A 137,790-nucleotide genomic window follows, 5' to 3' on the forward strand; every position below is an offset into this window, starting at 1 on the left:
TCCCCCCGCCGCTCCTGCAAGGGTTTTGCTGCCTCCCTTCACAGTTCAGTTCCCCTTGACTGCATAGATCAGCGGCTGCGGAATTTGTGCCTAAGGAAAAGTTGCCTTGCAAGCAGCGATTTTATGTGTCTTTCCCCTTGGACCTCTGCAGGGCTTCCATAGAAAGCAAATCCAGGCACCTGCTTTGGCAGGGACAGCCAAGCCGCCCTGGTGCTGCTTGGCAAAGCACGTGCGGCAGGAATGGGGTTTGCAGTGACCACTCATTTTTTACGCGTCTGCGTTAAGTCTTTTCCCTCGGATTGCGTTCCTCCACAACAAGCCAAGCGCACTGGGACGGCACACGGTGCCGAAGCGCAGGCGGCAGCGCCTTTGTGCCAAGCTGCGGGCCCGGAGCGCCCGCCTGCAGCGGGGCGGCTTTGCACGGGGGCTCCCTGGGCTCCGGGCGCCCTCCCGGCCCCGCGCGCCATGAAGCGCCGGGAAGCGCCGGGGCCGCCTCACGGCGCCGCCACCTTCCCGCCTTCCCGCCTCTCGCGAGAGCAGCGCGGTGACGTCATCGCGGCGCGCCCCGCGCATGCGCGAGCGGCTGCGCTGTGTCACGGCGGCGAGGCCCGGCGCGGCGCGGCGTGGCCCGCCATGGAGTACCTCATCGGCATCCAGGGCCCCGACTACGTCCTCGTGGCCGCCGACACGGTGGCGGCCACCAGCATCCTGCAGATGAAGCACGGTGAGGGGCGAGGCGGGCAGGGGGGGCCCAAGGAGGGGCCTCGGGCGCGCTCGCCCCTCCGCGGAGCGCTGGGGTCCCCGCCTGGGCCGAAACGTCTTTTAGCTCCTTTTCGTGAGGGAAAAAGGGCTTCTCCTGCCCGCGAATTAGTCACAAATCAGACTTTTCTACCTGTTGTTGTGATGCTGTGGACTAGAAGCTTTGTACATACATGATACAATATTATGCAAGGCAAAATGGTCCTCTAAATTTAAATACGGAGTGTTTAGGTGCTCTTCTTCTTTTTTTTTTTCCTTAAATACACTACACTGTTGATAAACTTTCCACGAAGCCGTTAACGTTATAGCTAGCAGTGCTGCTACCTGAGTAATGCATTTTTTTTTCAAGTCTGCCCTAATCAACTGGAGCCGTGTTAGCAGGATAACTGTGAAGCACTTCAGCACATCTAAAATGCATATTTGACCTCTTTAAGCAAAATATTTTGTGAAATAATGGGGTTGCTGCAAAATGCTGTGTTGGTTATCTTTCAGGAAAATATATCTAATTTATTTGTTTTTATTTTGAAAAATAAGCACGGAAAAACTTTAAGTATTTGAAGAGAATATGGGTGTTTAGTGATACTTTCTTCAAGTTCTAAGTAGGTTGCAAAAATGGATCAGTCTCAAAAGAGAGGCAGAACTCTCCAGACATTGAATTTCTGTACACTTTGTAGATGCTCTAACTCACAGCTTGCAAGGGAGGTTATTCAGCAGCATTTAGTAAATGGAAGTGAGGTTCGGGTGTGGAGATTGAGCATTTGTCCTCTAGACCTGGCTGCAGTTTTGAGGAGCAGCCTTCCCTGTCCCCAGCCCTGTTTGAGTTCTTAGTTATGTCTCACATGAGCAATAGTTGGCTTTAACTGGTCGAGATTGGTGTCTTAGAATGATCGCAGAATGGTCATCTCTGAAATTTTTGTCATCATTTCAGTGTAAACAAAATCATATATTCCTGGAATTCCTCTCTTCCTGAGAAAAGCCCTCAACACCTTCTATCTTTGTTTCTCTTGGAAAAGAGAAACTGTGGAAGATGTTTTGGGTGTCATTCCAGGATGCGACACAGTTATCAAAGTATTCTAAATTAATGTTTCCACAAGAAACTGTGATGTTTTAATGGTATTGGTGAAATAATTTATTCTTTTCATGACTATAGCTTTTGATGCTATTTTTTTCTTTGCCTAGACCATGACAAGATGTTTAAAATGAGTGAAAAAATCCTACTCTTGTGTGTTGGGGAGGCTGGAGACACTGTACAGTTTGCAGAATACATCCAAAAAAATGTTCAACTCTACAAAATGAGAAATGGTGAGTGAAGGATGAGAAGTATAAATGAGTTTTTTGGAGATTTAATGTAGTTTACAGTTGCATGTTAGCAGGAAGTGCTATTTTTTTCAAAGTGTGTGTAGTTTTAAGTATTTCTGCATTTCAGATTGTCAGGAAAGGTGCTAACGAAGGCAGGATATCCTTGTTGTAATATGAATGAACAGTATGGTAATAGATAATATCTCCATTGCATAACAACTGTTGTCAGTTTTTCTTGTACACTTGCATGAAAAATTCAGACTGCAGGTGTAGTATTTTACAGTTATTGTCCATTTTAATGGTCTGCATAGACATGAGCTACCTGATCTTTGAGTGCCGTTTTTGTGTGGTTTAGTATAACTGTAGTTTGTGGAATAAATGTGAATTAGCCAAATAAATACCATGTTGTCATTAATATATTGTTATTTCACAACAAGAATGACAAGTCAAAGTGAAACATGCCTATAGACTTGCACTCTTACCAAACACATATGCATTTCTTCACCAGGTTATGAATTATCTCCTACTGCTGCTGCAAACTTTACACGCAGAAACCTAGCTGATTATCTACGGAGTCGAGTGAGTAGCATCCGAAAGAATTTGACAGTTTGAAGCATCTACCTTTCCAGTTTTTATCAGTTCTTAGAAGTTAGTAGTATTTTTTTTGTAAATAAGAGCAGTTAGCCTAAAGCTCTCTACAGTTTTAAATGTAAAATCTACAGTAAAACATGGGTTGTCAATTCTTTTTTTTTTCCCTTGCTTACTTTGCTTGATGTGCTGTACTAAGACCTGAGTGGTTTCTTCAAGTGGCTGCTTTGATGCCCTAAGTGTTACTTATATTTCTCTCTGTTTCGAACAAAGCGGACGCCCTGCAAAGGGAGAGGAGAGCAAAGCTCTTTGCTGGAGGAGCAGTGGTGCTGGGTGCCCGTGCGGTGCCTCGGTGGCCCTGAGCTGCCTGGCAGTGACACCTTCTCCCGTGACCCACGCACGTGCCACGGGTGAAGCTGGCTGAACGCTTTGCCCGCTCGCATGCAGGCAGTCATTATGTAAGACTAAAAATATCACTAATGAGAGTCGTAATCAAGCTTTTTTGCAAACCTGGCTAGCAGGATGTGACATGATGCGGCACTGTTGTTCTCCTCTATGTGCCACGTCCCTTGAGCCCTGATCTTCTCTGCGCCTCCCCTCCTTCCTGAGCCCCTGCTTGTCTTCCAGCTCACCTGCTCCAGATGGGCAGCACAGTGGGGAGGACACTGGCAAAGGCAGATGTGTTTATTTACCGGAGACGAAATGTTGTGCTGTTGCAGATGGCAATGCCTAGAGCAAATGGTGCACTTTGACACTACTGTCACACTACAGCGATCTCCGCACTGCAGAGAGGAGTCTTTTTTTTTCCTTCCTCTCTCTCCATTCTTTAAAGATAGACTTCATGATTTGTTTGCAGGATTTTGAATTTGATGCTATAAACTAGCTTTCTTTATCTATTTAAATTGCATATTGGATTGCAGGAGCCTCATTATTATGTGCATGATAATAAAAAAGCAAGGTAATAACCTCTGCTGGGAGGAGGAAGTAGTTCAGAAGTAGAGAATTTGGTGGGGAAAAGATGCTTAGCTTGTTGGTGTGTTGACATTTCACTACATAAAACTTATTCTGTTATGGAGGGCTAGGAGGATCTGGGAGAGTGGCTCATACTGAAATGAGCTGGTTTGGGGCACTTAAGCAGCTGCCACAGCGCAGCCCAGAACAGAGCTTGTTCTTCACTATTAACTGCTGTCTGGGTTCCACGTTGAATATCTCATGGCATCCATGTTTTCTGATAGGACTACCTAAAAATTTGTTTTGGAAAAATGCTGTCATGTTCTGGAGTACAGAAAGGGGGCTCGAAACTGTCCTGAAAGGCATGTAAGTTGTAATGGTTAAATGATTAGGTTAAACGTGCAAGGTCAGGAAGGAGCAGCTGTCCTGTAAGAAGTGAATTAAAAGGTGCTGTGTTACTTAGGGGTGTCTTGGTGGGCTTCTTGTAAGTGTATCCCCTCGTTTCTTGTGGTGCAAACTATGAAGTGTAGCAACCTTGAGCTTGTAACTTCAAACTCGTTGCATTATTGTGCTCTTTTCTGATGACTAGGCTGTGTGTGTGTGTTAAAAAGTTGTGTTCTCTTTTTTTTTTCTCCCCTGAAACACAGATCTTGCACTTCTATCCCGTGTTTAAAAGAAGTGTGTATGGGTTTCCACTTTTGTTGCAATCGAGGCTAACCTGGAAAGTGCCGTGGTGTCGGCTACGAGGCAGCGATGCTGCTCGTCACGGCTGCCTCCTGCAGCCTCCTCACTGCTGCTCCTGCCAGTCGTGCAGGCGCCGGGCTCAGTGCCCTAGTGCATTAAGGTGCAGCACATTATTGGGGTGCTTGTGGGGAGCCAAACTAGCGGTTCCTGCCCCCAGACCCGCTGCAGCGCAGCTCCTTGTCGCGATGCTATGTTTAATTATAGGTGCCGGGGTCTGGCCCGGGTCCAAGGCTCGTCAGCTCGCTCGCGCTGTCCACGCCTGGCAGGATGCTTCCTCGCGCCCCCCTCTCCCCCTTGCTGTGACTTTGGCTTCCGCCAGATGTCACAGCGCTGCTCGTCACCGCCCAGCCTGCCGCTGCTGAGCTGGGTGTTTCACCGTGTTTATCACAACTGTTCTCCTCAGCTGTAAATTCTGAAGAATTTCACACATCTCTTAATCACTGTAGTTATTTTAAATCAAACAGCATGAAGTGTAAAGATACTTTGGATGAAAAATATTGCCTCCAACACCAAGATTAAATTAGCAAAGAAGTGGTGTTTTGAATTTCTCCTGAAGTGTTAGCCAGCCAACTGCTTTGGTAGACCCTTGCAATCAAGCAGTCTTTCAATGAGCTTTGAACTCTTGGCCTGGATTTACTTAAAATCCAAGGCTGCATCTGGAGGACTGTGCAGTTATTAATTATAGGTAATACTAAGCTAACATTTACATCCTGATCGACTCTGTCGGTGTGTGATAGTTTGAGTCACGTTGAGTAAATGAGACGGAAAGGATTGAAGTGTAAAGAAGATCCCGGTCCCAACACAGAGGTGTTAGTCCTGTGTTAAGTTGCACTGAAAATTTTTGAAAAACGTTGCCTTATCTTAGTTGTCTCTTTTGAATGGAAATAAACAGATTTCCTAACTTTTCCTTACTCATATGATCCCGTTAGCCTAATATTAAAAACTAAAGGTGGTTCATGCAATAAGAGCCTAACTGCCAATTAAAAAGGCAGCATAATGTTATAATTGTTCACACTGTATGTAAGTTTTCTCAGATTTACTAAAAAGGTCTACGATTGCCTGCAGTGCAATTGAGGAAACAGCAAAGTTAAAGAAGTTTTCTGTAAAATGTTGATATTGTGCTCTCATGTTGACAGCAAAAATCCATGGGGCTTATGTTGAGATGAAAAACTCCGGTGTGCAAATATTTTAATTTAAGTTTTCTTCTTTAATTTGAATGTGCTATAAATACTGGCTTTTTGTTTGTTTGTTTTAAATCTGTTACAGGAGAATCTTTGCCAGTTCAGTTTTGCTTCTGGTAGTCCATTGTATTGCCAATCTGGCAGTAAAGGCCTAATCTGGTCTTCAGTTCATATCAAAGTCTCCAATATCTAGTGTTGGTATAGTTACTAGTAGCATTTTATGACAAAATTTTAAATCAGCTCTGTTGATAGTGTGCGTAACAGGGGATGAAGGTTGCCGGGCCTGGGCATGGCTGTCCTAACCAGCGCGGTTCTGTTTGCAGACCCCCTACCACGTCAACCTGCTCCTGGCTGGCTACGATGAGCACGAGGGCCCTGCCCTTTATTACATGGATTATCTGGCGGCGCTGGCGAAGGCGCCTTTCGCAGCACACGGGTACGGGGCGTTCCTCACCCTCAGCATCCTTGACCGCTACTACAAGCCAGGTAAGTAAAGCCCGTGGTGAGAGGGAAGGATTCTCCTCCTCCTCCTGATTACTAAATTAAAGGTTTATAATTCTGAGTCGGGCAGTCCAGTACAGTTGCTGCAGTATTACAGACTTGAACTTTTTGCCAGGCTAAGAATGTAACATTAAAGATTGCCTTCTGTTTTTCCTGTAAAGGTAATGTGAAACTAGACAACCCTCTAAAGTTAAAGCATAACAGACTAAAGTTTCATTTATTCTAAAACATGACTAGGCTTACTTGGGCAATTAGCTACTAATTTGTGTTTAATAGATAGCAGTTTGATACCTTTATGTTCCTCTTTGCTTGTCTACTGCTTATGAAACATACATTTTCTCAAAGTATCAATCTTCAGTGTAGTCTCAGATCTGTATCTTGGACTGACTTGATTTTTGTCATACTGGGAACATACAAATGAAAATACATTCTTTCCTAGTGAGAATATCTCGGTCCTTTCCAGTGTGATCGAGATGAGTTGAATTTTTAGCTTTATGCACATGGTAACTGTTGATCATGATTCTCCTGTGTGTCAATAGCTGTCTGAAGTCTTATATTTTGAATCATAATTCAGTTCTTACATTGTCAAAGAATAATACCCACATATGCACATGAGAAAATGTACAAAGATGGGACTCCTGCTCATCTGTCACTTCTGCATTTAGCTATAAAACTAGCTCACTCCTTGTGTGTGGAGCTGGTAGCATAGCTATTCAGTTAGTAATACTTTTATCTTTCCTGGGACAAATCCATCGTAAGCTGGCAGTTTTATTCTAATGGGAGTTCTGCCTAAACAATGAGTGCAGGTGTAGAACAAAAAACTCAAAACAAAACCTCTAGAAACAACTTGCGTCTGATCCACAGAGCTGTTTTTTTCCTCCAATTTCTCATGTCCTTTGAAAATGATACTGCTCTGTTTTCCTTATTCTTTGTGAAAGGAGAAAATTAATGAATTACAATATGTTGTCATGGCTTGCCATCTCTTTAGAGCGCTGGGTTTTATCCTAACGTGTGAGAATAGCAGGGGCATCACACACGTGCCTTTCCCATTATTAGAGCTAATACCCAGCAGGGAACGTAGCACTAAAACCCATCTCCACCTCCTCTCGCTGACTTGCAGCCGGCCGTGGCCAGATGGAGCTGATTTAAAACTGTAATAAACTGGAGGAGAGAGAGACGGCTGGACTTCTCCGGAGCCCGCTCCCCGGCCATGGGAGGCAAAATTCCGTCATGCTTCCCATTCAGTGGAACAAATCGATTCTCAATGGCTTGTTGCAGCGCGAGCGCTTCAGCGCGGGGCATCCTCAGTACATCTGGAAAGTGTTTGCTGTGAGCTGAGAAGGAGAGGGCTTGGTGCTCAGCTGAAGAGTTGGTTAAATTTAATAAAGTTTCTGTTGGGAGAGATGGCCTCTAATTAAAGCAATCTGTGGATGTTTTCTCTTCCAGGTATGACACGTGAGGAAGCTGTAGAGCTCCTAAAGAAATGTCTAGAGGAGGTGAGTTGCCAAACTTAAGCCCGTGTGATCTTGAGAAAGGAATGTTTGTTTGCATTCATTTGCTGATATTTTTCCTGTTCCTCTTGTTGCATTTTTTTCTTGCTTTTGCCAGAAGGGGTAATAAATACACATTGGCCAGATGTGGAATAGCTACTGAGGAAAAGGATTTGTGGGCATTTGCATTGTCTTAGCATGGTTCATGTCCTCCAGAATGTAAACTTTAAGCTTAATTGCTTTTCTTTACTTCTGCTTCTTCCATGCTTAGCATAATATTGATACAGACAGCCTTTGACTTTTCCTTTTATGTTGTTTCTGAACATAATGCAAGCATCCTTCTCTTGTTTGGATTACATGAAAATAACCACTACATACTTTTAAGCACATTTCTCTTCCAGCTTATGAAGGAATATCTGAGATGAAGATTTGATCTTAGGAAGATGATCCACTTTAGCATAAATATATCCTCTCAGACTGCAAGTCTTTCATTGTAGGAAAAAAAAAATCTATCTGTCTTCAAGAGACAGAATTGAATCAAAAGTAGTAGGAAACAACTAGGGAAATCTTGGGAAGAGGTATTATATGAGGAATTCTATTTGCCGTCTTTTTGAAATACTTTGTGACCGAAATTGTAGCCCACTCTGACCTTCCTGATCTTTAAATGCCTTCCTTCCGTGTTAACAGGCGTGGTGTATTTTGCATCTCTAGCCTAGTGAGGCTGGTCTAACAAGGACAATCTCATAACAGGGGGAGAAAAAAAAAAAAAGCTTATTTTACTCATAGATTTCTAAGCAGTAGAAAGCACCAGCTTTTGTGACCTGAGGTACTAGGAGCAGCCAGGATAAAAAGTTAGAAGGGAGAACTTTCTTGATGTGCACCAGCATATCCCTTAAATTGTGCTTTTATTTAAGCTTTAATTGTATCTCATCTCTCTTGTCTTTTATTGAACAGCTTCAGAAACGCTTCATCTTGAATCTGCCTTCTTTCAATGCCCGGTTCATTGACAAAGATGGCATCCATGAAGTGGATAATATATCCCTTACAAAAGTGGTATCCTAACCCCTAGGATCTTTCTTCAGTGATCTCTTTTTTTTTTTTTTTTCTTCTGTCTGCTTTCAGATTTTTCTGTTCATTTGAAGTACACAAGTCATGTACTGGGATATCAAATAAAGATTGACATTTATATAGCCAGTCTTATCTTTTTATTCCACTGATCCTTCCCAAAAGTACTGAAGTAAATCATTCACAATGAGTATGAAATTTGATGGGTTGCTGATGGCTGCACATTCAGGTTGCATATTCTTTCTCTGCTATTCTGAGACATTGTATAAAGTTTATTTTCCTCATTAAAATCTTTCTGCCTAAAGCTCCCTTATGCATGGGGGGACTGATACTGCATTTTCTACATGATTTGCCATCATCCACTTTAACAATTCCGTATCTGTTGGATACTTCCAAATATTTCCACCATTTGCTTTATAGAAACCTAGTTTCAAATCTAGGTATCAAAAAGTTTATATGTATTGTATATTATATTATGTATATTATTAAATATATATGTATATACACACACACACACACTATATCACCTGAAAACAAAGATGGATGTGCACGATTTATGTGTGGAGACTGTGCTTCGTGTTTCAACATCTAAACTCTTGTGACTGGGAAAGGTAAGTAACTGAGACAAGCTGTCCTGGCTTGTCAAGGCTTTTTTGATCTTGCCCTGTATTCCCATTTTACAGGCTGTGTGAACTGGATTAAGAGATCGAGACTTGCTCAGTGTCACCAAAGAAACTTGTCTGCAGTGCTTTAACCGATCCGGCTCCTTAAGACTGGCCTTACTTAAATCTAATTTTGAACTCAAGCCCCATCAGGCTTTGTAGTTTTTAATTCTTTCCAGAGTGAATTTAATTATCAGCTGTTTTTATTGTAGTCATGGCTACAATGGCTTTTATTTAAAACCAATGACATATAACAAACATTTTGCTAAAACAGACCGTTTTTGAGAAACTTTTATAAGAGAGGAAATCCCAAGTATTTTTTCTTGGCAGGTCACATTTAACATAAGTAAAATCTTAAGAGTCTTCTAGTTCTTCTGTGACTGAAGTCTCACCCTTTCATGTTGCATTAATGTATTTTTTCTTTAGTTTAATATGCAGCATCTCTAATTTATTTTACCACTGATCTTGAATGTTTTTGCAGGTTTCTTGTTTCTCTTTTCAAAGTCATTGCAGAGTGCCTAAGTTGATGTGATATTTTTGTCACTGCATATCAAAGCAGAAATGTCTTATTGGAGATGTTCTTTGTTCTGTAGGCCCCAAAACAGGGGCGTGCTACTGTTAGATCATGTGTTAGATCATGAGGATCTGCCTGGAGTTTTTATTGACACCAATTTGCATGCAGGTGATTAATAAACACAGAATGATTATTCTATTGCAAACACCCGTGTTGGATTCAGGTTGGAGGGGAACATATGTTTTGCCCGAGGGCAAGGGCCAGGCTCTGAATCTGCCATTGACTGAAAGATAGAAGGGGTTGCAGCAGCAGCCAAGGGAGCAGCAACCTCTAGAAATGAATAAATGCGAAGCAGAACAAAAGAACCGGTCCAAAGCATCAGGGTGTTCTTTCTAAGTAGTTTATCTTTGGGACACTTTTGCTACTATTTACACTTTTAACAGAGAGAAATAATATTGTTGCCGCAGCTTTGTGTGTTGTTTTAAAGGTCCATAGTATTGATTTTTAGCTTCACGGAAACTTAAATTGTGATTTTTCAAGTGTAATATGCGATCTGCTTGATAAGTGTTTGAGACTTCCTATTTCAGTTCCTTGTGGGGGAGGGAATAAAACCCCCCTTATTTGCAGTAACTGCTTTAGTTTTAGCCCTAAAGCATTTGGAAGCTGTATTTTTCCTGGAATCCAGGAATACCTTTTAAAAGCATTCCTTTTCAAAAGTGCCTGCGCTTAGCACTACGTGTCTCTTTGCAAGATAGCTTCTCTGTAAGCATAATGCTACAAAGAATAGTTCTGTCTAATACTGCAAGTTTTTGGATCTTCACGTATGTGTTTTTGAAAAGCGTGCTTTAACAAAGGTAAGCATTTGTGGTTATTGTTGCATCCACAGTGAGCTGTTCTGCTTTGCTTTGGCTAGTAATTCTGACCATATGTTTCCCTCCCGAAGCCTCAGGGCCTAAAGAGTTAACAAGGCCCTTTTTCTCGTTTCAGGTTTCCTGTTGAAGGCTGCTCTTTCCCCAACACCGCATCGTTGCCCCGGCTCATCCCAGGAGCTGCCGTGAGGTCGGTTTACAAGGGAGCGAGGCCCGGGAGCCCGCGGCCACGTCCGTGTGCTCCTGCTGGAGGAGCATCTCGCATGGGGCCGCAAGAAGCGGCAGCGCCGCCTGTACGAGCACTTGGCTCGTGCCGGTAGACCCTAGGAGGGCTCTTACACAGGGAGAAGCTCTTTCCTTGGTGGTGATTGTTATCTTTTAGTGAAAGGAAAACTGCATTTCCTTGTGTAACTTTATGCCTGTTAGGAGCATAATAACAGAGGTCCTTGGTGTTTGTGGGCAGCTGACTGGTGTAGGTGTGCCTGGCGGCAGTGTGTAACGTATCGGGGTGTCCTGCAGCCCTAGAAATGACAGGGGTGCCTAGAAACCTTGGGCAGTAAAGCTGTGTGGACATTCAATGGCAGTGACAGCTGAACGTAGGCAGCAGCTCGGGACAAACAGGTAAAATCTGAATTAGCTGCTGTGTAAACTGCAGTTTGGGGGCTTGCCCTGTTAAGGGGTTGGTACTGGGCGAAAAGGCTTCTGTTTTTTCCTGCTGAAAGGTTAAAACACTTCCCCCTCCTCTGTACTCGGCCGACACACAGCGCTGCTGATGGGGAGAGCACCCTGCTCGTTCAGCAGCGCCTTGGCTTTCCGATACGTCTGCTACCTGTGTCACACAACACACATCGCCTGTACGTGAGGAGAATACGTTTATCCTGCTCATAAAAATAGGTTTATCCTTCGACCCTTTTAAAGTTCCTTGTCTTCAAAGGTTTAACCCTGTGCCGAGGTTCAATGTGTTATCAGTCTGCCATCAACAGTAACTAAGTGCAGGAAATTCTCGTGCGAGCGCTGATCAAGCTAAAGGGGAATAAGTTGTTTTAATGGATTAAAAAAGAAAAATGAAAATGTTGAAATTAATATTTGTTGCATTTTCAATGCCCTTGACAAGTTCAAACCCCCGTGTGCTTGTGATCTGCTGAGGACTACGTTAAAAAATAAGTTAGTTGTCTCGAAAATGTGAAGTGACATTTTAAGCGTTTTGGTTCTGTGCTAACGTGCAATTAGGTAGTTATCCAATAAGCTTGTTCGTGTAGTCTAACTGGAGACAGCTGTGGAAGGGGTAGAGAAAACCCCTTACTGTGTGATGTTTAAGGGATCTGTTTCAGAATTACCCGTACGTTCTCTGTGTAATGTAGTAGAGCATTAAAGATTAGCAAGTTCTTTTTAAAGAAAATTAAACTCTGCTAATCAAATCTATGTAGAGGTAGGGATAAAGCAGATGCCTACATCTGAGTACCAGCGAATGCAGGGTAAGTTTGGGATCTATGGCTAACTTAATTCTGTAAGGCAATGATCCAAACCGCCTGAATGCCGCGAGATGGGAGCAACCAAATACCCCCCTTCTCTGAGGTGGTGACCTGGGTGAGTGCATTTTGGTGAAATTCTTCTCAACCTTCTTCAGTCTGAGTCTGGCACTTAATGCAGGCTGGTTGGGGCTCTTGTTTTCCCAAATCCTGGATGTTTTTCTCCCTGCTTGTTTCTCCCTGTGTGCGACGTTTTGCCCATTTGCACAGTTAATAGTCAGGCCTGGCGCTTTGCAAATACCGTGTGGCTGCCCTAGCCCTCCAGTGATTAAGTGGTGTTTAGTATCCACACACATCATGGCTATATATGCATGCTAAGATAGGCTAATAGTGGTGGTGGGCCAGACTTCTACTTTACACATTTTTTGGCTGACTGATTTCAGTAGCTTTTTGTTTGAGGGGCGGAGGAACCTTTTATTTTTAATTAAATTTCCTTACAGCCTTGGACTTGCTAGTTGTGTGGACACAGCACATTGTGCATGGAAAAGGGCTGAGCTGTGGTTGCCGTCGAACTGGGAAGGTCGCCCGGGTAAAGTACCCAGTGCTTAGTGGCTGCGCTGAGGTCACCGGGCAGTTTTGGTGTTTACGTACAAACTTGAAAATAACCTTATCTGTGTAATGTCCAAAAGACAAAGCTAGGGCTGGCTCCATCCTCATTTGTATGGGTTTCTGCAGGGCTGCTGACAGCGCCCTGTCGCAGCCCCGCCAAAGCGCCTCGGGGCTGTCGGTCTCCAGCGCTCCGCGTTGGCCTCCGTGCTGGGATGGCCCTGCCGGGAGGCCGGGAGAGGCCCCTCGCGTTCAGCAGAGGGCACTGGTCGTGCACAGACACCTCCGGCCCCTGCATCCCTGCGCGGATCTGCCGGGCGCTGGAATTCTGCCCCGTGGGGAGCGCGCAGCCTCTACCAACACACTGCCAGCAATGGGAAACATAGACGTGGTCGTTTTTCCATTGGGTTGGATCCAGTCTCCTGGATTTACTAATTTCTGTTTTATCGCTGTTCTTAAATGAGAGGAAAAATCCAATTTGTTTTATTTTTCCTTATAATAATCCTTAAAATATTGTGATCCTGAGTGGGCTCCTTTAAGGAGAAAACAACTGAAACTGGTCCCTAGATTTCATTTGTTTTCAGTATCCACCAAAGTGCATGAGAAGCCCGACCAAATACTCTAATTTGAGGCTTTGGGCTGGTGCATCTGATATTTTAAGCTTGTGAATTTGTATTTCCCTTGGTGTTTGCTGCCTGTGCTTTGATGAGACGTGGGGAAGGTGCTGTGCGAGCGCTGCGGGGTCAGGCTGCCTCCAGCGCGGCCCTGTTTACATAAGGCAGCTCAGGGTTGAGGTTAACCTCTGCCGATGGCTTTAGGAGCTGCAAAGCCCATACGGTTTTGGCTCTGGCTCCCACACTGGTTCCAAAATGTGCAGAAAAGCTGCTCCTCTGTGTTCGTCTGGACATGTTGCCGTGATGAGCAACGTCCCGCGCAGACGCGGATGTCCTGTGCTCCGGGTTTGGCTCAGAGCTCTGCAGAACTGGGTCTTCCTTCCAGAGGGAAAAAAGGAGTAATTTGTACTAGAAGGCTTCAGTCCGATTTAGCATGGTAATTACTGTGCTTGCGATGAGGGCCAAATTAGCAGGAAACTCTGGAAGGTATAATATACTGCTGTAATGTGCTCCTGACATGACAAGGCTGGGAGAGAAAATTAAATGAAAATGGGTCAAGAGTGGGAGGTCTGGACTGAAGCAATTCTCTGTGGTGCCAGGGTCCATTTAAGACTCCAAACAGCAGATTACAAAGAGGATGAGGGAGGCTGTTCTTCTGGTCCGAGCTAAGCAAACTGGCCCTTCCACTGGTCTCCTCCTGAGCAGTGTCCGTGGCACCTGCAGCCCAGGGACCTTTGATGCGTTGCCCTCCTAGTTTGAATTTTCCTTTGTTTCCACAAAGAGCCGCAGTGAAACTTAGCTCCTGTCAGGAATACTGACTCCAGCCAAATGGCTCTTCTTGAAAATGTTAATTGCTTCATGGTGACATGAAACCTGGTGGAAAAGAAACATCCCCGCGTGATGCAGAGGAAGGGCGGCAGGGCTTTCCAGATGAGTTTCCTTTGTGCCTGGTGTGGCACAACTTATAAAATGTCTGATAAACTGAAACTTGCCCAATAAAGAGCTTGATGGGTCCACTTGATGTCTGGACCTGTGGAGGCCTGGAGCAGCCTATGGGATGAATGTGCTTCACCTCTTACAGCGTGTGCTTGAGAACAAACCTGAGATGCTGTTATGGAATTAACTGAAATGTGTCTGTTTGAGATGGCGAGTGGAATCACACACATTGTCTGGAACTGAGTGTGGGCGAAGAAAGCTGACGGACCAATCTCTGTTGAGTGCAGGTCAGTCAGGAGCAAGTCATGCCAGAAAACGCTGCCTTTGGGGACTTCCAAGCACTTGCAGACTTCGTGCAGTGAAAGAATTCAGGAGGGGAGCCCAGGGCAGTTGTGCAGGGACAGCCCGTGGTGAGGAGAGGGGCCTGCAGCATCCAGACACGTCCCGATGTGCCGCGGTTGGGAGTTCCTTGGCTCAGAACAATACCTTGATCTTCCTCTGAACTAATCCCACCTCCCTAGAAAGCGGAGCGGTCTGCGTTTAACAGCCCTTCTTTAATGAGGAGCTTGTCACTAGAATTGGGCCCATCTTCATGGGAAATGCTTTTGCTTATTTATGGGGAGCATGAGGCAAACTAAGCACTTAAAGGTGCCAACATAAAACAACACACAAAGGAGCCCTGTGCAGTGCCTAGGTAAGAAGTAACCGGGGTGCCTTCAGTGCTGTGATTAGGGGGTCACATTCTGGTTATATGTTAGCCCCATGCAGCAGAGTCTGGAGTTATTACTGCTATTTGTGTTGCTCTATTGAAAGTGCACTCGGTGATGCTCGGGTGGCTGCAGTGGGGTTTCTTTGCAATACAAAGGAGGCTGTGCAGCAAGAGCAGAACGGTACCTTCTGGCTCAGCGTGTTCAGGTTCTGTGCAATGACTGGTTTTAGAGGGTTTCTGAGCAAGTTTAAGGTAATTCAGGCTATAGTGGTGTGCTGCATGTGACAGCTGTGCTGTCTGCCCAGGTAATCACAATAATCTCCAAAGCAGCATTTTTGCTCTTGGAAATAGCATTTGTTTTACTGCCTCCTTTGGAAATACCTCTGTTTTTAGTGTTTTAACTCAATTGCACTAACAGGAAAAAATCTTGCTTTGCCCACTTGCTTTGCTCACTGTGTGATTCCCTGGACTCTACATGCAAAGTCTGGAATTTGATGGACTATCCCATACATGAAAGAATGTGTTAACTATAGGCCACTAACGTCTGTTTATTGTCTTGTTTCAGCACAGAGTTGTTATTATGCTGTCATTTTTAACATAGGCTGTTTAAAGATAATTATTTAGCTTAACAAAGTAATGCAGGATGCCAATGCACAACCTCTGCTTGTTTATGTTAATGATACAATATAGAATCCCAGTTCAACGCTAACCTCGGTTTGCCCTTGGAACAGCTGACTGGTAGGGAATGAAGAGTGTTTGCTAATGTCCTTTTTCACTTATCAAGAATTGTCATGTGGCTTCCCTGGACTTGTCATTCATTCAAAATTAATTCAAAAAAAAAAGATTTCTGTTCAATTCCCTTTTAGGATTGAAATTCCAAAGAGTTCTATAACGAGTAGAAATCATGAGTCTGAATCTATTTTTACTCCTTGATACAATCTCATGTATTTTCCCATGATGATATTTGTAATCAGTGTGGGAATTTATACTGGGGTTGGGCACTGAATTGTGCAAAAACGCTTTCTCCCTTTTAGGATGGAAAGGCAGGGAGCCCATCAGGGATGGCCTTATTTGACAGTGAACTGGGAAGGGGACCTGCAGCACTAACTTGTGAGCAAGAAACGACCTGATACAAGCTCTAAAATCCAAGCTCTTTTCAAGTATTAATGCAGGCACCTGGAAGTGGAGATTTGCAAACTTTCTGTTCCTTTGGGGAAGTGGGAATCTCGATGCTTTTAAAAAGTTGTTCCTGTGTGACATACCCAACACCAGCATCCAAATCCAAGTCATCAGCCTGGGTGCCAGTTAAAAGGCGGTTGGTGTCCTCCTCGCCTCTCGGGCACCAGACTGTACCTCATGAAACATGCAAAAGACTTGCAGCAATCCAAAAAGGAAAACGAGGAAGGAGGTAATTTCTCTAGCTGGTGGACACGGTATGTAATTACTGTAGTTATATCCTGTCGCTTTGATTGTATTGCTCATCGCTGCTGTGTCCAAGAATTTTTTGATATTCAAGAGTACCTCAGTCAAGTCAGATTTCATAATACGATTGCGTGATGAAATGACATTTCACTGTATATTATGGTGTGAACATGTGGGCTTTCATCATGCATTGGCATGGAGTTTGTACTTCTCTGATACTATGCACCAGAACGTGTCTACAAATTGAATTATATCGGGATAATTATTCCTAAATAACTCCATGAAGGGAAACCTGTATTCTAGCACAAAAGCACCTTGTTCTCCTTTGTCATAATCCATTTTAAACGTGGATTATGCTAATGCAGAACAGGGCACTCCTATTTTGGAATGATTTTATTTAGGAATAGCTTTTGCGCCCCTGGCTTTGAAGTGTAAACCAGCCTCCAAGGTGTCTCCTGTATTTCCGTGCTGCTCCGGCTCCTCCTCATCACCTGCTCCTCTTTCTGGAAGTCCCCCAGAGAAACCAGGTCTCCGGAGCTCGGGGTTCGGGCTTCGCTTTCGCACACGGCAGACCTGCTGCCTGGTGAAACTAGGGACTGGCCACCACCTGAAATTAATGTAATCATTCCCTGTTTGTATTTTATACCATTGCCTTCTATTTCTTTATTATGTGCTGCTGGTGCCCTCCCCAGGAGGCAGCTCCGGTCCGTTTGCTCTTTCCTCGTGCAGTCCCTTTACATCTTTCATCACCCTATGACTTTCTCCACGGTACTATCAGTTTGGCTGCCACGTCGGTGTGTCACATTCAGGGTGACTGTGAACCTGGAGGACACTTTATCTTCAATGCATAGACTATTTCACGAGGTAACCGCCGAAGCAGAAGGATCCCAGGTCACAAAGACGATGAAGGTGTTTTTTTTTTTTTCAAATAGAAAGAGGTTTATTAAGATAATGAGAATGACATTGTGGTGTGGGTGTTGTACATCTATTGCAGCATTAAGAGAAACAACAGCAAGTACAAAATCCTGCAGAACTTCTATAGTCATCATCATCACAGCCTATCTTGTCCATGCTACAGTTTTGTGTATCCAAAACTTCATTCCCATTTCTAGAAAATCCAAAGACTTCCATCTCTCCAAAAAAAAAAAAAAAAAAAAAAGACCCAACTCAATTCAATATAAATAACTTGCACAGGACATTTTAAAACTTTCAGATTTAATTACACATAAATAAATATATACAGATTTAGAACAGTTCAGTTTGGCCTAGTTCAAGTTCTGCTCCTTGTGCTTTATTATTATTATTATTTTTAGAAACTTGTGTGCTGTTACTTATAGGTCATGGAGTTTTAATCACTCCTGGGCCTAACTTGCTTCATCCCTCCTGCTGCGCCCAGCAAGGTTGGGAAGGTTCCCCTGGATCTCTTCACGCCTCGGGAATGATCCAGGCGTGAGGTTTGCTCCTTCCCCTCGGGATGCAGCTCCAGGCTCCGCAGCCCAGCGGAAAATCCGCAGCGCGGCTCAGTTTGAAACCGGCAGCCGGGGTCCTGGTGCTGCGACCGCGGCGACGCCGGGAACGTTGTTCTTGGCCTGGCTCCAGGCCGGGCTCTTGGTGCCGAAACACGGAGTTTTCCAGGGCGTTTGCTGGTCACCAACACGTGATGCCACCGGGTACAACCGGTGACCCAGCTCCCTCCTGCTCTGCTGCTTGTGCCTCTGCTGCTGCTGAGGCCTTTACTTCCTTCCCAGCTTTTCAGTTGGAACAGATTCCTGGAGTACATCAGGATTTCATTAAGGGTTTAAAAAGAAGAGGGAAAAAAAATCTAAAACAAAATAAGAATTGCACATAACTTGTCTTCCTGCATCCATGTTAAAAAAAAAAAAAAAGCCCCAAAGCCATGAACCTGGCTTTTTTTTTTTCTTCTGAATCTCACTATGTCCATTAGAGTTGTTTTCATCTCATTTTTTTTTTTATTGTTCCAAGTCTTTTCCCCCCCTCTTGGTGCGTTTCATCCCGGTTCAAGCGCAGCGGTTCAGAACACAGTGCGCAGGGTCGTCCTGCGTCCGCAGGGCCGCTCGGGGACGGCTCTCCCTAGGGAGAGGGAGGGATGCAGCTTGCTATTTCCGATGCTTCACGTCCTTGTCTGAGGCTTTGGAGTCCCCGGCGGGGTGCCCGTTCCCCGTGCTGTTCATGAACATTTTATCCAGCCCCTTTAGGGACTCCACCAGGTAGTTCTGGAAGGCCGTGAGCGCTGCACAGATCGCTGGGCCCCCAAAGCCGTGGGTTATCAAGCTGAAATGAGTCAAACAACTCTGCACACCAGGCTCCAGGATGAGTGAGGGGCGGCTGTTTCCGAGAGGCGAGCGGTCCTGGGCTATCAAATCCGCAAACTCTTTACAAATTTGCCTAAAAGAGAAAAGTCGGTATTACTTGACACGGTCTGGGAAAGCTGCAGGGACACAGCTTGGTCTGAGGTTTCATTACCTGCGTTCTGCTTCCATACTAATTCCTCACTGCACGTCTTTTTGGATGTGACTGCACACAACATACGAGCCCTATCCCCCCTGCAGCAGGAGCGGCTGTGGGGCAGACGCTGCCGTTCTGTTACGGGATGCACAAGGGGGATGCCGCTCGCGGCGCTCCATACTCACTTGGTGGCCAGCAGCATGTTCTTCCTGGCGTGCAGCTCGCCGGGCTCGGAGTGCTGCCGGCACAGGTACTCGGCCGCCGCCTTGGCGGGGAACTCCGTTTCGCACACGTAGCCGAAATCCCGGGCCAGGTGGACGGCTTCACCTGCAACAAGCGGGACACGGTGAGGAGGAGCGGAGCGGAGCGGCCGCGCGCGCCGTCCGCCCTCGAGACTCGGTGCAGAGGCACCATCAAGACTTTCTCTGCCCGCTCTTTTCCTCGCTTTCTGCTGGGCTCTCCAAATTAAGAATGTCATAGACTAGTCTCAGTTTTAGACAGGGGGCTGGAGAGTGAAAAAGCAATCTTAACCCATGAGTAGATGGAAAGGGGATATGAGAGAAGTGCAGAACGAAGGTGGTTACATCCTCCCACACGGAATGGGAAGGCCTCGGGGTGGACACCCAGGCAGCACATCCATCACTCTGTGGAAATGCCCCCTCATTGATGCAATCGATCCATCTTCAGGCATCCCCATGGAAATAATCCGAGCTGATGGCAATTGATCCTGCCCAGCACCCGAAATCCTGCTTGGGCAGACGGAGCTGATTTGACCTCCCCCCTGCTGCTCATCCCCTCTAGGCCATCCATCCTGATAACATTAACCTAGATCCCCCAGCTCAGGGAGCCGCGTAGGGTGTTTGTGCTTCCCACGTAAAGATTATAGTTTGCACTGTGTCTCCTCCTCTAAAAAGGAAAATAAATATGGGGCAAGCTTAGAGAATCAGAATGGGAGTAGTTCGTGTGTTTAAAAAAGCAATCAAAACATATTGACTGCAGAAAAACAATTACTGTAGCAAAGAAAAGGCTGTTCACTACAGTGAACTCTGTTCTGCTCCTCTCCACTTCTAACAGGATTCACCTCCTTTTCACTGGAAAATCCTCAGGTCTTTTAAAGATGATTTAAACAGACAGCTGTGAGATACAAAAATGACTGATGCTCAGCAGCAAAGAATGATGGATGTGAGCTCAAATTGTGGCAGAGCTCCAGAAACCAGGCAAAGAACTTGCTAAGTCCTGGAGACATCGCCCTGATAGCGACTGCCCCGCTCCAGCTGCCTAACGCGCTCTGCTCGCACCGGTGCAGCTGATGCCTTTCATTTCTGGGCATCATCGCCACGCAGATGTTCTCCCCTATCTATAGGAACAGCTATGGAATATGTAAGACAAAATGTATCATTGGCACCCAAAAAACACCCATTTTCTTTCTTTAAATGAGCAGACATTGGGAAGGCAGAGGGGAGAAGACAAATTAAACTTAAAAGAGCAAATGACCAAGAGAGAGGACTGAATAATGACTAGGCAATAGCATCTTCCTCTGTGTGCAGCATCTCCAAGTTCCACCATACTTATTTGCAGGAGGAAATTATATCCATCCAGCACATATGGCACCACTGTTATTTACTATGAGCTTGTAGGCAGTAACCAAAACATCAGCAGCCACCTGAAATCAAAATGTACATTTCTTCCTTCCTTTCTTTCCTTCATTCTTTTCTTTCTTTTCTTTTAATGGAAATCAGCCTTTCATTCAGCACAAACCAACTGCCCTCAGTAACAACCTCGGCCTAATGAAGCGGGTCATTTAATTTGCTGGCAACAATGGGGATGATTTTCTATTCAGAGGCTGCAGGCAGCTGCCTCCAGTTTGCTGGGCACAAGCACAATGGATTCCAGGGCTAGGAGGGAGGCAGAGCTGTCATTTCGTGTGTTTGCGACCCGTGTCCCTTTCTCCAAAGATGCAGTGGCGACATCATCATTTCCATAGTGCAAAAAGTAGGAGGGGAGCAGCTAAACAAGCAGCTTTAAGCAGCGGCTCTTCACGCTCTCAGGCTGGGCTGCCCATGGCACATTTGCCACGGCCCAGCTCAGGCCATTGGCTCTATAAGGCTCGACTTAACGCCACGCTCAGAGCTCGGCTCCTAGAACTCCATCCCCACCTGCACGACCTCCAAGCTGCCCCTGTCTCCTCCACGTCTCCCTTGTCCCGCGGAGGCCCAAGCGAAGGGCACGCGTGCGTGTTGCCGTAAGCGAGCTCACACTGAAGCTGGGCCTCGTTCAGGTTCTGAACGGCTCCTCCAGGACGTAGCGCGACTAGTAGGACTAGTCCAGCAGAAACGTATGGGTTTCGGAAGGCGGCTGGGGTTGGATTAGCGTGGCCGCTGACACCGAGGCATTTCTAGGCTGGTTTGGGGTGCTGGTGGCTGCTGCATACTTTGCTTTAATTGCTCTCATTTATGGAAAGCTACAAATGAAAGGTATTGAACGGGCGAAGTATCGGCACTCCCGTCCTGCATGGGAGGAGAGGAGACTCCTACCTTCCACCAGGGATGTCAGCAAGGTGACGTTTGCAGCTTTGCGCCTTCCTGCAGGTAGATTTAGTCCGATTTTCTCTAACCTTTCCCTTAAACATCGGCCCCCATTTTTTGACTTTGCTCTGAAAGATAAAAACAAGGAGGAAGGAAAAAAACAGTTTAAGTTTCTGTGTTTTAAGAGAAAGAAGAAAAAGCAACTAAAGTGTTACTGTAAACGACTAATTTCTCATTGTCGCCATTAATGCAAGATGCGAGAGCTAGTGGAGAGCACGAAGCTGCCCTTGGAGTTTCTCGTGTATTTCAGAGCGCAGCCCCGCGTCCTTGGGCCCTTACAAAGCTCCCAGGGACGGCGCTTACCTGCGGAGGACCCCGCCGAGCAGGGACGCGTTGAGACACTCGGGGGGAGACAGGCGCCTCTGCACCTCCCCGACCGTCACCTTGTACTTGGAGGTGGAGCTGAGGAGCGACAGGCGGCCCGGCACGGAGCAGAAGACCTCGTTGGGGTTCGTCACCCCTCCGATGAGCCCGTCCTTGTTCATTGCCAGCGTGGAAATGGCGCCGTTCGCCTTGGAGGGAATGGGCACTAGGAGAAAGGCGAGGGAGAGAGGAGGAGGCCGTCACGGAGGGGCCCTGCGCCTGGGGAAGCAGCTCGCTGGTTCTCACCAGCTTTCTGGACACAGCGCACGGGCACTGCTGCCAGCCGTGGGGACAAGCCTGGCCAGGAGGGCTGCTTGCTCCAGCTTCCCTCGATAATGGAAATAGCGTATGAGAAATAAAAAGGAAGAGAAAAATGGAAAAAGTGCAGACTCTGCTCTCACCTGCTTACCCACCCTTCCCACTGCTAGGGGCCCAGGCCAGACAAGCACAGGTCAGCCTAACCCTGGCCAGGATCACCAAGGCTGAGCCCTTCAAGCCTTGCATAAAATTTGGGAAATGCTGGGGCGGCCAAGAGCCACGTTTGCAAATATGTGGTCCATGAGAACCGGTGGAAAGACTCCCTTTGGCTTCAGCTTTGGGATTAGCCCCACAACAAGGCACAGCACTAAACTTTCATCATCCCTGGTTTAAAGGAAGCTTGAGAAGAGCAAACCAAATTAATCCAGCACAAACTTCCTTTTACTTAATGGACAAAAAGCCAGTCAACACAAGAAGCCAGCAGTGGTGAATGTGGCAGCGCACGGACCCATGGCATCACATCCAGGATGAAATGAGCACGTTTTTCCCATACGTCACTTTAGTAAGAAACATTTTTAGACACAATAAGGATTTATAGGTTAAAGTTATGGCTGATACTTGTGCCAAATCTCTTTGCTTTTCTGTTTTGAAATGAATAACCAGTTTAACTCTAGGAAAAAAGCACGTTTTCAAAGAATGCAAAGTGCACTGCAAATGCCATTGCTGCAGCTCATTGCAGGCCTGGCGCTCTCTGTGGTTACCTGGTAATGACTGTTCCATAACGTACGTTCAAATGGGTCATACGAGTAACACGGTAACAAATACCAGGGCGAGATGCAGGTTTTATAAAGGAAATACTCATGCCCCAAATGAAACAGAAAACCCGAAAATTAATGGGAAGGATAAATAGACTGGGCCTATTATGGGGCCTTACAGTCAGCATGTCATAAATGCAGCTCAACAACTTGTTAACGTGGCAGTAAAAAGTAGCACATGTTATATAAAAATGGCTGATGTTTTAAGACTGAAAGATGAATGGAAATGAGCTAAGGAATATCATGTTCACTCCGCATGAAACTGGGATGAAGTCAGGGATCTGAAGGAATACACCAATTCCCTGCTAGAGTCAATAACTAAGTTATCGGTGTTTACCACAACCATAGCTGGTTAAGGAATATTAAGGAAAGAACAGATACGAGTAAGAAATCCAGGTGACTTAGGAAACCAGAGCTATTTCCAGGCAGCAGCAATTTCAGGGCTTGCTTTCATGCCCTACAACAGGTAATATTCGTCTCTGGGGCACAGCCTTGAAAGAAGAAGTCAGAGCATGTTGTACGAATACCCGTGCGTTGCTGCAAAGGGCCAGGTACCGCAGCACGTGTGAGCCAGGCACCCCCGGGAGAAGGGGGAGTTTCTCGTGCCGTATCTTTAGTGAACTGCTGTGGATCCCCCTTTGGCTGTAATTTGGCTGTCCCTGAAGAGCTCTGCCTACCGCGTATCGGCACGCATCGGTGCAAGCCTGGAAATCACGCTCTGGGGGCGTTCAAGCCTTCATGCATGGCTGGGGACCTGCATGTGAGTGCGAATGACCGGGCAGCCGTGCAGGAGAGGGGAACATGCTCCTCCACGCGTGTCCACGGCACCGGAGCGAGGAGCCGGCCCTGCTGGCACCACCACCAGCTAACGCCAGCGGAAAGGCCCGCCTGGAGCTCGGGAGGTGCCCGCACAGCGGCCACACGGGCAGAGCGGGGACGGCCGGGGAGGCTGCGGGATGCAGGGGATGGGGGTGCCCAGCAGTGACGACGTGGAGACACCACTGCACTTCAGACAGGTTCTGGCAGTTTGAGGAACGGCCCTGCTGTCCAAAACCCCTGGAGAACTGTGAACCAGACCCTACCGCTCTGAAAGGGAATGCCCCAAAGAGTCAGGCCGTGGATTATGTGCCACGACCAAACCGTGCAGGCGTCGTCACTAAGGAACCCGTAACAGAAAGTGATTATTGGTTATTGCTCTTGTGCCTCGAGGCCTCGGCTGGGGTCAGAGCCCCGGTGCGCACGGGGGACGCGGCAGCGGCCAAGAGCAAAGCGCACGCGCTGCAAAGGGAGGAGCGGAGCGGGCGGCAGCGCTGGGAACGGAGCCCACGTCTCTCGAGTCCTGTAACAGTGCTTCATCCATTAGACAACGGTGCCGCAATACAACAAGAACAAACATAGCCACATTTGCCATTAATTATTAATTATTGTTATTTGGCCTCACCTGCTGTTTGCCTGGTCTGATCTGCAGCTTGTTTGCCCATAAACATGCTGCAGGAGGGAGACAAGCTACCATTAAAGCCTGACAGCTTTGTTTCCTTGGCTTTTGGGGGACCAAAATTGTCTCTTGTCATCTGAGCAAACCAAAAGTCCCCCTCGATCTTCAGTTGCTGCTTTCCTGTTCCCGCAAGCAGCAGGTGATCGGAGCACCTGAGCCAGCCTGCAGACAAGAAGGAAGCATGAGACTGTTGCAGGGTTGCGCGATGCCCGGCACACAGCGCAGCGCCCCGGGCGCACGGATCCCCTGCGTCCTGGCGCCGTACGCAGGAGCACAGGGACATTTCCAGACCAAGCCGCGTGCATGCAGGCAACTGACCCCTCCGGGAACGCTGCGCGGCGCTCAGCACAGCGACCTGGCAAGAGTTCATCTAGGTACCATGCAGAAGAATAAACCACTGGAGTGGAGACAGGGCTTCGTGGCAGCATTCCTGGGCTGCAGGGTGTTGGACAGACATAACCCGAAGCACCTCTCATTCCTCCTGGGAATGCTCCGGTTCCTCTGCGTGCCGAGCAGAGGCAACCCCGAGTCGCACGGCAAAGACACAAACCCAGACCCAGCGCAAGCAGTTTCCAGGCAGTGCAGGGGTAGGGCTGGGAACCGAAACGTTACATCAGCGTCGCTGTCTTGGACATCTTGTTTCTGAGGTTTCCTGGGTTAAGCCACAGGATGAACCTGTGCTGAGCCCTGGGGAAGGACGGGACCTTTCCGTCCTTGCCTGCTCTCCGCTCCTGGTCTCAGCGGAGGGGCAGGACACGAGACGTGGACACAGCGGGGCCGAGGCAGCGTGGAGGAGGCCCCGCTCCCTGCGGCACCCCAGCCCGCTCCTGCGCACGGGGACGGGCTGGCACGGGGCACAGAGCAGCAAGGACGGGGTCTGCCTGGTTGTGCCTGCCGGGGCCCCCGTCCCGGCCCTGCCTGATGAATGCAACAGGGCTCAGCTGGGCTCGACACCCAGGTCCAGGAGGGCTATAAAGGGCAGGACAGAGGCCCTTTCCCCCTGGGTTTGGCTGTGCTTGGTTTAGTCTGGGTGAGAGATCTGGTCCTGTTTGCATGCAGGAAAGGTTTGGGGTCAGTTCTCCCAAGGAGATCTGCTGAGGAAGAAGGGGGATTTTAGATACCTACTGGCTGCTCAGCAATCTCCTGAGATGTGTAAGCTCTTTTTCTCTTCTTGAGACTCTCTTTGCTATCTGCTATCATTGTTACTTATTAATCCTTTGGGAATGGGGTCTTACCAGTTTTGTGTGTGACCTTAAAACTGTGATAAGTGAGTGAAGGGAGAGCACTATGTCCCCCCCAAGCTTTGCTCTTGCCTTTAGCTGTCAGGCTTTCCTGAGAGCTCCCTGCCTGGCTGAAGTGCCTCAGCCCTGACAAAGAGGGTTTTTTAGTCTGCGTCTTGCTTAGTTCAGGTGCATCCTGTTATTTTTGATTCAGCAGAACCAAAAGCTCTTGGTTTGTGCTGGTGCTGTTCAGCTGCTCGCGTGGAGGGGAGCTTGGCTGCTGGTTTCCCACATGAAAATCCTGGTGAAACGTTTTGCCCTGGGGGATGCTGTTTTGGGTTAGGGAGCTGCTGATGGGCGACAGGATTGATGGCTGCAAAAAGATCCTGCAGGGCTGCACAGCGGCAGGAGGAGCTGATTTGCAAAGGAAAGCTGTGATTTTGAAATACAGCTGGCATGGTCCTCTTCCCCAAGACCTCAAAATCGTTCTGCTGAACGTCAAAAGGGAAATGGTATCCTTATCTCTCCTGCATGCTGTCACAAGATATATTTCTATGATGCTTAGCATCTTGCTGCCTCTTTCAGTGTTGCAGCTGAGGTACTGCTTGAGGTGTAATGTGCTTCTCCCATGCGCATTAAGCGGCAGGTCAGGGTAAAGAGTGGCACAAAATCCCATGCAACTCCCCTCCACTTGGAGCAGAATCTCGTGATCTCTGGTCAGAGTCGGCTTCTTTGTGCTGAGTCAGATCTAGTTGGTTTTTTAAACCTACCCTGGATGTAGCTGCCAGGGATGAAGAAACTTGCACAACGCAATGAATTTGCTGTGGTGTGAAAACACCTGGCTTGGAGACTTCAGAGTTGGTCCTGGTTTCTACGACCACCAAAGGGTTTGCTGTATGGCTTTCCCAAGTGCCTTCAAAGAAGGCTGCACAGGTTTTGCCTCTGTATAACTGTCCTCCTGTATCCTCTGCATCCCGGAGCATGGCTGCTGGGAACAGGAGGGCTGCGGATCAGGACTGCTGGAATCTGCTTCCTTCTCTGCCAGGGATCCGTTTTATGCCAGCGAGGAGGTTGCCGCCTCAGTTTGGCCTGAGTATCTCCATCAACAGAATAGAGATAATAAGCTCTACCTGGGAGGGATATTGTGATACATAAGTAAAACTTGCCAAGTGATCCCTGGATTAAAGATTTATCCAGGTGAAAAGTCCCTGGATGAGGAACGTAGCCAGGAGGAGCTGGTTTGATGCCTAAGCTCATCACTTAAAGATGCGTTGTGGAGAGACAGACAAGTGGAAGGCAAACTCTGGGCTACAAGATCCTCCTAACTGCAGTGGTGCTGCAGATGGGCTGCCAGAGGCTCATTTCTGTGCAGTGCTTTTCAGAAGAAACAGCCTGCAAAGATGGAGGGGGAAGGAGAGCATCCCAAACCCTGAATTCTCTGAGCATTTTTCCCCTATGCTCTCCAGAAGAGTAAAAGATGAGAAACACCACAGGACTAATCAGCCCGACATCAGCCTGTGAGTCGAGGCACGTGGAAGGAGTCAGGAGCCTAGTACCTTCGAGCCAGGGAAGATCTTTCAAGATAAAGCGTAAATTTTCTGTGACTCTTGTTCTCTTTTGCAGTTGACAGTCCCACATGCACCGTGGCAGGTCCCTTGGCTCTGAGGTTCCAGGTACGAAGAAGAAGAAAAAGAAACGTGTGCTTCAAATACCTTTACCTCAGAAACTAGAGAGTCTTGAGGAGTTTCCTGCTTTTCCCAGCTTTGTCTTTCAAATGACTCGAGTTGCTCGTCCTCCCCTGCGTGGTGTGAGGGCCCTGGTGCCCGTGCTCCTCTCCAGGCCTCCCTGCTGCTGCCACTTTCTAGTAATAAATGTCCAAGCGCATGTGTAAAAACCATCCACTTTCCTGCCAGAGCAGCTACTGCCCCCGGAGACAAATCAGGGGGCTCCTAATTCCCATTTGCATTTAGGAACCTGGTCAGGGATGCTCTGATGTCATTCTCCAGGGAAAACTGTGTCCTTAGTCCCAGGCAGGTGTGATGGCTTTAGGCTGGAGCAGCTTCACTTTAGTTCTGCTGGGATTTAAATGATATATCCAGATGGCTTTTTCCCTCCAGCATATTGTTCTGAGGCAAAAGAGTTAAGAATTGGGGAACTTTGCCAGAAGATCTTTCAAACAAGACAGATATGTGTCAGGACACAACCCTACAAATGTTCCTCTGGATGCAAGCACAGGTTTCGAATCTGCTGTGTTTGGCAGCCCCTCCAGCTGTTTGTTCATGGAGCTCTCTGAAACTACCCCTCGGATTCCTGAAAACGGCCCCTTTGGGTACAAACGCTCCCCGTGAGCCCGTTGTGGCCTCTGCTCCGTGATGCGGGGCCGGTGTCCGCGCGGGCCCGGAGGAGCCGCAGGAGAGCGGCCGAGAGCCGAGCGCGTTCCCGGAGCCCCGGCAGGCGCTCGGGTGCTGACTGTACCCGATCAATGTTTCTTAAGGAAACAAGACTTTTACCTACAAAAAGGAAAAGATGAAATACCAACTCATTTCCATACGAGAAATGCGCTCCTTGCTTGTGAATAATTTGTAAGCAGGAGAGTTTGTGCTACTTGGATATTAAGTTGCTTATCATGTTTTTGTTCGGTTTCATTTCCAGACGAAGCTTGGGGTGCTGTGAGGGGGAAAAACAAGTCCGGAGGGAACATGCAAATCGCTGCCTGTCTTACAAGTCTGTTTTCTTCTTTCCTTAGATACATTACAGGTAAATCCTCCATCTCAGCAACATTGAATCCCTGGATATTGAGGCTTTTGTTGCAACATCTCTTTTAAAAGTCAGAGCGTGCTAGAGCTTAGATTGCATTTTGAAGAGGTAGCAGTTAATCCTCTTAGGAGACCGCCTGTTCTAGAGCAGTCTCGCATCTACTCCAAGAGCCCCTATGATGCGCCGGGCCCGGCTCGGTTCTCGGTGGCTCTGCTGGGTCCGGTTGCTGCAGGCTCACGAGGCACGAGGGGGGCCGCGTCCCGCGCTCTGCCCATCCCATGGGAAGCGGGTCCCGCTTCCTCGGAGCGCCGTGGATGCTGTCGCGCTTCCCGGCCGGGCCGCGCTCTGCGGCGCGCGGAGCTCCGGCTGGTCGGGGTTTGCGAGCGCCGCTGACGCCAGGGGCTGCAGGAAGGCGCAGCGTCAGCGCTGCCGTGCAGGAAGGGCCCCGGCGAGCTAATCTAGCCTTAGTTTGAATGTCTCTGATGTAAATTATAAGACAGAGATCCATACATACATAAAGAAGTAGGTGCATGTGGGTGGAAGCCAGAGGCAACTGCTCCTCGCAGCGCTTTAAGAGCCCTTTTCCAGCGAGGAGGTGCTGCGGAGTTCAGCTGCTTCCATTTCCTGGTGCTTCAGCAGGGAGGTATTTATTGATGGTCCGGAGAAGGAGGTCAGGGCCATCAGCTATATTTCAAACCCGTGGTCTGTAATTATCCTTTCTCCCCCGAGGGGATTATACAGGTATTTTCTTTATCTTGAATGCACAACCTGAATCAAGTTCCCGTGTCAAAGAGCCTCTCTAGGAAATGCTGTAATCGGCTCGAAGGCCTTTTCAAATGGAAGGATGGAAAGAATCTTGGTTTTTTTTTTTTTTTTTTAATCTCTGGCCTTTCCAGATTGCTGAGCTCCGATAGGCAAATGGATCTTGTGCTCCTGCTCCCTCTTTTCTTTCGAGGGTCCAAGTCAGCAGCCTCAAATTATTCCCATGAGAACACTAATCAGGAGATGTCCCATAGCTATGCAAAGCTCCTGTGTTTACATTTTGTTTCCAATGCAAATCAATACATTAGATTATGAACTAAATTTTCAGGTATCATCATGTGATATTAACTGCATTTTTAATGTGTCACTGGTGAACACAGCGAAGTCCTGGCAGTATTTTACTGCGGAATTTCCTATTTCTGAGGAGTTTCACTGCTGAGGCATCAAAGTTCAGTTTCCCTGGGCCTGGAGGATAGTCTTGGTTAAGGACAGATCTGGTTATTACCCTATGTCTTTAAAGGCATGGTCCAACCAGTATAATAACAAAAATTCCCAGCCCTTTGCAAAAGCGACTTGTTCCCTCAGGACTGGAGAGGGGATTGGTAAGCAATTTGCAATTAGTAGTTTCAGCTAATGAATTTGCCTTCTTTGCAGTTTAGAATAACTCATCCTCAAATGTGCTTGTTGCTCAGACTCTTTTGTGAATTTGGGGAAACTATTCTCAATATTGATGTAGCAGCCTGAGTGGTAAACTGGGAAATGCTCCCTGGAAACCTGCAGATATTTAAGATTAAAAGGTCCTTCTCACTAGCAAACCTCAAGTACCCAGAACTCTCACAGAAAATAAATTTAAAATTTTTTGGATTCTGCTTTTGAAAAATTTACAAATATTTACTGTTTTTTCCCTGCTATCCACTGAAATAAGTGCTCAGAAAATGCTATTTCATCTATCTTTGCCTGTGACTAATAGTGCAACTTTTCTACCTTTGCAACTTTGAGCAGTTAGTTCTGTGCAGTAGTTCAGGTTATTTCACTTCCCCACCCCAACACAGTGCTCTTTCTTTCTGAGTTTGCAGCTAGACCCTTTCACCCCGAGTTAGAAAAATGGTAACGACTATTTAAAACTCAGTTGTTACCTGCTCGGGGAGGAAGCGGCTCTGTCTCTGTGCAGAGTGAGCGCGTTTCGCAGCACAGCAAACATGCAGGAACGGGGAGAGCGAGAAGACGGAGGAGGAGGATGGAGAGGAGCCCCCGAGCGGGAGCTGGAGGGGGTGCCGGCTGCGCTCCCGCTCTGCCCTCGAGCGCGGAGCACCACAGGTTTATTCATTTAGCAGCACAAACTCCCGTTACATTTTGGCAACCAGTGTACGGGATCTTTATGTGTTTAAACAGTATAATCCATTTTACAGTAACATGCTTGAGAGGTTTTCCCTGCGTTCCCTATAGAAGCGCCTGAATTTGTGCGGCTTGGATCTACATAATCTCGGAAGGGAGAACAAAGACGCAGTGTCTTTCAGAAAGGGCTGCGGATCCTATGTAAGCCAGGGTAATGTTAGCATCAATTTGTTAAAATGTACTTAGATTATTGAAGGGCAAAAGACCCTTCAGCAAAGATTAGACATGAATAATAATAGCAAAATACTTCCCTTCATATAGAACTTGCTGCCAATCTGTGGAGCAATTGGGGAGGGTTTCAATTTGAGATTCAAACCACAGCAATGTAAATACGTTGGTTCACCTGTCACGCTGGAGTCGCCGGCTCGCGCGGGGTTGCTCGGGGGAAAGACCCCGCTCCCCGGTATCATCACACTGAAAATGCTTTGACCTTTCTTGCTCAAAAGCTGCTGTGGTTTCCTAGGGCCTGGGCAGGGGGTGAGGGCAGCCGGGCACTCCGTGCCCGGTCGCTCCTTGCTCCAACAGGGAACGCGCGTGCGGAAGCGGCCAGGGATGCTCAGGGTGGAAACGCGCGTTGCAAAGTCCTCTCTGCGCTGCAGCCGAACCCGAGAGGCACCGAAGAGGAACCTCAGGGAAGGACCAGCCCCGGCATCGTTTTGGGAAGAACAGAGGAGGTGGCGGGGGGCCACCTCGCATGGGTCATTGCAGCTGAGCAAAGGGCATCTCCCCGCGCTCGAGAGGTGCTGCTGACGCGGCTCTCGCTCGAGCTCCGCAGGGAGCTCCGGGAAGCGCCGGCTCCACGCGGGCCGCGCTCGGAGACGCTGCTCGCTCCGGACCTGCCCAACCAGTCCAGAAGGAATAAGGCCTGACCCGAGCCCTCGCGGCGCCTCGGCGCTCGGTGACTGATGCTAGATAAATACCTGAGATAGAGGGTGGGGAGGCTCAGCCCGGCTGGAATGCCAAGCACGCGCCGCGGACGCCGGCAAAGCCGGGAACCTTCCGCGCCGCAGAGATGAACCCGCTCCGCCGCTTCCTGCATCCCGCCCCGGAGCACCGCGCTCCTGGAGCGCTGGCTCGCAGCACACCGTGTTCTGGGATATTTAATTGCAATGGGTCATCGGGGCTCATTTCTTGCACTTCTTTCTCACTCCCTTGTGCTTCTCTGCTCTCCTGCCCGGAGCCTCCACACTTAACCTCTCTGTGAACCAGGAGCGGTGCCCAGACCCAGCAGCAGTGGGTACAGGGCGCAGAGGCGGCAGCGCAGCGTTTAGCAGCTCCAAGCACTATGTCCATACTTGCTAATTAGCTTTTCTATTAAGAATTAAAATAAACAAACAAGTGGAAGGACGGCGGGAATGAGTAACTCGCTAGGCTCACACAGGGAAGGGTTTAGTGGTCAGGACAGTAGGCTGCGACTTCAGAGAACCTCATTTAGGCTCTCCAAATAATTAAGATAGCTTGGATGCATTTTTCCTCTGAGCCCACCTATCTTGCAGCATTACTGCGCAGGCAAATGACAGGGAGGGTGATCCGGGCTTGGCGCGGCTCTGCCGCGGGCTCCCTATGGCCCCGGGCCAGCGCCGGAGCGCATGGACACGGCTCTGTGTGGCAGCGCCGCCCGGCCTGCCCAGCGCCCGGCCTCGGCCCTCTGCAAAGCGCCTGAGAACGAGCCCCGGAGCTGCCCTGGCCGTGCGGATGCACCGACGAGCACGGCTGGATGCTGCTCTCCAGAGCCCGGAGCTGCAACGGGGGAAGAGAGCGCTCCGGCCAAAGAGACTCGGGCTCCCAGGCCGCTTGCATGGGGCGAGAAAGGGGCCTGAAGCCTTCGGCTGCTGTGAGGTTCATCCCCTTCCGTAGGCACCGAGAGTCTCCCGCAAAGCGGGAGGCAGCCCGTGAGTCACCGTCGCCCTCCGCACCGTCCCGGCGAGCGGCCTGTGCGTGTGCGGCCGCGTCCCTCGTGCCGCTGGGACTCGGTGTGCGACACGGCAGGAGAGGCCGAGCACCAAAGAGAGGCCGGGACTTGCTCCGCACGCATCCCGAGCCAGCAGAGAAGCATCCACTGTATTCCACACCTTCCCCCACTTGTCTTCTCTCCCAACAGTCCCAATCCTTGGGCAACAGCCTCATCCCTTTCCTAGCACCGCTTCTGCCTGCATCTTTTGCCTGCTCGGGCAGTGTTTCTCTGCTGGGCCCCCTGCGCCTGCACGTGCTCTGCTCCTCCGCAGGAGCTTTCCCACTGTCACCCTTTCCCAGAGGAGGGCAGGAGCTCGCCGGGCCATGCGGGTGCCATCCAGCCCGTGCTCGGTCTCCCCTTGTCCTGCAGGGCCCCCACAACTGACTCCGTCCTGCCCATCCCGAAGCAGCGTCTTCCACAGCCTCAGCTGAGAAACCAAACTGCCAAAACACCTCAGAGAGCAGCACGAGGACGAGCTCCTCCCCGGGCAGCCCCAGCAGCGCTGCTGGTGCCTTGCACGGCACCATCCTGTGGAAACGTCTCCTCTGGAGTCCACCTCTTGCAGCAGAAACACTTGGTTCCACTCGCAAGGCAATGCCAGGAAGCAACCCGAGCTGGCTTGGCTGAACCTCCCCTGTGCGAATGGGTCTTTACATCTAACAAAGGGGAAAAAAACTAATTTAAAAACATCTAATTAAACAGAAAGTCGTGACAAGGTACATGAAACTTGGAGATAACACATGCCTGGGAGGCAGCAGGAAGGTTGAGACAAAGCCCAGCGCCTTCACCAGTCCTGAGTGTGTTATCTTGTATGAACACACCTGGTTTTATCCTGGTGCAATTATAGGACATTAAAAATATAATTTTAATGAAGGAATGGTGATCTGGATGCAGTTCAGAGCAAAAACTTTCTTTCAAGTTTCCCTGCCTGATTAGTAGGTGTTCCTGCAGCGCGCACGTAAGCGCAAGAGCAGCGCGGGCGCCGGAGGTGGGACCGCGTTTCGCGGGAGCTCGTGGCGCGTGCGAGGGCTGCTCTGAGCTCCAACGAGCCGCACGGGCAGCCCCGCGGCCGCCACGCGGCTCCCTCCACGTTACCCTCTCCCCGGCAGCCCCGCGGAGCCGCCGCGGAGCCGCGGGGAGCGATAACCCGAGCTGAGCGCAGCCCGCGCGCCGCGACCGGCTCGTAAAAGACGAGTCTTCACAGCCCCGGGTGTTTCATGGGATGACCTCATTCCTCATCACAGGAAATGATGTTTATCTAATCTGCTGGAATATCAGTCTTTCAGATATTTCTTTTTTTTTTTTTTTTGCCACATCTGGATTAATGAGGCATTTCTTACAACTGGATTCTTAAGCGCGCTGAAACTATAGAGAAAGAGGAAAAATAGGAAAGCTCCTGTCGCCAGCAGTGCCAAGCCACGGCTGGGCAAAAGCTGCCCACGATGCCAGCAGCAGCCCTGCATGGCAGCCCCCAGGGAAGATTTTCCTCCAAAACCTGGAGCTCGTGTTTGGTGGCAAGTGGAGCTCAGGCCCTCGATCCTGATCTCCCTCCTGTTCTGCATTCTTGAGCTGTGACAGCTACTCCTTGCCGTATTTCTAAATGCAGACTCGGAGCTCGCCGAGACACAAATTTCCGTCTGTGCATCCAGCATCCAGCCAAACAGGTCGGCATTCCTGAGCGGAAACGCTAGCAGTGCCACACCGGAGCAGCTCAAACCTCGGGTGGAAATTTAAACAAGTCACAAACACACAAGAGAAAACGGCGGCCAAATTCCGATGCCTCAAAGAGAAGTCAGAGGGTTTGAGTCCCCTGCACCCGGCGGTGCCCGTGCGCGCTGGGGCTGCGAGCTGCTCCCTCAGCACAGCCACCCGCGCAGCGCCAGAGCCGGCAAAGGGATTTCTTCTCTTATTCCTACTAAAAAAGCACTATCGGAATCATTCCATTAACCCTGAGAGGATGCAACAACAACAAAAAAAAATCAACAAAAACCCTAATTTTGTGACCTAGATTCAGGTTTCTTGCTATGAAACATCACAGCATAAAGCTTGATTTCCTAGATAAATCAAGAGAGAGGCCGGGGTCAACTTTTTTTCAGAGTTTGTTTTACTGTTTTCAAGTAAATAAGTATGTATTTACTTGAAATATATATATATATTTCCCGGTCTTACCTTAATACTTGATTTAAAAAAAATAGTAATAATAATAATAATAAACACAAAGACATTCCTGAAATACTTCCCAACAAGAGGAAGAACAAAACCCAAATGTCTATGCAAGAGATATTCGTAGAGGCTCTACGTCCCGACCTGAGACTTTATCCGTTCTCTCCTCAGAATGAGCACAGCGGTTCTCGCCCGGGCCAGGCGGGCCGGGTTCCGCGCCGGGTTCCGCGCGGGTTCCGCTGGGCTCAGACCCGAACCTCGGCTCTGCCCTGCGCCCGTCGCGCCCGCCCCGATGTCTCTCGGCGCCGCCGCGTCCCTCGCGCAGCGGCTCCAGCGGCTCCGTTACCGCGCGGTCCCCGCAGGAGCGCGGGGCTCGGGCCGGGCTGTCCCCGCGGCCCCGACGGGCGCGGAGAGCCGCGGAGCGACCGGGGGAGGCAGCTCCCCTTCCTCCCCCCCTCCTCCTCCTCCTCAGCCGCGCAGCCCCGACTGGCGCTGCGGAATTTCTGCTCTCCCCCTGCTTTTCCGAGCCTTAATATATTTATATCTTTTTTTTCTCATTTTTTTCCTCCTTTGCTGCTTTCTAAACCCGGGACAGCTGCAGCCGCGGATCCGGGAGATCGCAGCCGCCCGAGCTCCCCCTAAGGCCGCCTGCACTGGTGTTAGATACCGCAGCGGCGGGAGGTTATTGAAGAACAAGGTGGGGAAAAAAAGAGAAATAAAATAAAATAAAATAAAATAAAATAAAATAAAATAAAATAAAATAAAATAAAATAAAAATACAATGAAGAGTCCAGAGCCGCAGATATGGAGGCATTTCGCTGCCGGGACGGAGGGGCTGCTGCCGCGGCTCTACGTGCACTCGGGGCAGGAGACCACGAGCGACGGCCGCCGCCTCGCGCCTCTCGCCCCGCCGCCCAACAGTTCGCATTAAATCTCCGTCAGTCGCGGTTAGTATCAATTTGTGCCCGGGGAATATGGATTTGCTCCAGTCGATCCACAATTGCAGGCGCTGCCCTGAAGAGCCGGGGCATGATGTGCCCGGGGGGCGCAGGGGCAGCTGCGGGGGCTCTTCCCAAGACTTGGGGCTATTTTTGAGTCGAACTTCCCGCACTTGGCTTGAATTAAAAGCGTCTTTCAAACGCAGAAGTTAAAAGGTCGCTTTAGGGAGTTGGGGCAGGTGATTAATATTTTGTTGAACCGGGACAACAGTATCGCGGCAACTAATTAAGGGGAGAATTATCTGTTTTCACATGCACAGATTGCTATCAGCGCTCTGTCAGAGGGCTATGCTGCGAGGAATTTAAGGATTACTCATAACCGAGGTGCTATTTGAGATTATTTGAGATTACGGCGCAGTTTGAGGCAAAACTCCGCTTTTAAATTTGCGCATGATTTCTCCTAAAGAGACCCCCCCGGTGCGAGTCCGCGCAGCGCGGAACTTGCGCTCCCTGGCCCCAAATCGTTGGGGTTTCTCTGGGTTTTGCTGCTCGCGCGGAGAACGGAGCAGCTCGAGCCGGGGCTGCCTCGTGCAGCCGAGCGAGGAAAAAGGAAACCCGGCTGCAGAACACCTAATTCTGCGAGTCTGAACACGGGCAGGCAGCTTCGTTTGGTGCGAACTCGCGAGCGAAGCAAACACGCGTTTTAATGGGGCGCTAAGCACTGCACTGGGGGGCTCCCCGGGCACTCGTGTGCGGGACAGCGGGTTCTAAAATAATGTGATCATTTTTTTCCCCTCCTCTCTGATTTAGGGGCGAAATGGGGGAAACCGCCGCGCGGCAGAGCGAGAAGCGCCGGGCAGAGCCCGGGCAGGGACGAGCCGCCCCCGCCGACGGAGCAGGTCAGAGCACGGGCTGCTGGGGGGAACAGGGGACAGCGACAGGGCCGTGGGGGGCTCCTCGGGTGCTCCCCTCCCTGCTGCACCTTCTCCCATTCCCGCGGCTGCGGCTACGTTAAAACGCGCCCGTTTCCCCGGGTTTCGCTCCCGAGGCGGCTGAGAAGGGGAAGGGGCAGAGGAGACATCGAAACACGCGCAAATGTCGCTGTCCCCGGCCCGGGGGTTTCGGCAGGAGCCCGGCCAGGGCGGAACAGCCGCGGTTGGAGCGGAACCGGGACCGGGACCGATCCCGGACACTGCACCCGGGACGGAGCCGCCGCCGCCCGGGATCCCCCGCCTCCTTCCTCTACACGCTCCTCCTGTCGCGATTCCTTGTCCCCGCTCCTCGCCTTTCCCTCTATCCCTTCGTCGCTTTTCCATCTGTCCCTTCTCCAACCGCTCCAGGAGAAGGAGGCGCTTTGTGCTGCGGAGGGGAGAGCGGGGGAGCCTGTGCGGAGCTTAGCCGGCTCCCCAAAAGCTGCTCCCGAAATCTAGTTTTCCCCCAAAACAAATTTTGCACCTTTGTTCCAAACACAGAACAAAGAAAAGAAGAAAAATAATCCCTGACAATGGAGCGCCCGTGGCTGTAGACACGGAGGCTGCGGACAACTTGTATTCACAGGTCCCCGCTCCTCAGAGTTCTTTTCACTTTCTTTCTTTCTTTCCACTTTCTTTTCTTTTCTCCCCCTTTCCTCCTCCTCCCCGATTTTTTCCCTCCTCTTTCTCCTTTCCCCGAAAGAGAGAGACTAGAGGATATTCAAGCACAGCTCTAGTACAAAACAGCAATAATTCCTCCAGGCACGAACCATCCTTTTTCTAAGTGAGTCCACGATTTTTTTTTCTCCAATGGGAGGGAAAGACACGGAGAGCCCGCTGCGGCTTCACGCAACTTTCTCGATATATGTTCCCGTCGAGGTGCGTTTTCCAGCGGCACCTCTACCGCTCCTGGCCCAAATAGAGAAGCAAACTCCCGGCAAGAGAATAAAAGCGCCAACTGCGCTTGTTGCGAGCGTTTCTCATGCCGGGATGTTTAATGAAATGCCTCTTAGGTGCTCTAATTAAAGCTGAAATAATTACGGTCATTAATACGCCACTGCAGGGCCTCCTGTAACGAGGCTGCGTCCCCAGAACAACAACGTGCGAAGGGGGCTGCGCAGCCCCGCGGTCCCCGCGCACCCGCCGTGCCCCGCGGAGCCGCTCGGGGCTTCGGGGCCGCTGGGGACGGGACCGGCGGCGGCTGCGAGCGCGGCTGGAGCCGCCGGTGCCTCCCGGGCTCGGCGGCGATTTTGGCCGGTACCTCCGGCCGCCGCCGAGCTCCCGGTGCGGCCCCGGGCAGTAACCCCCGCTCTGCCGGAGCAGGAGCCGCCCGTGCCCCTGCTGCGGGGGGAGGTTTTGCGGAGTCCGGGCTCTGCTCTGGGGCCGCCGCGTGACCACCGGGAGGAGCTGGAGGCCCCGAGCCCCGCTGCGCCTCGCGCCGCCTCCTGCTCCCCTTTCTGGAGCCGAACCCGGGATTCCCTCCCGGGCCACGCGGGTTGGGCTGGCACCGGCCGCGCTCCCGGCGGCCGCGCCGCCTCCTCGCCCCGTTCCCGCGCCCTTCCCACCGGGACGAGCCCCTGGGACGCGCCCGTTCCGCGGGGCGCAGCGCTTTCCCCTGCGAGGCGGCGCGGAGCCGTGCGCGGCCCCGGATCCTCCCCGGTGCCCCGGGAGCCGCGCTCGGGCCGCCCGGGGCTCCCCGCGTCCCGCTGCCGGCCCGGCCGAGCCCCCGCTCCCGGCTCCGCCGCTGCTTTCGTTGCGCCGCTGCTGCCGACGGCCCCGCCGCGCCCCCCGCCCCAGCGCGGGCAGCGACCCCCGGGCCCGACGGCTCCGAGCGCTCCCGGCCGAGCCCCGGCGGGGCAGCCCCGGCGCCTCTTACCTTTCTTGATCACGGTCTGATCGAGCAGGTTCATCCCGCCGTCGTCCACGGCCTGAAAGCAACAAAGCGGCAGCCGTGAGCGGCGACGCGGGGCCCCCGGGACCCTCGGGGCGGCTGCCGGGACCGGCTCAGAGAGGCTCCGCGGTCCCGCTCCCTGGCCCAGTCCTGGAGCTCGATCCCGGCCCGCTCCGAGGCCGCGGCGGGGAGGAATCGTTGGGAAATCAAACTCCCCGGCGCGGCGGCGAGCGGCCCGGGAGCGGCACCGGGAGCGGGATCCCGGCCGGGCCAGCGCGGAGCCCCGGGGCCGCCACCGCCGAGGGGCGCCGGGCTCTTCCTCGCGCGACCGCGTTTCGTTTCTGCTCCCGCCGCCGTCCCCGTGCGAGGCGGATCGGGCCCGGGGACCCCGGCGGCCGGTGCCTCCGCCGCAGCGCCCCCGCTCCCCCCGCGCCGCCCCCGGTACCTGGATGTCCTCGAGGCCGTGGTGGGCCAGGCCGTGCAGGCCCAGCGCGCCGTCGGCGAGGCCGTGGGCGCCGTCGGGCAGCCCGTGCAGCAGGCGGGGCACGGCCGGGTAGTCGCGGCGCGGCTCGAGCGCCAGGGCGCGGTGGGGCGGCGAGAGCAGCGGCGCGTCGTCGTGGCGGGCGCGCGGCGGCGGCCACGCGGGCTGCGGCGGCTGGTGCAGCGGGCTGAGCGCCCCGTAGGGCTCGCCCAGCGGCGGGTAGCCGGGCTCCTGGCCCTGCGCGTAGGGCAGCGGCGGCTGCGGGTAGGGCGGCGGGAAGTAGGGCGGCTGGAAGTCGGCGGCGGGCGTGTGGCAGAGCGGCGGCGCGGAGCCGTAGGGCGCCTGGCCGAGCGCGGGCAGCTGCGGCAGCCGCCCCCCCGACGGCGCCCCGGGCAGCCCCTCGGCGCGGTCCTGCGGCGGCGAGACGAGACGAGACGGCGGCCGTGAGACGGGGCGGCCCCGACCCGCGGCCCCGCGGCGCGCCCCCGGGCCCCGCACTCACCATGCCCGCGTAGCTGTGCACCAGCATCGGTGCGGGCCCCGGGCGGGCCGGGCCCCGGGGGTGCCCCCGTCTCCGCCCCTCTATCCCGCCGGAGCGGCGTCTCCCATGGCCCGCGCGCTCCTCTGCGCCGGCCCCGACTCCATGCGCGCCAGTTATAGCGGCGGGGGCGCGCCCGCCGCGCCGGGCGCGCGCGTCAGCGACACGGGGCCGCGGACGCGCCGCCCGCCCCCGCGTGGCCCTGGCGGCTCCCCCCGGGCCGCAGCGGCCGCCGACGGGCGCGGAGGAGCCGCGGGAGCAGCGGGGCGAGGGCTCCGCGGCTGCTCCGGCGCCGTCGGGCGCTTTCTGCGGCCCCGCGGTGTCACCCCCGGCTCCCCGCGTCCTTCGCAGCCTCGGGCCGCGGCGCCGCTCCGGGGTTTGGCTTTGTGAGCCGGAGGTGGCCGGGGACTGCTCCGATGGCCCCCGCGGGAGCGGCCAGGCCCGGGGGTGCCGCGGGCCACCCGAAGGGGCACAACGGGGAGAGCCGGCAGCGAGGGCCAGCGTGGTCCCCTCCAGCCTCCCGCAGCGGCGGGAGCCCTGTGGGCCCGGTCCGACCCAGTGAACAGGGCCCGTGAGCAGTGCTGGGCCATCCAGAACCACCCCCAGGCCCAGAGCACCAGCACAGGCACATGTGCAAACACACACATGGACACAGGCACGCATGGAGACATGTGCACACGCAGGTGCAGACACCCACGGGTGCACAGAAGCGCCTGTGCCGGCACTGACACACGCACTGGTGTGCGCTGACACACGCACTGGTGTGCACTGACACACACACTGCAACACAGCTCTGCAGAGACAGAGACCCCAACACGCACCGCTCATGTCCACAGGGACACACAGGTACACACATGTGGACATGGACACTAATGCCCACACACGCACACTTGTGCACACACACACACTCTGAACACACACTGCACACTTGCGCACGTGCACTGCACACTTCTGCATGCACTGCGCGCTTGTGCACACTTGCGTTCACTGCACACTTGTGCATGGTGCACACTCGCACACACCACACGCTTGGGCACACACTGCATGCTTGCACATGGTGCATGCTTGTGCATGGTGCATGCTTGTGCATGGTGCACACTTGCACACACCACATGCTTGGGCACACACTGCCCACCTGCATGCGCTGCACACACTGCACGCTTGTGCATGGTGCACACTCGCACACACCACATGCTTGGGCACACACTGCACACTCGCGCATGCTGCACACTTGTGCATGGTGCACACTCGCACACACCACATGCTTGGGCACACACTGCCCACCTGCACGCGCTGCACACACTGCACACTTGTGCATGGTGCACACTCGCACACACCACACGCTTGGGCACACACTGCACACTTGCGCACACTGCACACTTGTGCATGCTGCACACTTGTGCATGGTGCACACTCACACACACCACACGCTTGGGCACACACTGCACACTCGCGCATGCTGCACACTTGTGCATGGTGCACACTTGCACACACTACACACTTGCACACACTGCACACTTGCGCATGGTGCACACTCGCACACACCACACGCTTGGGCACACACTGCACACTCACGCATGCTGCACACTCGCGCACACACTGACCTGCTGTGTGTCTGCGGGCAGGTTGGTGGCCGCCCCGTCCCCGCGGTGGCGCCGGCTCCGGCCCCAGCCCCGGTTGGGCTGCCCAGCACCGCACGGCAGTTTCCATTTGCGGCGGGCGCGCGTAATTCGGGCGTGCGAGAGAACAAACACTTGATCCCAAACTGCAATAACTGCGGCGGGCGATAGACATTAACAGGCACGATCCCACGTTGCATTTAATTTAATTCCACTCTTCCTGCCCCGAGCTACAGCTCCCTTCATTTTCATTTTTCCTGCGAATTCCCACAACTCAGACCTCTTTGATTTCCAGGTTTAATTAACAATGCTCATTAAATGGTTTTTTATTCATTTCTTTTAATATTACCCTGCCACCTGTCTTTTGGAGGCAAAGGCTGATCATTTATTCTAATTTATTTCTATTAACGGTAGCATTTAAGGAGGGATGTGCAGACGGGAACAGGCCTATCTCTCCCCAGCCTTTACCCTCCCCACCATGCTGTGAGGCCACTGCTCCTGCAAGTTTTGTGTTAATTTGCCACCAGATCCATTTCATTTGCTGGGAAAAAATGGATTGGACATGCTGCGTGTTGCAGTTATGTTCCTGCTCGTTCCCAAAGCCCTTCACTTGTGTTGTCCGTGCGATGTCGATTCTTTATTCATCCAAAAGAGGTGAAACTGCAAAATCCTGGTGGCAAACACAGCGTGGCCGGAGCAACCGCGGGGTCATTTGCAGGAGTGCGCCAGGGGGAGCGACCGCTGCTGCCCCGGGAGGAGAGCGGCGGCAAGCGGAGCCTTAGGGGCGCGTGTGAGTCCAGGACTCGTCGCCCCGCAGCGTCCCTGCGCTGGGAATCCCTTCCCACACCCCTGTCCAGGCCTGTGCTGGGACCTGCAGGGCTGCAGAGCCCGGCCGGGCTGCAGCGAGAGGCCCGAGGGCCCCGTGCAGGGGCGAGCGGGGCCCGCGCGGTCCTGCCGCTGCCCGGCCACCTGCGTCACATCTTGCAGCAAGACACCATGGCAGGGGGCTGCCTGCGCTTCCTGCAGCGCTGCGGCCCAATAACAACCTTATGAAATATTTAATTTTATTGCACTGCTTTTGGGATGACATGAATAAACATTACAGGATAATTTATGCCCTGGTAAGGTTTGCGGTGACATTTAAGCTGTCACAGCGGAGTAGCATGTGCATGGGCTCCTCTGGGACCTTATCCATGGCGCCGGAGCCGTGGAGGAAGCTGGGCTCATTCCTGGAGAGCTCGCCCCGGCGCTCAAATGCACCGAGAGATAAAGCCCGCTTGGCACCGGGGCTTGCCAGTGGTAATCGGCATCTCCCACATTTCTGGCAACGGAGACCGGGCGCCCGCAGCTGCCAGGCCCCAGTGGCAAAACCCGCCCGGGAGGCCCGGGAGCCCCCGCTGCCTTTGAAGCCCCTGCAGAGCCGCTCCGCAGCGGCTGTTCCTGACAGCGCCGAGTCCCCGTGCGCGGCCCAGGACGCGCCGAGGAGCCGGGCTGGGCTCTCGGCTGCCTGCCCGGGCACCGGCCCGCGGCCTCGGCCGGCGCCGTCCCGCAGGGCTCCCCACGGACGCTCCCGCTGCGGCCGGCCGGGATGAAGGCGGCCGAGGCGGTGCCGCGAGCCCGGCACGGCGCGGGGAGCCGCGCGGCTCCTCTCAGCACAGGCGCGGGTCTCTCGGTGACAACGACAGGACCTTGCTGGGAACAGCAGAGCAGCGCGCGGCACCATGAACAGCAAAAGCACTGGGTATTTTAGGCGTTTTTATTTTGTTGCGCATTCTGAAATGCATTTAGGACTCTTGCAGGGATGAGGTGGTTTTGGCAGCAAGGGCACGCTCAGCCCACACGAATCGCAGCAACGCTCTCTTCCAGCTCCAGAAGGCTCATTTGCTTGTTTGGTTTGCATTGCTCTTCTGGTAGCACCTACCTTTGTTTCAACTTGCATTAACTTTCCAGGGCTGAATTGGAAAGATCAGAAGGATACTTTTCCTGAACACTGTAGACAGCAAACGCCTTTTCTCTGGTTATGTAAGGCATCTGCTTTCATGAAATAACGACTTAAAATATATTAGAAAAACACTCTGACTCAGCTTCCTCTCAGGATAACTCCTCTCTTGGTTGTCTCTGAATCACGGATTTTGCCATTTGCCAACGCTGAGCTTCCACGGGAGTCCAGCCCGTGCCTTGGTTTTGTCCTCAGCCAGGAGCGCCTTGCTGCTAAAAAGCTCCTAGACTGACATCTGGTGGAAATGCCTCAAAGTGCCAGATCTCAGCCCAAACGGGAACTCGCTGTGGCCAAAACCACCTTGGGTTATTTTGCCTTCAAAATATCGCCCCATCCAGGCTATTGCTCCTGGTTCCATCACAGCTGCGAAGCCGGGGGCACAAGCACGGGCGCTGCGCTTCACCCCTCCATCCTGCACGTTGTAACACACGGCCTCGCTCTGCTGTAAAGCCACACGGTATTTTCTTCTTTCTCTCTCTGTAGAGACGGGGTTGTTTATACAAAAGAGGAGATTTTGACAGAATGTCAAGCAGGAATATCTTGAAATATACTGAGGTAGCAACTGTTCTGGTCGCCAGGTATCTGGACTGGGCAAATCCTGCTGAGCTTTGCTGCATTGCTCTAATTTTAAGAGATTTGGTCATGTAAATGCCTCTTGTCCCTGTCCAGCACCCGAGGGTGTGGGACAGCTGCTCGGCACATCCCGTGCAGGTGCCTGGCTTTATTCTCCACTCCATGTGGCTGGTGAAAAGGTCTTCACTGCTCAGAAAGGCGCTGTTCCAGAACTGCCATTCCGTGAAGACTGGCCCATTCCTGCCCCTGGTGCGACAGGATCACTTCCTTGCAGGGTTTACTGACCCCGGCCAGCTCTGCCAAGACGCCCTGGAAAGCGGCGACGAGCTCAGCATCCACGGAGGCCGGGCTGACCCGGGCCAGCGTGGCGGCGAGGCCGTGCGGCCAGCGCGCGTCCAGCGCGGCGCGCGGCAGCCAGGGCACGCGCGGCACGCAGCCCGCCAGCGCCTGCATGCCCAGCAGCCAGAGCTCGCGCACGTCGGGCCAGGCGCGCTCGTACGCGGGCGACACGGCCAGGGCCCCGCGCCGGCCCGCGGCGCCGCCCCGCGCGCCGTGCGCCTCGCCGAGGAGGCGGAGGGCGGCTCCGAAGAACTCCTGGGCTTCCCGGGTACCCTGCAGGACTGAGAGAAACGGGAGTGAACCGAGAGGAGAGGCCCTCCTGGGGGTCAGCCTGAGGAAGAGCTTTTTGGGGAAAAAAACATATGCTCCTGCTCTAGAGATCTCCGAATCCACACTGCTTCCCAGCTCACTGCTCTGCTCAATTTTCTCTTTTGGGCTTTGTTTTTATCAGTTTACTGAAGACAGAAGCTCCACGCAAAACTGGAGCCGATTCCCTTGTCTCTGCTCTATTTAAGCCAAGCGCTCGGGCCCAGTCTCTGCCAGGAACAAGAGCAGTAGGCAACCCTGACAGTGACAGGGATTCTTCTTACCTGCTGGACTTGCCAGGATCCTGGCCATCATCAAGCCCAGAGTGGCAATGTTGGCTGCGAGAACCAGATGATCGTTCTGGGGCAGCAGAAGTGGCAGAGACTTCAACAACAGGTCCATCAAAGAGGAAAAGCATCTCTCTCGCCTAGAGGAAAAGCAAACCCAAACCCTGAGACACATTTCCTGAGCAGAGCCAGGAGCACCTGAAAATGTCAAGGTTAAGCGTAGCGGCAAAAAAGTAACGTGATTGGGGCTGAGAACAGGGATGTCCCTTTTTCAGCAAAGTTCATGTCCTAAAGGATCGAGCAGACTCACTTCACCCTGACAATCTTCAGACAAGCTCTGGCAGCTCTGGGCCTGTTACCTGACAAGGTCTGGGGCAGTCACGACGAGGTTCAGGAAGATCCCACACAGTGTCTGCAGGCTCATTTCCGTGCTCGGCAGCGGAGCCGGGGAGCCGAGTTCGGGGAGCAGCAGCTGCCACTGCTGCAGGAAGTACTCGCACAGCAGGGCTGGGGCCCCTTCGCAGATGAGGATGTCCCGGGGCTTGTCCTCTGCTGTTAAATGGCAAAAGCCAGGGAGCAGAAATCTGGAAAGGGAAAGAGAGTGGAAATACAAGGAAGATGGCAGAGATCTGGGTCTGAGCCCTGCAGTTCCATGCAACTGAGGGGAAAGGAGTACCCAGAGCTGGAATTGCAGAGAGAATGGAGAACAGAAAGCTCAGTTGAGCCTGTTTGTGCTGAAATACCTCAGGCAGCAGCATGTGCCGGCTCTGTGCTTGGATACTCACCTCAGAGCATCCCGGGGTACGCGCGCGCCCCCGGAGCTGTCGAGCCCTGCTGGCATCCCATCAGGCTGGGCAAGGCTTGCAGCTGTCTCTCCCTCTTGGAAAAGCTTCCTGGCATAATGAACCAGGAAAGGCAGCAGCTCACAGATTTCCTGCTTGAGGAAGGATGTCTCTTCTGCCATCCAGGCTCCAAGGATTCGAACAGAAGCAAATATAAAAGGGTCATGTAGCTCCTCCTGCTTAACCTGCATCAGGAAGAAAGCAGAAGGAAAATGAGACATTAGGGCCACTGTCCTCAGCAGCTACGGCAGGGATGAGAACTCCACTGTGAACTGCCACAAAACCTATCCTTTGCTTTGAAAAACAAACTATGTCCATGCTCTGCATTACCTGTCTCAAGTAGGATATTACAGCGCCAAATGCCTCCTCCATGATCCTCAAGAGCTGCACTTTCTGCACTTCTTCTAGCAGTGGCTTCTCTTCATTCAGGCACTCCTGGATCCCCATCTCAATGAGAACATAGCAGGCTGTTATCACTTCTTTCCTGCCCTCCACACCCACAGGATCTGGCTCCTCCAGAATCAGGCGGACCTCCACACATGCCAAGTTCACCAGCAAGGCCAAGAACTTGCTTCCAGCCCGCCCCGCCGGGATCCAGCCCGACCCGCAGGCCTGCACGAGGCAGGCAGCAAGCTTCAGCGCAGGGTCCCGCTGGCGCTGGCCGAGTTTGCTGCCCAGGATGTTGGCCAGCCCTTTGTAAAGCCTGCGGAGGCACTCGGAGCCCTGCGCATCCTGCGTGAGCGGCGGTGACAGCGGGATGAAGTGCGGCAGAACCTCGCACAGCTCAAATTTGGCCGCGTCCTCCGTGTTGAGGAAGTCGTCGGAGAGCTGGCTGAGCACGGCCAGGAGGCGGGGAGCGTCTCTCTGCCAGCACGCGGCCTCCGCGGCCGCCAGCAGCCCCACGAGCAGCTGCAGGGCCCGCTCGGAGCCGGCGCCGCGGCCCACGTAGACCTGGCACAGGGCGGACACGGTGCCTTTGGACACCAGCTCCCTGGGGCCCCTGGGGGTGGCCAGGATGGCAGTCAGGCACTGGTACACGTCATCCACCATGGAGGAAGTGTCCGCGTTAGAGGGGGCAAGCAGGATGTCATTGAAGGTCGGGATCTTGTTCAGGATCTGGGAATGGCCGGCTAGCTCCGGATCGGTGCAGAAACAGGCGAGCAGGGTGAGGCCGAGCGCCTGGAACGTGTGCTGGGGGCAGCCCTCGGGCGGCTCCCGGGACGTGAGCAGGCGGCTCGGAAACGTGAATCCGATGGCGTCGAAGATCTGGCGGCGGGTCCTGGCGTCCACGTCCCCCGCTCTGACCGCCTTGGTCACCTGCAAGAGAAGCCAGGTGAGGGGCAGCACGGGGGCAGACCCCGCCCGGCTCTTTGCAGGGCCGAGCGGGTAACAGAGAAGCACAAACGGCCCCGCCGCTGGGCACGGAAAGAGCCGCCTCGGCCCCGAGCGCGGCGCGAGTCCCGCCCGCAGCGGCTCCTACCAGCAGCAGGGCCGCGAGCTGCTCGCTGTCGCCGCCGGGCTCTCGCAGCGCCGCGAGGCAGCGCCTCAGCGCGGGGCGCCCTTCTCCCGGGCCCGCGGCCATGCTGCGGAGCCGCCGCGGACACGCTGGAAGCGGCGAAACCCGGGTTTTCCTCACGGAGACCCCGGGCCGCGCCGCCGTACGGGAGCGAGCAGCGCGGCAGCCCGGCCTCCGCGCGCGGGCCGCGCCGCGCCCGCCAGCCAACCCGCGTGCCGCGCGCTCGGCGCCGGCCAATCGCCTACCGCGTTCATGAGAGGTGGCCGAAGCCGCCGCCCCCGCGGGTGCGGCGTGTGGGCAGCGCGCAGGCCCGTTCCCCTTCCGCGGGCAGAGCCGCCATGGCCGCGGAGGCCGCGCGGCCGCCTGGCCCCGCGCGCTGCAGCCCCTGGTACGTGCCGGCGCCGGGCCCCTTTTCCGCGGAATTTGCCCCAGCTCGAGGCTGCCGCTGCGCCCCCTCCCGCTGCGCCCCCGCGGAGCGCCCCGCGCCGCCCGCTCCTCCGCGTTCGGCTGCAGTAAGGCAGGGAGAAGCTTTTCGGGCCAAAACCGCCGGGAATCGGGGATGTCGGGGCCTGGGGGGCGACGGAAGAAGCTTCGAGCTGCTCCGCTCCCCTCCGCGTCGCCTTCCCCCCCGCTCTGCCCGGTGCCAGCCCGGGGTGGCACCGCCTGGCACGGCCGCTGCCCCGGTCCTCGCCGAGGCCGCTGGGTCCCGCTGGCCCCGTGTCCGGACCGAGCGTCCGTGTATCCGGACCGAGCGTTCCCGGTGCCTCCCTGCACCGCGGCGTGCTCGGAGCCGGGAATCTCGCGGTTGGCGCTTCCCTGCTGGAAGGGGCCGTAGGAGCCGTGGAAAAGGAGCCGTGGCCTCCGCAGCTGGAAGCTCTGCTGCCTCAGGTGTCCGTTCGGGGCAGGTACCGAGGGTTACGGAGCAGCAGCTGGGCTAAAACACGGCAGATAAGATTAGGCATCCCCTTTCCTCCACAAAAGCTCCGCGCACGTCGCTGTGTCAACGGGTCCCTTGTAAAAACATATCAATCACTGACAGCCGCTCTCTGCTTCTTCCATGTTTCTAGAGCCCCTCCGCTGCCCACGAAGGCCATGGAGAAAAGATTGGAAGTCAAGTCCAGCATCGGTGCCCGATTTGTGCCCGGTCCGTGCCTGGGACGACTGCCGGGGCTGCGCCTGCTCTGCCTGTGCGCCTGCCTGTGTGCCTTGTGCCGCCCCGCAGGTTTGCTCCTCTTTGCGTTTATCCCTCTCAGCTAAAATGCTCTGCAAAGAAGGTGCAATTTATTAGCTGTTAGGCATTGCAAATAACCTTGTAAGCTAATTACTAAATGAGGAGTATTTGAAGCTCTTTGGAAACCCAGGAGCATTTTTCAGCACTCCAATGTTTAAGACAGCTGAACACAGCTTGTCAGTAATCTGAATTTACCTACAGATAATTGTTGTGCTTGGTATTTATTTTCTGTTCTACTCAAGTAACCAACCTTCTGCCCAAATAAATAACCAAGTTAGTGGCTTGTATGGAGATTCTCATGTGACAGATTGTTTTGTATTAAAAAGGTTCAGAGCATGACTATTCATAGAGAAGTATTAAGTTCCTGTGAGTGTTTTTGAGGCCAAATATTTACCAGGATGATGATGTATTTTTCCCACGTGTTCACCCAGCACTTACCAAATGTTAGTGAAGATAAGAAAGTTTGTTCTGTGTCTCTTGGTTTTGTTCAAATCCTGGTGAATCACAGGTTTGAGGCGGTGATGACTTCAGCGTGTGCTCACCTGTGTGGTGGCTGCCAGCTGCCTTGCCCTTAATGGAAGGTTGCTACAGGCTGATGTTAACATGATGGAAAAGCAGATTTTTTTTCTTTTCTCCCTTAGGTGGATGTGTTGTGTGGACTGCTACAGGGTCCCTGTTGTTGCACTGGCCTTTCCAGGATGCTTAGCAGTGATAGACTGGTTAAGCTAGTGAGCTCTGTGACCTTAATCTGCTGATTGAGAACCTGAAAGACACGTTAATGTCCCTGCTCTTAGCGAAGCCTGCTCAGTCCTTAGGGTTTCGATAGGGTATCTGATGGGATGAGTGTTTCCTGGGCTTCCTGCTTAGTGATTCCTCTCCTTAGTAACATTCCAGGAGCTTGGAGCGAGAAAGGTGGATGATACTTTTGTTAGGATTGAAGGGCTTCTGTATTTGGGAGAGTTAAAACTGTGAAGGCTGATGTGTATGTGGAAACAAGTATAATTATTTGTGATAGAGCTCTGCTTATGTGGACACTTTTTTTCCACATTGGGGTCACTGTTCTTTTGGTTTTGTTTGAGTTACTTTTGGTAACTTTTGGTGCTATTTATTTGGTGTTATTTGAATGTTACGTAGCCAGCAGACTTTGTTACACTGGGGAGCAATCATGATGGTGAAGGAATTGGTGTGACTGTGCAGAGTTGTGCAAGAGGAACTCTATCGACATAATTGGTTGCATGTGACAGATTAGAAGAAGTCTATACAGTCAAGCCTTTAATCATTAATCTGAAATCAATAGGCATTAACTGCCAAACAAGTTTCCGAACTGGAACTTTATTAATAGAAACTGTTCTTAACCATTTAATTTCCTTGCTGTTCAGCAAAGCGGAGCTGCCTAACAAAACCAGGAACTGCCACTTGAGCAGGACAGCATTTTGTCTATTGATATACTGAAGTGCTCAAATTTCTAGTGCACACACTGTGCAATAGTCACGCCTGCTTAATTTGTTTAATTTCATCTACAGCCAACATCCCTGGGTATAATGTGACATGAATTCAGAATGAATCCAAATTACTGGAATATGTTATGCAACTTTTGTTTACATGCTGTGTAGAAATGAGGATCAGAGCACTATAATTTGGACTGAGACTTCCTTTTTTAAAATGAAGGCGAAGTTTCCCTTTTGTGTTGTTCAAGAAATCCCTTCCTACCAGGGAGGGAGCCAGTGCTGGAATACAGTCTGCAGCTGCACAACTCGGAGTCCAGTGACAGTTTGTAAAGTAATCTGCCAGTGACCTATTATCCCGTGGATGCTGAACACAGCCCAGGCTAACAGTCCCATAGGTCACTAGTCTATTTTTAGGGAATCCTTAATCTGTAGAGCTCTGAATTTTGGAAGCCTTTAATCCACTGATCCATGCAAGCACTCTATTTTTTTTTCAATGCTAAAAAAAAAAAATCCATATGCAAAGCAGTTGCTTCTTTACCCCAATGTGAGATATGAAGTAACTTGACCCCCACGTCAGTCCTGCACTCTACATTCACCGTGACAGTAGTGATGAGGATTTATTTTCCACTGCGTTAAAGAATTGAGAATTTTCTTTATTTCTTTTCCTTCTCCCTTTCTCAGATGCAAATTGGAACAGATCTAAATGCCAGCCAGGGAAAATCTTATTTGGTTGCCGTTTGAGATCGTGGGACGATGGCCACTTGCGGCTCCTGGAGGGGTTTCACACTGTACAGTCCTGTCAGACTGCCTGCTGCCAGAGCCCTGCCTGTGATGCCTTTTGGTTCTTGGAAAATATGTGCGTCCAGGTGAACTGCACTATGCCTGGCATGTGTCAGGCAAACAGGACTGGCTCTCCTGACTCCGTTTTGGTGTTTCTAGAGAAATCAAAAAGCACAGAGCACTTCTTGAAGCATCAAACAGAAGGTGATGCAAAGACCTGGCTTCACAAGTGGCTGGACTGGGACATCTCTGCCCAAGGTAAAAAAAGACTGCGGAGGTCCTTGGCAAGTGGCAGAGTGGCCTTTCTGGAAGGGGATCTGGTGGCTGTCCCCAGCGGTGGCCAGGCAGCCAGCCCTCTGGACAGCAAATCCAGAGGGAGCCGAAGGGAAGCCGTGTGGAAGGATCAAGCACTAAGATCTTCAGTGCCGGACAGGCCTGTTCCTGAAGACCATCCCAGTCAAAACGAGGACTCGCCTGAAAACGGACAGAATCCAAGAGAGCCGAAAGCCAAGAGCCCGTTCCCTCCTAGCAGCAATAACGTCACCAGCCCGAGTGATGCCAGTGGCACTGGCTTTCTGCAGGTGAGTGTGCCTTGGGCTGCTGGGGCTCCTCCTCTCCCGTGGAGCTGCGGGGAGCCTCACGTCGTGGCGCTGCTCATCCCACGTGTAACCCACAGCGTGCCTGCCAGAGCAGGAGTAAGGATGGGGTGGGATGCGAATGGAGAGTGCCTGGGAGTTGAGAAGTGTTACTTGTGAAGGAACTTTCTACATCCACAAAATAAAATGAGCTGTTTCCTTTTGACTGTGCCAAACTGAGGCAGTAAGTGCATTGTTTTGTAAACTTATGTGTAGAGTTTCCAGTGTATTTTGAGGTAGCCTGGTGATAGAGGAAGAATCCTACTTTGTGAAACTCTTCTGCCATGTTTCCAGGATTCGACGCTGTTGAAGCCTGGTGGTTTTTCCTGTAGTTATTTTCTTGTTCTGGAACCTTAACTTGATTTTCTCTCCCTTGTTTGTAAACCTCAGTTCCAGGCAAGGCTGTGACCCGTCTGAGCCACCACCCTGCAGAGCAGGATGTGGAGAACAGCCAAGGACACGGCTGCAAATTCCAGGGCAGCCCAGGTGCTATGTGAAACCATGCAGAAAAACTTCACGAGTGTTGGATGTCCCAGAACCCCACAGCGTCTAGCACTGATTCATGAGCTCAGCTCGCTTTCTCCCCTGCAATACTGCAGCATTTCTACCCTACTTGTTCTTTCTTCCTCCGAAGATTTGAGATTTACGCAGTGACCCCATTCTCCTAGCTGATGTGTGCAACATCTGGGGAGGCTTCTTTGCGGACAGTCTTAAATGCTGCCTTTAGCTCTTGGCTTATAGTTGTTCTGTCTCCCTGGTTGTTCAGTTTGCAGTGTTGCAGCACTGAGTTGAAGCTGGTTCTACACAGCCCTGGGCTAATTCCTTGGTTATTCAATCATCCAACTTTCAGTGGCAAAATATAAATCAAGCTATGCAACTGTCCTTGCATTTCAGTTTAATTTGGGCCAAGAATATAACATCGAGAGCTGTGCACTTGGGATGTGGGCTGCCTTTGCAGGAGAGAGATGCTACAGCCAGGAGTTTTCCAAGTAGGTTTGGTGATGGGCCAAAATAAATAGTTAAGCACATGTGAAATCAATCGAATTACACTTGGGCTGCATTTGATTGAGTGCTCGGAGCACGCTGCTCTAGCAGGTGAGTGCAGGGCATTTAATACTCGTGTTCTTAACGGAGCTTTGGCGGGTAGGCTGGAAGGTGCAGAGAATACTTGATCATTACTGCATACAAAGTAGCCTGTACCTGGAAGCATCAAACATCTCAAGTGGGAAAAGAAATGTGAGGTCAAACTGGCTCTTAACTCCTCTCTGAAGGGAGAGAGAGAAATTGATAGGTGTATTCATCATTTCTGATGAGCAGCGAATGGGTGGCAATGCAAATCTTTTTCCTTTACTCCTAAAGACTTGGGGAAAAGGTCAAGGGACTCTTCTAGCAAAACATTGCCATCCCACTCACTGAGTTTTAGTTTTCCTCTTGCAGTTCTGACAGCTCAATAGTCATATGCAATGTCACTTGCTAATGTACAACTGGCATTAATTTGTGGTTTTATAGTCTGCATGCTCTAGTGCCAGAGGTAGGTGAGGGAGAGCATAAGTAAACTGCAGCTCACCCTGCCCATCAGCCCTTAGCTACAAAAGAAAAATGATAGGGAGATTGGGGCACTTGTCCCAGGCCAAAGAGAGTTGGGGTAGGAATGAAGTGTCTGACCCTCACGTGTTCACTCCAACCAATATGCCACTTTCTCTGTCTGTTTTGTAAGCTAATAAGAGAGGACAGCTGGCCAACTTCTAGTCTCCTTCTTTATCTTGAAGAATGAAGTGTTCTGTTCTTTGCTTTAAAGAATTCTGTGTTATGGAGTAAAGATAAGAAATGTCTCAGCTTGCAAACGTTAGAGGTATTTTAGCTGTTATGTTGCCCCAAGCAGAGCTTATCTAATTTGAGCTCTCTGCAGATGTTTGGCTGTCAATTTATTCTGGAGATTCTGGGGAAGAGGAGGAGGAGAATCTCTGTAAACTGTGGAGTTGTTTTAGGCACTAAAAATGAGTCAGGGAAACTTCCACTGAGAATATTATTGAGCAAAGTTGAGATCTGGGTTGTTGTGCCCGGTGGATAGGTGCTCATCTCCTGTGCCCCATTTGTGGGGTTGGTTCTTGCTAAGCAAAACGTGCTTCCCCGTTGCAGTAAGTCATGGGAACTTTCTGCTCCTGTGCCTTTTCTAAACAGTCTCAGGTGTCCGAGTCCCTGCTTGGTGGTTCTGTTGTGGTCATCGTGGAATGCCAGTGTTTCTACCCATCTTCTTTGCCCTTCTTTAGCAAAAGGCAGTCAGTAACTCTAGCTGGCTGGAGCTGCAGGTGTCCTGCATCCCTTGGAGCAGCTGTTGGTGCCGAGGCGGCTGCTGAGGCTGTGCAGGGCACCGGGTCCCGATTTGCCTGCCTCTTTTCCAGATAATCTGTAGTTTTGCCAGGGATAAGGAAAACCCCTCAGCAAGTAAGCAAAGGGAGAAAAGCAGTTTGTGTCCATAGTGCTAATACATCATGTATGCTTCTTCTGTCCGTGAAGCTTGAAGATTGTTAAATATATAAGTGAATTTAGGTTCTTTGAATTCTGTGATTGAGGGAGAGTTAGTTGAGACATGGGGAGAGAAACCGATTAGCCAAGAGTCCAAAAAATATTATTGCATAAGAGCTTTCACCTGTTTCCTTGCTGTTTCTGGCTTGTCTGGCTGTTCCAGTATGTGCAGGGAGGGCTTTGTTTTTACTGCTGCCTTTTAACTCTTTTCTGAGGCCCAGCCCATTTAGCACCAGGATGTTGCCCACGGTGGTCTCGAGCGTTTTTACTGTTTCCATTTCCTGGACTGAAAGCCAGTAGTGGTGTAAAAGTGTGGAAGCGTTTCCGCCTGTACGTGCTCTTGATCAGCTGCTGTAGCGGCAGTAGTGCTGGATAATTCATCTACAAAACATTTCCCAAGTCGAAGGTGGTAATTTGCTTCATTTTAAGTATCTGGCAGGTGTTCCCAAAAGTGAGTTAGCTCAGCAGAATGTGGTACATGTGTTTTAGGGTGGAAGGTGAATTGCCAGGGTACTGTCCTGCTAGCTAAGAGCTGAATGAGCATAGGTACAGGAAGAGGAATTTTCTGATGAAAGAAAGGAAATTGTTGCTCTTGTCTTTGATTATTTTCAATAAAGTGGCTCATCCTGCCTGTGCACAAGCTTTCTGCCCGTAGGGCTAGCTCCCTGCCCCAGTGGGACCTCCTGTGGGATATACTCAGGGAACTGGTTGTGCCAGGTCACCCTGCTTTGAAGAGTGATTTTGCAATAATCTTGCTGTAATGATTTGATGATTACAGAAAAATGCTGTTGGAATCCCCTTCCTTTGTGCTTGCCAACTACACGGCTTCAGAAAAAGGAACATGTGGCCAACGGATGCAATGCTTGAGGTCTAAGACCCAACTGGTGTTCTGCTGAGCTGGAAGGGGCCTGTTGTCCCTGGAGTAGGAACTTGAGAAGAGTAGGGAGGAATCGTTTGGAATAGGAGGCAGCAAAACATCCTTCTTGTTGGGGAGAAGCAAACAAGGGAACCTTCACCTTCTTGAACTGGAGGTGATGAAGTCTCCGTTCTGGTGGAGTGTGATAGATAGTGTAATCCAGAGGAATTTGGGTCCACTTTGAGACCAGTATGGTGAAACAAAGTTGATATTCAGACTTCAGTCAAATTAGGATTATTTCTCCCGTTCCAGGTCCACCCAGGAACAGCGGCGCCAGCACCATCAGCCCTGGCTACGTTCTCCAGCCCTGCCGTCCTGGGCCTGACAGCCGTTGGGAAGACCGAGAAACCTAAGCAGCCGGATGATGCCTTGGTCCATCCTCACTCCTCAGACGTGTTGCCCACGGTCAGCCCCGTGAAGGGGAGAACCACAGTGAGGATGGAGGTCGCTACTCCCGTGCCGAGCGGCGTTCCCACGAACGGCAGCATTCCCGCTCTCCCGACCGGCGCTGCTGCGTCACCAAGTACAACTGCGCCCGCCCCAGGTAGGACACGCAGCGCTCCAGCAGCTCCTCTGCTGAGGTGTTGTTGACAAGCTGCTGCAGCATGGAAAAGCACTGGATAATTTCAGACACAGCGGTGAATTTGAAAGGGTGTGGAGGGAGTTCTTCAGCCCACGTGGAATGGGGCTTTAGTATGACGGATCTGCATGTGACTGTTGTGTCTGTTTCTGAGCACAACTTGAAAGTAGTAGTGATATCTTCATTCCAAAAGTGGAAGATGAGGTTTGATGCAAGGCATAACCATGTGAAACGTTCCTTGAGCAGTGATGACATGCCACTGTGTCAAGCTGAGTAGAAATCTTAATGTCTGCTCACAGAGGACTGTAACTGATTCCCTCCTGCCCATCCCCGGAATGTCAGTGCTCCGTTTGGATACGGAGAACGGCGCGCTTGGCCATTAGCCAGGCTTTGCTTTGCAGAAAAATGACTTGTTTCTGTTCACACAGATACTTCTTAAAGCAACAATTTGAAATTGTGGAGAAGCAAAAATGCACTTTGGCTAGTTCTGTTAGCCCACCCAGGCCATGAGCTCATCCTGCAAGGATGTGTGCTTACATGGAGTGCTGGAACTGCTTGTGTAATAGCTCAAAACTCGGTTAATCCAGTGTGCTGCAGTAGCCGTGGCGGAACGCTTCTGAATTTAGGGTTCCCTTTCCCTTAGAAGGGAACAAATGGAAAGTGTAATAGAAATGTTGCATCCAAAGACTCTTTTTGGCAGAGAGCTAATGAGTGCTTATACTAACAAGTTGCTTCTCTTTTTAAAGACTTACCCGGTTAAAGCTGGAAAATATATATTAAATGTCTTAAGTGGTTTGTGTTGGAAAATTAATGTAGCTAGGGCCTCCTTGTTATACAAATAATACAAAGATGATGTGAAGAGGAGAGGTTTCCAAAAGGGGTTGGTATTTTATTTTTGTTTTTTCTTTCTTTTTTTTCTGCTAGGAGGTCACATTTTCCTTTGCTTTGGGATTGAAAGACTGTTGGAGTTATAGTATCCCGAGCGACAAAGTAATTAAGAGGGAAAGGAGGGTCTGAAATTGGTTTAGCTAACAATTCCAATAGCTAATAAACCACTGGGAGGAAGGCTAAATCTTTAATAATGTTTTCTCCATCTTTTTAACTTTTGGTGCATATATCTGAAATATTATATTCAACAGGGTCAACCTAGGTAATAGTAAACTTTAATTCTTGTTTTCTAGGCATAATTCTCAAGCCTGAAAATTAAAAAAATAAAATAAAACAAATGAGAAGGAAAGAGGAAGAGGTGTCAGTGAAGAGATCTTTTTAAGAAGTTCAGTCAACTTTCTGGTGGTCTTAATGCTAATAACAAGCAGAAAAAAATGCCATAGGCATATTTTTCATGTCTTTACTGTGTAGTCTTTGAAAACAGTCTATCTGACAGTTTATTTGAGACAAAATTACTAGAAAATTCTTAAGAAATGCTACTTTTTTGAATTCGAAGGGGAGGAAGAGAAAGTATAAGTAAGATGAAAAGCTTTGTATTGCCCCCAAGCAATTTTTTAAAACTAAGAAATACTTTGAATACCTCATATATTTGTAAAGATCTGAAGCTGCTGCTCAGTGAATGGCAATGTTTGTTTTGCTCTGCCCGTGCGAGTGCATCTGGGTTTTCCCCTGCAACCTGCCGGGTCAAACCCTCCTCATCCTGCTGGACCTGGCTGGAGAGGCCCCGAGGTTGGGGATCACGTTTCAGCCCTTTACAAAAGGAGCAGGAGCTGCAGAGAGAGAGGGAGAGGCTGAGTAATTTTGGCCTTAAAGTTATAAAACCTCATTAGTGCTTTTGCATTAAAAATGGGTCTGAAACATGTACAAAGATCTATACTGGGAGATGGGATGTTAACAGAAATCAGCCATTTGTATCTGGCTTTTATTCTGGACTCTGCAGCCAAGGCGATTTTTATGTGCGTATCTTTTTTTTCCAGTTCCTATTTCACTTCTGTGTGTTTTCTTTTCTCCCCTCCCAGTTATAAAGGAGCTGGTGGTTTCTGCTGGAGACAGCGTCCAGGTGACCCTGCCGAAGAATGAAGTTCTGCTGAACGCGTTTGTGCTGCCGGAACCACCACCTCGTAAGGCTTCCCTGGGAGTCTCCTCGGGGCACGCGATGGTGAAATGACAAATAAATACTAGATACAGCAGTAAATAGGGACAGTGATGGAAATATCTTCCGGCAGGGAAGTTTCCCGTAGAAACTAAATCTCCTGTACTGATACCCATGCAGCCTTTTACAGAAAATAGCAAGAGATCAAGCCTTGAAAATGTCACAAAATCACTGGTTTGGGCAATAGCTTATTCTGAAAATGCTGTGGGAGGAGGCTGTGGCTCTTCAGCAGCTCTTGCTAGTATTTGCTTGCAGGGCTTGTAACAGCCTGTCTTAGCAAGTGGTTTCTCATCTGCTGTGTTAAAGTTCCTATTTTTAGGGGTTGTAAACTCACTCAGGAGTGTATTTCTATGCACTCTCCATTTTGTCATGCAGATTGTCCACAGGTGTCTGATTCTGGCATTTCTAGCTCTGCCCGCGGTGGCAGTGGGAGACTTGCCAAGGAGGGGACACCCGTTTTGCATGTTGTGCTGCGGTAAATGGGTGCATTCCTGTTCCAAAACTGGTTGTGCCTGCAGGATTTCTGTGTACAGAAAGACTTCTCATAACATCCTGGAGCTGAGAGTGTTACAGAGCTCTCTAATGCCTTGAGAGGCTGCAAGACGGATTTTGGCTCCTGAGTAAATGTGCTTAGAAACACAGATTGTCTCTTTTCATGGATATATTCCCCAAAAGCTGCAGTATAAACTCCGTGCTATCTTATTTCTCTGTAGTGCAGCAGAATGGACCTTGTAAATGTTTAATGCCTTTGCTTTTCTTTATCATGGCAGAAAGAAAGGCGGTCTCTTAAGAATTGACTTCTACAACTCTTTTTTTTTTTTTCTAAAGACACCAGTTACTCCTATGAGTGGGAACTCATTACTCATCCAAAAGACTACAGCGGAGAAATGGAAGGGAAGCGCTCCCACATCCTTAAGTTATCTAAGGTAAAGCTTTTGCTGCTTAGTATCCTGCTGTGTGCAATGCCAAGTGAAGAAGAGGGGAACCCTGGCAGCTAGGAAAGACTTGTGTGTGATTCCAGGATGAATAGGAAATTACATGATGGGCAGGCAGCCAACATTTGACTGCAAGCCTTGTTCTAAGTCTCTTATGAAAAGAAGATTGATCTGTCATGGGGGAAAGAAGAAATTGATTTCAGGATCTAAAAGCTGCCTACAAGCAGCATGTCAAGCCATGTACAAGGGGCACAATTTAACAAATGCCTATGAATGTCTTTTACTGAGAGAGTGGTAGTCAGTTTAGGTCTGAAGCCTCGTTACTCCTCCCTGAACCAGGGAGTCCAGATGTTCCATGATGTTCATTAATGGAATCAGCACAGAAAACTCCTGGCTCTTTGCTGATAACTAATAATAGCTCTCACCAGTGCAAGGATTGTTGTTTTTTGCATGTGAGGTTTCTTTAAAAGACTTTAAATAATGCGTGATGACAGCATGTTCCTTTTATGGGAAACTCTCCTGAGTATTTTGTATTCTAATGCGATCAATAATATTTACAGGCCTTAATTGTGACACCATGCAGGGAAAAACCTTTCAGAAGGAGCATGCCTGTCTTCTCAGGGTTTCAGCCTCTTGGACAGTGTAGTGGCTGTCTAGTGTCTAGTCCTTAGCCCTTTCCTTCATCCCTTGATGCTAATCCAAAAGAGGGTGCCCGTCTGCCTCATGCCATCTAGAAGAGAAGCTCTTTGTAAGGACGCACAGGAAGAGATTTTCTTCTCTTACATGCAGCCTTCCTCGTCTCAAATGCAGTCTGCTGGCACAGATTCCACAAGCCAGACAAGTTGAACTAATCTCTTCTGTTTGCCTGTTGTTGCTAGAAAAGCAAGCTTGACAGGCAGCCCTGTGTCACCTGTGGCCATAAGAAATAATAGACTTTGATCTTGTGTAGCCATTGTAAACTAAAAGATACTTCCCATCGCTGTGGCTGGGAAACCATCCTCTGCCTTATATGTGGAGACAGAACACAATTACATGTGCTTATGCTCCTAACGTGGTGCTAGGCCACAGCATGGTAACGTGGCCTTTTAGTAACTCCTGGCAAGCTTCTACCATTGCAAGTTAAATAATCTTTTGTCTTTACTTTTCAGCTTACTGTTGGCCTCTATGAATTCAAAGTCATTGTGGATGGGGAAAATGCACATGGAGAGGGTTATGTGAACGTGACGGTGAATCCAAGTGAGTTCAGAGGAACTGCATCTTTCCATCTGTCTCTGTTAGACCATGATGCTATTTCACTTGTTTGACTGGACCTTGGAGTCCAGTGAGAATTCGCTGTGTTGTGAACTTGGTATACATACATGCATGTATGTTATAAGTGTATTAAGCCATTTGCTACAATGTGAAACTACTACTAATACACCCAGCTATGTCTTCTATACTGGACGCAGACTAATGGTTCAATAAAAGAACTGGAATTCTGCTTCAGAAGCGCTTAGCAAATGCCTGACCCTGGAAAACCTCCGCTTCATAGGAACTAGCTGTAAGCGGGTAAAAAGCTTAGAGCAGCAGGAGCAGAAAATGAAGGAAAGCCAGAGCTTTGAAGCTCCTTTCGAGGTTCTTTTCTTCCTTGTCCAGTAAAGAATATCATTCCCATACACAGGCAGGTTAAATCAAATCTAATTCCCTACTGTAAGATGCTTTAAAGACATGGTTTGCAGATGAGCTGTTGTAAATACCAGAGCCTGTGCTGACTGTAGCACCAAGTCTCCTCTTAGACAGCCTGTGTAAGAGGGAAGGTCACACCACAGGTTCTGCATCTCCTGTTAGGCAAAATAACTGTATTTTGCACACTTACGTGACACTCCTTCTGAAACATTTGTGGCCAAATAAGTGCTCTTGTAGTCCCTAAATTTGCAAGAGTGTTCAAGAGCAGTCATTTCTAGCAGGGATGGAGGAGTAGATAGGACTGCAGAGAGGAAGAAGGGAGCACAGCATGTCTCCTGCTCGCCCCTCCTCGTGTGCAAGAGCAGAATAGTTCCCAGGAGGGGCTTGGGCAGGTTCCTTGGGTTTCTAAGGGTTGCTTGGTGCTTTGTATCATCATCTGCCCGTAGATATCAATGTTGTGGCTTGGTGGTTGTTGCAGAGCCTCGGGTGAACCAGCCCCCGGTTGCCGTCGTGTCCCCGCAGTTCCAGGAGATTTCACTGCCGACTATTTCGACTGTGATCGATGGCAGCCGTGAGTACCCGCTGTGTTCAGGGCAGTAGTCTGGCAAGCCTGGGGTGCTTGCTTCTGGGCTGGCCCTTTTGGAACGAGTTTAAGGGGATATGTGCTTTTTCTTTCATAATCGAAACAGAAAGCACTGATGATGATAAAATTGTCAGTTACCATTGGGAAGAACTGAAGGGTCCTTTGCGAGAGGAAAAGGTTTCTACTGATACTGCCATATTGACGCTGACCAACCTCCTACCTGGGAATTACACGTTCAGGTACGTTCTTCCTGGAAGAGATGATAAGAAAAAAAAAAAAAGTAGCTTTATACCTTTTCTTTAGAAAAAATAAGCAAATAAGCTGCCCAGGTACATTTTATTCTTAAGTTGTAGCGCTCTTAGATGATGGCAGAAGGAAACATTGGTCTGTCAGAGCTACAAAATACAGTGAATCTGTTTTCTAAAATGAATTTGTTTGTCCCAGATAACTGAGTGTGGCCAACAGTTTTCTGCAAATATCTAGGTAAAAGATGTTAACTGATACTATTCTAATGGGTGTTCTTATATGTTTCTTCTTTGGACTGTGTTTTGGTGTGGTCTCCATGTTCACTGCAGCCACAGGTCTATTTTAAATAAAATTAACTTGAATACCTACAACCAATCATATGTTTTTGTCTTAGGGAGTCAGTATATGAACTAGTCAGACTACTGTTCATGTCTAAGTTTAGCAAAAAGGTCTGTTTTGTGGTGTTAGCCTACTTGAAGAGGAATACTGTCTCCAGGCTGTAGGTTAGGCAGCTCCCACCCTCTTAGTTTTGTATCGTGTTTTTTCGCTGCTCTCACGTTTTTTTTGTCTTCAGTCTAACAGTAGTGGACTCGGATGGTGCCAGCAACTCCACCACTGCAAACCTGACTGTGAACAAAGCAGTGGATTATCCTCCAGTGGCAAATGCAGGCCCAAACCAGGTGATCACCCTGCCGCAGAACTCCATCACCCTGTACGGGAACCAGAGCACTGATGATCACAGCATCGTCAGCTACGAGTGGCTGCTGAGCCCCAACAGCAAGGGAAAGGTGATGGAGATGCAGGTCAGTAGCAGTCTCCTGTGCTCATCCTCAATTACTCAACGACTGTCTTATTTCTGTAATTAATTTTCAAATGGTGTGTATTACTATGGTCACATATGCGGAATAAAGTCCTTGAATCAGGTTCACAGTGCGTGTGTTTGTATAGGGTTCCCCAGAGATGTCACTTGGATTGGTAATTATTGAATCTTCTTAATATGTGAATGTGTTTTCTCCAAGGGGGTGAGGACACCAGTCCTGCAGCTCTCTGCGATGCAAGAAGGTGACTACACTTACCAGTTAATCGTGACGGATTCTGCGGGGCAGCAGTCTACAGCAGAGGTCACTGTTATAGTCCAGCCAGGTGAGCTGCTCTTCGAGAGGACTGCTGTGGTGAATTAGTAGAAAAAGTAATGAAGGCTGCTTTAATCCTGGTATATTGCTGATAAACTGACAAAAGATTACGGGAATATTGCCTTAGTCAGTTGTTTTCTTAATAACTATACTGTACTGTATATAATATTACTCAACCATAATGACAGTGTTGTATTTACTGGAAATTGTTTCTGCCCATAGTGCTAAGGAGCAGGAGCAGGAAAAATGATACCGAAAAATCAAGATTCTTGAGTTTCAGAGGTCCTTTACAACCTTAAGCATTCTGTGATTCTGTGATTCATGCATATTAATGCAGATGTGTGAATGCAGAGCTGCTTTTTACTTCACTTTCCCTGAGTACAAGGTCAAGGTAATGGGCAAGAAATAAGCTAGGGAGCATAGGCTAGGGAACATGGAGAAACTTCTTAATGCTGCAGGGAGTGAGCTTCACCTTTATAGCATATGTATGAAAAATACTGCAATCCTTTTCCAGAGAACAACAAGCCCCCAAAGGCAGATGCTGGTCCAGATAAAGAACTGACTCTTCCTGTGGACAGCACCACTCTAGATGGCAGCAAGAGCTCAGATGACCAGAAAATAGTCTCCTTTCTCTGGGAAAAAACACGGTGTGTATCATCTTGTGCAAGCATCACATCTCGCTTTTGGTTCTGGACAATACAGTTGCCTGTTTGCCTAGCATAAACTCTGCTAGAGCCTCCTGTTTGGTACTAGGCATTTCCAGTGAGTGATGTAAGGTTTAAATGGTACTTTGTGCTTTGGTTAGGGGCCCAGACGGTGTCAAGCTGAAGAATGCTAACAGCAGTGTTGCCACTGTAACAGGCCTCCAAGTTGGAACATACGAATTTACTCTGACAGTTAAAGACGAGAGGAACTTGCAGAGCCAAAGCTCAGTCAACGTGATCGTCAAGGAAGGTAAGTCCAGGTGTGCTCTGAACCGCCCGCGGCACCGCGGGAGACCCAGGCGTCCCCGCGAGCCGGTCACAAACCTGTGTTCAGAGCAGCATGAGGGTAAAGAACACGGGGAAGATAAGGTGGAGACCACTGAAACGGTCTGCTCTATGCCCAGGGTTTGCCTTATCTGGAGGAACAGTATCTTGAACTGAATCCCACAGCACTTAATTTCCTTATTCTTTCCCAGATTTAGATTGGGATTTATGGCTTACAGTAGCAATTTAGTACCATAGTTCTTCCTTGGGCATTAATATATTTTCCACCATGTAATTTTTTTCTGTTTGGTTAGAGATAAACAAGCCACCAGTTGCAAAGATTGCTGGAAATGTTGTCATCACCCTGCCAACAAACACAGCTGAATTGGATGGATCAAAATCTTCTGATGATAAGGGAATTATCAGCTACTTGTGGACCCGGGATGAGGGGAGCCCTGCAGCTGGGGTGAGGTTATTGTTGTTATTGTTATTATTATTAATGAATTTGCGATACTTCAGCAATATGAAAGAGTCAGTGAGGTAGCTCCTGAGGCAATGTGCAGCTTATCATTTTCACCTGTTACCCTTTTAGCTGTGGCTTTAAATATGATGGCAATGTCATGCTAGCTTGATGCTCCGTTTCCTGATATTTATTTTGCTGTACCTCCCAGGAAGTCTTGAACAATTCGGACCATCACCCTGTCCTCCTCCTCTCCAACCTGGTGGAAGGGACCTACACATTCCATCTCAGAGTAACAGATGCCAAAGGGGAGAGTGATGTGGAAAGGACCACAGTGGAAGTCAAACCTGGTGGGTGTATTTGGTCATTGTACTTCATGTTTGTCTGCAGTGCATTAGTGAGGCCCCTCTTTCTGGACACACTGTGCTGTGACAATGTGTGTACTCCAGCTCGGGCACGTAAATAGTCAAAACCATCTGGGGAAATGGCTGTAACCTCATACAATTTTGAGGGGCCGAATAAAGATCTTAGTTCTGTATCCCCTATTGGAGTGAGATGCTGTAGATTTTTGTTCAAAGAGGAAGCATTTGGGAAAGGTAAGAGACCTGGCTTTTACTCATGCTGTCAAATACAGTTCTAAAGATCTGTCTGTGTTCTCCCTAGATCCTAGAAAAAATAACCTTGTGGAGATTATTCTGGATGTTAATGTCAGCCAGCTGACTGAGAGGCAGAAGGGAATGTTCATCCGGCAAATAGGAGTTCTGCTGGGGGTCCTCGACTCGGACATTACTGTGCAGAAGATCCAGCCATACACTGAACAAAGGTAAGGCGTGTGTGTGCAGTAATGCGCTTAACTTTTACTAAAGATGGAGCTGCTTAAAGTACATGAAGCTCTGAAATGATTTGCTTAAAGTCATGTAGCAAGTCAGCAATAAATCTGTAATTAGACTTGAGATTTTCCTGCCTTCAGTTGTGTATTGATTCCTCTGTGTCCATGTGGCTACTGTAACCGTAAAATCAGAGTTCATTGTCTGTGGCAAAGTTAGGCAAGAGTTCAGAACAGAAGAGCCAGGGCTTTTTGCTTTAGTATTGGCTTTCCATCTTGGCCATGGCCAGACTAGTTGCCCCCATCCTTCCACTGAGTGAGGCAGGTAGGGGGTTCTGTCTCAGCCAAAATACGTGTTTATCCTGTGCCCTAGAGGGTTACTACTGTATGACCAAATCAGTACCGTTATTGCTCTCAAGACGCAGCCAGGGTTGATATTTCTGTATGTCTGGGCTTCAGATAAATTTGGGGTTTCAGGTAAGTTCCTCTGTAATGGTAGACTGAGGGGGAGGAAATGGCTTTCTGCCTGATGTTTGGTGAAGTAGCAGGTAGAGCAGTTTCTGTGTCTGACTTCCAGCACGAAGATGGTCTTCTTTGTAAAGAACCAGCCTCCCCATCAGATATTCAAGGGCCGCGAGGTCGCGTGGACCCTCAAGAACGAGCTCCGGAAGCAACAGTCAGACTTCCTCATTTTTCGGGCATTAGAAATTAACACAGTCAGTAAGTAAGAGCGTGTGGCCTAACATCTGCTCCACCTTCCCCGGATACTTGCAAGATACCCAAATCATTATTTATTAGGCAGTTTTCCTGTTCCAGCTTTGTGCGAGGCACAACATGCTCATTGTTTGTTTCCTGTCTTTTCTTTGGCTTTTTTTCTTAAGTCTTCCAGAATGTGGGGTGGGAGCTACAAGTTGCCTTGTTTTGCCCATGTGCTGCCCTAGTCCTCTAAGCGGGAGGTATAAAACATGCCAAATTATTTAATAAGTATTGGATTGACCTTGCACATCAGTCACGGGCTTCACCTTGCTGGTTTTGGTCCCTAGCATGTCAGCTGAACTGCTCTGAGCACGGGCGCTGCGACTCCTTCACCAAGCGCTGCATCTGTGACCCCTTCTGGATGGAGAACTTCATCAAGGTGCAGATGGGCGATGGTGAAAGCAACTGTGGTACGTGCAGGCTGCTGGGGCTGCTCCTCTTTAGGAAGCAAAGAGTGCCTGAACCCCAGGGTAGGCTCAAGAACAGAACCTGCTTTCATCCGGCATCTCTGGCATCATATTTGAATAAGGAGCTAGTCCCAGTCTAGATCTCACTGATTGTACCTCTTTGGTAGGGAAGAGACTCTTCAGAACCTCTTGGTGAACACTTACTGAAGAGTCGAGTCCGTTCCTGATGTAGAAAGTGAACCTCTTTTCTGTCATGCCCCCTACTGCAACCCTCTTGTTGCAGAAAAGCAAACTTTGTAAATCAACACACACTGTCAGAAATGCCCTAAGGAAAGAGGTTTGTACAAGAAATCTGGGCACTGAGACTCAGCCCTCTGGCTTCTCTAGGGGAGTTGGTGGTGCTGTCAGTGAGGGATGGTAGGCTCTAGAATTCAGTAAAGGGTCATCCCTTTCCTTCTGTTTCATCTAAAGTCCACACCGTCAACTGTATGAGGTACCAAAATGTCTTTATCTCTGGGGTGTTTTGCTTTCAGAATGGAGTGTGCTGTATGTGATCATTGCATCTTTCGTCATTGTGGTTGCCTTTGGAATCTTCTCCTGGATGGTGATCTGCTGTTGTAAGAGGTGGGACTGAGCCCGTAACCCGCACTGTACAAGTGCTTCAACAAGGGGCTGTAGCAGGAGGTGGAGAAGATTCAAGCCCATAGTCCTAGCAGGTCATCTCCTTAGCCCTGTGTGTTAGTTTTTGTCCCTTGGTATTTCAAGTGAAGCAAGAAGGTCCTAGAACTCTAGTTTCAGTTCAGAAGCAAGATTTGCCTATAAATGTGCCAATTAAGCAATATTTCTAAGTATATTGCTTTCTTACATGAACGTAATCTGGAATAAGATAGTAGTACTGTAGCTTTTAAGATCAGAGTTTTTCTTCTGGCTAGCTTAGAAATGGTCTGGATCTTGATTCCTTTCCTTCCCCTTTAGACGAAAAGGAAAATCTAAAAGAAAAAGCAAATACAAGATTTTGGATGCAACGGATCAAGAAAGCCTGGAGTTAAAACCAAATCCCAAAGCAGGTGAGAGCTCAGCCTTTCCTGAATGCTGACTAAGAACACTGCTCCTCAGTGGATTTAAAATCACAGACTGAAACAAACTTAATGTTAGGCACTGCCAGACAAGTCTCAGAGGAGCAAGGGAGAGTGGGAAAGTGTGTGCAGAACAGGGCCACAAAATGCTGTGCAGCATTTCAGCTGTTGAAATAGTCATTTCACATAAGAGTATTTATCCTGTTAAGAGGACAGTCTTTTTCAACAGTGCATGGAAAGTAGTCTCGAATCCTTGTTTGCTCGTGAAAAGTAGTTGCTCATCCTAGTTTTATCCTATTTAATTTGTTCCAGCACAGTGAGCAGTGCCTAAGCACAGCAGTGGAGGGCATTGCAGCACCAGAGCTGATCAGATCATTCCTGAGAATCAGGCGTCCCAACTGCACAAATTCAGATCCCCTTGAAGAGTGGGTGCTTTTTGCTTCCTTAGCACCTAACTCTGCTTTAATGCGACCATTTGTCAGCTCACACAGAAGAATCTCACTGTTAAATAAAGGGCTCATTGTTGGGCCATCGGTAGCAGATGTGCCTCAGCCATTTGCTCTCTTGGTAACTGAACTGGTCTGGCTGCTTCTGAGCTTGGCTCTGGCTGAAGTCTTTCCTGTTACGTGTGTCCGGGGAGCATCCTACTGGAGAGGAAATACTGCATCCCTCCATTAAGGAAAAGCTAAATTAAAATACTGTCTCTGCTGACAGTATCAGTAAATATCTCTCCTTCCTCCTTGTGCCTTAATCTAACTTCAGCCCACTCATTTATCTTCCCTTGCAGGCAAGAGAAGTTGAGATGAGTAGGGAGGATAGTAAGAAACTGATTTTTTCTCACACCCGCAGGTGCTTTTGCCCTCAGCGAGCTTTCTAGGCAATGCCCCGGGCAAAGTCAGGCAGGCAAGGATTTCACATATTCTTACAGCCTCTTTTGGTGACACAACCTGTGTGACACAACCTGTGTGTTGTGCTCTCAGAATGTCTGTGTGACCTCTCTCATGCCAGGTTAGGTTAAACAAGATCCCTTTGCCTTCCACACTGAGGGATTAAGTGACAGATCCAGGGAAGCCCCTTTGACATGTTAAAAGAATGATGCTTAAAGGGAGAGTGAAACAGTGTCTTTGGTGGCCAGTATTAAACCTGTTTTTAACATGGGGATCTCTCCTCCCCAGGTGGCAGGCAGAAAGCCCAGCTCCACAACACCAGCCTGATGCACTCGGAGTCGGAGCTGGACAGCGACGAAGCCATCTTCACCTGGCCCGACCGGGACAAAGGGAAGCTGCTCCGCAGCCAGAACGGCTCCCTGCGCAACGGACAAGTGGTGCTCAAAGCCAAGAACCAGAGGGAGGAAATCCTATAGCTTCCCCCAGGCTTCTGGCTGGAGCTCTGTGGCAGAGAAGGCTGCTCCTACCCCTGTTTTATAAGGGCCTTGGAGGTCAGTTTGATTAGGGCTGTGCTGCTAACTTGTTTCAGAGAGAATAACTTTGTGGATTTCTTTTAATTCAGTTAAAACTGGTTGTACTTGAATTTGACCGTCAAGGGAAATCAAAGGGAGGAGGAGAACAACTGTGAACCACAGACTATTTGTCAGGAAAAACAGAGCTGGCATCTGGGATGCAGCGGGATAGAACCACTTGGAGCAACTGTGAATGTGCAGGACACTCCTAGCCCACCTCAGACTGCAGCAGGGGAGGCTGCCCAGGGCCCCCCAGGTCCTTGGCCGCGGGAGCTCCTCGGAGGAGGAAGGTCCCGGCCGTGCTGTGAGCTTGCTCTGAGCTCCAGGAGCCTTGCACAGGCTACTCTTGCTGTAGAACAACTCTTCTTTCACTCCCACCTTCCCTAATGGTTTGAGCACTATTTCAGTTTTAATTTGGACCTGTCCTTTCACATGTGCTGGCTGCTTTTGGAGTGTACAGGAGAGGGGATCTAAACTCTCTGGTCACACTCCAGCAGCCTGCACGTGGGAGGGGGTTTTGTAGCTGTTCTGAGTTCGTGCCAGGCGTTTCTGCTTGGGAATGTTGAGGACACGGTGCCTGTTGGGCTGTGCAGAGCTGCCCTGTGGTGCCGTGTGCGGGGCTGGGAGTCCCTCTCCTGCAGGGACACCCACCCTGGCACCTGCACCCGGCCTGTCCCTTGGTTCCAAATCTGCGAGATCTGCTGTGGCCCCAGCACCCTCCTCGGGTCCCCAAGCCCTCCTCGAGTCTGGCTCTTACCAACTCTATCCTCATTAGGCCAGGGACTCTTTTTTTCCTTCTTTTTTTTTTCCTCTCATAATTTGCACATCCCAGGCCAATGGGGGTTGATATCTCCAATCCCAGCAGTTGGCTCTTCCACTGGGGCCGGAGGCCTCGTGCTGCAGCCCGATCGCCCTCCGCGTTCGTGGGCCGCATGCACGGAACGTCCCTGACCCATGGAAAGGGGAACCCTCCGTTCCTGCCGGTGCCGGCAGCGCCATTTCCCTGCTCCTAGACTCTGGGAAAGGCTTTTCCAGGAATCAGGTGTGTGGTGGCCCTTTCCTGTCCCTGCTTCTTCCTCTCACTGTGCTGCTTCTCTGAGCTGCACCCCTGTCCCTGGCCAGCACCGAGCCTCCCTGCTGTGAAGGATGCTGCTCCTCCAGCTCTGGGCACGCAGTTTATTGCCTTTCTTTGTGTTAATTTATTAAAACTGGAAACCTGTTTAATCAGCTTTTCGGGGCTATGAAAGCCAAGAGGCTTTAACTTCCTTGGTTGTATTTATATTGCTGCACTACTGATCTGTGTTGAGCTAGATGAAGATTAAACACTATTGAAGGGAGGGAGGGTCCCCTCCCTGAATGTAGCCCTGGCTGCTGCTGCCTCTGTTTCTCTCCGCTCGTTCCGGGCCGGCCGGACCCCGGATGCTCCCACTGCTGCCCTGATCCCCGGCAGTGCCGCCCCCGGCCCCAGCGTCGCCCTCGAGTGCCGCCTGCTGCTGCTCCCGCCTTGGGGACCGGGTGAACAAGCACAAAGTAAACCAGGAAAAGAGGAAAAGCAGAAGCTGTGGCCATGGCCGGCCTCCCTCCTGGCCCTCTGCCTCCCTGTTCCCCTGCCCCAGGAGCCCCGCTGAGCTCTGCAGCTCGTCCTGGGGCTGCTGCCCTGTCCGTTGGGCCGGGCTCGGCCTGGGCTCTCCCTGGCTTCCTAGTATGGAAAAGGGAAGCGCTGCCCTCCCCGCGGCCCTTGTGGGCCCGGCGGAGCCTCCCCTGCGCTGGGCGCAGCCCTGCTCGCTCCGCGGAGCCTCCGCCGCTCCCTGCGGCTCCGGGCGCTGCTCGGGGGCAGCAGGAGGAGCCGGGGGAGGCTGGAGGGCGAGCGGCTCCCTGACCCCCGCGAGGCTCCAGCCCCGGCGCCGCTCCCGGGCCCGGCTGCCCCCCGGCGCCCTGTTCCTTGGGGTGCAGCAGCTGCCCCCCTGGAAGCGCCTCCGCTCCCCGCGGGCTCCGCCGGGAGCAGCCAAGGCCGTTCATGGAGCGGAGGCCGGTGGCCTTCAGTGCTGCCCTTGGCCCGGCCGCTCGCTCAGGGCCCCTGGGGCACCGCGAGGCTGCAGAGCGGCCTGGGGACCCCAGGCCCCACGGGGCCTCGGTGGTGGCCGCGACCCGCCCCGGTCCCCGCGAGCCGCCCTCTCTCGTTGTTCACACAATCCCTTTTCCACACGCGCTGCCAAAGGCTCCCCGCTCGCTCCCGCACGCGCCAGCGTGCTCGGCCGCCTCCGAGCCGCTACCTCTCCTTATATAGCAGAGGCCAAACGAATTTCGCGCTCTCATTATTAATAGCCCCGCGGAGGCTGCCAAAGCCAGCAGCGAGCGGAGCCGCAGGGGCTGCCCTCGCCCCGGGCGCCCGGGCCAGGTGCAGAGCCGGGGCGGCCGCGGGCCCCGGGGGAGCGCGTGGAGCCCCGGGGCCGGGTCGGGGCGCCCGACGGGGAGAGGACGGAGCTGCCGGCGGGAGCCGGGGCCGCCACGGGGCAGACGCTGCTGCGAGCGGGAGCGCAGGGCGAGCGGGCAGCGCTGCGGCCGGTGAGTAGCCCCGGGGCAGCCGTGCGGGGGGACCGGCCCCCTGCCCCTCGCAGGCACCTCCTGCCGCTCCTGCCCTCCCTGGCCCTTCGGGCCCTTGGGCTGCTGCAGGAGCTCCCCAGAGCTGCAGGGGGGAACGGGGCTGGGGACAGAGGGGAGAGCGAAGCTGGGGCAGGTCCCGGCTACGGGCACCCACGGGGCACCCAGGAACGCAGTGCAGCGCAGGCACCAGCTGCTTCCTTTTATAGCCAGGCCGGGCTGCGCCGTGCCAGGGTGTCCCTGCACTGTGACGGGGTATCCCTGTGCTGCACTGGGGTGTCCTGCACCGCGCCGGGGTGTCCTTGCACTGCAATGGGGTGTCCTGCGCCCCGCCAGGGTGTTCCTGCAGTGCGCTGGGGTATCCCTGTGCTGCACCAGGGTGTCCTGCACCGCGCCGGGGTGTCCCTGTGCTGCACCTGGGTGTCCTGCGCTGTGACGGGGTGTCCCTGCACCGCGCCGGGGTGTCCTTGCACTGCAATGGGGTGTCCTGCGCCCCGCCAGGGTGTTCCTGCAGTGCGCTGGGGTATCCCTGTGCTGCACCTGGGTGTCCCTGCGCTGCACCAGGGTGTCCCTGCACTGTGACAGAGTGTCCCTGTGCTGCAATAGGGTGTCCCTGTGCTGCGCCAGGGTGTACCGGCTCTGCAGCCCCTGCAGCCGCTTCCCGCGAGCCCTTTGCCCCGTCCCCACAAGCCGCCAGCCGGGGCAGCCGTGGGAGCAGCTCGGGAGCCTCCCTGGCTCCCTTCAGCCCCGGGTGGCCCTGGGCAGCCGCGGGCCTCACAGAGCCCCAAGCACCGGCCCCCCCCGACACCCGCGGCTGCTGCGGCCCTGGGTATCCTGACGCTGCTGTCGGGTTCAGCCCGACCTGGGCTCACCCCATCCTGGGTGCCTTGGTGTTGCCAGCTCCAGGAGAGGGTTAAGCTCCGCACTCCCAGAAGCTGTGATCCTGGAGGGCTAAACCTCATCTCTGGCCCGCGGTGGCCCCGGCTTTGGGGTGGTGGCTCTGCTGTCACTGCTCTTTGCAGGCAGGACACGACGTTGCTGCTGGGGATTCTGCTCCTGCCATTAGGGACAAGCGCTGCCTTCTCGCTGCAGGCTCCGGCGAGGATGATGATGGGGCTGAGCTGCCACCAGGAGCTGCCGGTTTCGCTGCAGCGTCTCTGTCCTCCCGAGGCAGTGATGGAGGCTGCGGGGAGCCGTGGTCGGGCGGGAGGCAGACGGTTCCGGCGGCTCCAGCGCCTCCCTCCCAACCCTACATACTTCTTCATATGCCCATATGGAGCCGGCGGCGCTATGGAATGTTTAGAAGTATGTATTTTTGGGCTGGGACCCCTGCGCCAGGACCCCTGCCGCCAGCGCCGGCACCTCCGGAGACACCGTGCGTCCCTGGGGCTGGTAAAAAGGAACCAGATCAACTTGCAACTGGATTTGGTCCCCTTCAACCAGCTGCAGCGGCGCGCGCCCCGCGGCGGCCGCCTCGTCGTGCAGGGAGCGGGGCCCGCGCGGCGCCGCGGCGCTCGGCACAGCCCGGCTCACTCTTCCCTTGGCTGCGTTCAGGCCGGGGCTGCTCGTCTGTCCGGGCCCGGCCTTGCCGGGTCCAGAGCGTTTGGGAATGGCCAAGGACGTGTCAGGGTGGAGTGACCGCTTGGCCGTGTGCCAGGATGGAACCAGCCGCGTTAGCGCAGGAGGGTGACGTCTCTGCCTGGAAATGAAACCAGCAGGGAGCAAAGTTGTGCCCGGGGAGCAGCAGGATGGGACGGGGGCGCTGGCCTTGGCGGGGGTGGCTCTCGCTCCAGGTCATCAGAGCCCTGCTGTGATGCCCCTGCACCCCGCTCTGCCGCAGCCATCCTGTCCCCACCGGGACCCCGCTCGGGCGTCCCCTCCGTTCAGCTCCTTCGAGCAGCAGCAGCCGCCGCAGGAAGGACGTCCCTGCTGCCCCTGCCCCGCGGCGAGGCAGGGGCGGCCCTGGGCGCTTCCTGCTCCGATTTCCCTCGGTTGGCAGAGCCGAAGGCTGCGCCATGGCTGAGGGCGAGGAGGGTACGGCCGCGCCGCGGGCGCAGGGCGGGCAGGGGGTCCCGCCGGTGCCGATCCCGCCAGCTGCCGGCCCCGGAGCTGCAGCACCGCGTTGCTGCCGGCCGCGGCCTCTCCCTGCCGCCGGCACCAGGAAGGGACGAGGGGGCCAATCCGCGCAGCTGGGCCTGCGGGTGCCTGGGGGCTGCCCCTTTTCCGTGTTCCCGGCTCTCCCGGCTCGCAGCCGCGCTGGGAGCTGCTCCGCAGGGCAACATCCCTGGCTAGGGCGGCGGGAGGAGCAGAGGGACGGGGATTCTGGTGCAGGCGGCTGCAGCCCCTTCCTGCCCCTCCTTCCTCCTCCGCAGGGAAAGGCAACGCGCTCAAGGCGGCGGCCGTCGGCGCCGTGGTCCTAGGGGGTGAGGAGGCGCCGGCCGCGCGGAGCAGAGCCCTGCGGGTCCCGCCGGGCGCTCAGGCTGCGCTCCCTCTTGCAGGAGCGGCCGTGGCCGCTGCCCCGGTCGCCATCTCCGCCCTGGGCTTCACGGCCAGCGGCATCGCCGCCGGCTCCGTGGCCACCAAGATGATGTCGGCGGTTGCCGTGGCCAGCGGCGGGGGGGTGCCCGCGGGCAGCGCCGTGGCCCTGCTGCAGTCGGCCGGTGAGTGGGGACGGGGCGGCGGGGACGGGGCGGCGGGAAGGGGCTTCCTTGCAGACCCGGCGGCTCCGTGTCCTCTGCACAGCGGGTGGCCCCCGCAGCGCGTCCCTCTGCTCGCAGGCGCCGCGGGCCTCTCGCTGGCCACCCAGCTCGGCCTGGGCTCAGTCTTCGGCTCGCTGGGCGCCGCGATCGGCGCCGCCTGGTCCACGAGCGCACGGGATGAGGCGCCAGCAGCTGCAGCCGAGGGCGACGCTCCAGAGCCCGAGTCCGATGGCGACGCCGGCCAAGCCCCCGCGAATCTGCCGCTCGCGCTGCTGTCCTGAGGAGCTGCCGTGAAGAGCAGGAGCCGTGGGCAGGCTCCACGCGCGGGGCCGCTCCACGGGGATGCGGGATGGATGTTGTGATGGAACACCACGGGCTGCTCCTGCCGTCTAGCCCCGTCCCCGGCAGCCCCTCGGTGCTGCTGAGCTCCCATCTGGCTGCCAGCGCTTTGCAACGTGTGTCCCGCATGTAGAAGGCAGGTAAATAAAACCCCTCTCAGCAGGCAGTAGCGTCATCCTCTGGTCTTTCTTGGTTTCATGTTTGCTGCTTCTCTGTCCATTATGAGCATAAAGCATGATTTTTCTCTTTAAAAGAATATTTCAAGTGAGGAAGGGGCGCAAGGGTGGCATGTGATGCAGGTATTTTCATTACAAACAACTTTGTCCAAGTGTTGCAACACTCCATCTGTATCATTAAATAAATTTTAGCCCTTCAAGGCTTTTAAGATCTTGCAATTCCCGTGAATTTTAGCCAGTTTGCAGGTAAATCCCTCGCTAGGCTACACTAGCACTGGCAGAGCAGGAGGGGCCTACCTAGGAACACGGAAACTAAACCCAAACTTGCTGTTCGGTGGCTCATCCAAGGAAGCTGCTCTGAACCGGCCCCAGCACCTTGTTTAGCAGCTCGCAGTCAGGTGTGGTTCAGCTTTCTCTGCAGACAATATGCAAACAGTTCATGCCAAGTACCTGGAAAAAAAAAATGAACATACACGAAAGCATTCACAAAGACTGAGGTTCTTCAGAGGATGGAAAAGGACTATTTACTGGTCATATACAAAAATACCACTTTACGGGGCTATGTCTGTGATGTCTATTAAGGTCAGGCTCAGGCCTGGTACCTTTTTCAAGCGGCCCTCAGCCCCCTCCCAAGCAGCTCTTGGCTCCGTCCCCTGCTTTGTCCCTGCGAGCAGAGTAAAGCCAAGGCTGCAGCCCCGGGGCTGCTCCTCCCCGGGCTCCCCACAACCAACCGCTGCGATTCCCGGCTCCTCTAGGCTCCCCACAACCAACCGCGGCGATTCCCGGCTCCCCACAACCAACCGCCGCGATTCCCGGCTCCTCCGGGCTCCCCACAACCAACCGCTGCGATTCCCAGCTCCTCTGGGCCGCGCTCCGGCTGCCGCCCCTCTCCGCGCAGAGCCCCGGAGCTCCTCTCTCCAGAGGGATTTTTCTTTCTCATGAAACACTCCATCCGCCGTTCCAGTACAAAGTAGCGTGCCTGCTATTTAAACACTTTAATATAAATATAGGGCATAACTTAGTGTTTATACAATAGGAAATCAACCTAAATGAAAGTCCTTACACCTCCACGCGCCCGGGGAGTTTATTGCCAGGGTACACATCGTGGCCCAGGTATTTTCCCCTGGGAGCTAGGCCAGGACATGGGGGGAAGTGGGATCCTTGATCAGAAATGACAGACACAGAGGGGTCGGATCAGACAGAATCGGGGCAGGTTTACTTTTCACATAGTTTTCTGTATTAAAAAATACATCAGTGAAATCTTTTACAGGCAGGGACAGGACTACCGAGTACACGACGTCAATAGACTACTTTCTGATTTTATTTTTGTTAAATTACTTTTGTTACTGCTAAAAAAATAATTAAAAAACAAAACAAAATAAACAAAAACAAAACAAAACAAAACAAAAAAAGGAAATATCATTCAAGGCTGTTGATTTTCATCTCCTGAAATTTTAGTGACAAGATCAAATATCAGACCCCTGTTACAGAAGCTGGATAACTGACCAAAACTAGATAAAAGCCATACAGTTCTCTTCTTTAAAAATAGTTTGGGTTTCCAATGAATTTGTGCCTTCTGGTCATCAGAAACACATATCTGTAGCTTGAGAAAACAGAGATACAGCCGATATCTGATAATGTCCTGTCCTCTAAACACAATATGGGAGCTTTTCTCTTCTACAGGATGCAGTAACAGCCAAACCTTGAAAAAGTCTCTCTCAATTTCCAACACTATGACTAAATCTCTTTGGGTGGGGTGGGGAAAAAACACACATGGTAACTTCCTACCACAGCTGTTTGTCAGGAGTAATACTGCGTCCTTTGTCCAACACCGCGGCGTTGCAAAGGCGGGACGAGACAGAGCGCGTGCGTCTCCCCCTTGAAATGACCGGGCCCTCCAGGTTTGCCTCGTGAAACAACCAGAAACATCCGAGCCGGGGAAAGAGGAGAAAGGAAAGCTGCCTTCAGGGAAAAACAACTCCCGCGCACCACAGTATTTGCTAGATTATATCAACAGACTGCAGAGCTACTGGGCTAGTTGAGGGATTTTCTGCACATGCCCCGGGACAGTCACTCTCCTGTACATACCCCAGAACGTTTGTCCCATAGTGTGACCTCTCTGAAGCTCGACCTGCGGCGCCTCTTCCGCGTCGCAGATCGCACGGAGCGAGAGGTGCTGTTTGCATGGACCGAGAGCTAGATTCTGGCATCGTGGGCTGCTCAACAGCAGCCACACTGGAGTCCACTTAGCATTTGATCCCAATTTTAAAAAAGTTATAAAAGCGTGTGTGTGTGTGTGTGTGTGTGTGTGTGTGTATTTATAACGGAAGGTGTCTGCTTGTCTAAATGTCGCCACTTTCTCTCCTGTCCTTGTGTAGAGCTCTAGGATCTCGTGCTCTCTGGCAGGAGTGACTGCCAGGCACCAGGCTGGGAAACCGTGTGAGCCACAGTCTAGCTCTCCATGCTCATCACTATTAGGGTAGCTTTTACGCAACCGCTTTCCTTAAAAATATTTCACAATTCTTTTAAAAATGCCAAACAGATAAAGGATTTATGCACCACTCAAATAGGTTAGTTCATCTTGAGTTCGTTCAGAGGATTTATCGCTGCTGTAGGACGTTGTTTCTTACAGCTTACATAGCTGGATTCCTTCCAATTCCAGTTTGTACATCCACCGTGGTTCAAAATATGCCTTTAGATGACATAATCGTGGCTTATTTGATACACATTTTCCGAAGGCTGGACGTATTCACAGTTTGATGCTTCTGAAGTGTATTCAAAGGAAAACATCCCACTTCAGTTAGTCTGATAACTCAATATCAGAGTCCTCTGATTTGACTTTGGCAAGTTCTTCATGTATCTCCCTCACCATAAGAATACGTGTTAACATGATGTCCAAGGTTCCTGGGTCTATTGGCAATGTGGAATACCACATGGGGCTATTGGGTACGCAGGAGCGCTCCGGCTGGAGGTAAAACACATCACTTCTCTGCTTCACACTTTCAGAACTGTCGGTGCAAAGAAAGGGAGACCCCAGTATCAGAAAGCAGCACTAAGTCATATGGACAACACAGGTCAAGGAGGGACAGCAAAGAAAATGGAAGTTACATTGCGAATAGCCCACTCTAATTAAAGAAGTGGCACAATTCAGATCTCCTTATTAGTAACTTGCTTCCCTCTCTTCAATTTAGTGAACAGTTATTTTTTTCTAGATCACTCAGCACCAGCTCCTTCTAAAACGAAGGCGATTAGAGGGACCTCTTTATAGAGGTGTTTTTTCAATGCTAGTACTACCCAGTTGATGGTATGGGTGTCTTGACATAATGATGATGCATATGAACTTAATCTCTGAATAAAAGTTGTTGCTACGATTCCAGAACACTGCCTTTGTGGGGAGTCCAACAGCATTGCTGAGGAAGGAAGTCCTACCAGATGGGTACTAGGAAATGGAGAGAGGAGCCCACAGCAGAGCACAGGAGACGTGGGTGGGATCTTTGCTTCCAGAGGCCTGAGGGATGGATGTTGGTTATCTGATTTTCAAACTCTTCTACCTTTGGGGATGCTAAGAAAAAACTGCACCTGTTTTCCTCAAAAAACGTTTTACCTTTTGGACAGTTCTAGTCCATATAGGGATTGAAAGCCAATTTCTGTCACTTACCATTTTGACAAGTAAAACTCATAAAGTCGGACTGGACATCGCAGGGGATTTTCTGCATTTTCAGACATTTCCACTGCTGTTGCAATCTCCTCATCTTCACCACGTTTCCTTTTGCCTACGGATAATTTATCTGGATACAGGAAAATGACGTCACATACATTCAGCAAAGAACAGCACCTCCAGGAATCAACCCCAGTCACTGAGCTCAGCGCCAGTCTGATGGGACTTTGTATCGCAAAGAAACAAGACGTTATCTGACATTACAATCTGTCCTCCAAAGTCACATGCAGATCAATTGGTCTGGGGCAGCCAGTCTGCTGGGTGAGCAAAATGTCACACACGCTGCAGCGTGTCCATAGCTACAGGGGTGGCACCTGGTGAGGCAGATGCTGCCACAAGGATGAGAGACAGGAGCAGTGCAGAGCTCCCACCTTTCTTCCGATGATGCCACTGGTACCAACTGGGCACATTTTCCTGTTCTTTTCCTCTATCCCAAGGCTTTTGAAAGTGAACAGTTTAATTTAAGACTATAAGTTTAAGAATCCTGCCCTTCACTTCAAACTCGATGAGATTAAGAGCATGTGCCCTAGTTAACACACCCATGTTCTCAGTTTTATCAAGGACTTCATGAAGGAAGAGACGTTTAATTCCTCTTAGAGAAAAACTATCAAGAGCTAGTAACTAGCAGAAGACTATGGAGGATATGTATATATATTTGGAGGATTATATATATATTTTTCTTTAATTTTAAAATAAGGAGCAGACTATATAAATATGATTGCATAAGTTTAGAATCAGAAAGCAGGCACTTACCTGACTCTATCTCTTGTTTTTGAAAGGGTGGGAAAAAACGTAAATATGTCGTCTTAGTATTATACTTCAGAGTCCGGGTGCGTCTCATGACATGGGCAAAGGATAATTTCAGGTGCTCACTGACATTCTTCAGTTGAAAGTATTTGGTGTTGAAGAACAGAAGTGTGTTCAGTAAGACTATAGGGGAATATGCACCCAGTTGTTTACATTCCCACAAGTGTTCTTCTTCAATCCTTGAGAACATGTAACCTGAAAATAATGGGCAAGGAAAAAAAGGAAAGGGTTATTTATGCCATTTTAGGACTGTTCCCCATATTTGGTTATAAGTGAACAGCTTTTAAAGATCCCTGACAGTTTAGTGGATTTTAAGAATTTTCCCAAAGTAATAACAGGAAGTATCATAGACACACAGGGTAGGAGGGCAGGAATAGATCATATTAGGAAAGAAGAATCTCAGAGACTCATGTAAATTCTCTTTTACCAAACCTTGTATATGAATGAACTGCACATCAGCTCAAATTCACACCTATAATAAGTAATTCTAATTCCAGTAGCATCAGGAAGGCTGCATGTATGAGCATAAAAGGAAACATGGAAAACCAAGCTTGCAACAGCAAGATCCTCCAGTGCTTGAAGAATGAAGAGAAGGATATAAAGGAAGACTGCAGATACTAGCAGAACCTCACTGAGTTTTAATTTCACTGAATTAAACCACAGTCAGCCAACTTAAAAAAAAAAAAAAACAACAACAACAAAAAAAAACAACCAATCAAACAAAAAAGTTCCCTAGGAATTAAGAGTTTAAATGGTAACACCTCTACCATTGTTGTTATGCTAAGCCAGCTAGCAAAGGAGATATGGAGGCTTGTTAAGATACTTGTTGAGAAAAAGAACTATATGCAATCAATCTATAAGTAACTGGGCTATTTCTTTATTAAATACAAACTTAAAATTTGAAATGAAAAGAAGTCAGTTGTAGATACAGGTATGGAGTTTCCAACATCACTCAAGGTTCCCTGGGACTGCACTGTGATCCTATGATTTATCAGAAGAAATATTTCCATTACCTATACGGGAATATTAATGTAACTGTACATAGCATTTGCAGTAACCCACACACAGTTTTGGCTACCTAATTTCAAAAAAAGACTAGCTAAAACTTTACAGAAGAGAAGAACCAGCATTTGACTGCAGGAATGGGAGGCCTTTCTTTCAAAGAAGTTGATGGATTAATTGGAGACAAAGATATGTTGAAGTGTGACCAAAAGAGGGGAAGAGACATAAAACCCACAGTTCTAGTCTACCACAAACAACTACCTGGTGGGGAGGAGGAAACTAATGTGAATGTCTCAGATCGTATTCCTCTTCATGGCAATGAGAAAGTAGGAATTTATAATAATGACTTTGTCATGCAGCTACACAAAATAAAATAATTGTCCTACCATTTGGAAGAATTGTAGGTTCCCAGATTTTCAAGAGTTTTGTAAGCTCAATCATAAACCTGGAATAGGGCTCGGTAAAAATGTTATCTATTCTACCATTCTCGAACAGGTACTACAAGAGAAAAAAAAAGGAAGACATACAATTTATGATTACTTAACATTGCAGAAAAGATATGGGACATCAGATTCTTTTTCTTTCTTATGTCCAAATGTTTTATGGTCCAAAACATGTTTTTGAATTTTTCAGTACGACAGCTAATTAGATTTTCTGCAGGGACTGGGTTTTTTGCAGGGTGTCAAAAAAGCTTAATTTAAAGCACCAATAAAAAATTCCCTTAAATTCTGGTCAAGGAGCCATTAACATTTTATTCTTATCTCTTTTTTTATTTTTTTCCTACAAAACAGGAAATATGCAAGTCAGATGTGAAATACAAAAAATGTGGAAACTCCTAGACCTTATCAACAGTAATCTGATTAAGGCTGCATATTTTTCAAACACAGACAGGGAATGTCAAGTTCTACCTCAAAACATAGCTCTTTACTCCTTATCATCCAATGACTATTCAAGGAAATGAATGAAAAAATATTTGTACAAAAAAGCCTTGGAAGTATGTTGAACTGAGACACTGAGTTTTCAATAAAAATTATTTTATTCTAGGTTTGTGCTGCAACTGTTACAACATGCAGTGCCTAAGCAGGTAGTAGAGGCTGGTTACATGACTGCCAATATTCATTAATTACAATTCTATTATCCCCTCTATGTATATCCTTAGGTTTTGCCAACAAGGTATCTGTTTAACCACTGAAGGAGCTTAATCCTTCCTGTGTAATCTCTTCCATGTAACTTGCATATTACAAGAGCACTGTGCAACTATTTAGATCGGAAACATTCCATCACAAAGCAAGTATTACTGAGGATCCACAAGTTTACACCTAGCTTTCCTCTACATGGCAAGGATAAAAAAGGTATCAAAATGAAAGATTTGTGTCTCCATAGAAACATCTATCCCTCCACAACACATTCCTCCTAACTACAGAAAAGACCTGTGTACTTGGATGATAAAAAGGTTCAGACAAATTAGCAAAGTACCTAAGTAAAACAGACTAAGCAGCAGAAATAAAGAAAAATTCTTGCCTTCTCTGCAAACACTGCGCAGCTGCATACCGCACAAAAAGACAGACTAATTTTTGGTCTCTTCACAGCAATACCCTAACTCAGTGAGTTACCTGCTGAATTCCAAGGCACAAGTATAAGATGCTGTCAGGATCATATTTTTCTCCATTTGGTCTCCGCACCTCTTGAATAAACTGGCACAAGCCAAAACTCAGCTCAGCAAAAGTGCATGAGAGAACATCCTCCTTGAGTTTCACAGGACGAACTGTGGTGAAGAAAATGAGAAAAAAAAAACCTTAATTCAACAGACTAAATCTTCACAAATTGCTTATTATTTCATGGAGGTAGAACTACTAAAACATCTCAGATAGTCCCCTGTATGCCTAAACTTGTGAACGACTTCCTGTCTGTAAGCTAACAATTAAATAAATAGCTGGCCAATAAAAACAAACAGCCAGCATGAGTAACAAGCACAAATGCTGTAATTGAGTAAGAATATATTTCAAGCGAGGATATTTAAATGGTATGGAGCTCAGTGACTCCAAAACTGTGGCATGGCAAGGGTTGCATATATGTGAGGCTGCTAGTGTAGGGTTGATAAATCTGCTTCACCCCTATAGCTGGACTCAGGGGAATCTTAACTGACAGAAAGATCTTGAGTATTTCCTAGTAGCTCTGGCCATGAGTTGAGTGCAGCAAATCCGACTCCTTAAGGGGAGGACTGAAGAGTTCAAAGGGCTCTGGGATTCAAAAGAGGGGAGCAGAGCAAACAGAGGATCAATCCATCTGAGAACCTCCAGTGACACTGCTAGCCTTGGCTGCTCTACACCACATAAAGTGACTGACTGCTTGGGACTGAAGGGGGAACCTTTCTGGGGTTTTGGATATAGTTTCCTGGAACTGGCTGTAAGCACTTTTCTTCTTAGTCACAAGAAGAAAAGACATAAAATCCATAAAATCTTTTCTCTACTCATGTATATTTTCAACCTCACTAAATAATGAATAATCCTAACACCTACCTGAATAACATATTCACACCAAGTGCTCCTCAATTAAATATGTCTGTCTTTCAGACAGACAACTTTACCTGAAAACTTTAGGTCCCCTTGTTCCTCCTGTGCGTTTTTCCATTGGACCCAATTCTTCCAGGCATTTACCCCATACATGTACTTCAGGGTCATCCCAGAAACAGAGCACCCTGGATAGGATCCCTGCATGAGGCTTCGGGGCTCTACAGCAACCACAGACTTCTTCCGCCCCTGCAGGAAAACACACAAACCAAAGAAAGTTTTTATTTAACGAATTCTTCATCTATGGAGACTGAACATGACCTTGGATAGTAAGACCAATAAGACCAGTGCGCTACGGTAACAAAAGCCTATCTCATGACAGAAGCTGAATGAATATATATGTTTTTTTATTATTATACACAATTATTAATCACGCTTCATGGAAAAGATGCAATAGTAATTCTCCTCATGATAAATCCACACAGAAATATATTCCTTTCTGCTTACATCATAAGAAAATGATTTTGCCCTGTAGACTATTACACTTTTTAAAAATAAATCTGTTTTGGAGCTTTTTAAATGATATTATATTATTTAAATGTGCTGTACTAAAAAGACACTTGTTCTACCTACTTGCAGAGTGCAGGGAAGACAATTTTATGTAGCAGCAGAACAGAAAGCAGGAATATATACCATAGTTAAATTGAGTTCTTATTTTCACCCTGGAGTAAGACTTCTTCCTTTTGAGAGTAAGCATGCACGTAAGTTTCTCCCATTTAAGGTAGTAATATTATGTTCCAAAAATACTTTCTTACCCTTCTTTTTGGCTGTGGGAAGCCATCTCTATGTCTCCGTCTTGCTCGTGAGCGCGAATGTAGACCCGGTCCTTTACTGAGAGGGTCAAATGAGTCTAAAGTCAAATTAACACCATTAAGAGTTTATTTGATTTAACATGTCCAAGTAGAAGTGTCACTTAGATAGTACTGAATATCTTGAAGCTGACAATCACATCCATACATTCAAGTAACGCTTTACCTATGGATAATTAAGCAATAAATTTACCTTCTGTATAAAAATGAAAATTCTCAGAAGAGGTAAAAAGCATCCCTAAACATGGATGTAAACATGGATGTATTTATTCAGGTAAACTTATTATTTTGCACAACTGAAATTAATTGTACTTTGGGATATAGAAATTATAAATGCAAAGGAGTCGAGCAAGACTGCTACCCCTGTCAGTGGTCCTGTAGAAGGCTGTCTTTAGAAACAAATCATACTCTAAAAATAGCCATTTTTAATAAAACTGGTGTATTACTGCAACTTTAAGTGTCTTGTACTAAATGAAAAGACATCTCCTTCATAAACAGACTGCTGGTACAATATTTACTCAGAAAACTGTGCATACTTTTATGCAACAATGCATTTTTCTTCACATTATACAGACCTGATGGAAAATCTGCCTCCAGGTCCTGTTCCACTTCCCCTTTGGAGAACTGCTTCAGTTCTGGATCTGGATCTGGAAGGGTATTTGATCGTAAGGCATAGTGATTTAACTCATCCTCCCAGCTGTGCGGAGTGGACACTGCTTCTGATTCTAGATCTCCACTGTAAGTGCTACCTTGGTCTGTAATGAGAACGATCAATTACGTGTTGTGCTAAAGGTAAGGACAGGTAAGGACAAAAATAGGAGTTTCAAAGACAGCAGGATTAAAGCCTTTTTACAAAAAAAAAATCCAACTGACCTTTCTCAAATATCTTGGGATCCAAGAAGAGCTCATGCTCAGATGTTTGAGATCCTTAGGAAAAAGAAGGAAATCCTGTATCTACAAATGATTCACAGCTTACATAACTGAGACAAAAAAAACTGAACACCAAAATACTACATATTAGCTTGTTAATACTACCAAGAGGTAATGCATCTTCTTCACCACTAGAGTACTACCAACAGGTTTCTACCTATGTGATGCTGTTATGGGAATAACAATCTGCAATGCAGAACTAATTCATCTTTGATTTGGAAATAACGTTGAAAATAAACAGTGGTAGAACAGGACCATTTAACATGGCATGCTTACTTGGGAACCAGCCAATCATGCCCAACAAATATTGCTCTACCTATTTTCTATGAAGAAAGGACCTCTATCTCACTTAATTTTATTTTTCAAAAAACATCACATACCACCATGAGAGTGTGTTTTTTCTTTCTCCTCATCTTCTGCAATCATTTCTGCCATCTGAAGGAGATCAGCTTCAAATGGATTTGTGGGAATCTTTTCCTTGATATCCTGAATAGTTTCGATGATCTTATCAGCATTATCCAGTGTAGTTGGGAAAAGCATGGGAACTGGTACCTATAGAAACACGTGGAAAATATTATAACTTGTTTGTGGAAGAAGTGAAATAGCAAATACATAAGGGAGATTCCTCCCCTTTAATCTTATGTAGAGTTTGGGATTACATAAAATTTAGAATAACTTCAGACTAGACAACTTGCTTCATATCTGCAATGACTCTATACGCTTTTTTTTTGCGTGTGATGAGGATCAATTAGGTATGATATGGATAAGGAAAGAAATAGTATCAACTCTGAATACCACCTGAATCTAAGCTGAACTAGAAACAAAGCTCAATGACACTAGTCTGTGCCTTGTTCAAATTGGAGACAACACACCACCTCTCTAGGGAACTGAAGGATAACTTACGGGTACTGGCATTCCGAGTGGAACTGGCGTGTACTGTGTGTAGAGGTGAAGGGGGACTGGCACAAACACGGGCACAGGAACAGGTACCACAACGATTTGAGGTTGAACTTCTTTTTCTTCTTCTGTTATATTAAAAAGAAAACAAAAATGGTGTAGCTCCTAAAAAGAGTGCATGGCCCCTGCACACTGGTTAAGGTTTAAAAAAATATGTTAAGAAAAATAATTATCTGTTACACAAACCATGCATTACTGTCTCATCTGCAATAAAGACCTTTATAAAAATGGGTCAGAGATTAGATACACACCTGTCTGGCATTCTTTGTTTTGTGTATGAGGTTTGCACGAGGTGGCCTTAGTCTGCGTGATTGGCTTGCACAACAGCGCTTTGTTTTTTAGAAGTCTGGGTGGTTGTGATGGTGGCAGTTTCAGGGCATCTGTCTGAGTACTGGCCTGTTTTAAAAAACATAAATGAGGGAGAATCAGTGTTGGCTGTAGTCGAATATTATGAAGATTAATATTTGTTCTCTATTAGGGGAGATTGCATGATTTAAAGCAGTATTATAGCCTTTGCTAATAAAAACAATAATTTAAAAGTCCAGAGAAACAGTTTACTAATGCCCTTGGTGCTTTCTGGTCTTCATAAAAAAATATTTTAATCAAACAATGGGCTTTTTTTTTTCTTGTTAAGAGTGCAAAGCCACCTCAAGAGCTGCAATTCAGCGAGCTTTATCTAAAAGATCAAATCGATCTGTCACTGGATACAAAAAGACTTTTATACCACACAATTTCTATCTATTTTTAAAAATGCATCTGCAAGTTGGATGAATTTTAAATCCCAGTCACAAGTAGGAAAAGTAGCTACAAAGTAACTGTGCTATATTCTTGGACGGTTTACTTATTATTGATACAATTTGGGCAAAAGGGATAAAAAGACTCTCTTGTAAAACTTACATCTCCTATTATTTTTGCTGTCACTGTAGGGACTGCACCTGAGAAGAGAAACAATACAAAGTAGTTTGTGATCTTGTCATGAAGACTCATCATTTGCCAAGATCAAGAAAAAGAATTCCCATTAAACCTCATTCTCTGGTGCATGTTAATAAATTTAAATCATTATTTATACCTTGATAAAGGAAGGAAAAAACAGTAACCATCTGCACTGATATTGAGAGTAATGAAGAACTGGCTGTTGTCCCCAGTGGACAAGATCCATGAACAAATATAAATATCCTGATAAAGAATTTTAAAAATACAGAAGTCATATTTAACAGTCCTACCCTGTAAAACATTGTTGGAATTAACTGTAGGCTGGGCAGCTGGGGTGCTTGCAAGGGACACCACATTTGCTATGACAGGGGTTGAATCCTTTCTCAAAGAAGGAGCGTCTGATGAGGAAGCTGGTGCCATAGAAGTGTTTGCTGGATAGAACAAACAGAAGAAAGCTAAAATGAGCAACAAGATAATTTAGATACATATATAAATACAAAACAGCCAGGACTCCCACTCTCCAGATATATCTCCAAATGAAAAAGTGTGCCTTATGAGAGGGAAATGCAGGTAGCTTTTCAGTTTAAATAGATGTTGGCTCCATATGCAAGCTTAAGCTGTTTTCCAGTCACTGAAATATTTCAGAAGTTCATCATAGAATGAAAAGGGCTTTTTCTATGTAGCATTATGTGTATTACAGCAGTACTTGGGAGACAACAGAAAAGGATACCTCTCACAGTGCTCATTACTGTGCATATGTAGTATGTAGACAGTGAAGATCCTGACAAGCTTATGCCTTCTAAATAATGAATGAAATCAATTTTTAATAAAAATTTTATAAGAATCTCACAGATTAAGCAAATCATAGATTCTTTCCAACTGAAAGCACCATAATTACCACATTTCATCAAAAGAAAAACACTGTTCTGAGGCATTCCATGACTCTGGCAGCCCAGTTTCTCAGAGGTGCTACACACTTGCCTCCGCGGAAGCTGCTGGCACACTTCTGAAGCAGCAGGCCCATCACACATACTGCTATCCTTACTAACAGCCAAACGCACTCACAACACCAGGAATGCCCTGTGCTACATTAACGGCCTGAAAGCATAAAGTTGTTTATTACTCTTAATCAGAGAAAACATCTCCCATCAGCGTAAGCAGGAGACGCGCACAAAATTCAAGAGCAGTATATGGCCTGGTGCATACTATGAACTTTTAGCTAATATTCTTTATTGCTCGTTGGGTACCTTACAGTTGCAGTCACCATCACTCAGTGGCAGAACATGCCCCTCTGCAGGATCAGTGCTATTTATTTCTTCCCTTTGCTTCACTCCTTCTTCCTGATTTTGTGGGCCTTTCTTCCTTTCTTCCCTTTGCATTTTATTCCCTACAGAAACTCACAGTTCCTATTCCCTCATTCCCACCCTCCTTCCCATTCCATCTGCTAAAATAACAATGAAAATAGCAATGAAAGGGCTACAGCATATACTAATATTAGCATTAATACTTTAACACTGTATAATGATCCATTGTATCACTACCAAGCACACCAAAAGCAATAGTATTCACATCCTGTTTTACCTGTGTTATTCTGAGGTGGAGAGTCAGAAACTCTTTGTTGATTACAGAACATCATAATACAAAGCAGATTGCAAAAATGCTTGATCTCCCCTTGCCATTTCATGGACTCACTGAGTTTACCTTGTCTCTTACAACTATCACACTTTGCTGTCTAGAAAAAGAGTGAGGGAGAAATTAAACACACATATGAACAATAAGAGTATCACAAAGCAGTAAAACATTTGGTGTCTGTATTCCAACAATCACATTAAATATTCTCTATGTTGGAAAGTGATACTCGAAACTTAAGAGGAAGTTACTCATCTACCATACACATGTAATATCTTCTTTGGATGTTAGTACCAACGACAAGCAGTTCACACAGCTCCTCAGCCTCAGAGGTTCTTTTGCTAGCATGCCTGTATTTCACAGAATATTATGCAAGAATATTCCTTACCTGGTAAAACAAATCTGTAAATTTAGACTTGCACTCCTCTGAGCAGAATTCCTCCATCTTCCGCCCAAAGAGATTCTGGACCAGTTTGGGAGAAGTCTGTAAACAGTAACTGCACATTTTACAGTGGGTCCCCCAACGTTTAGCCAAGTCATGTTTATAAAGCAGTTTACAACCTAAAAGAAGAGAAAACAGTAATGTATCAACAACAGGCTTCAACATCAGAACTATGCATGTTTGTTTGGCACTTCTAGTTCTTGTACTTAGTCATGTCTGTAATAATTTATTGAAATGTAACATTAAAATGAAAAGGGTAAACAAAATTCTAGGTAAACACTACGTTTCTTTTAGTATCACCTAAAATTTTAAGGTCAGGTACTTCTGCCTTGATTTATCTGACACACAGCTTTGCCCTTTCTTACCGTCACTACAGAATGTCTTATCCATGCCAGCCAATCGCACCGTCTCCTTGATAATTTTATCAACTTTGCAGTATTCACACATTGCCATCATACTGCTCCTCTTCTTATATTCATCACAGCAGGTCTTCCCACAAAACTGAAACATTTTACCCTGCAACATATCAAGAATGTTTCACTTAAGCAAATCTCGTTTTCATCTCCTAGATGTGAATACTTAAACAGTTCATAGAAACTCAAAAGCATATTTATGCCCTTAGAATTCACTAGCAGGGAGCACAAGGGAATAAGTTTTATAACCAGAGCAGAGTGATTTTCTGCAGAAAGCCTTCACCAATGTGCTTTGTCCTGGAATTAAAAGGATCATCTCTAGGACCAAGAATGAGGACCAAATCCCAAACCATTGCATACAATATAGTTACAATTTCTTGGATTGCTGATTGAGAAAAACTTGGCCTATTTTTTATTACCTTGTAGTCAAACAGTTCTGGTTTGGTTGCAAACAATCTGTTACAGTGCTGACACCTGAGTTTCACAACAGTACGGGCAAAAGTGACTTGCTGGGACTGGGCAGCCAGCCTCTGTAGACCAGCTGCAGCTGAGCTGCTCACGGAGCTGGGGGACACAGTCGAGGTGGTGCCACCGGCCGATACTGTTGCCCCTGAGGGAATGCTGACAATGACTTGACCTTGCGACAGGGGTACCACAGAGGAGTTCATTCCTGAAGGCTTGTTGAACAAATTCTGCAGGAAAGCAAATTCAGGAAGAGACCTTATTTTATAACATTATGCATTACCTATTATATATTGTATTATGTATTCTGTAGTATTAAATATTATTGAAATCATAGATGTCATACCTGAAAGGCTACTACACAATTGTAGTTGCAAAAATTACGTATGCTCCCATCTGACATAGACAAGTGATACTGAGGGACTGTGGAAGTTTTACAGCTGTTGCACTGAACTTGAACACCTGAGAGGGAAACAGAGGAAAAATGTGATTTACCCAAAACAACTGATATTGCAGACAATTTTGCACTCTGCATACAATTATATGCAAAATTTGGAATGACAAAGCAAGATACACACAGAATGTGTGTGGACAATCAATGTATTAACATACAACATTCAATGTATTAATATAAAAATCCTGGAAATTTTTATATGTTTGTGAATGCACAAAAATACAAAGCAAAAAGGGGAAAAAAACCTTTTGATTTCTACTCTTTTTTTCCTAGGGAAAAAAAAAAGCTTTATTTAAAACCTGAAATGTCTAAATTGACACAGTGAAGTTAATCTACAGTAGAAAGCCCGTATGCTCTCATGTCAGTGCCATTGTTTTAAAACAAGAAATGTCACTTTCCACACTCCCAAAACCTGTCTTTGCTTTCAAGATAAATTTGTGGATATAAAATACATGACATTATGCTTCTAAAGAAATAAAAGAATCATGTTACCTGCAGAAGCAACGATTTTAACTCTATATGCTGACAAGCAGCTAACAGAACAAAACAGTTCCGTTTTTCCCAAATTATTTGTGCTCTCGATCATCTCAGCTGAAGATCTCAAAGATTTACACAGCGCACAAGGTGTAATTTTAGCTGACTTCTGTGGAAACAGTTAAAGAGGTCATTCATCTGAAACATGGTATTTTTTATTAACCTGGAAATTAGTTGCCAACACATAAAATGCATAAAATGAAAGACAGTGTACCTGAAATAGGATTTATGTTACAGATGTATTATTTATAATGCAGTTGTTTTGCAATCCATGCTTTATGAATTACTATTTTTTTAAGAGATTCACAGAAAGAAGCCTATTTTTCCATAGCCTTACTATATATGGGTGTTTACATGACCACTGAAATGCATTCACCTTTACTTTTGGAAAACAGTTTGAGAAATACTGTACCTTACCATTTTATTATCCTTTTATTACCATGTCCTTAAAAAAATACATGTTTTCACAGAAGAACAAAACAGAATATAAATTTCTAAAGATTAAAAGAATCATTAAAAATCTGGAAATAATCATAATACAACTGTCAGAATGTTCCCCCCAGTAAGGAAAACAAAGCAATAGGTTAGGACAAAAATTAAGTAGCAAATGGGAAAAAGAAAATCTTAGGCCAAGCTAGTAACTAGGGTTATCAACTAATATATCAGTATCTATTTCTTCAAATACTCAAAATCTAATCAAACATACTTATAGTATTTGAAGTGTCAAAATATACCTGCTTGTATGCTGTAACACACGCTGAACTGCAGAACTTCTTTGATTGTCCCTCTATTTGAAGCACGTGACACTGGCCGGATCCACTGTAACAGTAGCCCCCACAGTTCTCACAGCAGTTCATGGTCAAATTATTAGCCGAGCGGAACTTGGAGAAGCAAGCATCACTGCAGAGCTTGTGGACAACATTCTGGTAATTCACTTCATGTCTAATCTAAGTAATACAAAGAACATATAATAAGAACAGAAAGAACATGGAATAGTCAATCTCTAGGATATCAAGTTATCCTGGTCTAAAGGAAATTCAGATGAAAAAGGAGTTTGCACTTACCACTGCATTTTTCTGGCACATGCTGCACTTGGTTGAGAGGCTGTTAGTGTGAATAGTGACCACAGGCTTCCTTTTCAGTTCATATGTGGAAAGACACGACTGGCTGCAGAAGTCTTTACTGGAATTCGTATTGTCAAATTGGGCAGTGATTACATCCTTTGGATTTAGAATGTCTCTATGGGGGAAAAAAAGAACAACAACAACATACAAAAACAAATAAAGAGGTGAAGAATAAATGTTTTCATGCCAACCTGCTCTCCTTTCTTTTGTTGCAGAACAAACACTCCTACTAGAAGAGGGTGGATTCATTTAATTTGAAGGGTTTTTTTTTTTATGATCGAAGTATCTGAGTTCTTTTTTAACTTTTACTGCCAGGAAAATCTACGTGTATGCAAAATCCAATTCATGAAATAGTACTCAAAATATTATTTGTAGACAGACCAACCAACAGACAACAGCATTAGCCAGAATCTTTTGCAGGGAAGCTCAACAAAAAGCATTAGAAAATCAGCATGTTGTATAAGAAAATAATTGAAACCTTTCATTATTTGCTTGAATATCAATAATTACTAGAGCAAGTTAAAATAGTGTCGTACTTTGAGCAGCTTGAGCAGGTTTTCTTGGTAGAAGCTGGTGGGCGAGAAGCTGGACCAGTGTATCCAGTGAGGCACAGTGTGGAGCAGAAGAGCTGAGTAGAGCCTTTTCTCTGGTATGCAGTTTGCCCCTTCTGGAGGATCTTTTTACAGCCAGAACAGGAAACCCCAACAGGTGTGGCTGGAACTGAAGGAAGCATTTTACTCATGCCAGAGGATGCCGCAGCAGGCTGGAAACCTGACGACAACTGTGGAGCTAAAAAAAAAAAACAACAAGAGAAAACACTGAGTAACTGTTACACATATATTGCAAATCATTCACTGTTGTGCAGGGGGCAAGCACAAGCCTATGCCTTGCTTTAGATTGTCAGAATCTGAGGGAGCATTAAAAAACAAAAGAAATCTCTACAAATACATGTCCTGCACTGGCTTTCTGCAGAAGAGATGGCATCAACTACTGCTGAAATTACTACTGTGCTTTTAACACCCCTTTCAAAATCAATTCTCCTTTGCTTCAAAAATGTGAGTATTTTACAATTGCTGAATTTCGTTGTCTCTAACCCAAACTAGTTCTTTTCTTCTACTGGGCTTACACATAACAAATGAAATGTAGACTCCTCTGCAAGACCATTTGCAAAAGTGATATATTTTATAGATTTAAATAAAGTTAGTCTTGCCTATTCCTTACCAAGAGGACTGCCACTGACTGAAAATACAGCACTGATTTTCAGCTCCCCTTCCTGAGTTTTTGGCTGTTGGCCGTACTCCTAAAACAAAGGGAAAGGAAAAGGAGAACAAATACATACATGTAATAACAGGTTACACGATTTCCATTCTTTCATAATGCTGTACTGAATCTAAGGTCCAGGAAAGCAAGAATAAATCTTCTAAGTCTTTTCCACAGACCAGGCTTGCAGACGTTGCTGTGCTGCGGTAGCACACACAACCTGCTCAGAAGTTTGCAGCATACAACCAAGAGTGACATGTGGAAAAGCACCTGCACGATGCAGTCCCCTTTCCAGCTGCACTCCATACTCTTTTGAATTTGTTGTAGGCAAAACTTAAAAAAAAAAAATCCCTGCCTTCTATTTACAAAGAACCTTCCATCCAGAAGTGCTTTACTGTTTGCAGGCTTTATCCTTACTCGGTGAAAAAAGTTTATTTTCAAATTTATGGACAGTAACAACAAGATAGAGCCTAAGACCTAGAAGTACTCTGTACTTCATTAACTTAAGTACCTTGGAGGAGCCTAAGGTGAAGCTTCATGGCAGGTTAACAAGTTATAAAATGGGACATCCATGGTTCTGCCCCGAGACTTGTTCTGGGCCTTGATGCTGAACTGGTTGATGGAGCCGAGTCAGCCAAAATCCCTTTGCTTTTATTGCAGTCGGTTTGTTGGTTTGCTTGGCCGGGCTAGTTCCTCGAAGCAGCTGTGAGAAGCTGGCATCGCTACAGGGAGACTCCACCAGTCCTCGCTTAGCCTGGCCTCAGCGAGAGGGAAAGGCCTTGCACTGACCACACGGCAAGGACCTCCCTACAGACAGTTGCTTGTGGAATAGCTGACGTACTATAAATCACTGGCTTGCTCACAGCAGCTATTCATACTTTGACACTGCACTTCCTGCTCGTGCTTTCTCCAGAAATCTGAACCATGAAGTAGCTTCTAACAGCCCATATTTACATCTTAATAGGTCAAACCCAATAATCTCTTGGAACTGCAGAGCTGGCAAGACTTAACCTACTTGCAGCTATTTGAGAACAGTCAGGGTATGGTGTCATACTATGAGTGCAGTAAATGAGCAGCTGCTGTGACTGCAAGGTAAGTCAACTCAGCATCCCCAGACAAAAGTAAATTCCCACTTTTCAGTGGCAGTGAATGCTCCCTCAGCCTAAGCCATCTCTTAAAATACAGCCTCATCTCCAGATAATACCTGCTGACATTGAACATTCTGTTACTCATTTGGGAAAATTGCAAGTTTCTGTACTAAGACAACCAAATTATTTCTTGAGAGGTTTCCCAGAAGGACAGTCAATGGTACTTGTTCACCAAGTAAACTATCAGATTGAAGCATTCAAATCTCCAGTAAGACAGTTTTAAGCTGTGCATGGGTATGCCATGATACTGGGGTTTAAAGCACTGTGTTTTTTTAGTACTGCAATTTAAAGACTGTATCCTAGTCAATACCAGGAACAGAAATAGAACCGAATCCTGACATCAACCAGGAGCTGCCAAGTGTAGTTTCACAGTTATGAAAATGCTGGAAGTGCTGGAAGCCAAGAAGCTCCAGCTCCAACTACAGGTTATAGCGAGAAATACATGAAAACCAAAACAAAATACTAATTAAAGCAAAACTAAAATGAACCTTCCTCAGCTCTCACACTTTTCCAGTATAAGGGAGAGGTGACAATTACAGGATTTTACTCAAAGGAATGAGTATTTTGAACAATAAGGTATTTGATTTAAGCTCCCCAGGTCTTCACTTTTATCACTGATATGATCTTTGATAATCACAGACATACTGCATTGCACTCCACACAAATCCACATACCCGATGCCATCTTGGAGGACAAAAGAATAAACAGATTTAACTCACCTATATACCATTTGACATTATACATATTTAAGGAAAAATAAAAACAACCTCATGACACTGAACAAATTAGAAGGGCAATGAAATCTGAATGGTTTTGAATACTTAGTTTACTCTTTTTTTTTCAGTTGGCGGTGGTGGGAGAGAAGACTGGCCCAAAAAAGAAAATAATACCAAAATACATAGAATGGTACTATAAAAACTAATGCCTGAATGAGAATTTCAAAGCTTCAGCGTCAAGGCAAGCGGGATGAATGAGCTTTGTGAGGCTTTACATGCTTTTAACTGAGTAGAAAGAGACTCTAAACACTTAGCTTAAGACTGTACTCTTCACTTGGAAAGCCCAAGGGTAGGACAGACAAATCACCTCTATTCATATGACCAAATCGAACAGTTCAGCACTACAGCTCACACTGTGCCAAAAATTTACAGTATCTTGCAATTTAGGCATGAAAACCAAATATTAGGAGGGAGGAGACAGGAACTGAAACAGAAATGATTTCCTCAGGATCACAAAGCAAACCAGTGGCACAGGAAGGTTAGAACTCAAGGAACCTTGCCCCAGCACCATCCAATCCAACAGGTCAGTCTTTCTCCACTTTGAATCATTGGACTCTTACCTTCTTCACCATAAAAAATATCAGTCTCAAATGAGAAAGCCATGTTTAAATTTAAATGCTTAAATTTCCTTCACTGACCCGCATGTATTTAAATATTTTGGTAAGGATTGCATGTATTAATTTTAAAACCAAACAAATAACTAACCACTATGTTTGCAAAGATAACCTTTAGGAAGGAAGGAAGAGGAACAGTCCTTTCCAAACCACACAGCTCTTAACTGGGACATCTCAAAAAATAGTCAGCAATGCATGAATTAATTTTCTAAAAAGAATGAGTTGAACTAAAGTGTCTATATTGCCACAGATTCAATAATGAGACTTTCAGAGAAGTCTGTTTTGTTTCTAACTGAAAAGCATAACATTTTCAGTGACATGATAACATGATATCAAAAAGTTGGGGTTTGGGGTTTCACGGTAGTTTAAGAGGGAAAAAATCCTTCTACTAAACTATATTCTTCAAGTTAAATTTCGGGCAACAAACCAAATAAAATGCTGAATTTCTGTCCAGCTTATGCGGTCATTTGTCAGACCAAAATGAGAAATGCAATGGGAAACTTACCTCAGAATTATCAGGTTCATCTTTAATTTTGTCTAATAGTCCCTGCTGTGGGGCCATAGCTTTATCATATTCGTCATCCAAAGGCTCCTCCTTAATTCTAATATTTGGTGCAAAGGAATTCCCCAGCTCTTGTCCAATAGATTCCTTACTAGAAAATAGGTAGCTAGACTCCTGAAACAATAATATGAAAAAGAATTCACCCTCCTGCATCTGCCATAAAGAGTTGGGCTGCTGCCAAGGGGGAGTTTCTGTTGCAGACCAAGAGAAATGGGTCCTGCTACTGGAAGGTGGGAGAAATAAAGGGCAGCACCCTTTGCCACCCACCCCCAATCTTTTTCACTCCTCTGGACAAAGCAGAAGCCACCCAGCTCTCTAGGTTGGTTGTCAGGGGCACTCGGTTGTTTGGACAGAGTCTCTTGTTGATACAGCTGTTCCCTGTCTCATCTGGAAGAAAAGGCAGCAGGTCAGATGGATGCATCCAGGTCTAGATTCGGCTCACCAGTCACTGTCAGACCATGCTGAGTATGGAAGTGGTTATCAAACGAATCGTCAATCCAAAGAGAGGGTCAGCAAATTTTTACAAAATTATATGCAGACTGTTTAAGTAGCAAAGATGTCTAAGAGTCAGAAGATCAGTTTTCTTGATACTCAGATTTACACTCAAATATAAAATAAGTATTTCGAATTATTCCAAGTATATTGCTACACTTGCAAAAGTGTTTGAAAGATCTATAGCTTACCCTGAAGTTAGTTTCTGGAGTTTGTGGCGCTAACTGCGTCCGTAATGTTTCTTCTACTTGATTATGAACTGAGGAAAACATATACATTAAATATAAATGAATACAGATTCCAAAGAATTTCCTTTAAAACTATCTAGAGTCTCATACTAATCCCCAACCCCATAGTCTGTCAGCACCTCAGAGTATTAAACAACACCCTTTCCCTTCTCTGCAAACAAGAAGGCAAGGCTCAAAGAGAGCTGACAACTTTATTATTCTGCAGGCTCATTATTTTCCTATTCCAGCAAAGTGGCTGAAAAACTCTGAAGCAAAATTGTTCACTTGGAACTTCCTACATCCCAATGAGTTCTGAATTCTACCATGTTTCTACATTTACATCAGAAAATATATTTTTTCCAAGCAACAAATTCCATTCTTTTCTTTGCTGTTCTGATCTTTTGCCTCTTCTTCTCCTCTCAGGGAACAATAACTTACCAATCACAGAAGTTGCTTCTTTTTAGCATATTATCTTTTTAGTATATTGATAATTACTGGATGTGTTACTAAACAGAAAGATTATTAGCATTTAGTATGGCTGTTCCAGTTACTGATTGTTGTCTTTGAGGTTGCACAGCTTTCAGCCACAGTCTTATGATTGTAGGTGTGTGCAATTTTCTGAAATATACCTTTTGCACAGAAATATTCTGTACTTTATTTCCACCCGAGTATAACATCTTTAACAGCTTTTTATTTTAAAAGCCTCTGTATTGCTTCTCTATCACCTGTGGAAAGTGGAAGCACTGAATTTAAGATGCTGTCATGACACACACAATTCTAATATTTAAATTAGAAGCTGTGTAAGCTGTGAATTTCAATAAACAGAGAGGAGCTTCTCACTATCTATCCTTCCCTCCATCTCTCCAGTATTCCAAATAAAATTAAATCCCATGTTCTAGCCTAGTTACTTCTTCTAACTCATTTATTGTTCTCCTGTAACTATCAGAGTTTGGGAAATCAAAAAACTTATGTGGGCAGCAAGACTACCGGGTGTCTTTCAGGCTCCCTCAAATGAGAAACGGATTATGGGCATCTTTGTTTCCCTCTGTGTAGGCTGGACAAAGTCCAAGAAACAAGAATCTGAGGAAAAAGGAGAGCTGCCTCCCAGGAAAAGCGGATCTCAGGTTACTCCCTGGCTGTCTTCCCGCAGACACTAATAAATTTCTTGTAATCCTTTCCCTGATGCCACTCTGAAATGCATAGAGCTTTAAGTATACATACTAACTGAAGTACTGGTGCTCTGCTCTAAAGAAATCTTTCTTGATCACCAGCTTAAACTCAACTTCATCATCTTTTCTTTTAAGAAATTACAAGGTCTACAAAAAAGTGCCAGAAAAACATAAGGAAGTTTCAAGCGTTACCTGGCCTGGTTTAGCAAAACACCACCATAAAGGATATGGTGAGGCTTTGACACGAGCTACGGAGGACGAGAGCCCCAGTTCTAATAGAGAATTTACTATATTTTAGGGTTCTTAATAAAATGCTTCCCTACACATAACTAGGCATATTATCTTTGCCAAGAGGAGATGTTCAGCAACTAGTTCTATCGCTAATTTCTATCTACTTTTTTGCTTCCTCTTTCCTGGGTAGCCAGGTCTACGATGTGAAGTTACCTGCTTTGTCAAGAAAACTGCTTTTCAATCTAGAATCCGTATCTTTAGGGACTTTTTCCAACCGTTTTTCGCGTTCTTGAAAATGTCCTCTATTTTTGTCCTTTGTGGAAAAAGCCTCTTTGCCATTATCTCTCGTTATGCTAAAATCTTTTCGAAGTGATTTAAATACAGGGCCCTTTTCGTATGGAGAAGAAAGATCTTTTTGGATTGCATTTTGAATATGAATTTCTTTTTCACTGTCCAGTTCATGTTCTGTAACTCTGCCCTCTTCCAAATGGTCTTCAGCATGAATTGAGGAAGGAAGAGTGTCTTTTGGAGCGAAATTTTGATCATCTTCATTGTCACTCCCAACAACAGGTATGCCTGCAAGATCCGCCGAGTTCAGAAAGTAATCGTCATCATCATCGTCCAGCAGCGAGTTTTCAGATCCTGCTTGATTCTGTACTCTGTAAGATATGCTGTCGAGCGCAGGCATTAGGTCGCGGTCAGTGTCCTCAGACATTTCTGCATCCAGGATTTCACCACCTAGGAAGAAAAAATATATATATTGGTAAACAGTCACCTAAGTCACAGACTTTATGGGTAACAAAGCACATGTACAAATGTCCTTTGCTAATCTGTTTAAAGCCGCAATTTCCTGGCCCCTTTTAAGTCTTCTTGGGCTGCCATCAGTGATAAAATGCTGTTGACACAAGAAGCATTTCTGCCCTATTCACCACAGGGCAAAGCAGAAAATGAACCTATTAAAAATAATGCAGGAATAAAGGGCACTATTTTTAACTCATATCATGAGCAGTATTGGTGGAGAAGGCAGTGCAGAAAAGGAATGAAAGCAAGGGCTGGGAGAAGAGTAAAACAGCCTTTTTGACAGCACTGATATGTCTAAGTGGTGTTTAATTGAACTATGACCATATATAAATAAAAATACTTACATTTTTCTGTAATATCAAATACTGCATCAGATTTATCTTCAAACTGTAAAGAGGAAAGCACTATATCATTATCTTGCTCAGCTGAGATGTACATTGTTAAAATGTATCCTACCAAAAACAAAATCATAAAAAAATCACAATTCCTCCTCCATCCTTCCCTGTCCAAGCAAAATCCTGTGAATTCAGATGTTACCTTACTGAAAAGTGTTGTTTATCCTAAGAAGTTTAGAAGTATGTAGAAAAAGCACATAATCAAAGTTTAAAATTAGTATTGCTATCCAGAACTGGTGAGGGAGAGGGAAGGAAACGTCAAAACTTCCACTTCTACAGGAGATATTTCTACCAGGTCAAAATCATGGATCCCACACCAAAAGCATCTGCCCTGTTCTGCTCTGTGCAAGCTTTTATTTCATGTGACCGTTACAAACGGAGCAATGCCAATGCACACCATTTTCACGGATGTGGGCTACCCTGACACTAAAAGGTAACGGTAGCTCATTTTGGTCACCTCTCCTTCCTCTGCACCTCCAGCTCTAACTTCTTTTCTGGTAGGTCCTGCTCACACACCAATTCTTAAGCCATCTTAAGGAAAGTAATAGGATTTGAAAAACAAAGGGATAATCTCTATTTTCTTTGAACCCAAGTCATTGAGTTGATAAACTGGGGATGCCACAGGGAAACTCTCAGCTCCGTAGTGGACAAGGATGACAGCAAACTCCTAGGACGCAGCTGATGGCAGAGAGGATCCATCGGTCTCCCCCCAACATCTCCTACAAGTCCGTAACAGCGAGGCAGCCCCTTCGACCTAGCTTGACAAATGTGGAACTAAGTTATCAGGAGGCCCTGTCCAGCACCATGAATTTCAAGACAACTCAATACTGCACTTTAAAAACAAAACTTGCCAGTTTCTGTGAGCAGAGTGAGTTGTGGCTGGAAAAGCCACATTCATCGTAATTATCTAGAGGGAAAAGTGAGTGAGCAACCCCCTTCCAGGAAGGTCTACAAGGCCTGAGTTCTCTTACTGCTATCATGATACCAGGAGGGCCTCAAGGGGTACAAGTTTAAAGTTGCTCTAAAAGTCCGCATGTAACCTATTAAATTTACAATAGTGTAAAACTAATCTCATAAATTTTTGTCGTATTTAGTGCTAAAACAAGATGTGGAGAACGAAAAGTGTGGGGGTGAACTGTTCCTGTATAGTAACAGTAAAGGGAACTTGCTGTCATTTGATGATAACATCAGAGTATGAAGCCCTCTGTATGAATATGCAATAGCTGATATATTTTTCCCCACCTTGAACTTCTTTTATCCTTTTCTTGCTGGTAGGGTTACAGAAGTTTTCAGTGCACATGAAGCATTAGGTAATGTTTTTGTTGAAGTAAATTTAGATCAAAGTAAGTTTTTAACTCATATGAGATGCTGAACACCTCCAGGGAAGCGTTCTAGGTTCTATCACAACCCTGGGCACTTTATATGCCCCAAAGCAGACTTTCCTCCTCCTCCTCTGGCATTAATAAAAGATTTATTAATAGGTAAAAAACAGAAATCCCATTATTAGGAGAAGATGAAATTTTGCTGTGTGGACCTCTGTGTTTCATTCTAAGAAATGCAAGGTTTAACTTGGCACAAGGGGCCAACTGCAAGTGGGTATTAGGCACTACCATAAATATTTTGGACAACACTTACAATCTACTTGGAAGGAATCCAAGACACTTCCCAACCACAAGGACATCCTAGGGAAAAGAAAAAAACTATTTCCATTCTTAATCCATTCTTAATTCCTATCATTTCTTCTGCTCTAATTTTTAAGATGTGCTGATTAGAAAGGAACAAAAGTACTGTAGAGGCAAATGTGCAACTGATTCATAAAATGGAATTTCTTAAAGGTCCTCTGGGATAGACCTAGGAAGAGGCACCTCTGTAGCACAGGTTAAGCCCTAGGTCACTGCACAATGACAAGTCTTCTGCACAATACTCTAGGCCTGCAAAACAGCCCTCAAACACAATCCTGGTTTTAAAACAAAACACCTGACTATGATACTTTATAACACATTCATTTAAACACTTTGGCTAATATTTTGCCAGAGATTAATTTAGTGATAATCAGGGCTTTAAAAATAGTAAACATGCCCTAAGTTTTCAGAAGAAAACAGCTTAGATATGGAATTAGCAAAATGAAATGTGTTAGAATATATGTTTCTTAGTGATTCTTTCTCACTAGCTGGAATAGTGCACAAAACAATCTTTTGCCTATTCAGGTTGTAACATATGAATAAACAAACAATACAGTAATACAAAAATGGTGACAAATTCTGTAAGTATTTCTGGACGTGGAAACATAAAAAGAAAAATGTCAGGCTTTAGTATCTGGGGCAACAAAATCTTCACTGAAATTATTGTTGCTAAAATAAATTTCACAATGAGTTTGCTTTAAATTAACTATTTTTACAAATAGCAAAAGAGCACTGTTTTATAAAAATTATTCTGCTAGGTACACTGCTAAATTTTGTTCTAATTACACACTAGACACCAGGGAAAATCGTCACATCCACAGTACTCACCCCTTCTTTGCTTGGAGCGGGTGACAGAAGGACACGGTTTACGGTTTAATACAATGTGCTGATTTGTAATAACCAAAAAACCTGTTCAATACTATAATGTGATTCAAAGTTGCCATAGCACCCATAAACCAAACAATAATTTATTATTGTGCAATATAAAGGCAGAAGCTGCCCTGTGGCTACAATATTGTTTTGTATGCAAAATAAAGAACTACTTTAAAGAAAAAAAAATCATAACAACTTAACACACACAGGCACATATCTTTCTAGCAAGCCTTTTGGAGTCTGATCTTAGGTTTTAGTGCATCCAAAAGCAAACTGTGGAGAAGAAACAGAGATGTTAAGAATAATGCAATTCAAAAAAACCCAAAAACCAAAAACCAGAGATTTTCTCAGTTTGCTGTCTGTACAGCTCCCTCACACCTACAGAGCGCTGCATACAACACCCCCACTGCAGAATTTCATAAACTCCTAAGGCGTGTGTGTGTATATATATATATATAAGATATATCTTTAAAGTAATCTGTCTTTTAATTGCTATTGTCGAACCAGGTGCAACGCGCTCAGGAAGCGTCCCCTGACCTTTTCCACATGACATCCCTAGCAGAGATGCCGGGCGGGCGGCCGGCTGCACTGCACCTCTCCGGGAGGGAACGGAGCGGGATGCAGCGGCGGCTCCTTCCCGGAGCTGCCGGTGCCGCGCGGCAGCCGGAGCCGCCCGTCCCCTACCTTGGAAGCACCTAGGGAGGAAGGAGCAGAGGGTAACAAAGAGCCGGGTGCTGCGGATACCTGCTACAGGAAAAGAACCGCTGCGGCAGGAAGAGAACCCGGCGGGGTCAGGCGAGCCATAGAGCTGGCGCGCGGAGCCCGAGCCGAGCCCAGCCGGCCTGCAGAGCCCCCTAGCCGCCCCGGCCGGCCCGGCGCGACCGACCGAGCCAGCGGCCACCGGGCCGGCAACCGCGCGGGCTGGGCCATCCCCGGCCCTCGCGCTCCTGGGGCCATGAGGACCGTCCAGGCTTTCCAGACTGCGCCTGGGTTTTAGCTGCAGTCACTGCTTTAGTCTAAGCAGACGCTTGCTCTGACGGGGGAATTTAAAGGCAGAGCCAAACAACCATCCATACATGCAAAAAGACAAAGGCAGACATTTTTCCAATCCTTAGGGCGCAAGGAATACAATTACACATTGTCTCTGCATCTCAAGTTTTTAAGTTTCAGATAGGAAGATTAAGGCATGCGCTGATGATATTTTATATTTACATTTGTAGAACACCAGTAGGTAATTCAGCACATAAGGTTACTCCCTCCTATCCCCATTTTTTTGACATTTCTGGGAAATACAGAAATAAAGCAAACCAAGAAATCATGCGTAAGGCTTTCTTGAAAAAAAGTATGACTTTTTCCTCCCAATCCTCCTCCCCAGCTGTGTGCTGAGCTCTCATTCTGCTTGAAGCTTTACACAAACAATCCTTGACACCAGGAGACCGGTTACACTAAATCTCTAAATGGACTGAAATTAGGGTAATTCCTATTCTCACTGCATAAACCAGAAAAAAAAGCTAAATTGAAGTAAATAAAGTTACATGAATATAAAAAAACACCACCAAAATCAGACTAGTGTCCACATCAAAACAATATGGGTTTCTGATGTGATATCCAGCAAGTAATTATTCCAAACTAGATATTCCACTCTAGTTACTCATTTTATCATCCCATAAGAAGGACTGCATTTCCCAGATTACAAACACACACTTAAATATTTTGGCCAAAGCTTTCAAAAGAGTAGCTATAATTTATTTAGAAGATTATGTGCTGCAAAGCACAAAATCCCCTTAATTCCATTTAACTCAGAAGCTGAGTCTATCATTAATAGAAAGTCACCATGCCCTTTAAGGTGCAAATGGTGCACATAACACAACTAAAAACCAATGAGGTGACAACCTGGGCTGGAACACCAGAACACTCCAACCAAGGGAAGATTCGTTTACTCAGCCATCTCAGTCACTGTTTTGCTAATAGATATGTTACACTTAGCAAATTAATCTTTGAAGAAAGTGATAAATGCACAAATCCCAAGCTGTCCACTTTTCATTACTATCTGCCCTCCAATAAAAGCAACAAGCTAGGAGATGGCTTTGCATGCACGTCAGGAAAATTCACAAGGGCAGCAGCTTCTCCTTGCTGATAAGCACGGCCGGGAGTCTCAGCCCCGCTCTGTGGGACGGTTTATCTACCATCAGGTACTGCAAGGCTTTCCCCTTCCCACAGAAGTTACGTGCCATTCAGGATCCCGTACATATATGCAGCTTCCCCTGCTTCAGTGTTCTTGTCCTTAAATAAAAGCAGTCACGTGCTCTTCTTCAAAGTATCCTCCTCACTGGTTTCTTTTTCCCCTGTTCCACTTCAATGTTCCTGAACCAGTCTGTGATTTTCTCCTCCCCTGCTCCTATAAAAATTGGTACTTCTCTCTTTCAGGTGGCTACAATTCCAGTCCTGTTTGTAGCTCTTTCCAGGGATGGCTTCTATTTTCTTTTTTTTCCTATGAATAAGTAGTTCTTAGAGCGGGCACTTGGCGCCTGCAAAGTAAAGCAGTTAGCGTCTGCTTTCCACCTCCTTTGCAGGTATCCAAGGCTCTTCAGGATGAAATGCCTGGACACATGAAATGTCTGGACACTGCTCCTGCGTGGTCAAAGCTCTCTGCCAAGCTGCCGGAGCACCTGAGAACTGCCCTATCCCCTAAACAAACAAGACTCTGCACAAGATCAAAGTGCCTGCAAAGGAACCAACACCTATCGCAGGGACCTATTAAAAGAAATACTGACCCACGCCTCCTTTTCACCTGTGTTCACACAACTAAACATTAGTTCCATAGGCCAGTTGGTCTGGTTTCCTCTCTTTTCAATGGAAATGGGGAGGCACTTCAGAAGGCAACCCGTGCTGCCCTGGCACGGCGCGGATGCTCTTCCAGAGATCCCCATCTCTTTCATGACGAGCGAGAGTCCAGACAACCCTGGCTAGAACAGACAGACAACTCTTCTATGGGTACAGCTATGGGTGCGAAGGTGAGAAAATGGGAAAATACATTTATTTCTAAGCTCTTTCCCCCATGTTGCTAGGAAAGCAAAACGAGAATCAACCACAACTGCCCCTAGGTTTACCACGTGCAGCACAGCATGTAGGTAAGGCCCATTTCAGCACTGGCACGGCGGACCAGCAGCACGAGGCGATGCTGCCCGTTTCGCCGTGCAGAAGTGCCCCGCGTTCCTGCGCCCAGCTTAGCACCAATGGCCGGGAGGGAACCTTGCATGAACTTCCCAAGGTCTTAAGAGAAATTTAAATATTTTTCAGAATCTGGACCAATCATCAAACACTCAAAATAACTGGGGGAAAAAGAGCAAATGTGAAATTTAAGCTATCTTTTTGAGAAAGATGATTAATTTTTATTCCATAAAGCCTGATGAGATAGAAAAAGAGCTTTAGTTATAATGGTAGCTGAGCAGCATACCTTTGAAGTTTTTAGGGAAAAATGTATTAGATACACTTTAAAACTATCTGTTCCAGGCTGCAAATGCCTCTCTAGACTACACTAGAGATTCTAAATACACTTTTATATCTAGACATTAATTGGTTAATGACAGTATTGTCAGGACACAGAAAAGTCTCAAAGATAGATCTCTTGATGTTGTTCTCTATGGCTTTATGACTATCCTCAAAATTTAGGCCATTCCAGTACTCCCCATCTATGATTTTGCTTTGGGATTTTTGAAAAGAACACTGCAGATAATTTATCTATAAAACCTTCCTAATACTTCAATCTGTTTTTAAATTAAACTTAAAAACATATACCTAAAGTAGAGAGCAAATATGGTAACAAAAAAAAACTACCATTTTTCAAAAATAAACAACAAAAAAACTATGCAAAATTAAAAATCTTTTGAAAACAGATGTTATGTTGCTATAAACACCCATCTACTTATCTATTCACACGGAACTAATTTCCACAAGCCCAAGTCTCAAATTTCAGTAGTTAGTACTGAACACCACAACTTGTCCTACCTGATTCAATGGATTGGCAGTGCGGTTGTAAAGAAATGACCACTCTAAAGTGTGAACTGTTCAAGACAGTGACAGTACACCCAAATTAAAGCCAAAGACAACAGCACGTGCGATGCTCTCCGGGATGCGCTCTGGGAGCCGAGCTCACGGAGCCGCTGGACTCAGCATCTACTGCATGGCGATCCCGGTGACACACAATCTTTCTTTTCCATTGAAAAGATACTAAGATCATAAGGCAGCTTAGGTTGGAAATGACCTAAGGAAAGTCTCAAAGAGAGGTGGGCTACAAAGTCACACCGGGTTGTTCATGATTCATCCAGGCTCTTTATGACAGCCACCAAGGACAGAGGTTGGGCTTGCTCTTGGGGTAACCTGTTCCAATGCTTGACTGTCCTCATGGTTCTTCTGTATATCTAATGTTTTAATTGCTGGTACTGAAGTTCTATTTAAGATTCCCTAAGTTACTGTTCTACCTTCAGCCACTGAACACCCTACACTTAGCTGCAACCTTGGCCTTACAGAGACTTAAAAATTTATGTAACATTTATGAGCAATTCCACAAAGCTCTTTGAGATTGCTTGCAGGTCTACAGAAGTACAAATGTCTGAAAGACGTGGGTTTAAGACTACACTGCTCTTTTCTGTGATTGTAGAAGAGCTGAACAACATGTGAACAGCTCCTCCAATTGTGCTCTTGAGAGTCAACTCTTCTGTTGAGCAGCAACGAGCTTCACGTTGCCCGATATAACGCGGCCAGTGAAACTTCCCTCGCGTGTGAACAGCAAGGAGTGGACAGGTCTCTTGCTGTTCTCAAGGCTGGGCACCGGGAAGCTCCTCATCCCTGCAGGAAGGGCACAGCTCAGCTGGCCGTGGGTGCCGGGCCCTTCCACACAACCTCACGTTTTCCCTTGACCTCCTCCCATCACGAAGTTTTCAACCTACAGCCACGTGCCCGCAGGAAGGAGGCCCGAACCGTTGCGCAGTTGAGCAGCGCTAAAGAAAAGTTAATTCCCCTCAGTTCCGCCACAGGCCGTGGCACATGGACAAGGGAGCCTTCCTCGGCTTTACGGACAACCGTCCCCCGGTACGCCGCTGCCGTGCCCAGGGTGCCGGGAGCCACGCGCGGGGGCCGAGGCGGAGGCGCGAGGCCGCGTCGAGGCCGCACGTGGACGGGAGGCCGCGGCCGGGCCCAACGGCACGAGGAGCACCGGGATGGGGGGGCGCTCCACCGGACCGGGGGGGGGGGGGGTGATCCCGGGGACTGACCCCGCCCCTTGACCCCTCCCCTTTGACCTCCCGCGCCCCCTCCCCGCCACTCACCCTGGCGCAGGCTGCGGCTCCCTCCTCCTCCTTGGCCTCCGCCATGCTGCGCCCCCCCCGCGGCTCTCCCTGCGCCAGCCCGGGCCGGGGGGGGGGGGGTCGATCCCTCGCAGCCTTGCGAGCCCCTCGCTCCGGAGCGGCGAGGGGGGAGGGAAAGGGGGCGGCACCGGCGGGGGGGGGGCGGCACCGGCGGGGGGAGGAGCGGAGGGGGCGGCGGCGGCTCCGGGGGGGCGGGGGGTCGCGCCGCAGGCCGCGAGCCCCTCGCAGCACCGAGCAGCGCGGGGCCGCAGCGCGCGTGCGCAGCGCGCGTGCGCGCCGCCGCCGGCCCCGCCCCCTCGCGCACGCGCGCTGCGCGCCCCCGGGGGCGGCCCTTAAAGCGCACCCGGGGCGGGGGGCGAAGGAGGTTCCGGGGGGTCCCGAGGGTGGCGGCAGCGCCGGGGAGGGGGCCCCGAGGCGGCGTCGTGGTGGCTCCGGGCCGCCCTTGGCGTCGTGGTGGCCGCCAGGCCTCCCGCCGTGGCCGCCGGGAGCTGGCGTTGACGCCTCGGCTGCCGCCGCCGCCTCGTGACGGATGCGCGCGGCCCTGAGGAGGCCGCGGCGGCGGCGTCGCCCCCTCGCGCGCCCCGAAAGACCCTCCCCGAGGAAGGACGCGGAGCGGCCGGGGGTGCCGCGGCCTCCCTCGACGTCGCGGCCGACCTGCGGGACAGGGTGCGTATCCCCAATGGGCTCAAGTCGTTCCTGTATCCCGCCCGTGGACGGGCGCTCCATGCCCTGCGGCGCGGCCCGCGACAACGCGGTGGTCGCGGCAGCCCGGAGCAGTGCGGGGATCCGGCCTGCGGGCCCTGGTCGCTTTTCGCTTGGCCCTGGAGATGCCTCCTTCGCCTGTGCGGGCTGCTGTTGGCTGGGAGGTGCCGGGAAGGTTCTGATTTTTCTCACTTTTTTGGAACCAACCAGAGAAAACAGATCTGTGTGGGTTTTCTTGGCCATGCCTGTGTGGTACCAAGCATCAAGGAGCTCTTATGTGCTTTCTAGATAACTTAACATTCGGTAGCATGACAATAAAACACTTGTATTTTATATGTAGCAATGGATAGTTTTTGTTTTTTGGTTTTTTTTGTTTTTTTTTTTTTTTGACTAGCTTGTTGCTAGTATCATCTAGTATGATTCAAATGCTCCTGTAAGAGCCCTTTCCACGGAATCTAAGCTCTTAATCCTTTTAAGATTTGCATATGTTTTTTCTCTCCTTTGATTGCAGAAAATGATATATTTCAAAAGGAAAACCTAAATATTTAACACTCTTGAGTGTTGCTTGTCATTTTCCAGTAGTTAATTTGCTCAAAATAGTAGCAAACTTTAGGCCTATTAAGGGAAAAAATGTAAAAATAAGGATAAGGTACCTACTGTCTCCATTTTTATTGAGAACAAGTCAAACATTGCTAGCACCTACAAATAGTTAAGAACAATGTTTTCCTTTCTCTTTATTATTTAAATGATCTAGCTGATAATTAAAACTCTGCCCAGGAAGTGGAGATGTCTTGTTATCTGATATGCACAGTTGACGTGTGGTATTAAACAGCAGCTGCAATTCAATGGTGAATGAAGTGATTCTTACGAAAACACCATCCTTCATCTGCCCGAAAATGCTGGATACATCGTATCAAGATTCATTTACGAAATGTTGGCAAGTTTTTTCTTTAGAAGTGGCTACATTCTTGTGTCAGTGAAATAATTAATGTATAACTTAATTTATAAATAATACTTTATAATTATACATTATATTCAACCTTAAGTATAAAATAATTCTAGATAATATATCATTTCATTATGTTTCCTAGAGAATTTGGGATTCTTTGTGGCTAAAGATGTTATGTGGAAAATGAGCTTGATGTGATATTTAATAAATGTTTCCACTAAGTAAATTAGGGAGCTGATGGAAATATTTGAGTTTTCAGTATGCAACTGAAAATGCATTCAGGCCATTATTTTATTAAAATGTTGTGTTAAGAATACACTCTCTTATTAAAACAGTGTAAGAAAATCTTATGCTATTGAAATCTGTACCTGATGGGTTTGCTGAAGTTGATATTATGGCCAGCGAGCTGAGAGGATGACAATTTGGCGCCGATGTGTAGATCTAGATCAGCCCTCATATCTATGTTCTGTAACATATTTGGCCCTTTCTAGGAACAGGACAATTAAACCAGTGCAGCACATCTTCTGGCTTGTCCAGACCTGACTTTCTGTTGCCTCTAAATGAACCGTATGTGTATTAATGTGGCGGAAGAGGAGACTGTATAATGTGTAGATAATGTGGTGATGAGTAGCATAGGAATAGACCTAGATAAATGCCTGGTAAGGCTGAAAAAAGATAAGATTGTTCCACTGTGTATTGTTTTTGAATTGCTTCTTAATTTACCCCTGGAGTCCCCATATTATAATCTGCTGCACAGTTCTACATGAAACTGTTCATTTTTGAAACAGTGACATTTAAAAAGAAACCATAAAAGTCCTTTCACATGCAGGCTGCAGTTCAATGAACTGGATGAATGATCTTTCCACATACCCACGGGCATGCACAGCTGAATATAGATCATCCAGAAAACCTGCCAGCCTTGCATGCTGAAATCTGGGTGCTCCTTCCTCTGTTTGAGTTCAGGTTCTGCTCAGAGAATTGCAGTTGCAGATGCTTGCAATGCTATTAAATGGCTCTGATCAAAAGCAATCACAATGAATAACCTTGTTTTCTTTTTCAGTGAGTTTTGAGAGTGTCCAAATAGGCAGGCTTTGTAAGGTAGGCTGGATACAGAGGAATAGGAGGAATGTGACAGCTGTACATACTGTACACTGCAGGTGCCAGTGAGAGAACCATGTGCTGTTTAATAAAATGGGAGTTTGGAGTTAGCAAACCTGGTTGTCTCCTGACTGCCCAGATATTTCAGTAGAAAAGGCTGAACCAGTGTAGAGTCATGGGCTAAAACTGGCAAACCATCCCCTTACAAACATGCTTTGTGCTGCTAACAATGTACTGTTGCTAGGGGAGTTTCCTGAGCAAAATGCACACGAGTTCTTTCACGCTGCTCCCAATCCCCCGCTCAGTTCAGGCTCTTGCTGCTGTGGAGTTTGACCTCCAGACATAATTATACCAGCCCAAGTGTCTGGCCCAGACAACAGGCAGAAGACGCGGGGGAGAAGAGTGCCTGTTTGCTTGGCCTGCGCAGCCACGGGCTGTTGTGAGCAAAGGGGTCAGCAGTGGCCCAAAGGGAACCTGCAGGATTGAGGGAGACCTCAGAGTTGAAGGAAAGAAGGAGCCTTTGTGCTCCTCTCTGCCCAGACTGGGGAAAGGGATGGAGAAAGAAGGTGTGGAGAGGCTTGCAGGCAGCTGCCCAGCGGAGCAGCAGTGACAGCTCTAGGCATGAGCTGCCAGCAGACTTTTATTTGCCCCAGGCATGTGCAAAGCTGCTCAAACTTACCAGTTTTAGATAGTCCCATATTTTGGATGCTAACAGCTTTGAAGTCAGGGCTGTAATGATACAAGCAATACTAGTGAATATATTTTTTTGGGGGGGGAAAAAAAAAAAGTCCAAGTGTAGCCTCATCTTGGTAGCAGGGCAGGAGGGTGGGGAGGCACTTGAGCAGCAAGGGGGGTTTGTCCTCCTGTTCTGAGGATGCTTTTGCCATGTCCCTCGGTACCGGTGGCTCATGTCACCGTGTGGGCTGATATCTTTGGTGACAACAGGCTAGGCAGGACTGTGGGCTCTGCTGCTGGGCAGGATTTGTATTTCCACGGCCCTGGCTGTGTCAGGGGCCTCAGCAAGGTCCCCAGAGGCGGCAAGGACAAAGGATCGGGAGCCTTGGAAACAACAAAGATCAAGGGAAGCGAGAAGCCAAGTTCTAAAAAGCAAAGCATTCGGTGTGCTTAGTCATGGATACACGAACAGAGGAGGGATGGCAGAGACCTATTTTCATCCTGAAACTCCCCCTCACGTCGCAGACTTGCTTGGTGGTGTTTGGTGTTGAGATAACATCCCCTTCCCCCACCACCCACACATTACTGAAGGAGCAGCCGTTGCAAAAGGGAAGAGGGAAATAAAAAAAAAAAAAAAAAAAGAGGCAGTTGCCTTGCTCTGCCTGCAGGAGAAATGTCAGGAAGTGTCTGATGGTGGGTGGGATGAAAGGAGGAAGCTGAACTCAAAAGAGAATATTCTAGCTCTGCCCTTGCAAACAAATGCCCCTCTGTATTTTGCTTGATAAGAACACAGAGCAGCAGGGTCAGTTACCAGCGGGGCTCACAGCAGTGTGATTTGTGTGTGCTGCATTACCAAAGCACACTGTGAGCTGGAAGGTGAAAAAATGTAAGCAGCCAGGAAGAAATAAAAACACCATAAATAGTTAATAGTCTCTTATCATAATAGGAAGGATCCAATATTAATTATAAAGTTGTTTTCTATTTGGATGGATTTATGGGTGTATATGAAATTTGGACCTGAATTTAACTTCGGTGCAATCATGCTTTTATTATAATTACAAATCACTGTAAATCCATTCTGCATCTTCTCATCTAAATAACAGGTGAATTTTAAATTTCAGAATCTCTCTTCTAAGATCTAAGTTAATATTCTTGGGATTCATATGTATATATTTTTAACTGCGTAGTTTGTCTCATCAGAAGATACTACCTGTCCCTATATATCTCCCATGCCTTGCAGCCCTAGACATTTACACGTGTCCCAGCACTGCTGATGAGCTATGTCAGCACTTTTGCCAGCAAAGCTGTACCATATAAGCTGTAGTGGTTGAATGCTTCTACCATTTTCATGTTATGGATTTTTTAAAAAATTCTTATGATTATCTCTGTCTGTTTCCAATGTTCCCTCCTCTTGTGAGTTCTCTGTTTTGGAAGTAACAACGGATAGAAAATATACATAGAAGATGTTGCCAATAAACTTTCTAGAAGGTTATGGCAGTGTGAAGAAATATTGTGGTGAGTCTGCTCACTTTTTTCTGCCTCACATTCTTTGCATAGGCAAACATTAACCAAAGCAGCGATTGAGAGCTGCTGGAATTTTTGCAGAGTTAATGTATGTGTTTTTCCTTGGGCCTTTGTTTCCTTCTCTGCAAGAATGAAGAATAGGCTTATCTTTAACAACTACCTTCCATTCTCATCACATATTTATTGTCAGGGACAAAATTTGAAATTCTCTTAAGAGAAGGAATAATGTTGTTAATTGTAGGGCTGCAGAATACATTTTAGTTATGAATGTCTTTCTCAAAGGCATGTATAGATTGATGGAAGCAACCTTGCTGCGTGCTTCCTGCAAGCTTGTGAGCATCCTTTGCTCCAGTTGACTCCTGGAAATGGAAGGCTCTTGGAGCCTCCTAGAAGTCAAACCTGGCTTGTTCAAGCGTTCCTTTGGCCCACGTGCCTGCTGTGTGCAAGCACCACGCTGGCCACCAGCAGAACTGCCCTGAGAGCCGAGGAAGCCGCAAGGAGGCAAGGGCCGGTTGTTCCAGTGCTCACCGAGCTCCTCAGTCATCGGGTGCCTTTCCTTGCCATGCCAGAAACCGTGTGTGGGACCTTGAACAAGCTGCAGGACTTCCCTGCCTCGGAGCTGGCTTTTAGCTGAGGTATGAAGTTAAACATGTTAAAGGTAATGAGACACTCGGATACAATGGCAATTGGAGCTGCATGATACAAATGATAAGTAGCTGTACCTGCTATCTCCACCTATAACAGCAGTGTATAACGTTTCCTTCTTGGTTTCCACAAGTCCACTGATTGTCTTTCCAGGCCCAGTGCTTGTGTGACCCATCCTGACTCACAGCAAACCTTCCCTTACAAACACTGGAAGCCAGAGCAGTGGCAGGAAGGCCAATGAGGCTCCACATTTCTGCTGCAAAAGAACTCTCAGAAACTTAAGTTATAGTTTGAGGAAATTAGAATGGAAAATCCTTATCTGGATCCATCCTTTCCTGGCTGAGAGAATACAGTCTCTTGTAGAACTGTGAACTTTGGGGTTCTGTAATGTTCAGCTTGCAGACCTCCAATTTTGCCTTTTTTTGGAGACTCTTGAGCCTAATTCTGATCTCCTTTATTCCAGAAAAAAGTCAGGATTATAGCCAGGGAAATCAATTATTTTACTGTGCAAAGACAATCAACCCCTCCCTCCCTGCAGTCTTTGTATTTGCTTTGCTATCACTGTCATCTCCTATCTGGCCCTGCAGTACTCACTCTTCTGGGTTAAAAACTGGCCTGCAGGCATGTTTGTCATGGTGTACAAGAAAACAAAACAAAACCGCTTGGAGAGCAGATTTAATCAGTGCTGAGGCAGGGAGTGAAACAGTGGAGGAGGGAGAGGCCAGCTCTCATCATGCAGCGGCGCAGGGAGGTTGCTGAGCTCTGCTGTGCGCCCGTGGCTGTGCAGCAGCTCTCAGACCTCCTTCCATGCCGGCTCTCGGCTCTGTGTGCCAGATGCTGTGGATATTTTACTTCCTCCTCCCTTCTTTAAAAGGTGACACTCTTACTCATAAAACTGTAGAGCCCCAGTGTAATGAAGCTGTTCTGTAGAAACCCCCACTGTTCTGGACAGAGTATGCCAAAGCCTGGACAAAGCAGAGCCTGCAGCAGGGGAAGCTGCTAGGCTGATTCACTCTTCGGAATATTCCTTCTGCAACTTGCTACAGGCCTTTTCCTCTCCCACTTCTTACACTGACTCAATTCACTTCTGTAGATTGGTTGTATCTTGAGTTCTCTCTTGCTTGCTTGTTTTTCCAAGAAGTCTATCTCAAACTAAACTAACAAATATTGCAACAAGCGTCCTCATCATCAAGTCAATATAGGAAGAAGAAGAAATACTACAGAGCAGCTTCAAATGTATCACAGATGTCCTGGATTGTTTCCAGTGTCAGGCCCAGAGTTTGTTTACAGCAGAGACATACTGTAGAGAACATCTCAAGCTATTTCCTCAGTGTTTGTTTTTGTATTGTAACAGCAGGCTGCCTAGTGTGAATATTTACAGAATTAGGTGGCCTAGTAGGCTGTTAGAGGTCATTTCTCTTTCAGATCCTCATAGCTTCATCAATGTCTCTGATTTCAAGCCCCAGGATAAATACTTAAAATGCATTTATGATGTTACAAAGACATTTAATCATATCCTGGCTAGTTTGTTGACTTCAAGTTAGTTTTCCAGATTTAAGCAGGTCTGGGAGCAGAATTATGCTATGAAAAGATTTGAGATCAGAAAGAAATGGTGTCACTTGTGAGGGTGATTGAGGCTCCAGTGTTTAAACAAAGGCAGAAAAAAAGAGAGAACTATTTTATACTGAATTCTTTGTTGTTTACTGAACAGAAAAGCAGGTGTGACTGAGGAATTGTTTTGTGCTCTGTTGGAGTGGGTCCCAAATTTCTTCTTCCAGTGCTCCAACCTCTGAGACACCTCGTGGTGGAAACGTTTACTGCTCACAGTGCAGTGTTGACATCTCTGCAGAGAATCCATTTTAAAACAAAACTTGGGGTTTTCAGCGGCTGCACTTGAACTGGTTGAGGCATTATGGCCAGTATAGTACTGATGTGGGGAAAAGACCCATCTATATCAGAATTTTATTTTACAGATTTAAAGCCATAGGAAAATTGTGTGGCAACGTCCACCTTTGAATGCCCAGGGTTTCATAAATATTTATCATTTATAATGTCGTATTGATAAAGATGGAACAGTTAAGGTTTGCGTGCGAATCAAGAAAACCGTGCTTGGGTTTCTCCAAAGGTTTTAGTTCTTCAATGCTGAAACTGAACGTGAAACAGCACCGGGAGCTCGGGAGCCTTCGTGGCTTGAAACCCTGTGCAGCGAAAGCATCGAGTGTCGTTGCTTGAACGTGGGAGCGGGGCTCCGCTGCAGCGCCATCGAAGCCAGCGACACTGAGTAGATGGAAGGGCCTTCTGGCCTGTTTTCCATGTTGCAGGGTGGAGTATTGGGATCATAACCACGATGTACTTTGACAGCTTCTCTACCATGAACACTTTTTTTTCTCCGCCTTTATTTTTAGTAGAGCTAGCAAAGGTGATGCAGCACAGAGCCATGTCCTGCTTTCACAAGAAGCTGGGTAAATAGCGATATTAATTTCTGCCACTTCCGTGTTAGGCGTTTCAAGCAAAACAGCATGAAAAAAATGCTAGTAACTTCAACCTGCCGCATCGGAGCTGGACTTCTGCTGTCCATTAATGAGCAAGGAAATAGAAATTTAATTCTTCGAACCAAATTTGCTTTCAAAGTAGAAATTAAGGCTGCCGACTATGTTTAAAGGAGACATGTATTTATCGAAAATATACTGAAGCGCAGCGCCTTTTCCTTCCTCTTCCCCTGCTAACGCGTTCGCTGCGCCGGGCGGCGCCTGGGGCGCTGTCGGGCCCGCGCGTGACTGACGTCGCGGCCAGCCAATCGCGAGCCACCATTCCTTCGCGACCTCGCCTCCCGCCGATCAAACTGCCCAATCAGCAAGCGCGAGGGTAACGGCTCGTCCCGAGCAGACGTCGGCCGTCAAACGAGCCAATGAGCGGAGAGCGAGTTCCCTACCAATGCGCTCAAAGACCTCGCGAATGGAGGTCCGCTATTGGCCGGTCCGGCCATGGCTCACGGCCGCGCCGTCCGGCGGTTGGCTAGCGGGGCGCGGGGGGCGGGTTCCGGGGGCGGGGAAGCTACATAAGGGGCGGACAAAGGCGGCGGCGAGGCCGTTCAGCTCGCCGCCATTTTGCGCAGCGAGTCCGAGGAGCAGCAGCCGCCGGACGCCTCCTTGCTCCACCATGTCGCGGGATCGGTTCCGTAGCCGTGGCGGCGGGGGCGGCGGCTTCCACCGGCGCGGGGGCGGCGGCGGCCGCGGGGGACCCAACCACGATTTCCGCTCGCCGCCGCCCGGCATGGGCATGGGCCAGAACCGCGGCCCCATGGGGGGCGGCCCGCCGGGCCCGGGCGGCCCGCCGGGCGGCGGCCCCAAGCCCGAGCCCCCCAAGCCGCCCGCTTCCACCTCCGCTCCGCCTTCCTCGTCGTCCTCCGCCGCCGCTACCACGGCGGGGCCCGCCGGCGGCCAGGCCGGCCCGGGGGCGCCGCCGCCGTCCGCGCTGCCATCGGGGCAGGGCCCGCAGCAGCAGGCGCAGGGCTCCGCGCCCCCCTCGACGCCCTCCGGCCCCGGAGGGCAGCAGCAGTCGCAGCCGAAGCCGAGCCCTAGCCCCGCTCCCACGGGCGGCCCCAAGAAGGGGCAAGGACAGTCTCCCGGCGGCGGGCCCAAGGGCCCGGGCGGCCCCCCGCAGGGTCCAGGCGGGCCGCACAAGGGCGGCCCGGGGCACCGCGGCGGCCCGGGCGGGGAGCCGCGCGGCCGCGGGCAGCAGCACCAGGGACAGCAGAGCCTCTCGGCGCAGCAGGGCCCGGGCGAGAAGCTCTCGGACGAGGTGAGTCACGGCGCCGCCTCTGCCCCCCGGCCCCGAGCGACAAGATGGCGGCGGTGCAGCCGGGCTGGCGGCGCCGCGCGCGCCCGCCGCCATCTTGAGGGGAGGAGCGCGCGGGGCGCGAGCCCGGGGGAGGCCGCGCCGGGAGCCGGTGTCCGCGCGCGGGGAGGCCTCGCCGTGCGCCGCCGTCTTGCTGGAGCCGCTCCCTTTCCTCCTAGGGCTTTAAAGCAAACCTGTCCCTTCTGAGGCGGCCCGGGGAGAAGACCTATACTCAGCGCTGCCGCTTGTTTGTTGGCAATTTGCCCGCTGATATCACGGACGAGGACTTCAAAAGACTGTTCGCCAAATATGGGGAGCCGGGCGAGGTGTTCATCAATAAGGGAAAAGGATTTGGTTTCATTAAGTTGGTAGGTTTTCATATCGTACATACATGTAATTCTTGCAAAATAGCAAATTACAATTGAATTCCTCTAAAACGGATCTTAAACTTTCCTCAGGAATCCAGAGCTCTTGCAGAAATTGCAAAAGCAGAACTGGATGATACCCCCATGAGGGGTCGACAGCTCCGTGTCCGATTTGCCACGCATGCTGCTGCTCTTTCAGTGCGTAATCTTTCACCCTATGTGTCCAACGAGTTATTGGAAGAAGCTTTTTCCCAGTTTGGTCCAGTGGAAAGAGCTGTTGTGATTGTGGATGATCGAGGCAGATCAACAGGAAAAGGCATTGTTGAATTTGCATCAAAGCCAGCTGCAAGAAAAGCATTTGAACGGTGTACCGAAGGAGTGTTTTTGTTGACAACGTAAGTGTGCTGCTTTTCTTTAGGATTCTGTGAGTAACTTACGAATCTTAAACCGAATGAAGCTGTCATTTCCTTACTGCTTCTCAGAATGGAGGTTTAACTTGGAAAATATAATAATATGTATATTTTTGTTCAGCACTCCCAGGCCAGTTATTGTAGAACCGCTGGAGCAACTGGATGATGAAGACGGTCTTCCAGAAAAGCTTGCTCAGAAGAATCCGATGTATCAAAAGTAGGCACTATCCTTTGATGTAAAGATGATAGATAGGTGCTAGTATATTTTTCCTGCCTGAAAGAGTTAATTATTCAGAAATGAGCTATGAATTTAGAATCCTGTACTTCTCAATTCTTGATTTTGGTTGTGGTTGTGTTTTAGGTAACTTGACATTCTTAGTTGCTCTCCGTTAATTTGTGAAATGTTATTTTTGATTAGTATGCTCACCTTGCATTGAAGAGTTTCTATGCTGTATTGCAAAGAGTAACAGTAAAGCATAATTACCCAGCACAGTATTTTTCTGTTGGGAAATGTAGAAACCTGCCCATGCAACTCTGGAAAATTGGACTTCCAACTCACTGCTTACCTAGTACTGAAAACTGTTACCTCCTTTAAAGATGAGGCATGTGCCATGTTAATGCTTCTCTAAGGAGTCAAGAATTTGTACAAATTGTATGAAAGGAAAAATAAAATACAATATTAAGTGGTACTATGACTGAAAACTAAAGCATGAATTTGGCTGCTTAGTGGATACGAGAAGGGAATGGTAGGTCTGGGTCTGTAGGAGTCTCTAGTGCTAGTATCATGCTAAGCTCTTGTGCCCTGAGTCTGTTTGTGCTAGAAATGTATATTACGCGTTGCAAAAAGGAGTAAAGGGGGAAGAGCCTGAGAGTCTTCTTTGTGTAATGAAATATTCAAAATTTGCTGTGGTCAGAAATGTTAACGGTTTTGAGACAATGTCTTCAAAAGTAACGTGTTTTTTTAACGTTTAAATACTAGTGGATAAACTATTTCAAAATCTTCTAGTTTTGTTCTAGCAGCTATTGAAACTTAGATTCCACTTTCTTTACAAGCCTTGTAAAGGCAGTAATGACTTTTTTAAGGTGATTTGAAGAAAACATTAATGGCTTTTTAATGATGACTTTGGGTGAGTCATAATTGAAAAACTTGTCCCTGCTGAATAGCTGTACTTAACTCTGGCAACATCTGTGTTTTGTCTCTGGCTGTTGCTTATAGTGGAATATTTAGAATTTAAATTTTAAAGGAGCAGGATAAACAAGCAGTGATAGCAGAAGCTGACAGATTTGTTACTGAAGCAGTTAGGCAGAACTCTTCTTATTTGTTTCTTGTAGTTCTTGAAAGAATTTATATTAAATGTTTGAATCCATGCAGGAGACTTTCACTGTTCTGTCACAGCAAGGTTTATATCACATGGCTTGGAAAAATATTTAGAGTTGCTTTGATGTTCCCTAGTAATTCTTCCTAGTTTAGGCTGTGATCTTAAATTGACCTTCAGTTTCCAGCCTTATGCAGCTTGAATTAAGATTATTTTTTCTGCAGGGAAAGAGAGACTCCTCCCCGTTTTGCTCAGCCTGGCAGTTTTGAATTTGAATATTCCCAGAGGTGGAAATCTTTAGATGAAATGGAAAAGCAGCAGAGAGAACAAGTGGCAAAAAACATGAAAGATGCCAAGGACAAACTTGAAAGTGAGATGGAAGATGCTTATCATGAACATCAGGCAAACCTCCTGCGTCAAGGTAATTGGTTCTGAATTTTATTCCATTAGCTTAAGTGTATGTCTGATGGCTTCATGAATAAATTCCTGCAATGTCCTACTAAAAAAAAAATGTCCCTCTGTAAGTTAAGTTAAAAGGCAACTGAGAAACTAAAGTGGAATGTTGTTACTTAAAATCGTGCAGAAAAGACATGCTGAAAGAAGGTGCTTATCGTAGTGTGAATGAAGTGGATCCATTTCAGCTATGAGCTTAAGCTGGGAAGGGAGCTTGTGAAACCACTTCTGACAAGTTTAATTTCTGTAGACCTTATGAGACGTCAGGAAGAGCTGAGGCGTATGGAAGAACTCCATAATCAGGAAATGCAGAAACGCAAGGAAATTCAGCTGAGGTTGGTTTGACTTTCATACTATTTTCATCTGTTTTCTTTGTGTATATCTTCAAAGACGCATTTTCTCTTTTGGTTTGCTTATGTGAAATGGAACTGCAGCGGCAGCTTTTCTTTGCGTATTTTAGCTTTTTGTCCCTCTGAAGTGTTAGGATTCGCTAGCTTGTAGAACCCAGGCTGAATACTAAGTGGTTTCTTAGGGTGTAAGCGATGCTTATTAGATGTTGAATGTGCTAGTTTCTGTTGAGACTTAACAGCCTTTTGCAATAATCAGGCAGGAGGAAGAGCGTCGCAGACGGGAGGAGGAGATGATGATACGTCAGCGAGAAATGGAAGAACAAATGAGAAGACAGAGGGAAGAGAATTATAGTAGAATGGGTTACATGGATCCAGTAAGTGAAATCGTGATATTTCCGGGACTGTTTGTTACCATGTTCAGAGATTTTTTTCAGATTTTTGATATGTTTTCAAAATTTAATGCATTTTGCTTCCCTTCCGTTAGGTAATGTGATTTCTCTGTGCATGTAGGTAAAACAATAGTAATTGGCTGTATAGTTGCTTTATCTCCTGGAAGGTATAGATTACCTTAATTGGTTCCCCATACTGAAGGTTGTTTCCTCTATGCAGAGAGAGAGAGACATGAGAATGGGTGGTGCCACCACAATGAACATGGGAGGTAAAGAATCTTTTAATAACAACTTTATGTGATTAACTTAAAAATTGTCAGAGTATGATTATGTATTTTTCTTTCTTAGATCCTTATGCTTCTGCAGCCCAGAAATTTCCACCTCTCGGAGGTGGTGGCGGCATAGGTTATGAAGCTAATCCAGGAGTTGGCCAAGCAGCCATGAGTGGTTCTATGATGGGAAGTGACATGGTAACGTATCCTGTGGTGGCTTTAGTTTAGCACAAGGAAAATGTTGCAGTTGGGAATTGAGTTTCTTTACTGGTATTTGGATGGTTGCGTAAACTTCTTTTCTTATTGCTGACTTCTTGTCAGGTATTTAATGTGAAGGACTAGTTTGGTGATATGTAGTGCTAGTTTAGTTCTTAACCATTATGGTAGTTTATGGAAGTTGCTTGCAAGCCAGTTCAAATGTGCTGTTAAGCATATTTGCAGTTAACTGATTTTATTGGTGTTTGGAATTTCTGCATCACAGTTAGGCTTGGAAGGATTTTTCATGAATCAGTTTTTCAAAATACAATTTAAAATTGCATTTCTTATACAGTTAGAGGACTTTGCAAATTGCAGAATTAAGAACTATTACATAATTATGTATTTTAAGTAATTTGGCATTCTGTATTTATGATCAGGTGTGAGACCTTTGTTCTCCTTTTCAGAGTATAACATTACATTTGTTCCTTCCAAGCCTAGGTGGAGTTGATGCACTTTGGTATGGATATGTTGTTAATTCCAAATCTGTACTCATGTTTATTTAGGCAGGAGATTAAGTAATGAATGGTAAACAGCATATTGGTTATTCTGTATGCTGATGTTTGCCATAGAAGAGCAGAAATGCTTTTCTAGCTTTAGCATATTCCCGTGCTCCTTGACTGCAGCCATTTGGTGGTTCCTATCTTACACAGGGATGATAGCTTGTTCTTACTTGCTGTTCCCCCCTTGTTGGACATGACTGCAGGTAGAATTTCTTAAAGTACTGCATATCTCTTGAGTAGAGGTATGTTTCCAAACAGTACATTTTTGGCACACTATGTGAAAGGGCTTTGAACCTGCTTGGTGTTATCACACTGAAGCAATACCGAAAGATTAAAGAAATCCTTAATGGGTAGGATGGAAATCTGTTGGTTCAGGTCGTGATTACTAGTGTGCTTCCACCCTCCTTATAAAGGGTGTATTCTCTGTGGCACAAGCTGAAGCAAATGATTTTTGGGTGGGATTAGGCCTCTGACTTAATGTTGTGAGCTACCATAGTAGCTTGTATCTTCTGCTTTTATGAGAACCATATCTTTGGAGTCATAACTTTGCAGAGCATCACTGATTCAGTAGAGAGTGCCGGTGGCCTTAATGTATCTACAATCTACTGATGATATATGTAAGCAGTTCATAAGCTTCCAGTGAACAGCTAGGCAGTCTGTGGTGAATGGTGTGTACGTTTTTTCTCCTTATAAAATTGATGGTACAGGTGCATGCTGAACTTGTGTAAACCTGAAAATGTGATATGGTCAAAATAGGTGACAGTAAGATGGTTTAACTGTCTTGAGTTTCGTAGGATGGGGATCTCTGCTCCACAGTACTGTCTCAGTTACTGAGCTTTAAAAAGAGCAGACAGACAAGTTTTCATGAAGTAATATTGCTGCAGTTCCTTTCTCGGAAGGATGGAAGTTAATTTTTGGAAGCCACGAACTTGGAGGTGTGAATTACTACAGTTGCAGATACCTTTTGTAACAAACTGAACCTACTACCATTGTTCTGTTACTCAGTAGCGGAAGACTTGCTTGAAATGAAAGTTGAAAGCAATCTTTGACTTTATAATTTGTCAGTTTTGTAGATCAAATGCTGATCACATCTACTGATACAGTAACTGAATGAAGTACATGCAATTACAGAGGTATTAGTAAAGATATCTGGAGTCCCTGCTTTATTGCAGGGTAATCTAGCTTTTATATCTCAGTATATGAAGCCTTTCAATGCTCTAAGGTTCTAGTGAATTTTCCAAGAGCGTGTGATGAAGGTGGGGTGGGAAGGGAGATAATTACTGGATACACACAAGCCTTTGTGCATAGTTCCAGCTTGGAACACTGAAAATGTAGTTCTTTGAACATATTTTGCATATTATGCAGGAGCAATTCTGAAGTACATGGGACTTAATGCAAGCTTTTTTTGATGCAGCAATTGTTGCGCTGGTTAGGTAAATCACTGGTCGTTAGCTTTTCATATTTTTTTCTTCTTGTAATCCAGTAGTGCTCACAGTCACTTTCGATTACTACTTAAGGCCTCTGCAGTTTAGTCAGCAGACTGTAGTCTTAACCCCATCTTGAAAAGCACATGGTCTCTGTTGCAGCACATGCCATTAACTGGTGAGTAGGCATTCTGTTTACAGTGACATTTTCTGAATGTCAGCTCATACTTCAGTGACCTGAACTTGCTGTCTCTGGCTAGGCTTTCTGGGAAACGGCAGTGATGTAAGCTAAAATTTTACTGCACTAAAGGTGAGAAGTTTGCAAGCTATTTGCGTTAACTTGGTTGACAATTGCTAGAGATCAATGTGAAAAGTTGTTAATTCACATCTGCACTAATGCTTACATTTCTAGCACTGCAGGGAGGATCTGTTCTTTGTAACAGATGTATGAGAATGCATCAAGTGGGAACATACCTCAAGGCATGTATTACAATAAACTAATTTTTAAATTACCCTTTTTTCCTTTCTATGTTCCCGGTACCTGTGGATCGGCTCAATGGTGATTGTATCGACGAACCTTGACTACGGAACCTTCTAAAAATATATACTTAACACACATGGACATCAACTACATATAATGAACTGTTAATTCTGTTCCAATAGCGTCCTGAACGCTTTGGGCAGGGAGGTGCGGGGCCTGTGGGTGGCCAGGGTCCTAGAGGAATGGGGCCTGGAACGCCAGCAGGATATGGTAGAGGGAGAGAAGAATATGAAGGCCCAAACAAAAAGCCCCGATTTTAGATGTGACCTGTAGTTTCATTCCAGTTTGTTTTTGTCTGTCTTGTTTAGACACCAACTTTTAAATTCTTGCATTTTAGTAAGAAAGCTACGTTTTTATGGATGTTAGAAACTTACTGACCTAATATTTGTAAGTGGTCTGTTTGGGCAAGTACAATTTAATTATGTAATGCAGTGTTTCAAGACAAATTTAGCTGTTTTTTTGATGTATAACGTCCCTAACTTGATGGCAGTGTACCTTGTGCCACTGAACTCCCAAAGTGTACCAACTTTTTTTTACTGTGCTTCAAATAAATAGAATACTAAATGTAGTAATTCTTCTTGCCATTCGTGGTTAAAAACATGAGGCTAAATACCACACCTTCAGCAGTAAACCAAATGAGTCTTGCAATTGAGGTCAAATTAGACCAGGGTGTGGAAAACTAGTGGAGAGAGATCTGCTCTCATAATCCGCTGCCTCTAGCTTAATATGGGGTTTGAATAGTAGCCTAATTTTCCAGTATGTACAGTTCTTTGAGCATTAATCGTGCTGCAATAAGGAAGCAAATGGAAATCTTGCCAAGTGCTGTAAGATACCATAATGAAAGCTATACTGTAAGTGATGGTGCAGTCCTGTAAAGAATTTCAGGTTTTAGCCATGGATAATGGGTGGTGGGATGGTAGCACTTACCACCTTGGCATTTACTGCTTGAAATCTTCTAAAGACTTAAGCAGAAGACTAGAAATAGTTATTTTAATATAAATCCATAGAATGCCTTGTATTGACTGACTTCCTAATTAAAGGATTGTTAATGTGATATTTATCTGCTGTTAAGCTGCCTGAGATTACAGGATCTGGCCTTGTTCCGTATTGTATACTTAACTAAAGTTGCTTGGCAAAAAGACCAGAAGTGTTACTTAAACCAAATAGAGGAGAATCTGTTAATTTTATACTTTTAACTTGCTTATGTCCTCATGCTATTTGAGTGGACTACTTTGCATAGTTCAGAATTCAATTGTATTATTAAGGGTCTGTAGAAACTAGTCTTAAAATTTGTAGCTTGTGGGTAAATTCTAAAAAGCTGTATGCAAAATACAGAAATGAGTATTCTTGCACGATGGTTATTGCTACTTTATTATTGATGTTTGGAGAAAATGCATCAAAAGTAGTATTCAAATATGGAGTTTAATAGTTAATACTACACAGTACAAATAAACTCCCTTTAAGGCTCTCTTGTAGAAGATTGGATGAATTTGTTAGCTTACTGTCAGTTTCATTAAGTCCCAGAATTGCAAAATATTCTGGACTCATTGCTATAAGGTAGTGATTTTGCTTTTTTAATACACAGTACCAAATAAGCTGGGAACTTGACTTCCCAGCGTAAAATGCCTTGGTGTTATTGCAGGATACCTCAACCTGCTTAGCACGATGTAGGTAAACATAGTGTGGCTGTATCTTCACAAAATTCCCCAACGGCTGAGTATTCTGTGAATACCTTTTAATTTTCTGAGGATTTTCCATTCCTTGTGTTAAGCATTGGCTAATTCTAAATTCTGCGTTAAATTTTCTGTGGTTAAAACATTAGTGTCAGTTTGCAATTTCATAGAGTGTAGATGATCCCTCTTGAAGTACTCACTGTAAGTGCTGTTACTCTTTAAATGTAAAAATATTAGTATGTTGTGAAATGTTGATACCGTTGATACCAGGTAATGCTGACTTTGAATATGAAGTGCACAAAATAGTGACTCAGCTGGTTTGGTGAATGTTCCTATTTTCCCAGAAAAGCGTTGGGGGCAGATAAACATGCTACCACAATGAATTGCTACTCGGGAAACTGAAATGGCAGTTCCTGAGCTGCAGACCAAGTATTGGGGAGTCCTTATATTGGATGCTTAGTTAAAAAATCAGCAGTCCAGCTGCATTGGTAGGATTAAATGATGCATATGTTATCTGGAGGGTGTTCATGGGACACCCACAAAAGGTGGAGGTGTCTGAGATGGGGGATTCTGAACGTAAACATTACATTAATTTTTTTCAGTTTATTTTTCAGATTACATGTCATTCTTTATTAAAGAGATGCTGGTGCATATCCTAAAGTATGTTCTTTCATAGTTCTGTAACTTTGAAGAGTGAAGGATGCTGATGTCCTTGTACCTTACAAAGGTTGTCTTTTGGTACTCCAGTTTGTACGTAAGCTATGTTGCGAGGTATTAAAAATAGACTAGCTGCAAAACTGTGATTAGTAAATCTACTGAAAGATTTGGCAGTTTTTAAAACATTTGAAAGTTTGGTTAAATCTAGCCTGGTAGCTGCGTAAGCAGAATTTCTAAAACAAACAAGTTCTGCTTTGAGTTGTATGTATTAAACAGGTATATTATTAACTAGCCAACTTGATTTCAAGACCTTTTAAAGGTGGTGTCTTAAAAGCTGGCAAACATACCAATTTTAAAATCTGATAAAGTTGTTAAATGGGGGAGGTGAGACAGTAATGTTTCTTTGATATGTTCCTATGAGGTTTTGGTCCTTTTCATAAAATCAGATTTATAATTGAATCTTTTTTTAACTATTTGGCAAAGTGCTGGGTTGGTCAGACCCATTTTTGGATGGTCTGGATCACATAACATTTTTTATGGGGCTTGGAGGACATTGGCTGTTGCAACTTAGCTTGCTTTCACAAAATTGAGCCCATTTTAACAGTTATCTCTAAACTCTGCAGCATGTAGCAAGTGGTATCTTTATCTTCACACTTTCTTATAAATTAATACAGAATCTTATCTTTTGGTGTAGACACATCACACTAATTATATATTCAGCTGATGAAACTGAAACCGCTTTTGAGATTTTGTGGTATTTTTGTGGTAGAAAGAATTCTTGGCTTCTCCTTGGCAACCATTTACTGTGGCAGCAAATTTTTGCTGGAGTTTTTGAGACTGCAATTTACACTTAAAACTAGTGGCCTGCTACGTAACTGCACTTAGCCAGCATTTCTGCAGTTCATAACTGTGAGGAACGTAGTACCACAAATGGCAATGGACATTAGGACCCGGATGTAGTATTCCTGCTTGCTCCGAGATTCTCATTGCCGACTGCGTACAGGTAGGTAACAAGCAATATAATATAACTTGGTGACTTTCTGTGTAATCTTATACTGTGGGTATTCTGACATCACACTTCTGACTGTGGAATTACAGTGCAGCACTCTTCATACCTGTATGCTGAGCTTACATCAAAGCTGCGTGGCTTTCGGTTTTGAGCTTTGCCTTGTTCAGAATCAATAAGCAACTTACTGTGATTCTTAGATAAGTATTCAGACCCGATTCCTTTGTACATATTGACTCGGCTTGTGTGCATTTTTCTTAGTTACACTGTAACTAGATACTTTTGGAGCTCTGTGGGGAAGAGGGAGTGTGATCTTAACTCTTACAGGTGTTACTAGTGCCTAGAAAAGGACCGTTGAAACTTTCTGTAGTGGCAAAATGACCCATCCGCAGTGCTTCCTTTCGTAGAGTCTTGACTAAGCAGGAACTGCATTGATAATCACTGTTCTAGCCTTGCGTGAACTAAGTGGATAGTAACTTAAAGCCTGCTAATACAGTTAGCTTCAAGACCGATTTGAGTGTTTTTTTCAGGGCATATGAATGAGTGCTTAAATGAATATCCCCAAGAAGAGTTTCATAGAGCTTATTGCACACTTCAGTTGTTTTAATTAATCCTTGATTGACAGTCATATGTTCAGCTGCCTTTTTTGACAATACCGAGTTTCTATATTTCTGCCTCTAGTAGACACCTTGGTAGTTAATGTTGAGTTTAATTTTTCATCAGTCTTTGAGGGTGTAATTCTAAACTCTTCATTATAGAAATTCTGAATGTAGTTTTAGGATTAACATGCTTACCTTTCCAGACTCATAAATATGCTGATCTCCAGCTCTTTTATTAGCTCTTGAACCTGAATTTCAAGGTCCCTTGCTTCAGCACCTGATCTTGTCTGATGCTCAAGAATGTATTTTGAGGTGGTATAACATGTTTTCCCGGTCATTCTGCAAAGTTCTGCTTTGCATATTTGTTTCTGGTGTTACTGCCATTTTTGGATACTTCTGTATTATATTCCAGGAAGGACTCTGTAAACAGTTGATCTACTGGACAGTCTTGCCCCTGCCGTAGCTTTCTTTTCATGTTTCTTTGAAAACCTGAATTAGCATCTGCACCTTAACCTCAAGATCATAACAGCAGGTCTCTGGTTACACCACATGAGCGCAGCTGAATTCTAGCTAGTCCAGCAGTGACACCATTTGTCACAAAGTCAGCTTGTTTGTTTTGGTGATGGCTTAATCTTACCTGTGAATAGAATTCAGTAACAAAACTGGCAGCATGTGTACTGTCATACAGCAAAAATGAATTATTATAGTTATCTTTAAAGCAATGCTGAGATACCACCAGTTTTTCCAGTGTGCTCTGGTTATGTGACTTTACCTGCAAGAGTGTCGTGGAGGGGTTATTGGCGCATCTGCCTTGTTCTACATACTTGAACTAACAGGTTTTTGACACTCCTAGAGCAGCAATTTGTGACTGAACCATGGGTTTCATATTAGCTTTGATTATTTGCAGCAATGAAACTTGGTGTGGTAGATGACTTAAAAGCAAGTAGTCAATGTCTGCTCTAAGTCAGTCTGTAACAAGTGGGTACAAGAAATGACATTAAAGTGCTTGCATTGTGTTTCATCTTGATTTTCTCTCTGTGAAATACACTTTTTCTCCAAAGTTGATCTGAAGCTCAGAAGTGTGGTGTCAGAATACATATGCGTACCTGTTAGGCCCTCCGATCCAGATACTGGTGCTGTCAGGAGCGAGCACAGCATAGTGCGAATGGGGGCTTTACTGTAACATTAAGCATATACAAAGTCTTGATTTGCTTGCAGTTTTCCCCATAGCCAAACACTGAGGCCTGTGAGTAGTTTTAGGACTTGAGCAGTAATGGGGTTGCATGTCTGTTAATCATTGCCAGCTGCAGTGACATGATCAGGAAGGCCAGTGTTCTGTTACATTTTGTTAAATGAGGCTAAGTATGTTGGAAAGGAGGCATAAAAAGTACGCTGTTCTGGGTAATGACTTGGCTTCTTCCACTACTAGCAAGTTTGGAACCAGCTAATTAGCTTCAGATTTTTCTCACCATACCAGCTAGTGGGGTTCTTGAATAGCTGCTTACTGGAAAAGGATCAAAAAAAAAGGCAGGATTGGCCTTCTCCCACTTCTGTCATTGCTGCTAGATAATGATTGACAAGTTAGGACTTGGCTGTGCAATCCCGCAGTGGTCTGTGAATACCCCATCTCTAAATGTTGCTTCTGAACACCAGTACTGAAGAGCTAACTGGGGAGGTTGGGAGGAGTGTGGCTATAAGTGGATGATCCGGAGTGTTGAAAAAAATGCACAAAGATATAGTATCCCTTATGCATGGTGTTTGTTGCTATGGCATAGAAAACAAAACGTGCATCCTATCTCCTTCCTGCTCCCAAGGGCTAGGATAAACCCCAAGGGGTGTGGGTTTGAGACTAAACTTGAGCTTCTCCCTTTCTGGCCTGGGCAAATCCTATTGTGACCACGGTGTGATTGCTGCCCCACTAAAGGTGTGCAGAGAGCATTGTATTACTGCATCCCCAGTTGCTGACCATTGCAGTTTGCCCTCAGCCTAGCTAGAGTAAAAGGGTGGGTCTTAAAATCTCTTGCCTGGAGTAAAAGCAGACTGTTAATGATAATCTCTAGTGTCTTCCTTTGACTTGTGAAGCACTTTTAGGACCATTGAACTTGAGGGCTGCTAGGGATTGGGGACATTCCACTCATTCATCAAGGGGAAGGAAGAGGGCATTACCTCAGGAGACAATCTAGGGTAAAATAACCGAAATAGCTTGACAAAATTGTTACATACCTTCACATAAGGGATAGTATACCTCTGGCTGCAATCAAACTTCATTGTACTCAGACTGGTGATTTACGGTTTGTGCTCAGACAAGGTGCCATTCTTCAGTAAACTACTTGCATATTCTTTCACCTCTTTACAAGTGTTTAGGCTAGCCTATTTCTGCCCCTTATTCTTTCACCTAATATTTTGGAGTAATTTGTAAATTACCCCTCATAACTAATCAGTCCATGTATTTTAAAATCTTACTTCTAAGTTAGTTTTGAAATGGTCAGAATTTTCTGCGTATTATTCTAATAACTTCAATTGTTATCCTTTAGGTGAAGATGCAAGCTGAATGAAAACAGTGTGCCAATCTGTGGGAGGTGAGCATAATTTTCAACCCTTCATTTGTTCTGAGCAGGAGGAATAAAGGGCTTTGGGCTTTTCCTGGTCAGTCTCCAAGTAACATTGTTGTTGAATATTGAGAAATCACTGTTAGTAAATACATGTGGTACATAGAGTAGAATTTAATACTCTTACTAAGTAAGCTGTAGCCTTGGGTCCAGTCTTGCCCTGATACCTTGACAGCAGTGGCTCAGAAGTCTCTTGAGGTATGTTTGTACAAAAGAAAATCAAAATTATTAAAGATGTGACTTGTGAACCTTTCTCTAGTTCAGGACCTGAGCATGAGCACATCCAGCGTGATGTCCAGATAAACGTGGAGGGACCAGCATAACAAGTGAGTATCTAGTGTTCCTGATAAAGTTTTATGGCAGTGATTTCCTTAAGTGATTTATCAAAAAGATCCTGCCTGAAATTTTCCCTGGATTAATCTTGATTGATGTCAAACTTAATTTTTTTTTCTCTTGTAGTGTCAAGATATAACTATTGTTTGAGGCTTTCAGTGCTGCAACACCAGATAAATCCTTTCTTCTGAATATTATAGGTGGTTAAAGCTTTTTAAGTTCAAACACCATAAAAAAGTGGGGTACATGTGTCCCATGTACTTCTCATATGATAAGTCTGTAACAAGAAGTTAATGCTGGGGAATGCTTGACAAACCACATGGTCTTTACTCTGTGGTGTGCTGCCGCTCTGTTTCATGTCATTTTGTGTGAAATTTGGGGTGGCATTTTTAATATTCTTGCTGACTTTATGCTTTGCACTTGCAGAAGAAGATGGAGTCCAAATGCAGTGAAGAGGAGCAAGGAACATAATAGCATTTTTTAAAAATAAAATATTTATTTCTTAAAAATGACTTGTGTTTCATTTCAGAGTGTATTCAATGAGTAACTCAGCCATTTAGCATAGTGTGGTATGAGTGTATTGGAGAGACTGCCACAAATGAGGCTGTAGGAGGGGATGCCCAATGTGATGGGAGCAGTGATGCAATCCTGTGCTCTACTCTGACAAGTGCATGAAATATGTAACCACTCTAGCTAATAAATATATAACAAGGTTCCTCTTAAAAGCAAGTGACTTTATTTCTGCTGGGATTGCTCCATTTGCTCTCTCTTGTAGTTAAAATGCTCCACTTTTCAGTTTAAGTATATTCTTGACCAGCCATACGTGCTTTTACTTAATGACTGGAGCTTAATTTTTTTATAAACTATTCTTGCACCTAGGACACTCTTTTCTCCCCAAGCTTTTCTGGAAGTTAATGGGGCAAAGATGCATGAAATAGTTGAGATTCTTGAGGGTGTTTTTCAGACGGGTGCAGGGATGGAGCAGAGCTGAGCTGTGCTTTAGGCACCAGCCGTGACTGTACCGGGGTTTCTTCCAGAGTCCTGTTTGCTGCCCCCCGTGCTGCCGGGTGTTCTTGGAGAGCGCGGCGCTCCTGCAGACACTTGCGCTGTCAGGATGTGTTTGGATCGTGGCGAGTCGCCTGCTTCCCTATGGAAATGTCACTGCTTTCTAGGGGAGGGCAATGCGGCCTGTGAAAACGGGTGATAACGCTGCAGCTTGCTCTCTTGCTGCGGTTTGTGCACGGCTAATGCAGGCTTGCCTGCATGCTGCAAATCCCGTTACTGAGCAGTAATTTGTCTTAATTCTGTTTCCCTTGCACCTTCTACTGCATCCCCTATGAAACTGTTTAAACCTAAATGTGATTTTTAGCATTCAGAGTGATGGACTTAACCTCCTACAACTCCTTGTACAAGCAAATCACGTTTTACTTTCTCTATTAGAATTGTATGTGTTTGGGGGAAGAAGAATTGCAAAATACCTCATTTTTCCTTCAGTGTAGGCCATTAGTTATATCATCATCTGATGGATGACTAACATGAAGCATTTTTTTTCTTTGAGGCCTGGGCTCTATGCCAGGAGGGTTCTGCTTGCTGGCTGGTAGAGCTGATTACCTGTTTCTACCAAATGTTTCATTACTCTAAGTAGCTGCTGTATAAAAAAATCAGGCTGAGAGCAGCCCCAGATGATGCAGGCGGTGCCTGGAGCCCCATTCCAGCCCCGGGGCTGTGTTTATCTGCTGTAGCTTCCCCTGCTCTCTGCAGTGTCCCCTGTGGCTCTGCGCAGCCGCGGCAGCGCTTGGGCTCCGCACGTGCGGCTGTGTGGGGGGACACGGGCCTTTCCCAGCGCAGGGAGGGGAGCGCGGACCCTCGGTGCTGCAATGAAACAAGCTCAGGCAGCTCTAGGGAACGCAGGGGCCCGGATTCCTTGGTGGGAGATGGTGTCAGGATGGGAGGAGTGCCAAGGATAAATCCGCTATTCCACGAGAGGGGCCCAACCTCCTGCTGGGGCTGCAGGAGGAGCTCGCGGCTCTCCAGGGCCTGCCCGGCGCTGCTGCTGCCCCCCTGCAGCCCCCGCAGGACTCGCCAGGGCCGTGGCCTCCCCTGGAACTGGGAAAATCTTCCTGCTCTCTCCTGCTTTGCTGCCATTAGTGACCTTTCCGTCTGCTTTAGCCTGCCGGCCGAGCGCTGCAGCGCGGCCCTTGCTCCTGCGCAGCCTCCACGCGCAGCGGGGCCGGCCGTGACGCAGGCTGCGAGCGCAGGGCCGGGGAGCAGCCTTGGCCTGCGCTCCGCCAGGGCCTCGCGCTGCTCCCTGCAGCCACCGTGTCCTTAACCGCTTCCCTGGCCTGCGGCCATGGGGCGGCCCTGGGCACAGAGCCCTTCGCGGGCCGATGCCCCGCGCGTCCCCTGGCTCTGCGCAGGCTGCGCGTGCAGCCCCGGCCGTGAGCGATGCCCGCGGGGCAGGATGTGACCGCTGACCGCGGGTGGCCCCGCAGCTTCTTGCTGCGGACCCCGGGGCATCCCCAGCTCCCGCCGCAGCCCCGCGAGCCCCGGGGCACCCCCAGCTCCCGCCGCGAGCCCTGGGGCGGCCCCAGCTCCGCCCGCAGCCCCGCGAGCCCCGGGGCGGCCCCAGCTCCCGCCGCGCGCGGGGCCGGGCCGCGCCGCCTGGCCCCGCCCGGCCCGGCCCGGCTCGGCGCGGCGCGGCCCGTCCCGCCCCCGCGCGGCCATGGCGGCGGTGTTCGCCGCCCTCCGCTTCCTGCTCGGCGCCTTCTTCGCGCTCGCGGGCGCCGCGAAGCTCTCGGAGCAGCCCTGGCCCGAGCTGCACGGGCACATGGTGAGCGGGGCCGGGCGCGGGGCGGCGCGGGGCGCGCGGGGGGTCAGGGCCGCTCGCGCTGAGCCCCGGCGCTGCTCCCGCAGCGGGAGCAGTTCGGGCGCTTCGCCCGCGTCTTCCCGCTCAAGCAGTTCGGCTACGAGCCCGAGCCCGCGCGCTACCTGGAGGTGGTCGGCTGGGTTGAGCTCGTGGCCGGGCTGCTGCTGGCCGTGGGGCCGCAGCTCCTGCAGGAGATCAGCAACTTCGTGCTCTCCGTCGTCATGATCGGTGAGAGCGAGCGGCGCTGCCCGCGACGGGCCGCGGGTCCCCGCGGTGCCCTCACTGGCTCTGCCCCTCGCCCAGGTGCCATCTACACGCTGCTGGTGCTGAAGGAGCCCGTGGCCATGTGCGCCCCCGCCACCATCTGCCTCGGCCTCCTGCTGCTGCTCAACGTGCGGGCCCACATGGCCGCTGCCAAGCCCAAGTTCGAGTGACCCGCGGGGCTCGCGGGAAGCGCTGCCACCCCCCGAAACACCCCGGGGCATCGCTTGGTGCCAGGCACCCTGCGCCCCGCGCTGCACCCGCTTCTGCGCCCATGGGCCTTGCTGCCCGCAGCGGGGCCGGCTCTGTGCCCGGGGTCCCGCGCCGGCCGGGGCTGGCACCGCTCCACAGGGCTCTTGCATTTTTTAATAAAGCCTCTGTTTTCCACCTGTTGCCTCCCCTGCTTTATCGTGCCAGGAGTTCAGCCAGGTGCATTTCCCGGCCGAGAGCACAGCAAGGATGTGCTGTGGGGTGTCCCTAGTGCTGCTGTGCTTGGGAGACCGTGTTCCCAAGGAGCCATTGCCCGGACCTGCCTGCCTGGCCTGCAGCCACTCACGGACACAAACACCAAGGCAGCAGCAGGCAGGGGGGATCCTGGTGGCCCTGTCCCCTGTGCGGGGCCTGGGCTGCTGCTCCCCTGTTCCCACTGCTCCGGGCCGACAGAAGGAGGCAAATTCCTGCTTTGATCCTCGGGCCGCCCCCTCCTTTCCCCAGCTGCCGAGTGCCGAAACTTGACCCCACGCGGCGCCCGTGTGGCCTGGGGCGCCCCACGCTGCCGGCCTGGCCCCGGGTGCAGGATGAGTCGTTCGCACGCCGCCGGCTGCGGTGGGCGCCGCTCGCGCCGGGGCGACCGAGGGGCCCCTGGGCCCCTGTCCCCGGCGGTGGCAGCGGGGCGGCTCTGCAGGGGCTGAAAGGGGCCCTTGTTGGGGACATCCCACGGGAGCAGCTCGCGGAATGGGACAGGATGGCGGGGGCGGGCAGGGGCCTGGGCGCCGCCGCGGGGTCTTAGCGCGATCCCGCGCTGGGATCCGCGGTTAGGAACACGCACAGGTGCCCGCGCCGCCCCAGCTGCCCCTGGATTAGCCCTCGGCTGCCTCCCTGCGCCCTTTAAAGCCCGTGGGGACAGCGACAGCAGACGATTCGGAGCAGCGAGGAGGCGACACGGCCGCGGAGCAGCAGGTAGGGAGGAGCGCGGCCCCGCAGCCCGGCTCCCGCGGCCGCAGCCGAGCCGGGCGCCGCTTCCCGCTGACCCCGTGCTCCTTGCAGGGATGAACGTGTCGTCGCCAGGGCACAGGGCCGAGTGGGCGCCCAGGGACCCGCTGCAGTCGGTGCTGGTGCCCGCCGTGTACTGCGTGGTGCTGTGTGTGGGGCTGCCGGGCAACCTGGCGGCGCTGCTGGTCTTCCTGCGCAGCGGCAGGGTGAGGAAGGCCGTGCGCATCTACCTCGTCAACCTCACGCTGGCCGACATCCTCTTCAACCTCACGCTGCCCTTCTGGATCCCCTACTACCTGGCCGGTTGCGACTGGCGCCTCTCGGAGGCCTCTTGCCGTCTGGCCGGCGCCGCCTACTACGTGGCCACGTACAGCGCCGTGGCCTTCGTGGCGCTCATCAGCGTGGAGCGCCTGTGCGCGGTGCGGGCGGCGCGGTGGGCGCTGTGGCTGCGCGGGCGCCGCGGGGCCGCGCTCGCCTGTGCCCTGGCCTGGCTGCTGGGGCTGGGCTGCGCGGTGCCGGTGCTGACCGCGCGCCAGAGCTTCCCGGCGGGCGCCGGCCGCACCGAGTGCTTCGAGCAGCCCGGGCGGCAGCGCGGCTACGCCTACGCCATGGTGGCCTTCTTCACCACCGCCTTCCTGGTGGTGCTGGGCGCCTATGGCTGCATCGTGCGTGCGCTCGTGGCGCCCGCCGCCTCGGCGGGCTCGCACCGGCGGCAGGCGCGTGCCATGGTGCTGGGCCTGCTGCTGGTGTTCGCCGTGTGCGTGGCTCCCTACCACGTCACGCTGGCGCCCTGGGTGCGCAGCCGCGCGCGGGGCCGCGGGCCGCCGGCCGCGCTGGACGCGCTGCACACGCTCGGCGTGGTGCTGCTCAGCCTCAACAGCTGCCTCGACCCCCTCGTCTACTGCTTCGCCATCCGCCGCTTCCGCGCCAAGCTGGGCAGCGCCCTGCACGTGGCCACCCATTGCCGCCCGCCGCCGGCCCCCGCCGGGCCCCCGCGCGGAGCCCGCGCCTCCTCCGCCACCTCCTCGTAGCCGCCCGCGCTGCTGCCGCCGCCTCCGTGCGTCGCTGCAGCCGCCCGGCCACGCGGAGAAGGGGCTGGATGCCCCCAGGTGGGTTTGCCCCCCGGCATGGGGGGGTTGACCTGCTGCCTGCAGAGGCTGCAGGTAAGCGAGGAGTGGGGACGCGCTTGGGGGTGCGGGAGTCGGGCCCTTGCGGTGGGCCCTGTTCCGAGGGGCCCGGCCTCGCGCTGCCTCCTCCCTGCTTGCGATTAAAATGACCGAGGCGACTGCTGGCGAGTCTCTTTGATGGCGAGTCCCTTGGAGGCGCAGAGCTGGGCTCGGGGAGCTGGTGGGCATAGGGGAATCCCGGGGGTCTTGCTCCCTCCCCAGCTCCAAGGCTGCTCCTGCTGCTCCTGCCGTTCCAGAGCTGGCAGATTGGGAGGAGGCGGCGGAGCCGGGGGCGGCTGCGTGGGAGGGAGCTGGTGTTTTCCCAGCCCTGTCTCCTTTCTCCTGCCTCTGCAGCGAGGGGCCGTAGGGGATGCAGATGCGCAGGGGGTCTCACCCAGGGGTACAGGCTCCACATGCTCCATCCCTTGGCTCTGTTAAAGGGAGCAGGAGGAATTGCAGAGGAGGAGAAGGAAGAGGAGGAGGAGGGGAGCAGGTGTGCCCAGGGCTGTCGGCCCCATGGGAAAGGGGTTTCCAGAGGGGAACCCGCCTGCTCTGTGGTGCAGGGAGAGCCGGGTGCCGGCGCGGTGTGACACCGGGTGCAGGGGACTCCGCCGTGGCCGTGTCCTTGTGCTGGCTGCAGCAGCTCCTCCTGCAGCCACCCGGCCTCCCCGGGGCTGCGCGGCGGCTGAACATCCCCTGGCACCCGCTGTCCTGGGCCCCGCGCAGGGGCTGCCGCCATCGAGTCTTGGCAACGCGCAGGTGGCACCCACGGCCCTGGCTCTCCTGCTGGTGATGGATGGGGACCCGCGGGGCACTGGGCAAAAAGAGGGACAGGAGCGGGCGCGAGGGCCATCCGTAGCCTCCAGGACGTGGCCCGCGCCGCACCGCGCGTCTCCCCACCGCGGCGCAGAACGTTCACCACGTTACCATCCATCCCCGCGCTCCCAGCGGCCCGGCCGCGGCGGGGCAGAGCGCGGGGCAGCCCTGGGGCGCCGCGGGTCCCCCTGCCCGGCTGAGCCCCGAGCAACTCGTGACAGGCGGCGCTCGCCGCCCCCGCCCGCCGCGCGGGCAGGGGGTCCCGGTGCGGCGGGGCCGGGCCGGGAGGAGGCGGCAGAGCCGCAACGGAGCCATTTTGCATCCGCCGCCGCCGCCGCCCGCGCTCCGCGGAGGCTCCGCCGCCTCTCGGCTGCGCCGCGGCCGCGGGCGGCCCCGCTCCGCTCCCGCTGCACTGCGGGGCCGCCGCCGCCGCCGGAGCCCGGCCCGGGGCCCCCGAACCGAGCGGAGCCGCAGCGAGCGCGGCCGAGGCGAGCGGAGCCGTCGGGAGCCGCCCCGAGGAGGCGCCCGGAGGATGTAGCGGCGGCAGCGCGGTAAGAGGCGCCGCGACCGGGAGCACCGGGGCCGGGGGGGATCGGGGCTCCCGGGGCCGGAGGAGGGGACACATGAAGAGCCGGGGCGGGATCGGGGATGTCCTGCGGTCGCCCCCGCGCTGGGGCCGGGGGTGTCCGGGTCCCCCAGCGCCGGTTCCTGGGGCGCCTGGAGCCCCCCGGGGCAGACGCGCCCTGGGCTGGGCTGCAGCCCCGGCCGCCCCACGCAGCTGTGGGTCTTCCCCGGGAGGAGCCACGTTAATGCAGCCGTGGTTCTCCACGCAGGGCTGGGGCGGCTGCGGGAGCCGCAGCGGGGCAGGTGAGGGGCGCAGGGCCGGCTGCAGCGGGCGCAGGACACGCTGTGCAAGCGTGTGTGCATCCCGGCTGGGGAGTCCGTGGGTGCAGAGTGGCCGTGGGGTGCCTGGGCGCTCCCTGGTCTGCACTGCTGTGCTGGGCTGAGCTGCTCGTGATGGGGAGCCCTTGCAGGCTGCGAATAGATGGCAAAATGGGGCGTTTTCTCGGCCCAGAGCAGCCAGCGTGGGGCTGCTTGGGCACTTGGGCTGAGCCAGTTGGCACTGAGAGCGTCCATCTGTCCGTCTCCAGCCCTGGGACCAGCATGTGGCGCCTGCCCAGCAGGACACAGGTCCTCAGGGGCCTCCACGGCTCGTCTGGGTGTTGAAGGGCGAGCTGGGCCACGCGGGGCCGGGCACGGTGCGGCGCGGGGCAGGATCTGTCCCGCCACCTGGGCGCCTTTGGGAACCGCGCGTCGTCTCGCACCCGTCGCCGCCGGTGCCGCTGCGGGACGCGGCCGTGTCCCCTTGCGCCGTGATCGCCAGGGCCACGGGCTCCTGGCCTGGCTGCAGGTGTCCCAGCTAGAGCTGTCGTGGCTGTGGCCTCTCCATCCCGGCGGGGTGAGTCAGGCCTTGGTGCTGAGCCCTGGCTCCGAGGCTGCCCGAGTCTCGCTCCCGAGCAGCATTTTTGCCGAAAAAAATGCATTTTTTGTAAAAAAAAAAAAATATTGAAATTGCACATAGCAAGGGGATGGGAGTGGTGGCGTGGCCCAGCCTGGGGGTCCTTCCCTGGTGTGTGCACGGGGACTGCGCATGGGGGCTCCTCCGGCCTCCCGAGCACCCACTGCGCTGCTCCGACAGCAGCACCAGGCTCCAGATCCAGGTTTTACAAATGTCTGTCTCTGAATAAGCTGCACTGAAAGCCTGGATCCCAATGAGCCAGAAATTTGGATCTGGAGAAGGAGGCGACTCTTGCCCTTATTATCATTGCAGGCGAGACAAAAATCTGGATCTGAGTGAGATGAGGAGCCTGGAATTGGCCCTGGAGCCAAACGTGCAGCTCACGCTCCTTCTGCCCATAAAATTGGATTTCCCGAAATAGCCTGTTGAAGACCAAACCCAGGCGGGGACCGAATGACAGGTCGACAGGGGTGCGGAAACCCCTCCGTGATCCTGGCTGCCAGCTTCAGGACGCTGGCAATGAGCAGTAATAGTAATAACCGTGTCCTCGCCTGGGCGAGCGCGGAGCCGGGAGCTCAGAATAGCTCCGGCTGCTGCTCCCGTGCCCGCGCCGGCCGCGGGCACCGCGAAAGGCCCCGCGCCGGGCTGCCCTCGGCCCCTCACCGCTGCCTTGCTCTGCCGTCGCTGCCCTCCTCTCTTTTCCCTGCCTGCGGCGGGTTGTTAAATGCCGGATCCAGGCTGGTGGGATGTGGGAATGGGGGTTTTGACGGGTGGGTGGAAGGAGAGGGGGAGATTCCCGGCATGCGTGGATGGATGGCTGGCTGCATGGAGGCGGCAGCTGCATCCCGCGGTGCAGGGATGAGGAAAGCCCCTCCGTGAGCAGCGCGGCGGTGCCCGGCTGCAGCCGCTGGTGGGTGATGGACGGTCCCCCGGCGCCGGCCGCGCTGCAAGGTCACGGGCGGCCTTCCCAGAGCCAGAGCACGGATGCTCCCGGCATCTTCCCTGCTCCCGGCTGCTCCGAGAGGGAACCAACAGGTTGTGCTGCCGGCTCCTGGGCCCCGCATGAGGCAGAGCCCCCCTGGCCTGTGGTCCAGCAGATTAAGGAGAATTAATTTGTACTCTTGGTGTTCACCCGGCTCGGGGCGCAGTGCGGCCCGGGGCTCCCGCCCGCCAGCAGATGTGCTCCCGCATCTCCCCGTGTTGGCTCCTCTAAAACCTTCCCGAAATCCTAATTAGATTTTTCACTTCCCCCCCTCTCCATCTCACTCCTCCCCAAATGCTGGAGCTGGAAGGAGCCATGACATGGTTTCTAATCAGCCCCTGGATTCGTGTTTCCCTTGCTCTCCTGGAGAGGCTGTTGGAAGCCGCTGTGTGCGCTGCCAGGCTCGGGCTGCAGCTCTCTGGCCACAGCAGACCCGGCAGCTCCGTGTGCTCGCGGCAGCACCCAGGGGCCCTGCAGGAGCAAAGCACTGTCTGTAGCAGGGATCATGCAGGAACGCATTGACAGCATCCCAAAATCCTGCTGAA

General features: G+C 48.7%; 8 protein-coding genes and 1 long non-coding RNA gene across 18 annotated transcripts; 6 read left to right on the plus strand and 3 right to left on the minus strand.

Annotated features, from left to right (window-relative positions):
• The first annotated feature begins 615 nt into the window (after positions 1 to 615).
• PSMB2 (proteasome 20S subunit beta 2) lies at positions 616 to 8,707 on the plus strand. Its single transcript, XM_088531055.1, has 6 exons — positions 616 to 724; positions 1,939 to 2,061; positions 2,567 to 2,637; positions 5,846 to 6,008; positions 7,470 to 7,519; positions 8,468 to 8,707. The coding sequence occupies exons 1-6, from the start codon at positions 634 to 636 to the stop codon at positions 8,573 to 8,575; spliced, it is 606 nt and encodes a 201-aa protein (XP_088387181.1). The 5' UTR covers positions 616 to 633; the 3' UTR covers positions 8,576 to 8,707.
• Positions 8,708 to 18,496: 9,789 nt separating this feature from the next.
• TFAP2E (transcription factor AP-2 epsilon) lies at positions 18,497 to 39,422 on the minus strand. 3 transcript variants are annotated; one of them, XM_088531065.1, is made up of 9 exons: positions 39,396 to 39,422; positions 38,858 to 39,304; positions 38,398 to 38,449; positions 24,308 to 24,523; positions 23,729 to 23,731; positions 21,734 to 21,959; positions 21,380 to 21,498; positions 19,031 to 19,172; positions 18,497 to 18,785 (listed from the first exon to the last, which is right to left on the minus strand). In XM_088531065.1, exons 1-9 carry the CDS (start codon positions 39,420 to 39,422, stop codon positions 18,497 to 18,499), a joined length of 1,521 nt encoding a protein of 506 aa, XP_088387191.1. The 3 variants fall into 3 exon arrangements, with proteins under 3 accessions (XP_088387191.1, XP_088387190.1, XP_088387192.1); XM_088531064.1 differs by lacking the exon at positions 23,729 to 23,731; XM_088531066.1 differs by lacking the exons at positions 23,729 to 23,731; positions 24,308 to 24,523.
• Positions 39,423 to 43,540: 4,118 nt separating this feature from the next.
• On the minus strand, positions 43,541 to 47,011 carry NCDN (neurochondrin). Its single transcript, XM_088531068.1, has 6 exons — positions 46,877 to 47,011; positions 45,727 to 46,713; positions 45,340 to 45,581; positions 44,914 to 45,138; positions 44,552 to 44,694; positions 43,541 to 44,242 (listed from the first exon to the last, which is right to left on the minus strand). Exons 1-6 carry the CDS (start codon positions 46,976 to 46,978, stop codon positions 43,806 to 43,808), a joined length of 2,136 nt encoding a protein of 711 aa, XP_088387194.1. The 5' UTR covers positions 46,979 to 47,011; the 3' UTR covers positions 43,541 to 43,805.
• A 984-nt stretch (positions 47,012 to 47,995) lies between these two features.
• Positions 47,996 to 67,898, plus strand: KIAA0319L (KIAA0319 like). Its single transcript, XM_088531060.1, has 20 exons — positions 47,996 to 48,134; positions 50,273 to 50,952; positions 54,701 to 54,992; positions 56,996 to 57,097; positions 57,958 to 58,055; positions 59,213 to 59,300; positions 60,208 to 60,300; positions 60,419 to 60,551; positions 61,133 to 61,361; positions 61,578 to 61,701; positions 62,206 to 62,338; positions 62,497 to 62,645; positions 62,974 to 63,125; positions 63,331 to 63,469; positions 63,783 to 63,942; positions 64,523 to 64,665; positions 64,989 to 65,111; positions 65,642 to 65,732; positions 66,084 to 66,175; positions 67,360 to 67,898. Exons 1-20 carry the CDS (start codon positions 48,005 to 48,007, stop codon positions 67,545 to 67,547), a joined length of 3,339 nt encoding a protein of 1,112 aa, XP_088387186.1. The 5' UTR covers positions 47,996 to 48,004; the 3' UTR covers positions 67,548 to 67,898.
• Positions 67,899 to 76,020: 8,122 nt separating this feature from the next.
• Positions 76,021 to 105,877, minus strand: LOC104568593 (zinc finger MYM-type protein 4). Of its 7 annotated transcripts, none has more exons than XM_088531057.1 (29): positions 105,800 to 105,877; positions 97,867 to 97,909; positions 96,935 to 97,459; positions 95,286 to 95,353; positions 94,546 to 94,716; positions 91,464 to 91,542; positions 90,779 to 91,031; positions 90,183 to 90,357; positions 89,853 to 90,065; positions 89,077 to 89,227; positions 88,477 to 88,592; positions 88,088 to 88,360; positions 87,621 to 87,771; positions 87,202 to 87,374; positions 86,766 to 86,916; positions 85,475 to 85,615; positions 85,149 to 85,186; positions 84,503 to 84,647; positions 84,198 to 84,319; positions 83,675 to 83,846; positions 83,238 to 83,291; positions 82,940 to 83,119; positions 82,311 to 82,405; positions 81,573 to 81,744; positions 80,599 to 80,750; positions 79,372 to 79,483; positions 77,930 to 78,178; positions 77,117 to 77,246; positions 76,021 to 76,466 (listed from the first exon to the last, which is right to left on the minus strand). In XM_088531057.1, exons 1-29 carry the CDS (start codon positions 105,842 to 105,844, stop codon positions 76,259 to 76,261), a joined length of 4,557 nt encoding a protein of 1,518 aa, XP_088387183.1. In that variant the 5' UTR covers positions 105,845 to 105,877; the 3' UTR covers positions 76,021 to 76,258. The 7 variants fall into 7 exon arrangements, with proteins under 7 accessions (XP_088387183.1, XP_088387184.1, XP_010213794.2 ...); XM_088531058.1 differs by lacking the exon at positions 105,800 to 105,877 and adding an exon at positions 99,553 to 99,616; XM_010215492.2 differs by lacking the exon at positions 105,800 to 105,877 and having other exon boundaries at positions 89,077 to 89,224; positions 97,867 to 98,081.
• An 8,637-nt stretch (positions 105,878 to 114,514) lies between these two features.
• On the plus strand, positions 114,515 to 128,053 carry SFPQ (splicing factor proline and glutamine rich). Of its 2 annotated transcripts, none has more exons than XM_088531063.1 (10): positions 114,515 to 115,232; positions 115,448 to 115,636; positions 115,727 to 116,028; positions 116,165 to 116,260; positions 117,584 to 117,780; positions 118,063 to 118,147; positions 118,419 to 118,536; positions 118,772 to 118,820; positions 118,900 to 119,021; positions 128,016 to 128,053. In XM_088531063.1, exons 1-10 carry the CDS (start codon positions 114,591 to 114,593, stop codon positions 128,034 to 128,036), a joined length of 1,821 nt encoding a protein of 606 aa, XP_088387189.1. In that variant the 5' UTR covers positions 114,515 to 114,590; the 3' UTR covers positions 128,037 to 128,053. The 2 variants fall into 2 exon arrangements, with proteins under 2 accessions (XP_088387189.1, XP_088387188.1); XM_088531062.1 differs by lacking the exon at positions 128,016 to 128,053 and adding an exon at positions 121,669 to 125,125.
• Positions 128,054 to 128,326: 273 nt separating this feature from the next.
• Positions 128,327 to 128,880, plus strand: LOC148593396 (uncharacterized). The gene is made up of 2 exons (XR_015913724.1): positions 128,327 to 128,416; positions 128,850 to 128,880. It is a non-coding gene; the product is annotated as an uncharacterized LOC148593396 (long non-coding RNA).
• A 2,258-nt stretch (positions 128,881 to 131,138) lies between these two features.
• Positions 131,139 to 131,735, plus strand: TMEM35B (transmembrane protein 35B). Its single transcript, XM_088531002.1, has 3 exons — positions 131,139 to 131,253; positions 131,337 to 131,517; positions 131,593 to 131,735. The coding sequence occupies exons 1-3, from the start codon at positions 131,146 to 131,148 to the stop codon at positions 131,721 to 131,723; spliced, it is 420 nt and encodes a 139-aa protein (XP_088387128.1). The 5' UTR covers positions 131,139 to 131,145; the 3' UTR covers positions 131,724 to 131,735.
• Positions 131,736 to 132,818: 1,083 nt separating this feature from the next.
• Positions 132,819 to 133,793, plus strand: LOC148593398 (platelet-activating factor receptor-like). Its single transcript, XM_088530967.1, has one exon. It carries the CDS (start codon positions 132,819 to 132,821, stop codon positions 133,791 to 133,793), a length of 975 nt encoding a protein of 324 aa, XP_088387093.1.
• The last annotated feature ends 3,997 nt before the right edge of the window (positions 133,794 to 137,790 follow it).

This window comes from Tinamus guttatus, unplaced genomic scaffold (genome assembly GCF_059628265.1).
Source record: "Tinamus guttatus ecotype Peru unplaced genomic scaffold, ASM5962826v1 Tinamus_guttatus_pri_ptg000397l, whole genome shotgun sequence".
NCBI lineage: Eukaryota > Metazoa > Chordata > Aves > Tinamiformes > Tinamidae > Tinamus > Tinamus guttatus.

Bases quoted from the DNA above. Each gene is read 5' to 3' on its own strand.
- PSMB2 (XM_088531055.1), top strand. From the start codon at position 634: ATGGAGTACCTCATCGGCATCCAGGGCCCCGACTACGTCCTCGTGGCC. The intron at 725-1,938 runs GTGAGGGGCGAG...TTCTTTGCCTAG, and splicing joins CATCCTGCAGATGAAGCACG to ACCATGACAAGATGTTTAAA. The intron at 6,009-7,469 runs GTAAGTAAAGCC...TTTCTCTTCCAG, and splicing joins TGACCGCTACTACAAGCCAG to GTATGACACGTGAGGAAGCT.
- TFAP2E (XM_088531065.1), bottom strand. From the start codon at position 39,422: ATGCTGGTGCACAGCTACGCGGGCATG. The intron at 39,305-39,395 runs GTGAGTGCGGGG...TCGCCGCCGCAG, and splicing joins TGCACAGCTACGCGGGCATG to GACCGCGCCGAGGGGCTGCC. The intron at 21,499-21,733 runs GTAAGCGCCGTC...TTTATCTTTCAG, and splicing joins CTCGGCGGGGTCCTCCGCAG to AGCAAAGTCAAAAAATGGGG.
- NCDN (XM_088531068.1), bottom strand. From the start codon at position 46,978: ATGGCCGCGGGCCCGGGAGAAGGGCGCCCCGCGCTGAGGCGCTGCCTC. The intron at 45,139-45,339 runs GTGAGTATCCAA...TTCCCTTTCCAG, and splicing joins GTACCCCGGGATGCTCTGAG to ATTTCTGCTCCCTGGCTTTT. The intron at 44,695-44,913 runs GTAACAGGCCCA...CTTTTCCTCTAG, and splicing joins ACTGCCCCAGACCTTGTCAG to GCGAGAGAGATGCTTTTCCT.
- KIAA0319L (XM_088531060.1), top strand. From the start codon at position 48,005: ATGGAGAAAAGATTGGAAGTCAAGTCCAGCATCGGTGCCCGATTTGTG. The intron at 50,953-54,700 runs GTGAGTGTGCCT...CTCCCGTTCCAG, and splicing joins GTGGCACTGGCTTTCTGCAG to GTCCACCCAGGAACAGCGGC. The intron at 65,733-66,083 runs GTGGGACTGAGC...CTTCCCCTTTAG, and splicing joins GTGATCTGCTGTTGTAAGAG to ACGAAAAGGAAAATCTAAAA.
- LOC104568593 (XM_010215490.2), bottom strand. From the start codon at position 97,993: ATGATTTTGTTTTTGGTAGGATACATTTTAACAATGTACATCTCAGCT. The intron at 88,593-89,076 runs GTAACATGATTC...TTTCCCTCTCAG, and splicing joins TAAAATCGTTGCTTCTGCAG to GTGTTCAAGTTCAGTGCAAC. The intron at 76,467-77,116 runs GTAAGTGACAGA...TTGCACCGACAG, and splicing joins GAGTTTTACTTGTCAAAATG to TTCTGAAAGTGTGAAGCAGA.
- SFPQ (XM_088531062.1), top strand. From the start codon at position 114,591: ATGTCGCGGGATCGGTTCCGTAGCCGTGGCGGCGGGGGCGGCGGCTTC. The intron at 118,537-118,771 runs GTAAGTGAAATC...TCCTCTATGCAG, and splicing joins GAATGGGTTACATGGATCCA to AGAGAGAGAGACATGAGAAT. The intron at 118,821-118,899 runs GTAAAGAATCTT...TTTCTTTCTTAG, and splicing joins CACCACAATGAACATGGGAG to ATCCTTATGCTTCTGCAGCC.
- TMEM35B (XM_088531002.1), top strand. From the start codon at position 131,146: ATGGCGGCGGTGTTCGCCGCCCTCCGCTTCCTGCTCGGCGCCTTCTTC. The intron at 131,254-131,336 runs GTGAGCGGGGCC...CTGCTCCCGCAG, and splicing joins CCGAGCTGCACGGGCACATG to CGGGAGCAGTTCGGGCGCTT. The intron at 131,518-131,592 runs GTGAGAGCGAGC...CCCCTCGCCCAG, and splicing joins GCTCTCCGTCGTCATGATCG to GTGCCATCTACACGCTGCTG.
- LOC148593398 (XM_088530967.1), top strand. From the start codon at position 132,819: ATGAACGTGTCGTCGCCAGGGCACAGGGCCGAGTGGGCGCCCAGGGAC.